General features: G+C 42.6%; 1 protein-coding gene across 1 annotated transcript; it reads left to right on the top strand.

The window, feature by feature from the left end:
• The first annotated feature begins 61,801 nt into the window (after nucleotides 1-61,801).
• Nucleotides 61,802-133,046, top strand: LOC147609471 (alpha/beta-Hydrolases superfamily protein). Its single transcript, XM_086787485.1, has 7 exons — nucleotides 61,802-62,069; nucleotides 62,914-62,935; nucleotides 63,194-63,311; nucleotides 63,404-63,494; nucleotides 131,886-131,975; nucleotides 132,253-132,353; nucleotides 132,638-133,046. Exons 1-7 carry the CDS (start codon nucleotides 61,925-61,927, stop codon nucleotides 132,773-132,775), a joined length of 705 nt encoding a protein of 234 aa, XP_086643611.1. The 5' UTR covers nucleotides 61,802-61,924; the 3' UTR covers nucleotides 132,776-133,046.
• The last annotated feature ends 11,133 nt before the right edge of the window (nucleotides 133,047-144,179 follow it).

The following is a 144,179-nucleotide window of genomic DNA, read 5'->3' as shown; positions in this document are numbered from 1 at the left end:
TTTCCAAAAATAGGGGAAACACTTAAGATAGTCCACTAAGTCTTATCTTGGAGAAAATTTCCTATTCATCAACACCTTGACCATGCAGAGATTCAAGGATACGATTCATAGGTAAGACCTAGTTCTATCCCGCAGAGGAAGCGTGATCTTCTAAACATCAAATCACCCATAGGGCAATTGATCATAAATTGGGCAACTACTAGACTTGATTTCTAGAGGCAACGCTTTTTTCCTCATCTTATGTAAGGCACAGTCGCTGGCCTAGTCTTCTAGAATAGAGTTGTCCAAGAACCTGTTTATCTAGCATAGGGCTTTCACTTAATCTATCGGAAAGCTACCCGACTAATCGGATCCACCCGTCCGTAGGATGGTGCCGTCGGGGCATTCCATCCTCCCACTTTCCACCCTACTCACGCGTCAATTTGTTTTCTAATTAATCCTACCACACTGTTTGACATATATAAACAGGTTCCTTAATTAAGGCCCTTTTCACAAGGTTTGTTAAAACGGCCTTTTTACACAATACAATCATGCCAAAGACAAGATATATATAAAAAAGGTTCATACATGAATCAATTCCATACAAGCCAAACTGGCTCTCTTAATCTTTTCCTTTATACCGCCGATGATCTAGAATTTAGCCTTCCAGCCTCTACATGCTGGGCAAAACCCTACGGGACCATACACCTCATCGTCGGCCGCTGGCGAGGACTCAAGCCGGCCTGTCGCCCTCTCAGGCTCCATCGCTCGATCCTCCCGTCCCTCAGAGGGATGTCTGCGCACTAGGGTGGGCTAATTCACCGCACTAGCCTGGGCCCTCAGAACTAGGCAGCATCACAATCACTCGCCTCAATCGGTGAACCTCATTCTCCCAATGGTATGAGGGATACCATGGGCCAACTCTGGGCCTTACTAACGTCTCCGCCGTCCGGCTATACAAGCACAAGAACGGGGCAGCGTCAAGGCAGGGAGAGTTATACCTGTACCTTAATTTAACCAAGATAGCAATCCATTTACTCACTAAACCATAGGACTAGACTCCATGTTACCTTCTTAAGAAACAATCCTTTTCACAAAGATTTTTACATTTCAACTTGAGATTGCGATAAGACATTCTTTATTAAGGCATATGCTGTTGTTTAAAAGAATACAAACTTTAAATAGTAAATCAATCAAATAGATCACTGTAACAATCAATAGAGAAGCCGGGGCCATACCTCAACCCCTAAGAATGATATATAATTGAAAAACAAAATATGTATATACCTTATAGAAATTTATCATTTATCGTTGTCTTTGCTCGTATTAACAAGAGCTTTAGAACTTGACATATGAGAATATAGTCTTCTAATACCTTGTCTTTTGATTGAAATCATCCAATAATCTCCAAGCTTTATCTTCTCTTACTCATACTGTGACTCTTCTCTCTTTCTAAGGTCTATGGCAAAATAGCCTTCTCTTACAGGACTACGGTCTACTATTCTTTCTCTACAAGAAAAGCTATGGAGTTTTGGTCTCTTCCTTCGAAAGACCATAGCAATCTAAGCTTCTTTTCTAAGATATTAGATAAGAATGAAGGGATATATACATCTCAAACTCTAGGATTACCTTGAGGCTACTTGCTGCCTTCTCACAGTTTTCTCTGTGTAGAGACCCTGACAAAAATAGCAAATTGCTGTTTCGGCCATAACTCTCTGATAAAAACTCAGCATATGGTCATATAACCAGTCAAAAGAACGGGAAGACATCTGGTCTACAAGCTAGAGCAGGCAGAATAGGCAAAAACGTCCGTATATAGCCACAAACGCGCCATCTTTAGAAACGCATTGTTTTTCCACATTTTTAGTATGCATGGACTCTAAATGTGTAAAAGTACTCTAAATATGACCTCTTATCACCTAAATTTGAAATTCTATTTTTGGGAATACTTATCTCTCATCAATAGAACTATTCTTATGTTCTTATTTCTTTTAAGATTTTTGGAACTAATATTTTTATTCTAACACTTTCCTAATGTTTCTAGCCTTGTTGTCTCACTCTTCTCTAATTACACTCTCTTTCCTTATTGAAATCTATATTAAAAGAGACACATACATACATGGCTTGGGAGGGACCTTACAATCTCCCCCACTTAAAAGATTCGAGATGTCCTCATCTCACGAGCTGGGCTAGTATCTAAGTAAATCTTCCTGTCTCTTTCAAAGTGGTGTCCCTACTAGGTAGAAATCTTCTTTTATCTAAACATTGTTCCGAGTCCCTTATTTCATGTGCTTGGCTCGTTTTGTTGTGCCTCCAAAAGATCTATATTATTCTAAAGTTAATTGGTCTTATTATCTTAAGTTCATGCATCCATATACCTCTCAAATGCTATGAACCTTTGAATTCCTTATTCTATACCCCCATGTAATACGGTACTTAACAAATTGTCATGGAGAAACGTAAGGGAATCAATCCTTTACGCAATCTAACCTATGATAGCAATTTCATAATCTTAGTATCGTCTTGTAGAATACCTCTATTCATCATGCACATTACTTCACATAAATCTTGCACCAATCCTCTTCTATTTACTCATAGAAATACTTGTTGAATTCGGTTATCTTTAACCCTGCTATCCCTATTTCTTGACCTAATTTTGCTCTAGCTCATGATTCCTTGTAGCCAAGGGTGAGCTTGACGTTCCTCTTGAATTAGGGGACCTCTTCTTGATTAACATGGAAGGACTCATGTCCTTCTCGACACTTTCTATATAAAAAACTTTATCATAGTCTCTGGGTGGCTATAATTATGGCTTCTAAAATAGAGGATGGTTTCACATTCTTGATGAGGTTATTCAAAGATAGATTAAGCTTCCAAATGAATCGATGGATAAGAGTTACCTCATCCAGCTCTTGAGCAAATTGGAGAAGTTTTACAAAAGTTTGGTGGTATTCTTTTAGGGTCTTCCCTTCTTGGGTTAGCTCCAAAAATTCGTTCATTTTATCCTCTCGAAATCCTGGAGGACAAAACCTTTCACGAAGGTATACTTTCATGGTATCTCATAACTGATTCTTGCTCCAGTGGTTGGATTGACAACGATGCTTCTAACTTTCTATCTCCAATGGTTAGATTGACAACAATGCTTCTAACTAATTTGGCATTTCTTACGATTTTTAGACTTGAGCAAGGGTGAGCTTGCTTCTTTCATTGTATCCATTAAAAGTTCAAAACTATCAAATACTTATCATAGCACCACATCTAAAGGCACTCTGGATTAATATATGTGAGATCTTCATTTTTTCGAGAATTACACATCTGGTGCCTTGGGATTGACACATCCAAAGATTATCAGAATTAACATATCTGAGATGATTAGTTTTTCTAAAAATTACACATTTAGTATCTTGGGATTAACACATCTAAGAGCATGATCCTCTAGGAATTACACATCCGAGACCCATGTTTGTCTGAGATGGGTTTAAAATCTTGGATGATTGTCCTAGTGTAAAGCATCCAATGGATGGCATTCACACGTCAACTATTCAAACCTTAATGGAGTCATAATCTTAATAATTTATAATATACGAACTAATGAGATATATCCTGAAAATTTCTCTAAACAAAGTTTCGGTCTATCCTTCTATTTAGTCTCTCACTAGTTTCTTAATTTGATCACCCTATGTTTTTTCTCACAAAAGGTTCTCTCCCCAATCTTATTTCTCAAATTTATTGTACAAATATCTTGTGTGTGCACCCCCAAGATACAAGCACAATTTCACAGGATGATTGTCTCAACATGTGAGGATATTCAAATCACTTCTATGGCCAGTAGAGATGATTGATTCGTCCTCATATGATAAACAATCACTTATTTTAATCCCTTGACAATTAACCTTTGAAAAACAAATCCTAGGAACTAAGATCGGCTCTGATACCACTTGTAAGGTTCCCCCTTTCCAAAAATAGGGGAAACACTTAAGATAGTCCACTAAGTCTTATCTTGGAGAAAATTTCCTATTCATCGACACCTTGACCATGCAGAGATTCAAGGATACGATTCATAGGTAAGACCTAGTTCTATCCCGCAGAGGAAGCATGATCTTCTAAACATCAAATCACCCATAGGGCAATTGATCATAAATTGGGCAACTACTAGACTTGATTTCTAGAGGCAACGCTTTTTTCCTCATCTTATGTAAGGCACAGTCGCTGGCCTAGTCTTCTAGAATAGAGTTGTCCAAGAACCTGTTTATCTAGCATAGGGCTTTCACCTAATCTATCGGAAAGCTACCCGACTAATCGGGTCCACCCGTCCGTAGGATGGTGCCATCGGGGCATTCCATCCTCCCACTTTCCACCCTACTCACGCGTCAATTTGTTTTCTAATTAATCCTACCACACTGTTTGACATATATAAACAGGTTTCTTAATTAAGGCCCTTTTCACAAGGTTTGTTAAAACGGCCTTTTTACACAATACAATCATGCCAAAGACAAGATATATATAAAAAAGGTTCATACATGAATCAATTCCATACAAGCCAAACTGGCTCTCTTAATCTTTTCCTTTATACTGCCGATGATCTAGAATTTAGCCTTCCAGCCTCTACATGCTGGGCAAAACCCTACGGGACCATACACCTCATCGTCGGCCGCTGGCGAGGACTCAATCCGGCCTGTCGCCCTCTCAGGCTCCATCGCTCGATCCTCCCGTCCCTCAGAGGGATGTCTGCGCACTAGGGTGGGCTAATTCACCGCACTAGCCTGGGCCCTCAGAACTAGGCAGCATCACAATCACTCGCCTCAATCGGCGAACCTCATTCTCCCAATGGTATGAGGGATACCATGGGCCAACTCTGGGCCTTACTAACGTCTCCGCCATCCGGCTATACAAGCACAAGAACGGGGCAGCGTCAAGGCAGGGAGAGTTATACCTGTACCTTAATTTAACCAAGATAGCAATCCATTTACTCACTAAACCATAGGACTAGACTCCATGTTACCTTCTTAAGAAAACAATCCTTTTCACAAAGATTTTTACATTTCAACTTGAGATTGCGATAAGACATTCTTTATTAAGGCATATGCTGTTATTTAAAAGAATACAAACTTTAAATAGTAAATCAATCAAATAGATCACTGTAACAATCAATAGAGAAGCCGGGGCCATACCTCAACCCCTAAGAATGATATATAATTGAAAAACAAAATATGTATATACCTTATAGAAATTTATCATTTATCGTTGTCTTTGCTCGTATTAACAAGAGCTTTAGAACTTGACATATGAGAATATAGTCTTCTAATACCTTGTCTTTTGATTGAAATCATCCAATAATCTCCAAGCTTTATCTTCTCTTACTCATACTGTGACTCTTCTCTCTTTCTAAGGTCTATGGCAAAATAGCCTTCTCTTACAGGACTACGGTCTACTATTCTTTCTCTACAAGAAAAGCTATGGAGTTTTGGTCTCTTCCTTCGAAAGACCATAGCAATCTAAGCTTCTTTTCTAAGATATTAGATAAGAATGAAGGGATATATACATCTCAAACTCTAGGATTACCTTGAGGCTACTTGCTGCCTTCTCACAGTTTTCTCTGTGTAGAGACCCTGACAGAAATAGCAAATTGCTGTTTCGGCCATAACTCTCTGATAAAAACTCAGAATATGGTCATATAACCAGTCAAAAGAACGGGAAGACATCTGATCTACAAGCTAGAGCGGGCAGAATAGGCAAAAACGTCCGTATATAGCCACAAACGCGCCATCTTTAGAAACGCATTGTTTTTCCACATTTTTAGTATGCATGGACTCTAAATGTGTAAAAGTACTCTAAATATGACCTCTTATCACCTAAATTCTAAATTCTATTTTTGGGAATACTTATCTCTCATCAATAGAACTATTCTTATGTTCTTATTTCTTTTAAGATTTTTGGAACTAATATTTTTATTCTAACACTTTCCTAATGTTTCTAGCCTTGTTGTCTCACTCTTCTCTAATTACACTCTCTTTCCTTATTGAAATCTATATTAAAAGAGACACATACATACATGGCTTGGGAGGGACCTTACAATCTCCCCCACTTAAAAGATTCGAGATGTCCTCATCTCGCGAGATGGGCTAGTATCTAAGTAAATCCTCCTGTCTCTTTCAAAGTGGTGTCCCTACTAGGTAGAAATCTTCTTTTATCTAAACATTGTTCCGAGTCCCTTATTTCATGTGCTTGGCTCGTTTTGTTGTGCCTCCAAAAGATCTATATTATTCTAAAGTTAATTGGTCTTCTTATCCTAAGTTCATGCATCCATATACCTCTCAAATGCTATGAACCTTTGAATTCCTTATTCTATACCCCCATGTAATACGGTACTTAACAAATTATCATGGAGAAACGTAAGGGAATCAATCCTTTACGCAATCTAACCTATGATAGCAATTTCATAATCTTAGTATCGTCTTGTAGAATACCTCTATTCATCATGCACATTACTTCACATAAATCTTGCACCAATCCTCTTCTATTTACTCATAGAAATACTTGTTGAATTCGGTTATCTTTAACCCTGCTATCCCTATTTCTTGACCTAATTTTGCTCTAGCTCATGATTCCTTGTAGCCAGGGGTGAGCTTGACGTTCCTCTTGAATTAGGGGACCTCTTCTTGATTAACATGGAAGGACTCATGTCCTTCTCGACACTTTCTATATAAAAAACTTTATCATAGTCTCTGGGTGGCTATAATTATGGCTTCTGAAATAGAGGATGGTTTCACATTCTTGATGAGGTTATTCAAAGATAGATTAAGCTTCCAAATGAATCGATGGATAAGAGTTACCTCATCTAGCTCTTGAGCAAATTGGAGAAGTTTTAACAAAAGTTTGGTGGTATTCTTTTAGAGTCTTCCCTTCTTGGGTTAGCTCCAAAAATTCGTTCATTTTATCCTCTCAAAATCCTAGAGGACAAAACCTTTCACGAAGGTATACTTTCATGGCATCTCATAACTGATTCTCGCTCCAGTGGTTAGATTGACAATAATGCTTCTAACATTCTAGCTCCAATGGTTAGATTGACAACAATGCTTCCAACTAATTTGGCATTTCTTATGATTTTTAGACGTGAGCAAGGGTGAGCTTGCTTCTTTCATTGTATCCATTAAAAGTTCAAAAATATCAAATACTTATCATCGCACCACATCTAAAGGCACTCTGGATTAATATATGTGAGATCTTCATTTTTTCGAGAATTACACATCTGGTGCCTTGGGATTGACACATCCAAAGATTTCTTATTTCTTTTAAGATTTCTTATGTTCTTATTTCTTTTAAGATTTTTGAAACTAATATTTTTATTCTAACACTTTCCTAATGTTTCTAGCCTTGTTGTCTCACTCTTCTCTAATTACACTCGCTTTCCTTATTGAAATCTATATTAAAAGAGACACATACATACATGGCTTAGGAGGGACCTTACAATGCTCACGTAGGATGAAGAGTTGACTATGTACAAGGTTTATTAGTAAAAAACTATGAGTATTACTAAAAAAATGAGATATTTTGGATATAATGATTCCATTTTGACACATGTGTAAGGAAGGGGAGTCCCTTCAAGGAGGCACCTACTTAACATGCTTGAATGAGTTTTAAACTAAAAAATAATGTGATATTTTTATCTCTCCTCTCTCTTGGATCAAACCGAATAAAAAAGGAACCAAACCTGGTCCAAACTTGGTCCAAATTCAACCAAACTGAATCTGGAAAATTCTAGAAATCAGTTAGTCTTGGTTAGAGCCTCACTCTCCTATAAATAGAACTTGAGCCCTTTTTAAAAAAATAGGAGAATTATACTATACCAGAATTATGCTGAAATAATGATAATTTTTACTATTCTCTAAAATTCTCTCCAAATTGAAACAATTGGAGCTTCCCTCCTCCTTCAATCTCCATTGGTGGCTCCATCAGCATACCAAACCAATTGATTGGTTAAGGGCCTCTACGGTGATCAAAGAATCAAGCAATTTGTAAAGTAAAGGGTGAATTTTGATCTTTTTCTATAATTTCTCAATGTTTCTCTCTTCTCAACCCCTCTCAAGCTTGAGAAGCTTAATTGGAATGGCTTTTTAATGCTATTGAAGTTAATTGATAAATGGTAGTAAGGAAATACATAATTTCTCATTTATGCTTAATTTTAATGGTTTTTATGATTTTGTCTTCTCTAAAATGATTACGATGTTATGCCTCATTGAAAAAAGGCATTCCCCTCTCTCCTGTAGTAAATCCAACCATTCTTTATCCTAGATCAATGATTAATGGATAAAATCAAGTTTTTCATAATGTTTCTCTTTGATAAGTAGAAAATGTTTACATTAGAATGATTTAAATACTCTTGGTGAACTTTTAATTAATATTAGAGAATTAAAAATTAAAAAATGGTCAGCCATACAAAGGAGGTTATGGTGAAATTTTTTAAATTTGAGAAAAATAAGTTTTACTTTTTTTTATTTCAAAAGAGTAATTCCCATCGTATAAGTATTCTTAAAGTGTTATTTTTCATCCTAGGTATAGAAAAATGCATACTAAAAATATTTTTTTTAAAAAGTCTTACTTTCTTTAGAATTAAATTCTATGCATAGAAGGAAGCATATTGAAATTTTTATTTTGATCATAAACTTTTCATCATAAGTGATTTGTATGCATAAAAGATATAATTTTTTTATATTAAAAGAGTGATTTTCATCATAAATGATTTGTATGCATAAACATATGCATAAAAGATATTTTTTATATTAAAAGTATGATTTTCATCATAAATGATTTTTATGCATAAATGGATGCATAGAAGAAATTCTTTTATATTAAAAGAGTGATTTTCATCATAAATGATTTGTATGCATAAAAGATTTTTTTATATTAAAAGTGTGATTTTCATCATAAATTAATTTTATGCATAAGATGCATAAGAGAAATTCTTTTATTCTAAAAGTGTAATTCCTACTAAATTGGATTTATGCATGGAAAGATGCATAAAGAATTTATTTTAATCCAAAAGTGTTATTCTCATCAATTTTCTTTTTATGCATAAATAAATGCATAAGGATTTTTATTTTTAATTCAAAAGAGTTATTTTCATCAATTTTGATTTTATGCATAGAAAGATGCATAAAGAAATCTATTTTTAATTCAAAAGAGTTATTTTTATTTTTTAATTTAAAAGAGTTATTTTCATCAATTTTGATTTTATGCATAGAAAGATGCATAAAGAAATCTATTTTTATTTCAAAAGAGTTATTTTATACATTTTTAATAGATGCATAAAGAATTTTATTTTTAATTCAAAAGAGTTATTTTCATCAATTTTGGTTTTATGCATAGAAAGATGCATAAAAGATTTATTTTTATTTTGAAAGTATTATTTTCATTGAAATTGAATTTATGCATAGATAGATGCATAAAAGATTTATTTTTATTTTGAAAGTGTTATTCTCATTAAAATGGAATTTATGCATAGTAAAATGCATAAAAGGTTTATTTTTAATTCGAAAGTGTTATTTTCCTTAAAATTGAATTTATGCATAAATAGGTGCATAAAAGGATTTTTATAAAAGTGTTATTCCTGCTAGAGTTGTCTTTATGCCTAATTAGATGCGTAAAAAATCTTTATATCAAAAAAAATTGAATTCTCTTATATTCTATAAGTGGATATGGATGTATGAATGTGGAATGTGGATATGGATGTATGGAGGTGAATGTGGATGTGGATGTGGATGTGGATGTATGGATGTAGATATGGATGTGGATGTGGATGTGGATGTATGAATGTGGATATGAAAATGGATGTATGGATGTAGATATGGATGTGGATGTATGGATGTAGATGTATGAATGTGAATGTGGATGTGGATGTATGAAGGTGGATGTGAAAATGGATGTATGGATGTAGATATGAATGTGGATGTATAGATGTGGATGTGGATGTATGAATGTGGATGTGAAAATGGATGTATGGATGTAGATGTGGATGTGGATGTGGATGTGGATGTATGAATGTGGATGTGAAAATGGATGTATGGATGTAGATATGGATGTGGATGTGGATGTGGATGTATGAATGTGGATGTGAAAATGGATGTATGGATGTAGATGTGAATGTGGATGTATAGATGTGGATGTGGATGTGGATGTGGATGTGGATGTATGAATGTGGATGTAAAAATGGATGTATGGATGTAGATATGGATGTAGATGTGGATGTGGATCTATGAATGTAGATATGGATGTATGGATGTAGATATGGATGTATGGATGTAGATGTGGATGTGGATCTATGAATGTGAATGTGGATGTGAATGAATGAAGGTGGATGTGAAAATGGATGTATGGATGTAGATGTGAATGTGGATGTATAGATGTGGATGTATGGATGTGGATGTGGATGTGGATGTATGAATGTGGATGTGAAAATGGATGTATGGATGTATGGATGTAGATATGGATGTGGATTTATGGATGTGGATGTGGATGTGGATGTATGAATGTGAATGTGGATGTGAATGTATGAAGGTGGATGTAAAAATGGATGTATGGATGTAGATGTGAATTTGGATGTATAGATGTGGATGTATGAATGTGGATGTGGATGTGGATGCATGAATATATGGATGTGGATGTGGATGTATGAATGTGGATGTGAAAATGGATGTATGGATGTAGATATGGATGTGGATGTATGGATGTGGATGTGGATGTGGATGTATGAATGTGGATGTGGATGTGGATGCATGAATGTATGGATGTGGATGTGGATGTATGAATGTGGATGTGAAAATGGATGTATGGATGTAGATATGGATGTGGATGTGGATGTATGAATGTGGATGTGAAAATGGACGTATGGATGTAGATGTGAATGTGGATGTACGAATGATGATGTGTATGTGGAATAATGAAGGCGAATATGTATGTGAATGGATATGAAGTCGATATGAGCGAATGGATGAGATGAGACATCATGTGAATCAGAATGTGAGTGAATAATATAAGATGTGAACGAATGAGATGTAATGAGAAATGGATGTGATAAGATGTAATGTAAATTAAGAAAGATAGGAATGGATGTTATGTGAAGTGCATGAATCTGATGTGATGGGATGGAAAATGATGTAACTGGTCAAGAATGGATACACATATGATTTGGATTTGGGTTAAGTAATATGGATTGATATGGAACAATCTGGAAAGACGTGAGTTCATTATAGAAACTGTATTTGTGAACTGTTTGTAAATGACTGTTTTATGTCAAGAATGCTGGGGAAGCATTTTGACAGTCTTGAGAATGTGGTCGTGGAGACCTACCTGATAAAGTTGCAACAGCAGCTGACGGAGAGTCAACGGAGGACGTCTCGCGTAGCAAGGTCGGCTGAGGTCTTGACCAGCCTCGGTTCGATTTAAATGGTGAGCTTCCGGTATGGTGGATGAGGGACCAAGGAAGCGGCCTATGAGTGAAGTGCTAGGTGACCTGCGACGACGACCGAAGGATCCTAGAGGGTATTGACCATACGATGCTCGGGCTCTGGGTCGCCGAAGATACCCACACATGCGTCGTGGAAGATATTGATACAAGGAGTAAGAGTTGTTTTCTGAAACCGGGCATGGATCTGGTTGATTGACCTTACTGATCCTCAACGGATGAGTCCATGGCTCTTTTATATGGATCTGTTGGTTGATCTTGCTGATCTTCAACGGAGATTCCATCTTGATTTTTATAAAAGACTATATTGCCGGGTATTATGAGCTAGGAACTATTGAAAAGGCCCCTGAGTAAACAGGTGATGAGCGTTCTGGTTGCCAATGATGCCATAAGTACACCGATGAAGTAATGATTGGAAATAAGGATTCAACTAGGGATTTTGAGGATTGTGATCAGTGACACAATGGTTTCTTTAAAGGATTGTTTTAAAGATAGCTGATGCTAAGAAAAAAGGTAATTTCATATTGGGTGTGTAAGTGGTGTGACTAGTTTTATGTTTGCATGAACTTTCGGCTAGGGGGCCTGGGAACTCTTTTCCCTGGTACCCGGGACAAAACCTAACCAAATTCCTAACTGGATCCCATCACTATAGTGGTTGGGCGGTTGGCTATAACCCACTGGACTGGATGGGGTTAGGCTGGACTGATGGATCCATAAATTGAGACTCAATTTCTGTTTAGTTCGATAGATGAAGTAAATCCCGGACAAAAATTGTTCTATGGAAACAGAGTCAACGGCCGTGCCTCTCGATGAGGAAAAAAGCGTTGGTCTCTATGATCCAAGTGCAATCTGTCCCTTGATCTGACTATGGAACTTACGAGTTTGGTCAGATCAGTTCAATTAGTTAAAGCTTTTGACTATGTTAGGGAAAAGTTATCCTGGTGGAATCGCATGTGCTTTCCGGGCAAAGGAAGTTTTTTCGGGTTTGGTTTTGGAAAAATCGATGGATTAGTCTCTTGTCCGGATATCTGTGGGCAAGGCCCCAAGTGTGGGACCCTGCCCGCGCAAGAAGTGCTACTTCCGCTTTGCTAGCACCCCAGAATTCGTTGTGCAATGGGGTCAAGGATCTTACAAGGTAGCGTTTGCCTTCATTTTTACACGTAATTTTAGAGTATGTTCCTTGTACTCTTGTACATATACCAACTTAGATACCTAGTTGCTTATGTATTTAGGTGAATTGTTATTTTTCTACCCCAACTTTATTGTGTTTATTGGGTAGTTATCATTAGAATGGTGTCAATACTTCAAATTATTTTCTAATGATGTATTCCGAAAGAGTTATTCCTTGATGTGGTCTCAGGTATATAGAGACAGGTTTTTGTAGGTGAAAGTCTAGGATAAGGCCATCTCATTCCTTTTATGCAGGATTTTATTCATATTTTCTAGACAGCATACTAGGGAGTTCCAAGGTATGTATGGGTGATATCATAGTGGTATGGGACGCTAGCAATCCCTCACATATATTATCTTATCGAATAATTTGGGCTTAGAATTGTTGCCTTGTTTACATCACTTGGCATGTTGACCCAAACATTCAAAGACAATCTCATTTTCTGACTTCAATTTAAGTTGTAGTGTAGGCGTTCTCTAGATAAACTTATTTTATCTATAGCCTACATGTTTTGATGGGTGTAATCTCGTTAGCATTTTCACTTGTTGAAATCTCTTTCTTTAGAGTTCAACGAGTTTATCTTGTTGTGTTCAGATTAAGGAATTTTGGATTCTTCCTTTGTTGGCATTTCTTTGTCTAGTTCCGTCCTTCAGGTGATTTATACAGTCCACCTGATGGTTTATGGATGTACATATGTGACTCATCGAGACGTTGACGACTCCCTATGTTGATATGGGTAACTCGTGAAAAGATGCAGGGGAGAAGAGCGCTTGAGCTCTTGCAAGCACACACATACTCACAAAACCCTAATAGAGAACACACAAGGTGAGAGGCTGAAAGTCTTCTTCTTCTTCACTCCACACTCAACACACCATATACAAAGATAAGAGTACATACATATGAAAAGGTACTCAACCAAATACATACTAGGGTTCTCTATAGTGTGAACCCAACTAAATGAGCTGGCGCTATAACTATGCCAGTCTCTGGAATGGCCGTCACATAGCCTGTCATCCCACTGGCTGCATATCACCCTCTTGGCTCACTTTTCGACCACCCCCGAGGTGTATGTCTCACAGCCTCCTAGTTTTGATGTGAAAGGAGAAGAGTCTAAAGTATGCAGATTGAAAAAGGCTCTTTATGGCCTTAAGCAGGCTCCTAGAGCATGGTATGAGAAGATTCATGCATACTTGGTTACAAATGATTTTTGCAACAGTCCAATAGTGCGAGTACCCTCTATGTGAAGAGGAGTAAGGACACATTTTTTGTCATCGTTCTATACGTTGATGACATGCTTCTCGTCACGGGACCTGATATAGATTAGATTTCAGCCTTTTGAGGGCAGAGTTTTGATTTTCAACACATCCTCTCAATGCCCACCCCTCTTAATGCTCAACACCAAAACAACCACTCCTTATACAAGGTGCCTTACATAGTGATAGTAGTGAGGGTGGAGTTTTGATTTTCAACAACCCCTCTCAATATCCACCCATTGTTGTCAATGTAAAGTCGATGAAGATGCTGCTTGTAGATCTCTTCCAAGAGCCTTTACAAAGATATTTACATACTTCTCCATTATATCAGGTAGTAGACTAGACCTCTCCATCCAAGATTGACTCATGCAAAAAGTGATATTGTATCTGAATGTGTTCCATGCAAGCATGGAACACTACGTTATTCATAATTTCCATGCAACTTTAATTATCACATAACTCAGCTGGATGCTCTTGAGCCACACCCATGTCCCCCAAAATTTGCATCGACTAGATTTCCTCTTCAAATGAAGTATAGCATGCTGATTAGCCTCCTCTATAGAAGAAAATGCCACTATAGGTTACTTTTACAGATCTAGGAGGTAACTCAAAATTTTAAGTGAAAGATAATAACTGGAAACTATCAAAGTAATCACAATATCCAATCAAAGACTTGCCCATAGTGAAGATAATTTTGTACTTGAGTGTACCTTGGCAAATGTATTTTCATGTTAAGGTATTGAGCTCAACTTATGCAGATACGAGAGACATGCCAAGATGACATATTTGCACTTATGCCACTAGCATGGTTGGCGATTTTATGGGTGATACGCCACCAATGGTAGAAACAGGCTATGTGATAGCAACTTTAATATATTAAAGTCATGGCATAGTTATAGCGTCTACTCATATAGTCAAGTTTACACTATGGACTGACCTTTGTATGTTATATTAGGATAGTAATTTCCAATATAGTATATACTCTTATCTTTATGTTTTAATTATAGAGAAGAGAAGAGATGAAAATCAAACCAAGGAGCTTAACTCACCCTTTTTTCTACATTCCTCTCATGGTATCATAGCATTGGTTTGTGTGAAGAGCAAGAGCTCAAGAGGCAAGAAAAGGAAGCGGTACATGTACTCTTATCTTTATGTTTTAATTATAGAGAAGAGAAGAGAAAAGATGAAAATCAAACCAAGGAGCTTACCTCACCCTTTTTTCTACATTCCTCTCATGGTATCATAGCATTGGTTTGTGTGAAGAGCAAGAGCTCAAGAGGCAAGAAAAGGAAGCGGTACATGGATAAGGCTAACTCCATCTCTTTCACTTTGATTTGGAAGAAAATCTGTGCAGGTAGCTACAAGGCAAGAGCAGCATACATGCACAACAATAAGATGTACTCTGTCATATCTTGAGAGGCACCCTTTGTGGGGTGAAGCAAAGGAATATTGTAGTATGTGGGATATGTTCATTGAACCTAAGTGATTTTAAAATTTGGATTTGAGGCTATTTTAGGCTCCGTTTTGGCTCTGCAAGGTTTGCATAATTTTTGCTTCAGCGCAAAGTTATGACACAAATTTGATTGTAGAACAGCCATGTGTAAAGAATCTAAGATGTGGATGTAGGTTCACATACAATTATAGTATAACATGTTTACAACACCAATGTGAACTGGAGATTGCAGGTTGGCTGTAAGTGTAAAAGTTTTTGCAAGCACTATCTAGTTAGTTATTATAGGTAATCATGTCTCTTCTGATAGTTTATCCCAGATTGTGGGCGAAAAGTTGGATAAGGATAACTTCTAAGCAAGAAATTTCATGATAAGAAACTTCATCATTCATGGGAAAAGGATAAGGATACTAGAAGGTTATTCAGGTGACGAGAAGGAGCCAGAGCTTGTAGAAGAAAATGTAAGTCCTCATCAGCATGCACATGCTTTTACGTCATGGCATGAGAGAGCCATCAAAGTGAATATTGGCTCTCTGCAAGCATGTTAGATGCTATGATTGGTCATATACAAGATGAAGTGACACCTAAGGATGCATGGGATACCTTGGTTAAGCTCTATAGCACAAGTACCAATGCAAGAAAGATGTAGTTAAGTCAAGAGAGCTACATAACCTATAGATGAATAAGATGAGTAGCAGTGATTACTCATTGAAAGTGAAAGGGATTGTAGAGATTCCCATGGTTCTATTGGAGCTCCCTGTGGATGATAAGATGACCTAGTGTTGGTCACATTGAAAATGGGCTTGGCAAAGATTATGGTCAATTTTGGACATCTATTTGAACTCAAGAAAACTTCCCAAAATTTGAGGATCTTATAGCCCTTTTTATCACTAAGGAGATGAATTTCGGGAGTAAATCATATTTTGGAAATGTGTGGGAGAAGGCCTACTACACAGACACAAGTAGAGGTAGAGGAAGATCATCATCTCTAGAGGCCAAGGTGTCGGCTATTTTGGAAACAAAAATCATGGGGAGTAATAACAAGAATCTAATGTACAAACAGGTAGAAGAGGTAACTCTAAAGGTAGGGGGAGCCACAGAGACTGAGGTTCTCATGCAGTAATCCAATACCATGTGGTGACCTAATCACCTCAATGCCCAAGAAATATCTGAGCTCCCCCAGATCCTTCATCTCAAACTTCTCTCTAAGCAAGATCTTTACATCAAAGATCTTTGCATCATGGTTCCCCGTAATGATCAAGTCATCTACATAGATGACAACAAGCACAACCCCTCTATCACCATGTCTCACATGCAACGAGAAATCTGCATTGGCTACATGGAAGCCAATAGTGACAAGATATTCAGAAATCTTGTCAGACCATGCTCTTGATGCCTGTTTTAAGCCATACAAGGCTTTCTTCAACCTGCAAACAGCTCGGGGTGACTCACATCCTCATAACGAGGTGGCTGCAACATATACATCTCTTCCTGCAAATCCCCATGCAAGAATGCATTCTTTACATCCATCTGATGTAAAGACCATTTCTTTGATGCAGCCACTGCTATCACAACTCTCACTGTTGCCATCTTGGCAACTAGGCTGAAAGTTTCCTCATAATTAATGCCATATGTCTGCGCATATCCTTTGGCTACCAATCTAGCCTTGTACCTACTTATGCTTCCATCATTGTTATGTTTTACTTTGTACACCCACTTGCATCCAATGGCTTTCTTGCCTTCAGGAAATTGCACTAAATCCCAAGTCTCATTTCCATATAGTGCATCCATCTCCTCATCCATAGCTTTCTCCCAACACACATTTCCGACAGCCTCATCAATGCATGTGGGCTCTACAACCTGCACAACTTTTGCCATGTATGCATAGTGATGTGCCACATAACCATCATAGGTAAACCTCTGCACAAGATTCTTCACTCTCCCAGATCTTCGCAGCTTGGCATTCATGGCTTCCATAGCCTTCTTTACACCATGTGTTCTCATAGCTGGTATCCCAAGCTTCTCATCTCAAGGCTCATCTTTGAGCCACTAGACTCTCCAACATGAGATTAACCTGCAAAAATGCCAGGCATACTAAGGGGCTCAACCACTTTCTCTTTGCCTTTATGTGATGTACTAATCACATTTGTAGGACTGGTATTATGACGCAGCCTGCCACTCCATGGTCTATCAACTAAACCACTAGATGAGGACTCTCCTGGTCCACTCGAAGACTGTGATTCTGACTTGCATTCTGTGTAACCACATTTCCACTCACATCAGCCCCAACAACAGCTTCTTTTTCAACAGCATACCAGCTGCTCATCTCATCAAAAACAACATCCCTGCTTACCCTCAACTCACGTGTAGCAGGGTTATAACACCTGTATCACTTTTGCTCAAGGAAATACCCAATAAACATACATTTTTCAACTTTTGGATCTAGCTTAGTTCTCAACTCATCTAGCACATGCACATATGCAATGCATCCAAAGACTTTCAGATGAGACAAATCAGGTTTTCTGCCAGTAAACCTCTCCTCTAGAGTTACATCATGTATGGTTGCAGTAGGAGTTCTATTGATGTAAACTGATGTAGAAACTGTTAGAAACATGGCGAGCAGAAATTAGACTAAAGCTGAAAACTGAAATCAGAGAAGACAAAAAAACACGCTGAGATACTTCCATTGATGTGACCCCTTGAATATATAGGGGGAAAGTACAAGAGCTGAGCATGAGTGCATATGGGATAAATCCCTGAGTGCCACATGGCATACACACTGAGATGACCAAGACTAAAAAAACTCCTAGTGAGCATTTAGTAAAAGTACTCCTAGTGAGCACTTAGTTCCAACACCCTCCTTAAGTGATACTAGGAGGACATGAGTGACAAAATGACACATGACAAAGATAGATAATAAGGCAAGATGAAGAGACTGATGGTGTGACTGATGACTAGATAGACAAACAAGCCAAGATAAAATGACTAAGACTAAAAGACAGAAACATAAGACAAGATCCTAAGACACCCCTCCTCAAGTGATATCCTCATATGGGTCCACAAGGGTAGGGACAGAAATGGATCATAGACTTAGACATAGACAATCAGCCAGTAGAGTGGTCCCACAGACAAAGAGACTGTCAGATAGACATTAGAGAGTCTGACAACTAGATGATAGATGGGGACATAGACAAAATGCCAAAGACATGTGGGTAACTAATCCACAAAAGATAGGCATATAGACTGATAGACAGAGTGTCAGAGACATGTGACTGTAAGATCACACAAGATAGACACATAGACAGAGAGACTGACTGATTGTAGATAGACAGAGAGATGGACCTTGATAGATAATCCCTCCTCAAGGGCAATCCTCCTACTAGAGTGGGTAATGCAAGGGTGCCTCTTTGGATAGGGACAAAGAGAAGTCCATGTAGACAAATAGACATGACATTGCCCCATGATCTACATCATTGGTGATCAATGGTGGTAGATAGCATGAAAGCATAGACAAATATGAGAGAGATGGGAAGGTCTTACCATATTTGGCAGTGTCTAATCCCGTACATGAGAGACAGATAGATGAAGGGAAGGCCTTACCTCTTGCATTGACTAATGAGCAAGGGCAGTGTCTATTCCTGTACATTGAAAATGAAAATGACATTTGAATATGAAAGAAAAATGAAAATTCTTGATTTTGCTGCTTCAGCCTCTGAGCAGGTCTTCCCTCTCTTTCAAAACCATATTTTTGACCGTCTATCCAGAGGGGTAACCCGTGAATGGCTGAGCATGAAGAGGTTGCTGGTCATGAAAGAAAAAAAGGGCACTTGGGCCTTGCTGAAAAATTGATGAACCAAAACCACCCATACCTTGAAATCTGAGGGAAATTGAGTAGCCAGCATGAGGACACTTGTTGGGCTTGCTTTCCATAAAGAAGTTGATGCAGGGTGACGTGCTTTTGCACCAAAATGTGACCCAAAGAGGAAAACGCAGCAGCAGACTGATTAGACGGGATGTTCCCAGCAGCAGATAATCGATGAGGAAAGGGTTTGCGTAGCCTGAAAACAGTGAAAAACGTGCTGCTGTTGATGAACCGTTTACAGATTAGGCTTGGCGGGTTGCTTACTGATATGACGAGCTATAAAAAGATGCATGGGTTGCTAAGGAAAATCGCCATGAAGAACAAGGTGCGCACTACATGTGAACCACGAGCTGCACAAGAAACTGCAGTGTGTCGAAGATGGGGTGCATGGCGAAGATAGGCTAAGAAGGTATGATGAACTGCATGAGAAAAACATTGCCTTGCTGTAGATAAATTGTTGATGCTTGAAGAGATGCCTGAGGGCTACAGAGAAGAAGATGAAGATGAGCTAGGGCTGAGACCTGCTCTGATACCATGTTAGAAACATGGCGAATAGAAATTAGACTAAAGTTGAAAACTGAAATCAGAGAAGACAAAAAAACACGCTTAGATACTTCCATTGATGTGACCCCTTGAATATATAGGGGGAAAGTACAAGAGCTGAGCATGAGTGCATATGGGATAAATCCCTGAGTGCCACATGGCATACACTGAGATGACCAAGACTAAAAAAACTCCTAGTGAGCATTTAGTAAAAGTACTCCTAGTGAACACTTAGTTCCAATAGAAACAGCCTTAGCCCAATAGCTATGCGGCATATTCTTCTCTTCCATCAATGCTCGCATAATCTCAGTAATGTGCCTATTTTTTCGCTTAGCAACTCCATTTTGCTACGGAGTGTATCTGCATATAAACTGTCTCCGAATACCATTCTTCTTCAAAAATTTAGAGAACTCATTGGAGAAGTACTCTCCCCCTCCATCTGACCTTAGGCACTTTACATATTTCCCTGTTTGCTTTTCAACCATAACTTTGAAATTCTGAAAATGAGTGAACACCTCACCCTTCTCCTTCATGAAGTATACCCACACTTTCCTTGTGTGGTCATTAATAAATGTCACATAGTATCTGCAGCCTCCCATAGGCATGGTCTTCGTAGGACCACTCACAAAACCCTAATAGATAACACACAAGGTGAGAGGCTGAAAGTCTTCTTCTTCTTCACTCCACACTCAACACACCATATACAAAGATAAGAGTACACACATATGAAAAGTTACTCAACCAAATACATACTAGGGTTCTCTATAGTGTGAACCCAACTAAATGAGCTGGTGCTATAACTATGCTAGTCTCCTCTAGAATGGCTGTCACACAGCCTGTCATCCCACTGGCCGCATATCACCCATGATCTCACCAACCATGCCAGTGGTGTAAGTGTGGGGCCTATCCCCCAGGCGGGTCATCAGTGTCCATCGCCTCACTAGATGAGCTCAATATCTCAACAACTCGGGACACCAATAATTCCCTGTGTAGATGTGGGTACCTCGGGCTACCGAGATGGATTCCTGGTTCCTGCCGTTATAATGTCATGTCTTCCTATTTTATTCCGCATGGTTTACAAAACGAGGAAACTACTTTGAGTATGAGTTCCTCTTATCACCCGCAGTCTGATGGGCAAACAGAGCATGTGAATCAGATTATAGAGGATATGCTTCTTCTTGCATATGTCTCTGGAAAACCATCAAGTTGAAAAAAATATCTTCCAATGATGGAATTTTCCTAGAACAGTTCTAAGCATATGGTTACTAGTTATAGTCCGTTCATGCTTATGTATGCGTATCAACGCAGGGTACCTGGTTGACATTGAGCTTGATGCATCGAGGGATTTCTTGCGTGATATGCAAGAAATGTTAACCCAAGCTTAGGATTCTATCAAGAGTGTTCAGGATAGAGCACGATTTTATGTTGATAGGCCCAACACTCACCTTGGTCTTTTGTGGTTTATTTGAAAGTTCCTAAAGATTCTCAAACTTTGTCAATAGGAAAGTGCTCAAAATTAACTCCTTGATATTGTGGTCCATTCCAAGTTAGACGTCAGATTGGCATGGTTGCGTATGAATTAAAACTACCTCCACATGTCAGAGTTCATCTAGTCTTTCATGTTAGTAGACTGAAAGAGAAGCTGAGAGGTGAGGATAACACAGTTACTCCTCAAGAACTCATTGAAGTTGAAGATTTGTCTTGTGTTTCACATAACCTGAAAAGGTACTTGAATTCACGAAAAGGAAAATTTGTAGTCACTTAATCCCTGAGGTTAAAATTAAGTGGAAAGACAAGGACATTGAGGATTTGACATGGGAGTTAGTTGAGAATGTGCAACGTAGTTTTCCTTCTTTTCATTTGCAAGAGTGTAATGTTTTGAGAGAGGGGAATTATGTTATATGCACATTATATGTGCATATACTAGAAGGCTAACCCACCCTAGGCATGTGTGCATGGGACCATGGGAACATGCTCTAGTGGGACAAGGGTTAGGCCTACCCTTGGGTTAAGGTTAGGGTCAGTTAACCAAGGGTTACACATGGAAATGGAAGGTCAAGAGTCCCTCTGGAAATGGAAGGCCAAGAGTCACTCTGGAAATAATGAAGAACCACATACCTAACCTTGATGTCCCATACCACCAAGAGGTATGTCTTTAATCCATCAGCACATAGCTCTAATATAAAAAGGTAGGAGAGTAGATACCAAGCTCTACACAAGAGAACCCCCTAGAAGAGTTTCCCATGCTTTTATTTATAGGAGAGCTCCAAAGCGACTCTTAAAAAAAACCATCTTTCTTGTTAAAAGGCCTAAGGTTTAAAAAAACCATCTTACTTTGATAAAAAGCCTAATTTTTTTTTCCAAAATTACTTTGCTTATTTTGCGCCAAAAGAGGCCACGTTTATTTTTCTTAAAGCCACAGCCTTCTTTGGTGGACTTTGTTTATGGTGGCATTATTTATTATCAAAAAAGATTTACTATTTGATTTTTCGAGTAGTGTGTTGGCACGAGTGGTTTTAAAGCTCCTTGGTAGCAAACGTAAATTGTTTTTATGCCACATATGTGTGTCCTTGTACACAAATTTTATTTTGGCACATGCACTCACAATTGGTGAATGGGATGGTGTTGTGGTTAAACCTTTGTTTGATTCCATTGGTTGTGTGAGTTTCTTTTTCCATGACTATCGTGCATGGAATTCTTTCTTATTGGACTTGTTCCTTGCTTTCTTCGATGATGTGGGCTGGAATCTGCGTTCCTCCAAGTGTGTCTCGCCTTTGACACTTTCCATGATAGTTTATTTTGCACTTGTTTAAGTATGGTCTATGCTTAATTTCCTAAGCCTTAGATAAATTCTATCATGGGTTAGTTGATCTATTTGTTTTGGTGAATTTTATTGAATGGTTTCCAAGTTTTATATGGACTCGTCAGGTTCTGCCTAGATCACTTGTGTCTACGGGTTGTTAATGAGTGCTACACTGTAAGATTCCTCCCCTAACCCCCTTTTGATGTCTAGTATCTTCCCCTGTAATCAATCCCTCTTCAGAAATATAAAGACCTTGTTTCTAACTGTTTTAACCTAGAGAGAGAAAATATTCTAGAGAGAGAATATTCAGATTTTTAATATTTTTGGATAGAAAATTATCTCATCTTATTAAAATAAGTTACCCTGAAACAGAAATTCAAAAAGAACTTTCCAATGTGCAATTAGAATTTATTGGAAATGGGTATAAAGGACCTTAGCCTAAGGGTCTAGATTTTCAGAAATTTTTGGATTATGGTCCAATTAAGGTTCCTATGGGCCAATAGCATCAATCCATGTGTAGGGAGGAGATAAATCCAATTTGTAAAAGAAGATACCCAAAAATGAGTAAATGCTCACATAAGATGAAGAGTTGAAAATGTACAAGGTTTATTAGTAAAAAACTATGAGCAATATTAAAAATATGAGATATTTTGGGTATCCAAAAATGAGTAAATGCTCACATAAGATGAAGAGTTGAAAATGTACAAGGTTTATTAGTAAAAAACTATGAGCAATATTAAAAATATGAGATATTTTGGGTATAATGATTCCATTTTGACACATATGTAAGGAAGGGGAGTTCTTTAAAGGAGGTGCATATTTCACATAAGATGAAGAGTTGAAAATGTACAAGGTTTATTAGTAAAAAACTATGAGCAATATTAAAAATATGAGATATTTTGGGTATAATGATTCCATTTTGACACATATGTAAGGAAGGGGAGTTCTTTAAAGGATGTGCATATTTCACATGCTTGAATGAGTTTTAAACTCATAAAAATTGAGATATTTCATCTCTCCTCTCTCCTAATTCAAGTCTAGTTCCAAAAAGTTAGCTTAACTGACCTGAAAATGGTCAAAAAGTGACCAAACTGACTTGGAAAATTCTAGAATCAGTTTGTTTGGTTAGGAGCTCAATTTTTCCTATAAATAGAAGCCTCAACTTGTTGAAAAAAAGATAGTGTTTATGCATCGTTACTCTACTCCACCTAAGCCAAGAACTGTGAATTCATTAATAATTCACTAGTTTTTGGAGCTTCCCTCTTTCTTCAATCCCCATTAGTGGCTCCATCATCATACTTAACCAATTGATTGGTTGGGGGCCTCTACCGTGAACAAAGAATCAAGCAAATTATAAGGTAATTAGTGAATTTTGATCATTTTCTATAATTTCTCAATGTTTCTCTCTTCTCAACCCCTCTCAAGCTTGAGAAGCTTAATTGGAATGGTTTTTGAATGCTATTCAAGTTAATTGATGAATGTTAGTGAAGAGTTACATAATTTGATGAATGCTATTGAAGTTAATTGATTAATGATAGTTAAGAATTACATAAATTTTTATTTATGCTTAATTCTAATGGTTTTTATGTAATTTCTCTCTCTCACTCAAGAAATGGTCATACTCATGACCCATTCTCAATCCAAATGAAGCTTTTCATAAAGCTTTTTCTTAATCCAAGATTAAGCTATGCTTGAGGCCAAATTAATGGCTTTTTTCTATGCTTTTAGTTTATGTATATTGATGATTCAATCCATTATGGATTGATGATCCAATTAGAGACCATTCTAATTATTTCCTTAAAGATAAGATTTATCCCTTAGAAAAATTGAGATTTATCAGTCATAGCAGCGGAGCTATGGTAAAATTTTTATAAAAATTACGCATAAAATAATTTCATTCAAAGCATAAAAAGAGGACTTCCTACCATATTCTAGAAATTATCATCCTAGATTAATTGAAAGAATTTCATTGTAATCATGGAGAAATTAAAATTTTATATTATGCATAAAGGATAAGTTTTTATATCAAAAGTGTTACTTTTATCATTTTTATTTTCATGCATAGAAGTATGCATAATGGATAAATTTTTATATAAAAAGTGTTACTTTTATCATTTTTATCTTCATGCATAGAGGTATGCATAAAAGATTATTATTTTAACATAAAAGTGTTACTTTTATCACAATTGAATTTCATGCATAGAGGTATGCATAAAAGTTGATTAATTTATTATAAAAGTGTTACTTTTATCATATTTGGATTTCATGCATAGAAGTATGCATAAAAGATATTCTTTTTATACTAAAAGTGTGATTTTCATCATAAAGGGATTTTATGCATAGCTTAGATGCATAAGAGAAATTCTTTTATTCTAAAAGTGTAATTCCTACCAAATTGAATTTATGCATAGGAAGATGCATAAAAGATTGATTCAAAAGTGTCATTCTCATCTAAATTGAATTCATGCATAGGAAGATGCATAAAAGATTGAATTTTAATTCAAAAGTGTCATTTTCATTTAAAATGAATTTATGCATAGGAAGATGCATAAAATATTGATTTTTACTTCGAAAGTATTAATCTCCTTAAATGGAATTTATGCATAAATAAATGTGTAAAGAAATCTTATATCAAATATAAGAATTCTCTTGTATTCTATAAATAGAAATGAGATGTGATAGGATGTGATAAGAGGTGATAAGATGCTTATGAAATAAGTTAGGAGGTGATAAGATGAATTAAGATGTGTATGGGATGAGGTAAGAAGTGTATGTGATAGGATAAGATGTATATGGGTTGTGATAGGGCGAGAATGGATGTGATGTAAAAGATTAGATGTGAAGGCATATGGGGTTATATGAATGGGAATGTGGAAATGGATGTATGTATGTGGATGTGTGGATGTGGAGATGGGAGTGTGGATGTATGAATGTGAAAATGGATGTATGCATGAAGATGTATATGCATAGATGTGAATGTGGATGTAGATGCATGCATGAAGATGTGGATGTATAGATGTGAATGTGGATGTATGCATGAGGATGTATATGCATAGATGTGAATGTGGATGTATAGATGTGAATGGGAATGTGGATGTGGATGTATGTGAATGTGGATGTAGATGTGGATGTGGATGTATAGATGTGAATGTGGAATGTGGGATGTAGATGTGGATGTATAGATGTGAATGTGGAATGTGGATGTGGATGTAGATGTGGATGTATAGATGTGAATGTGAATGTGGATGTATGCATGAGGATGTATATGCATAGATGTGAATGTGGATGTAGATGTGGATGTATAGATGTGAATGGGAATGTGGATGTGGATGTATGTGAATGTGGATGTAGATGTGGATGTGGATGTAGAATGTGGAATGTGGGATGTAGATGTGGATGTATAGATGTGAATGTGGAATGTGGATGTGGATGTATGTATGTATGTGGATGTAGATGTGGATGTATAGATGTGAATGGGAATGTGGATGTGGATGTATAGATGTGAATGGGAATGTGGATGTGGATGTATGTGAATGTGGATGTAGATGTGGATGTATAGATGTGAATGTGGAATGTGGATGTGGATGTATGTATGTATGTGGATGTGGATGTGGATGTATGTGAATGTGGATGTAGATGTGGATGTATAGATGTGAATGGGAATGTGGATGTGAATGTATGTGAATGTGGATGTAGATGTGGATGTATAGATGTGAATGTGGAATGTGGATGTGGATGTATGTATGTATGTGGATGTAGATGTGGATGTATAGATGTGAATGGGAATGTGGATGTGGATGTATGTATGTATGTGGATGTGGATGTATGAATGAGGACGTGATACTGGATGTATGCATGTGGGTGTGGATGTATGGATGTGGATATGGATGTGTATGTATGAATGTGGATACGGGATGTGGATGTATAAATGAGGATGTGAAAATGGAGGTAAGCATGTAGATGTGGATGTATGGACGTGAATGTGGATGTGGATGTGGATGTATGGATGTGAATATATGATATGTGATGTGAAGGAATCTGAAGTGAAGAGATGGAAAATGATGTGATTGGATGAGTACATATATAAATGGAATGTGGAATAAGTAATGTGGATTAATGAGGGATAATGTGGATTAATGAGGGATAATGTGGAAAATGAGAGTTAATATAGAAACTGTATTTGTAAACTGTTGTAAATGCTGTTTGTAAATGGCTGTTTTATGTCAAGAATGCTGGGGAAGCATTTTGACCGTCTTGTGATTAAGGTCGTGGAGACCTAACTGTTAAAGTTGCAACTGCTGACGGAGAGTCAATGGAGGACGTCTCGCGTAGCAAGGTCGGCCGAGGTCTTGACCAGCCTCGGTTCGATTAAAATGGTGAGCTTCCGGTACGGTGGATGAGGGACCAAGGAAGCGGCCTATGAGTGAAGCGCTAGGTCACTTGCGAAGGATCCTAGAGGGTGCTGACCATACGGTGCTCGGGCTCTGGGTCGCCTAGGATACCCACGCGTGCATCGAGGAAGATATTGGAACAAGGAGTAAGAGTTGTTTTGTGAAACCGGGCATGGATCTGGTTGATTGACCTTGCTGGTCTTCAATGGATGAGTCCATGGCTCTTTATATGGATCTGTTGGTTGATCTTGCTGATCTTCAGAGTCCATCTTGATTTTTATAAGTGATTATATTGCCGAGTATTATGGGCTAGGAACTATTGAAAAGGCCCCTGTGTGGACAGGTGGTGAGCGTTCTAGTTACCAATGATGCCATAGATACTCTAATGAAGGAATGATGGGAAATTATGAATCAACCGGATAAATTGGAAGATTGTGATCAGTGGTACTATGGTTTTATTAAAGGATTGTTTTAAAGTTAGCTGATGCTAAGAGAAAGGCAATTTCATATTGGGTGTGTAAGTGGTGTGGCTAGTTTTATGTTTGCATGAACTTCCGGCTAGGGGGCCTTGGAACTCTTTTCCTTGGTACCCAGGACAAAACCTAACCAAATTCCAAATTGGATCCCATCACTACAGTGGTTGGGCGGTTGGCTAACCCATGGGATCGGATGGGGTTAGGCTGGACTGATGGATCCGTAAATCGAGACTCAATTTCTGTTATTACGATAGATAAAGTAAATCTCGGATAGTAATTGTTCTATGGATAGGAATCAACGGCTGTGCCTCTTGATGGGGAAAAATGCGTTGATCCCAATGATCCAAGTGCAAGTTTCTTCCTAGATCCGACCGAGTATCTTTATAGGTGCAGTCGGATCAGCGTGATCAGTAATGATCTTGACTACGTTAGAGTAAAAAGTTATCTTGGTGGAATCGCCCGTGCTTTCCGGGTAAGGGAAGTTTTTTCGGGTTCGGTTTTGGAAAAATCGACGGATTAGTCTCTTGTCCGGATATCCGTGGGGACGAGGCCCCGAGTGTGGGTCCCTGCCCCGCGCATGAAGTGCTACTTCCGCTGCTAGTACCCCGAATCCGTCGCATGGTGGGGACAGGGATCTCACATACACACATGGGTTTTACTTGCTTACTTGGGAATTCTACTTGAACAACACCATGTTCATATACTCCGGATTGATGAGTTGGCCACCAATTTCAATGCTTCTTTTGGCATAATTAATGTCCATTAGATGGCATGCATTGATTTTTATGATCAACTATGGTTTTCATGGATTTGAGGTGCTCCTATGCTTTTCTATCCATGGTTTTATGAGGATCTTTTGATCTTTCGGATGATATCATGTGCTGTGAAGGTAGCGTTTGCCTTTGTTTTTTCACGTAATTTTAGAGTATGTTCCTTGTACTCTTGTACATATACCAACTTAGATACCTAGTTGCTTATGTATCTAGGTGAATTGTTATTTTTCTACCCCAACTTTATTGTGTTTATTGGGTAGTTATCATAAGAAAGGTGCCAATACTTCAAATTATTTTCTAATGATGTACTCAGAAAGAGTTATTCCTTGATGTGGTCTCAGGTATATAGAGACAGGTTTTTGTATGTGAAAGTTTGGGATAAGGCCATCTCATTCCTTTTATGCAGGATTTTATTCATATTTTCTAGATAGCATACTAGGTATGTATGGGTGGTATCATGGTGGTATGGGACACTAGCGATCCCTCACATATATTATCTTATCAGATAATTTGGGCTCAGGATTGTTGCCTTTATTACATCACTTGGCATGTTGACCCCCCACCAACATTCCAAGACAACTCATTTTATGACTTCAATAGACATATAATGTAGGCATTCTCTAGATAAACTTCTTTTATCTATAGCCTACATGTTTTGATAGGTGTAATCTCGTTGTCGGCATTTTCACTTGTTGAAATCTCTTTCTTAAGAGTTCAACGAGTTTATCTTGTTGTGTTCGGATTAAGGAATTTTGGATTCTTCCTTTGTTGGCATTTGTTTGTCTAGTTCTGTCCTTTAGGTGATTTATACAGTCCACCTCATGGTTTACGGGTGTACATATGTGACTCTTCTTTGAGATCTTGATGACTCCCTATGTTGATATGGGTAACTCGGGACATCGATAATTCCCTGAGAGCAGATGTGGGTACGTCGGGCCGCCGATGGATTCCTGGTCCCTACCGTTATAATGTCATGTCTATCTACTTTATTCTGAATGGTTTACAACAAGGAAACTACTTTGAGTATGAGTTCATGTGATCTTTTCTTCTTTTCATTGCAAGAGTGCAATATTTTGAGAGAGGGAAAGTATGTTATGTGTACATTATATGTGCATATACTAGGAGGCTAACCCACCCTAGGCATATGAGCATGGGAGCATGGGAACATGCTCTAGTGGGACAAGGGTTAGGCCTAACCTTGGGTTAAGGTTAGGGTCAGGTAACCAAGGGTCACACATGGAAATGGAAGGTGAAGAGTCACTTTGGAAATGGAAGGCAAAGAGTCACTCTAGAAATAATGAAGAACCACATACTTAACCTTGATGTCCCATACCACCAAGAGATATGTCTTCAATCCATCAGCACATAGCTCTAGTATAAAAAGGTGGGAGAGTAGATACCATGCTCTACACAAGAAAACCCCCTAGAAGAGTTTCCCATGCTTCTATTTATAGGAGAGCTCCAAAGCGACTCTAAAAAAATACCATCTTACTTTGTTAAAAGGTCTAAGGTTTAAAAAAAACCATCTTACTTTGATAAAAGGCGTAAGTTTTTTTTTAAAATTACTTTGCTTATTTTGCGCCAAAAGAGGCCACCTTTATTTTTCTTAAAGCCACAGCCTTCTTTGGTGGACTTTGTTTATGGTGGCATTATTTATTATTGGAAAGGATTTATTATTTGATTTTTCGAGCATTGTGTCGGCGTGCATGATTTTAAGGCTCCTTGGTAGAAAACTTAAATTGTTTTTGTGCCACATATGTGTGTCTTTGTACACAAATTTTATTTTGGCACACGCATTCACAGATGGTAAATGGGATGGTGTTACGATTGAACCTTTGTTAGATTCCATTGGTCGTGTGAGTTTCTTTTTCCATGACTATCTCACGTGGAATTCTTTCTTATTGGACATGTTCCTTGCTTTCTTCGATGATGGTTGGAATCTACGTTCCAAGTTGTTGAGATGTCGAGCTTAACTAGTGCTATGGTGGACATTGATGACCCGCTTGGGTGATAACTTTCACATCTACACCACTGGCATGGTTGGTGAGATTATGGGTGATATGTGGCCAGTGGGATGACAGGTTGTGTGACAGCCATTTTGGACTACTAGAGACTCGCATAGTTATAGCGCCAGCTCATTTAGTCGGGTTCACATTATGGACCGACCCTTGTATGTTGGTGAGATTATGGGTGATATGCGGCCAGTGGGATGACAGGTTGTGTGACAGCCATTTTGGACTACTAGAGACTCGCATAGTTATAGCGCCAGCTCATTTAGTCGGGTTCACATTATGGACCGACCCTTGTATGTTGTAGTAGTTGAGTACTAACCCATATAGTGTGTACTCTTATCTTTATGTTATGTTGGTTGAGTAGAGAAGAAGAAGATAGAAGAAAATTTGGCTATCCATCTCTCTCTTGTGTCTTGCTCTCTTTTGTGTGTGTGTGTTTTGCTGCTAGGGTTTGAAGCTCTCCCTCTCCCCTACATGCTCTTTATGGTATCAGAACTAGTTTGTGTGAGAGCTAAGGAGGCAAGCAAGAGGCAATAATAAGTAAGGAAGCGGTACTACATGGGTAAGAGCACCATTCTCTCTTTCCCCTTCTTGGTTTAGGTATAACACCCCCTTTTAATAGCTCTGGGAGCTACACATCTCTGATTGAGGAGCTTTCTTCGAAACACGAGTAGAGCTACAGGGCAAGTATTTTGTCTTGTTGGATATTGTTTTTTCAGCCAGATTTGCATTTCAGGTGCATTATGGGCCCCGTTTCATCACTGTAGTATATTTTTGGCAGTTTTCTAGAAGTTCTAGTAGAGAACTATTTTTGCTCAAAATCTGGTTATTGCAGTGCAGCAGTGTATTTTGGAAGTGCAGACAGGGTTTGCACATGTATTGTTGATACTAGGTGTATGCACATGTACTCTAGTCACATTTGGTGACACACAAGCTGTGCTGAAGTACCACTGCTGATGCTGCTGTAGGAGAGCAGAGATACTGCTGAATTACAGGTTACATACAGAAGTTGTCTGTTTGCAGGTTATTTGATTGCTGCAAGAAAACATGTCTGATGGAATTAATCAGATTGTTAGTGAGAAGATGGATAAGAATAACTTCCATGCCTGGAAGTTCAGAATGACCAATTTCCTAATGGGTAAAGGATTTTGGGATTATGTAGAAGGAGACAATGGAGGAGCCTCTAGAGTTATCTGAGGAGAATGTCACTCTTGCAGATATAAAGGCATTCAAGGATTGGAATGAGGGTGTAAGAAAAGTCATGTAGTACTGGCTTTCAATTAGTATCACAGACACTATGATAGGACACATACATGATGCAAACACTCTAGCAGTTGCATGGCAGAATCTGGTTCAGATGTTCCAAACTAACACAAAGGCAAGGAAGTTGTAGTTAAAGCAAGAGTTGCATATTGTGAGGAAAATAAAATCATGTCCATCAATTATATGCCTTAAAGATGAAGGGCATTGTTGAATCCCTTGGGTCTATCAATGTATTAGTGGAGGATGATGATTTGGTGAGTGCATGTCTAAATGGGCTTGGCAAAGAGTACAAGCCATTCAAGACCTCCATTGCAATTAGGGAGAATATTCCCAACTTGGGCTGATCATAGAAGAAAAGGCTTTAGGTGAGGATTCTTCTTCACAAAGCAAGAACACATTGAAACAGGCCTTCTACTCTAATTCAGGTAGAGGCAGAGGTAGAGGCTATGGTCGAGGCCAAGGTGGTGACCGATAAGGAAATCAGAATTCTCGACAACAAGAGTCCTATGATTCACACAACAATCATACACAGGTGGAAGAGGCCAGTCTAGAGGCAAGGGGAGCCAAAGAGGCCAAGATGGTTGGCAAAGAAATAAAAATGCAAATAGCATATAGTGCTATTACTATGGAAAACCAGGGCACATGACAAAGAACTGCTACAAAAAGCAGAATGACATTAAAAGTGGGAAGTTGCAACAAGGAAACTATGCATCATCTAGAAAACATGGAGGGGATGAAAGAAGTGAGCAGCTGTTTGTGATGCAGCACATGCTTAGTTCCGTAAACAGGGGATGTGTCAAGATCTCAAGATATATGGTATGTGGATTCTGGTGCCTCTAACCACATGACCAGTCATGCTAAATGGTTTAGAGATATGCATAAAATGGAAAAACTAGGTTATGTAGTAGAAATAGGTGATGATACTGCGCATCCCATTGAGCATGTTGGTAAAGTGCCATTGTCTATGTAGGATGGTAAAATGAAGTACTTGGCTGATGTACTTTGTGTTCTGAATATTACAAAGAACCTGGTTTCTATTGGACAGATTGTTGAGCGGGGTCTGCAAGTGAGGTTTAATCCTCAAGGATGTTTTGTGAAAGACTTCAAAAATAAGTGTCTCTTGGTTGCAAAGGGTAACAGAAATGGCAAGATGTTTACTTTGGATGTGAACATGTAGGTGTCATTTGCATATATTGACATATGGCACAAGCGCATTGGTCATGTGAATGTACAATGACTGAAGTCTATACATGCCCAAAATATTGTTGTAGGTTTGCCAAAGTTTAAGATTGACAGTATGCATAAACTATGTGAAGCATGCCAACTTGGTAAGCAGGCCAAACATGTTTTCCCACATGAAAAGCATGTTAGTGCAAGGCCATTGGATGTCATACATTCACTTGTATGGGGACCAATCAAGACTGCAACAATTGCAGGTTGCAGGTACTATGTTACATTCATTGATGACTACACTAGGAAAGTGTGGGTTTATTTCATGAAGGAGAAAAGTGAGGTGTTTGCTCACTTTCAGAGATTTAAAGTGAGGTGTTTGCTCACTTTCAGAGATTTAAAGCCTCGGTCGAGAAGGAAATATGCATGCAAATAAAATGCCAAAGATCAAATGGTGGGGGAGAATATTTCTCCAATGAGTTCAACGATTTCCTGAGAAAGCAGGGAATCAAGAGGCAGTTTACGTGCAGGTACACTCCGCAACAGAATGGTGTTATAGAAAGGAAAAATAGGAACATTATAGAAGTGGCACGTGTCTTGATGGCTGAAAAGAATATGCCACATTACTTTTGGGCAGAAGCAATAGTAACTGCTGTGTGCATTATGAACAGGATACTCACTGCAACTGTTCATAGTATGACTCCTGAACCTTGATGAAGTGAGAACAAAGTTAGATCCAAAGGTAGAGAAATGCATCTTCATTAGTTATGCTATGGAGAAAAAAGGATATAGATGCTATAACCCTACCACTCATGAGATGCGAGTAAGCAAAGATGTTGTCTTCGATGAGATGAGTAGCTAGTATGCACCAATAGTGAAGGCAACAGAAGATGCAGATGTAAGAAGTGCTGATGTTGCACCACATGTAGAGCAGCAATCACAAGTGCTGAGTGGACCTGGGGAGTCCTCGAGCAGTGGATCCAATGTTAGCCCATGGTCAAGCAGGTTGAGGAATGATGCAGGTACACATGTATCATGGAAAGGGAAGAAAAAGGTAGATCAACCTTTTGTGCCTGATCTGTCAGCATGTCACTCATATGTGGATGGTGACTCTAGTGGCTCTCTGAGCAGAGCCTTGATGAGGAGCTTGGCATTCCATCCGTGGTTACTCCTGGTGTAAGGACAGGTACACATGTATCATGGAAAGGGAAGAAAAAGGTAGATCAACCTTTTGTGCCTGATCTGTCAGCATGTCACTCATATGTGGATGGTGACTCTAGTGGCTCTCTGAGCAGAGCCTTGATGAGGAGCTTGGCATTCCATCTGTGGTTACTCCTGGTGTAAGGAGACCAGGGTTGTTTTGAGGACACCTGGCAAAGATCCAGGTGTACGCAGGTCTACGAGGGTTAGATACCCTGTTGACAAGTTGAGATATGATGGATATATAGCCCATCATTATGCTTACATGGAAAAAGCAATACAGACGGTTGAGCCCACTTGCTTTGAGCAAGCAATTGGAAATAAGAAATGGGAAGATGCCATGGATAAGGAGATGGCGGCATTGGATGCAAATGCAACATGGGAGTTAGTGTTGAAATATACAAGTGAATAGGGTGTGTGCGGGAACAAGCCCTTGGTTAGAGAGGCTATAAAAGAGAATGTGTAAATGTGAAAGAACATGTGAAAAGGTGAGAAGAATCTACTGGGAGAGAATAAAGGGTAGCATGAGAAGATTTAGGAAGTGTGGAGATATTCTGGGAAAAGTGAAGAGGTGGAGAGAATCAAGCAAAAGAGGTGGAGATATTCTGGGAGAGGTGGAGTGAATCAAGAAGAAATCAGTGGGATTTGATGCTTGGATATAAACTCTATAAATTGAGGCATTGGCCTAATGAGAATTTGCTGGTTTTTGATTATCCATGCCTACATTAAGCTATTTGCTAATTACTCACTAATTACATCTTAATTATTTGCTAATTACTCACTAATTACATCTTAATTATTTGCTAATTACATCTTGATTATTTTCTCATCACTTTGTTAATAATGTTGATTCTAGTATTTGATCCACCATAGCTAATCACATTGCTCTAATTTCAACATGGTATCAGAACTATGCCTAGAATCCATCAGGTTTATGAGCCCATTATCTAATTTAATCAAAATTTTAGTTATTTTTCAACTCACCTCTGCACCCCCAGCCAGTGGAGGAGCTCCCTCTCTTTGCACACATCAAATTAGCCCAAACCCTTCTAGCACAACATAGCTATCTCATTGCTCTTCAAGCTCATCAAATCAGCGCAGCAAACCGCCGACGAGTTCAAGAGAAATCGCAATTTTCTCAGGCGCCTATTTCTGGGAGAAATTTGCAGATCTTGTCTTCATAAAGAAATTAGAGAAAAAATACCATGAAGTACTATTATTATGTTAAACTAGGTCATATAGCAAAGGAGTGCTATAAAAAGCAATATGACAAAAGTGGGAAGCTTTTAGCAAACAAAACTATGCATCTTTAAGCAAGTTAAGCAATTTGTTGCTATGGTTGAAAATGGTTCTACATGTAAGATTGGTACCCTATGTTAGATATTATTCATCCTGGTTCATAGTCCTTGGCTAAGAAGTGATGTCAGCCCCATGACGCTATCTCATGCAGTCATAGCAGTATCTCCTATGATTTAAGTGGCTTTTAATATGGCTTAGTCAAGCCTACAAAAGAGCTCTTGTACTTTCATTTTCTATTAATGATCAATCACTATTTCATCGTGCAATCACTACCTTACTTCTGTTATCCTCTTCTTTTCTTCCTTTCTCTACACATACAACTGCCATGGATTCCTTTCATCCTCCATAGCTCAATCCTCCAAGTGTAGTGGTCTTGATTGATTCCAACAATTGGTGTCAGAGCAAGGTTAGCATTTTAGGGTTTCTCTTGCTGTTATTGATGCTGCCATTGCCTCCACCAGCTGCCCAACACCTAGCATCGTACATCAACAACAATGCAGTCGGCACTAAGATGTTGACGTCATGCTACATTCTCAGATGGCGTTGTTGATCGGTAGCTCTTGACCAGCAGCCCTTGTGATCTCCTCCTATAGCTCTACCTCTTATTTGAGCGCTTCTCTACTATGTGCACAACTGCCTCTCTAGAGCTGCTACCTAAAGTTGAACCCGATGTAGCACAACTACTAACGCCATCCTTTGTTGCCATCTCAACATACCTACTCACACAACTTTCCTTCTGCCTACTATCAGCCTCTCGCCCATTTTCAAATTCTACACTGCTCTCCATCCTAACATGGTCATGTCTTACTATGCCTGAAGCTACTACACTGCTAATACACTATTGATTGTGCTTTCAGATTCTATCAACTGAATCCATGTCAAAGCTGCTGATTTTGACCTGTGGATCCACGTCTATTTCTAACCTATTGCTTTCAACTTAGCTTCTAACCTACTGATGCCACGTTAGCTTCCCACCTATTGATGCCACACCATCTTTCGACATATAGAGTCAGTTATCTGACTCTATTGGACTGACTTAATTATCAGAATTAGCTCGCTGATTTAGCTACCAAAGTAAGTTGTCTGACTCATCTGACTGAGTTAGCTAGCTAATTTAGTCGTCAGAGTTAGTTTCTTGAATCAGTTGACCAAGTTAGCTAGCTAATTTAGCCTTCAAAGTTAGTTGCCTGAATCAGCTATTTGACTTAGTTGTGTTGGATTCAGTTAGTAGTAGAAAGTAGACTAATGGATTCAATTGGCATTAGCAAGTATGGCATCTCCATCGAGAAGTTCTGCAGTACCAGATTTGCCTTGAGGAAAACAAAGATGCAACTTCTTCTCATGTGTAAAGGTGTGTGGAAGACTATTACCACCAAAGAGCCTAAGCAAATCCATAGCATATGTAGCTTGGATGGGGAAGAATGAGAGTCCATTGGTGATAATAGACCTTGGCTTATCAGATAATCTCTTGCATCATCTTGACTTGACTAAAACTGCCAAAGAGGTATGAGATAATCTACATGCTTTTTTTGGTGCAAAACTAAATAATTCCAAACTCTTCTTGAAAATGCACCTCTACTAAGGTAAGACCTTCCCTCTGCATATTAACTTTTGGGATTAGACACTGCTTGTTTATAGGTAAGACAGTATGACTTGGAGATGTGTCAAGTGTAGTATGACAAGTTGTAAGCCTATTTCACTGCCATTGGAGTAGAACACAAAGCTTTCCGCAGATACAGGTGAGCTTTTGGAGGACCCCACTATGTAGTGCAGGAGCATAGTGGGTAGTTTAATCTACATGACCATTACTAGGCTAGACTTGAGCTATGTTGTTAGACTTCTGAGTCAGTTTATGCAGGCCCCTAGGAAGCTACACTTGGATATGGCTAGATGGATTCTCAAGTACATAAAGTCCACAGTTGACTATGGACTTTTCTATGAGACTGGTATAGAGATACAGCTACATGGGTAAATAGATGCTAATTGGGCTGGTAGTGTCGCAAACATGAGGTCTACTAGAGTGGTTTTATGTTTTCATTTAGGCTAGTAGTGTTGCAGACCAGAGTTCTACTAGTGGCTTGATATTTTTGTTTGGGAGTGTTACTATGAGTTGGAGTAGTAATAAGAAGCAGCCAATAGTTGCCTTGTCGAGTACAGATGTATAGGGGTGCTACAGCTTAGTTTCAAAAGCTACTTGGTGATATGGGTGAGCTCGTAGGGCAGTTGTCATTTATTGTGACAACAATATGAGTAGCATCCATATAGTTGGTGCAACCGGAATCTTATTCTAGGAATTGATTGTGGAAGAGTAGAGAATTAATTCAATCATAAAAACCATTGCTTGTAAGCTTCAACTAAATCAAATCAATTGAAATTTAAACACTTAAACAAAATTAAAAATACTTAGCTCATAGACCATATTGGGTGCAATCTTCCCCCCTCTTGTGCGTGGCCTCTCCCCACACAAGAGTATTTCTTTATTAGCTTTCTTTTTCACCAAAATTAGGCCATAGCCCCAAAATATACAAGATGTGCTTTTTAGAGAGCATGGCACTCTTCTTTAACAAAAATAGAGTGTCAAATTGGGACTAGGGTAAAGCCATAGGCTTTAATAAATTCCACATAAATAAATGTATCTTTCCTAAAGTTCAAAATGGAAAAATCATTTGATAAGGTTGTAAGCTACTATGCTTGCCAAAAATGAAATGTGATGAACCAAGACATTTTTTCCAAAGTAAACTCTTCAATTCCCATAGTCTTCATCACCTAAAAATATAAGCCCAATTAATTATTAAATTAATCCCACAAATATTAAACAGGCACAAATCATCACCAACTCATGACTACCAGGCGTAAGTACCCCAGGAATCACCCTGCCATACAAACCTAACTGAAATAATCATAGGTGGCCTCAAACATACGTCATATACCGCACGTATTAATATTTATAGTGGTGTCACCCACGATATTAACCTAGCCGGCATGACACAAGAGTAATTTAGGCGTCCCCAAATTACTCAAGAGGGGATAAATAATATTTTTCTAGAGGACTTAAAATATATTCTCATGACATCCCTCTTGCTTAAGTTTGCAATTGTCCTCAATTGCAGATTTGCTGGGTTTGAAAAGAATAAAGAATTTCAGGGTAAACTCGGAAAAATTTCTCAGGCATCCATTTAGCATCTTCTTGAGGATGATTCTTGAAAGTTAAAAGATACTTGAAGTATTGATTACCTGTTCTTGTTGTTGTTATCTCTTGGTCAATGATAGTATCAGGAACTAAGACTTCTTCCTCTCCTTCAATAAGAGGTGGTCCCTCATATGTTGGGTGAGTAGGAAGCGAAAAGGTTTCAAGAGATGGATATGAAAAAAATTGTGGATATTCCAATTAGATGGAAGCTCTAGTCTATAGGCCACATCATTAATCTTTTGAAGGATTTTAAATGGCCCATAATATCTAGGCGCTAGCTTCACTGCAGGGAATTTTTCCACACTCTTTAATCGACGTTTTTCAATTCTCAAAAGTACATAATCACCTTCTTGAAATGAAAAATCTTTACGCTTCCTATTTGCTTGAGATGTATACTTCTCTTGAGCTCTTGTAATACAATCACGCACTTCAGCTAGAATGCGATCAAAGTCTCTAACATATTGGTCGGCAGCTTCAATCTTATGAGAGAGTCTAGTAGCCAGAATAGGCAAAGCTCTACCATAGATAATCTCAAATGGTGCTCGACCAATAGCAGTATGAGGAGTATTATTATAAGCAAATTGGAGTAGGTGTATGTACTTATCCCATGCACTAGGTTGTTGGGAAACATAGGCTCTAAGCATATCTAAGATAGTGCTATTTGTAACTTCGGTTTGTCCATTCGATTTGGGATGGAAAGCCGTGGAAAAATCTAACTTAGTGCCTAAGTTTGAGAAAAGAGCAACCCAAAAGTGACTACAAAATTTAGAATCTCTATCAGAAACTATCACTTTGGGTAGTCCATGATGAACAAAAATTTGCTTAACAAATATGTTCGCGGCTTGCTAAGAAGTTAGTGTCTTTTTACATGGAATGAAATAGGCTTGCTTACTAAATCTATCCACTATTGTCCAAATCATGTCTTGGTGACTGGAAGTAGTAGGAAAGCCAGTAATGAAGTCCATAGACACTTGTTCCCATGGTCTATCAGGAATAGGTAGAGGCATAAGCAATCCTAAAGCTTTGCCTTTGTAGCTTTTAATTGTTTGGCAGATGTTACATTCAGCTACAAATTTAGCTACATCATTCTTCAAATGAGGCCAATAGAATTCTCGAGAAACTATTTGAAGTGTTGCGGAAACTCCTCTATGTCCCACAAATGGTGGTTGGTGCATCTCTTCCAAGACAAGCTATCTGTAAGGTTGAGTAACACACAAACTTTTCTCAAAGAAAAGATAGCCATCATTATGAGAATAACTTCCGTGAGGTGTCCAATTGTTTTCACGCAATTTGATCCATATTTGAGAAAAATCTAGATCAACTTCGTAAGTTTCTTTCATAAGTACAAATGGTTCACTTTCAATTATGGAAATGTTGTTGATATTTGGTCTTCGACTCAAAGCATCAGCAACAACATTTTCTTTTCCAGGTTGGTATTGAATCATAGGTTGGAAACTTTGAATGAAAGCTGCCCATTTGATATGCCTATCTGAAATAAGAGGTTGCGTAAGCAAATGCCTAATGCTTTGTTGATCTGTCTTGATGAGAAATTCAGAGCCCATTAGGTAATGCTTCCAGATTTTCAAAGCATGCACTACTGCTGCTAATTCCTTGTCATAAGTGCTATAATTTTGCTCTGCAGGCTTAAGCTTTCTACTTTGATAAGTAATAGGATGGTTGTCTTGCATAAGAACAGCTCCAAATCCTTTGCCACTAGCATCAGTCTCACTACTATAAAGAATGGTCTTTGAAAATCAGGTAGTGTTAGAACTGGTGCTTGTGTTAAAGCATTCTTGAGTGTTGCAAAAGATTTATCTTGCTTTTCAGTCCAATTGAAATTTGTAGCTTTCTTAAGGAGTTCAGTCAAAGGATGAGCAATACAAGCAAAATTCTTGATGAACTTCCTATAATAACTACATAGGCCAAGAAAAGATCTAAGATCATGTATGTTTCTAGGCGTAGGCCAAGAAGCTATACACTCAATTTTCTTAGGATCTACACGAATCCCTTCAGCCGACACTATATGACCTAAGTATTCAATCTCTTCTTGAAAGAAAGAACTCTTTTCAAGATTGACATACAATTCATTTTCTCTCAAAAGATTGAACACTTGTTCCAAGTGTTGTTCATGCTCTTGTCGATCCTTGCTAAAAACAAGAATGTCATCAAAGAACACTATAATAAAACTTTGAAACTTAAGGAATATGTGATTCATCATACGGCTGAAAGTAGCTGGAGCATTGGTCAAACCAAATGACATAACCAAAAACTCATAACCAGTTTGGGTTCTAAAAGCTGTCTTGAAAATATCAGATTGAGTCATACGAACTTGATGATACCCAGACTTTAGGTCAATCTTGCTAAAGACCTTTGATCCTCTAGGCTTGTCAAGAAGATCATCTACCCTAGGAATAGGATATCTGTTCTTGACAGTAATCTTATTCAATGCACGATAGTCTACACACATTCGGTAAGTTCCATTCTTCTTCTTAACAAGAAGCACTGGAGCTCCAAAAGGTGAACTACTAGGTCGAATAAGGCCTCTCTCTAGCAAGTCTTCTATTTGGCTTTGGATTTCTCTTTGCTCTAAATTGTTGACTCTATAGGGAGCTTTACAAGGCGGAGAATTTCCAGGCAATAAGTCAATACTATGATCCTCAGGCCCAGACTTAGGTAATCCTGGAGGCAGATCTTCCATGAAACAGTCACTAAATTTGGAGATAAAATGATCAAACTTTGGTCTTTTGGATGTGTCAAACTCAGCATCAAGCTGGTTAACCCATACCATATAAGTCCTGTCTCTTTTTCTTAGAGCTCTCTTTGCTTGAGTGTGACTCAACAAAGGACTCATTTCTCCTTTGACTTGACACTGGAGGATAATATTTTCATTGTCCTTCCTTAGAGAAATGCTATGAGTGTCATAGTCTATAATAGGATTGTATTTGTGTCTCCAAGGCATACCCAAAATTATATCTACCCCTTGTAAAGGTGCAACTAAGAAATCCCTCTTTTCTGTTAAAGGTTTGTTGCATAAATCCAAACTTTTCACCTCTTGCATGCAATTATACTTTGTTCCAGTAAATGCTGCTTTGACTTTAAAGTGCGTAGGTGAAGAATGAAGATTTAGTGCTCTAAGTACCTTTTCAGAAATGAAATCATGTGTACTACCATCATCATGCAAAATAAGAACTTCATGTCCATTTATCGTTCCTTTTATTTTAAGCAAAGAATGAATATGAGGTTTACCTTCTTGTTCTGAGTAATCTGGATCGGAATTACCCTCTTGCTCGAATGATTCTTCTTCATTGTCGTCTTCTTCAATCATATTGACTCGAGCTGCTGCTGCTAGTGTTGAATTCTTGGTACGCTCCGAACAATTCAGTGCTATGTGACCTTCTTTGTGGCACTTGAAACATTTGATAGGAGATGTCTTCGGTTTGCCACCATTGACTTTCTTATTGGTACTCATGTTGCCTTTAGCCTCGTCCTTGCCTTTATCATAACCTGGTTTATACATCTTCTTTGAAGCATAAAAAGATTTAGTAAATGGTTTAGAAGAAGTACCCTCATGTGCTTTAATCTCTTTAGGAAAACCATTTTTACGTTCTGAATTAGTTGCCAAAGATATTGCAGAAGATAGTGAATGAGGTCGAAACATGTTCACATCGGCCCTAATGGTAGATCTAAGGCCCGATATGAATTTCCTCTTTTGGTCCTTCCCATCGCTGACTCTATCCACAACCTGCACCTGTAATAAAGTATTCCAGAACTTTTCTACATACTGTGACATAGTTTCCTTTTCCAATTGATGCAAAGTGTCCCATTGGTGCCTAACTTTGGACTTGAATTGTGAGGGTAAAAAGTGCTTTTTAACCAACCGTTGAAATCTTTTCCAAGAATCTGGCTTGTCACGACCTTGCTTTATTACACTCCACCATAAAGCTGCACTGTCTACCAAATGGTTGACTGCACATTTAATCTTATCACTCTCTGAAATTTTTCTCCAGAAAAATAGTCATCTAGTTGACTAAGCCAAGCTAAAATGACCCTAGCATCCTTCTTTCCATCATAATTTTGAAATGTGAAAGCTTTTCGACTAATCTTGGATTCTTTTTGTGGCCTTTGTGCTTGCAATGTAGCATTTACAGCCCTTTGAATAGTGTCATCTTCGTCATCAAAAGATAACAAAGAGTCATGCTTGCGTCTACGACTCGAGAGCTGTCTCTCCAATTCAATACGCTTCTCTCTTTCTTCTACAATTTGATGTTGTAAAGAAAGGAGTTGCTCTTGAATTGATGGCGAGATAGGCAAATCTGCCATAGTGCTTGTGCAAATGATGTAGATAAATAAAATTTTACTTTATTTGATGTAAATAAATAAAGCAAAAATAAGTACTTATCTTGTCTTTCTCCCACAATTTGATCTTGGTTGAAGCTGATCAAAGACGTTGTCAGCCATTGAATTCTCGTCGTCTCAAACAAATCCCGAACGATTCCGTGTAATTCAAGAGTCTTGGGCTAGTCGAATTGTTGATGAAATAATTTTTCTACACTTTGAAACCTGCTGAAACAGTCCTGTAAACATTGCCCAATCTCTGTAATATTTTTTGAAATTTTTCAAAATTTTTCAGAAGCGATTTCAGAATTTTCTGGCCTTTTCTAGGCAATTTTCAAGCCTTTTAAAACCTGTAAATCACTTTTTTGTACCCAGAAATTTTCAGAATTGAAAACCTTTGAATTTTCTCTTCAAATTTGAAAATAGGAGAAGTAAAGGTTCAAAAAGGTGATGTGACTTGTATGGGGATTGGGAAAAGTAAGATTAGGATTAGAGAGAGATTAAGCTTATGGAGAGTATTAAGCTTTGGTTTTTTTTATATATATCTCCTCCATGCGTCGATTTGCGCCGGCAGGCTGCCGCCGTGCGCCTCCTTCTCCATGAGTTTCTTGTGATTTTTTTGTTGGTTTTTACACAGAAAAATAGGCTCCATCCATTATAGATTTACTCATGCTTGAAGCTTTCTGATTTCTGAGAGAAACTCGTGAGGTTTTTGGCTATGAGGATTTCATCCATACGGTCAGATTTTGATTTCGCTGAGTATTTGGAAAACCCACTTTTTGATAGAGAGGGATGGTTTTGCAGGGTGGTGAGTGGGTTTGAGAGTAGATCTAGTTTTGAATCTTTGACCTTTAGAACAAAGCATATTGAGGTACATTATCACCTGATCCTCTAATGCTGGTATATATCAGCATTAGGAGGATCAGGTGGGGCTGACATCTTCACGAAGGCATTGAGCATAAAGAAGCTCCACATGTTTAGGAGCTTACCTAGAGTGTAGTGTGTGGAGTTGAGCTCAAGGGGGAGTGTTGAGATATCGAGCTTAACTACTCCTGTGGACATTGATGACTTGCTTGGTTGATAGCTTTTGCACTTATACCACTGCCATAATTGGTGAGATTATGGTTGATATGTCGCTAGTGGTGGGGGTGATAGCCACTTTGGTGAAATGGAGTGATCATAAAGCTCAGATTAGGGACATATCATCATGGATTAACATAAGATTAAGGATAATCTCATACAATGGCCATGATGCGTAAGTGAGTTAACATCCCACCAAGAAGATGGCTATCAAACTTGCCATGAGCCCTAGTCCATGAGTGGCCATCTCCAAGAAAGGAGCCAAGATATCAAAAGGTTTCAAAAGGTAAAAGGGTAAAAAGTTACAATGATAGTCCATGAGCCCCCTTTTATACTTAAGCCCATGACCAAGGTCCTAGAGCTAAACTAAAGGTGTTGCTTCATTACAAACCATCCCCTCCTATAATGATATTGTCCTCGAAATCAAAGGGTGATCATGCTCAAAGAAAAAAAATATACAAGTAGGTATGTACAAAAGCCAAAAATCGCATCCATGGCGGAATGTCAATGTAGCTAGTCGAATATCCCCCAGTATCAAATGGAAAAGACACTAGTGTCGCCCCAAAGATGAGGTAATCCACACAAGTGTGACCACGTAGATGGAATGTAAATCCAAACCATGTAGGCTCCAAAGCAATGGCTCTCAAACTACCTGGATCGAATGGAAAATGTAGAGAGCCAATGTTTTCAGATCATTGTGAAATGTGGTTCCCCTCTATGGTCACCAAGTGCCTCTAGTGGTTTCTTTGACTCTATGCAAGAAACTACAACCCAGTTATGCTATGCCATCTTGTAATTCCCTTGCATATGCCTCTATGTTTCTTGTTCTATGTTATTATGCAGGAGTCCAACAGAGACTAATGGGCTTCTTTATTGGTGTTCATGTTTACTTGCTAGCTGCCTATCTGAAAGGTAGAGGCTTCTTTGTTGAGCACATATGGTTCTTGCTTCAAATTTGATGTTGTTCCTCTTGTTATAACAATTGGTAATCCTTGGTTGGCAGAGTATTGGATTCAAGCATGCTATGCATGGAGCCAAGTCAACAGAATATTCCTTTTTGGTTGCAAGTTGCTTCCCCTTTTGAGACCTTTGCTAAGGTCTTTGTTTGTAGTTTATGTCTCTTCTACATAATTTCTTGATACACACATAATACCTAGACATGCACCTGCATCAAACTGGCACCATTTCTAAATTTGAAGAAATTTAAATTTATGCACCTTTCTTGAAAATCTGCACCAAACGTTTGAACTGCACAGAAAATCTTGAAAATCTACAACTGGTGCAACAGTTTTGCACTGCACTCTGCACAAATTCCCAAAAAGACTGCACATAAATCTGTAATACTTTGCTCAGCAATCTAAAAACTCTACACAACCACCTTGATTTTCTGCATCACAATCTTCTTCTTGCAATCTTTCTCTAAGAACTCAAGATTTGGGAATCTAGGGTTTAATCTTGAAGAAATTAGGCCTTAAAGATTGATATTTGAAACTATAGGCTCTCTAATCATGATAATGCAATCAAGAAAATTTCAAAAAATCAAGATCAAGAAGATCAAGAAGTTTAAGAAAACATACAGTAAAGTGGATTAGGGTTCTAAAAATAATGATTAATACAAATTCAAAAATGATTAACACAAATTTCATTGCTAATCTTATCAAAACAAAAAATTAGCAAATCTGAAAACTGTGTAAAAATCAATTTCAAAAATGATTAACACTAATTATGATCAAGATAATACATTTTAAAAAATTAGATTAACAATAATCCAAAAAATGGTTATCACTAATCAAGATCTAGGAAATGCATTTTGAAAATTGGACTAAACATAATTCAAAAATGATTATCACTAATCACTCCCTAAGCAAGGATCTAAGCCAAGAGCTTTGATACCAATTGAAATAGAGTGTTCATAAAGCTTAGATTAGGGATAAATCATCATGGATTAATACAAAATTAAGGATAATCTCATACAATGTTCATGATGCCTAAGTGAGTCAACCTCCCACCAAGAGGATGGCTATCAAGCTTGCCATGAGCCCTAGACCATGAGAGGCCATCTCCAAGAAAGGAGCCAAGATGTCAAAAGCTAGAAGGGTAAAAAGGTACAATGATAGTCCATGAGCCCCCTTTTATACTTGAGCCCATGACCAAGGTCCTAGACCTAAACCAAAGGTATTGCTTCATTACAAACCATCCCCTCCTATAATGTGCTTGATGTGCTTTCAACCTCGCTTAAGCTGCTAGGCGATGCTCAGTTGAAACACTTCCGATTCGCTCAGCTGCTTCGGTCAACTTTAAATGAAATGCAGTCATAGTGAAATATTGAGAGCTTAGAAAGGTTACACATGCTTTCTTGTGCATACGCCCATGTTTGCTTGTTTGCGCTTGCTGTGCTGTGAAGAGGCTACCTCTACCCTTTCACAAATATACTGCCTTTTGTGAAATGTGGTTCCCCTCTCTGGTCAACAGGTGCCTCTGGTGGTTTCTTTGGCTTTGTTGCAAGAAACTCCAGCCCTGTTATGTTATGCAATCTTGTACTATGCCTCTATGTTTCTTGTTCTATGTTATTATGTAGGAGTCCAGTAGAGGCCAATGGGCTTCTTTATTAATGTTTTTGTTTACCTGTTGGCTGCCTATCTGAAAGGTAGAGGCTTTGATTGGATTCTTTGTTAAGCACCTATGGTTATTGCTTCAAATTTGATATTGTTCCTCTTATTATAACAATTGGTAGACCCTAGTTGGTAGAGTATTGGATTCAAGCATACTATGCTTGGAGCCAAGTCAGTAGACCTTTGCCCTTTGGTTGCAGGTTGCTTCCCCTTATAAGACCTTTGCTAAGGTCTTTGTTTGCAGCTTATGCCTCTTTTGCACAATTCCTTGATACACACAATACCTAGACATGCACTACATCAAACTGGCACCATTTCTTGCACTAAATTTGAAGAGATTCGAATTTCTTTACTCTTCTTGAAAATCTGCACCAAACGTTTGAACTGCACAGAAAATCTTAAAAATCTACATGTGGTACAATAGTTCTACAATGCACTTTGCACAAATTCCCAAAATGACTGCACAAATTTTAACTCTACATAGAAATCTGTAATACTTTGCGCAAACAGTAATCTGAAAACTCTGCACAACCATGATTTTTTGCACCACAATCTTCTTCTTGCAATCTTTCTCTAAGAATTCAAGATTTGGGAATCTAGGGTTTGATCCTAAAGAAATTAGGCCTTAAGGATTGATATTTGAAACTGTAGGCTCTCTAATCAGGAGAATGCAATAAAATCATTCAAAATCGGTTGCTAAAATATCTACAAACCCTAATTTTAAAAATCAAGAAAATTTCAAGAAATCAAGATTAAGAAGATCAAGAAGTTCAAGAAATCATACAATAAAGTGGATTAGGGTTTTGAAAATAGTGATTAATACAAACTTGAAAACGCTTAACACAAATTTCATTGCTAATCTTGTTAAAACAAGAAATTAGCAAATCTGAAAACTGTGTAAAAATCATTTCTAAAAATGATTAACACTAATCATGATCAAGATAATGCATTTAAAAAAATTAGATTAACAATAATATGAAAATGATTATCACTAATCAAGATCAAGAAAATGCATTCTAAAAATTGGATTAAGCATAATCCAAAAATGATTATCACTAATCACTCTCTAAGTAAGGATCTAAGACAAGAGCTCTGATACCAATTGAAATGGAGTGATCATAATGCTTAGATTAGGGATAAATCATCATGGATTAATATAAGATTAATGATAATCTCATACAATGACCATGATGCCTAAGTGAGTTAACCTTCTACCAAGAGGATGGCCATTAAGCTTGCCATGAGTGCTAGACCATGAGTGGCCATCTCAAAGAAAGGAGCCAAGATGTCAAAAGGTTTTAAAAGGTAGAAGGGTAAAAAGGTAGAAGGGTAAAAGGTACAATGATAGTCCACGAGCCCTCGTTTATACTTGAGCCCTAGACCTAAACTAAAGATATTGCTTCATTACATTTGGAGTACTAAAGTTATGGCAGAGTTATAGCGCTAGCTCATATAGTCAAGTTCACATGGACCAACCATTATAAGTTATTATAGGAGAGTACTCTCCCTTATAGTATGTACTCTTATCTTTTAGTGACATGGTTGTAGAGAAGATAAGAATTAAGAAGAAAATTCAGTCATTTGTCTTGCTCTCTCTTGTGTGTGTGTTTGCTTGCAAGGAACTCAAGCTCTCTCGTGTGTGTGTTTGCTTGCAAGGAACTCAAGCTCTCTCTTGTGTGTGTGTGTGTGTTTTCTTGTAAGGAACTCAAGCTCTCTCTCTCTCCCCTGCATTCTCTATACTCAACATCAACATTATTAAGTCGCATTGGATGTGTCTTTTTCCACATAATCCATAAGAGTTCTTTACCTTTTCCTTTGAGTCGGTGAAGCTCTTTTTGTTGATAAAGTTCTTGTTGGTGGAGAATTTGTTTTTGGTAAAAGTATGCTTCTTTATGGAAACCATTCTTCTCTTTTTTCTTCTTGTACTCCTCAAGGAGTGTAGCTTCAAGGTCCTCTAAAGATGGTTTTGAAGGATTTGTTAGAGTAGAGAACAAATGTCCATACTCTTCATCTGGCATGCTTTTTAGCATCTTCATCATGCATCAGCCTCAACACCAACCTTGTTAGGGAGAATTATTATCCTCTTGCTACAAGTGTAGCATCCCTTTTTACTCCATATCACAAAGAAAGGGAAGTTCTTCTTTATATATCTTTGTAGGTTTTCTACCATCTCAAGGACATTATGCTCCACATCCATTGACCAAATACCTACATTAAACCTTTCTAGCAAGTTTCTTAGAAAATCAGTACACCCAGGTCAAATAACCATAAACTTGTTATAGCCACACATCACAGAGGGGTGTATATTTGACTTGAAGAAGCAATGACTCAATAGCAAGCCATTCAAGTCCAATATCACAGTCATCCTTGGGTTAACCAAAGGTGCTAGATTTGGATACGGATGTGGATGCGGATTGGCTTCAAAGTTGCTATCTCGTGACTCCCCAAAATGCCTTATGCTATGTTTTTATCTATGTTTACAATAGTAGCAACAAGATTACTTGTTGTTGTCTCCTCCATACCCTCATGTGCATCCTGTAAAATTTTTGGTGCTATTGTTTCTTCTAAATTTGTGGGCATAATGTGGTTGCTTGCAGTTGTCCCCATTTTTGGTGCTATGATTCCTTCTATGTCTTGTGTTGTCTCCATATCCTTCCCTCGGGGAATTCACTTTCCATAGAAAGGGGACGTCACTTACGTGCATGAAACTTTAAAAACCCCCTATTTAAGCTTCTCTAAAAAATAAACTATATCCCTTTCTAAGCTTTCCACAATGGTCTTAAGATCTAGAGCCATTATCTAAGATCATTAGTATTGCAAAAGAGCCATCCTTGGGGTTATTAGAATTGCACAAGAGCCATTCCCGACCTCTGGCTCTACCATACTCACCATAACCTCTAGTTAGAGAGGCACTAGAGACATTCTTCATAACTCCATTCAAAGCTATGCGACTGATCATACCCTAGTGGAGAATGGATATTGGACCATTCTTCACCCTTGGGGAGAATAGCAAAAGAATCATTCTCTAGGTTCATTAAAATTGTATAAAAGCCATTCTTGGGGTCATTAGAATGGCACTAATTCTAATGACCAGAGCTACCATACACAAAAGAATCGTTCTCTAGGGCCCTTAAAACTATATAAAAGCCATTCTTGGGGTCATTAAAATAGCACTAGTGCCATTCTAATGAGGACAAGAGCTACCGTACACCTTATTGAACCCTCTATTCTTCATAACTCTTTACTTTTATATAACATCGAATGAGAATGGCAATCTATATGGTCATTAGTACAACATTAGGAAGAACACTATGTGTAATATATCGATGTTTTGAGAGCTACAAGGGAGTTTTGTTCTATTTGGAAAGATCTCATGAAGAAGCCAAGCTCTCATGACTTGAAAATAGAACCTAGGATTACTAAAACCTTAGCAGTAGATGATAATCTCATAGCTTCAACCTCAGTCTCAGTAGACTTTGAGAGCTACCAAGGAGTTTTGGTCTAGTTGGAAGGATCTCATGAAAAAGCCAAGCTCTGATGACGTGAAAATAGATCCTGAGATTGCTAAGATCTTAGCAGACAATGATCCCATAGATTTAGCCTCAATCGACTCCAAAAGACAACCAATTCTAGACGGAGAAGATGAAACAAAGCTATACAAAGAATGGATCAAAGAAGAATCCCAAGAGGCTAGTTCCAAGGATAGTGAGACCAAGGAGAGTACTGGAGCAAGTCCCATCACGTTTTAAGAACTATAAGATCGAAAACTGGAAGGTGTGTGCACCAATACCAAAAAGAGAGAGACCAAAAGAACTAGGTGTAGACTTGAGGATGCTAAACAAATTGACCTAACACTAGCACAACCTAGGGAAGAGCTTAAAAAGGTTTAGATCTCTACATACTTGACCCTTGAGGAGGAAACCAAATTAACAGAGTTACTCAAGGAATATAGAGATGTGTTCTCTTGGAGTTATTCATATCTTAAGGGAGTCCCCACCATAGATGTGTTCGTTTGAGGTTATTAACATATGAAGGGAGTCCCTCCTAAAGTCTACCATTTGTTATGGGTGATGCAAGACCGATCAAACAGAGGCCATACACTCAGAATGAAAACCTATTCCTAACCATTAATGAAAAAGTCTATAGATTTATCTATTAAGAAAGAAGTTGATAGGTCTCATATATGAGATTAAGCACACCGATTGGTTGTCACTTGTGGTCATAGTAGTACCAAAGAAGAATGGCAAGATCCACATATGTGTGAACTAAATCTTGCCATGGTGAGAGACCAAAGAAGGGAAGGAGAAGAAGATGTCTGTCTGCATGAAAAATAACTCCTAGTGGCCGGGATCTATAGGTTAGAACCTCTCTCTCATCATGCCTTTTGCCTACCATGTGAGTACAGTTAGTGTTTCATGACTTTCATCTTCTCTTTGCGTGTAGTGGCACACTATTCTATTCATGTAAATTTTGATTTTCTCATGTAAAATTTGCCTTAGTTTTTGTAGGAGGCAAGAGCAGTGTGATGGTCTCTTTTTGTGTGCTATAGACTCTCATCTTCATCTTTCCTTGTGCTTTCTTTTTTGTCTTTGTCTATTTGGATATGTAATGTGAGGTCCTTCTCCTAAAAAATAAAAGGCTCTTTACAGTCCGTACGCAGAGAGAGAGAGAGAGAGAGAGAGAAGGTATACACGATGGCTTTACCTTGCAGTATTGCACAGAGAATCAAGTTTTCCCAACCCTACAATACACAACATGCAACCTGATCTTCTAATCTTAATCTTAATCTTAATCTTAATAAGAAATAAAGAAGCTTATAGCTCTTAACCCTGTGATACACAACATGCAACCTGCTTGTAAACATCTTCTAATTTAAATAAGAAATAAAGTAGCTTGGAGCTCTCACCTACACAATAGCACCTGTAACCTGCAACCTTCCTAATAAACGTGTAATATGCAAAGTACTTTTCTTTTCTTCTTTGCTTATTAGGTAGTGTAATAAGTTAGTGCAATACAATCATGCAAAACACTCTAAACAAAGTCAAATTCAAAATCTTGAAATGCCATAATGCACTAAAGTGGCTTAAAATGCTTTAAATTCTCCTTTCTCCCCAAAAATTCTTTAGGAAAACCAAAATTTAAAACCCTAAAAATTACCTTGGCTGCCATGTGGAATACCTTTCCCTTATTAAATCCTAGTTCTGCTTCCATACGCTGCTACGGCACTGCCCCCACCCATGCATAGTGGAAACCCCCCAAAATTTAAAAACCTTTAAAAATTCTCTTAGCTGCCACATGGCACATCTTTCCTTTAATAGATACTAGTTGTGCACCCATGCGCTACTATGCGGCACTACCCCTTTGTACACCCCTACCACGTGGCTAGAGGAGGAAAGGAGATGGTTTTAGAGGAGATGCTAGAGAGAGTGACCTGTGGGTAGGGGGGAAACCTGTGCATAATAGAATAGATATAGAAGTTACCAAATACCCAATTGTAGCATGATCTTCCCCATTTTATCGTAAATAATGCACAAACATTATATATACTAATCAAAATATATCTACACCATATCTAAAAAGTTTTAAAATAACTCACATGTTTGAGAGTTTTTTTAAAAAACAATGCAAAAGCATTAAATACTCATCAAATATACCTAGACCATATCCAAAAATTTGAAAATCATCTCAAATTCTTGGACAGCTATGCTTGTGGTTTCTCATATACATTCAAAATGTAAAGTATGAGAGAGACGTAAAGATTTAAGAGTGCATTAACGTGTTTATTACGGCACGACTTAGTCATGGTTGACCATGACAAGGATGAATAGATCTCTTTGTTTAGCTCTAACTCTTCTTAAGGACTGGTCATCTTGCTGAACGGTGGCATTAATGCAAACCTAAGCATGAAAAGTATTAATTTATTGTCAATGTTGCATAAACATAACTTATCAAATAACATGGCATTGATGTATTGCGGATTTTTAAAGCCTTCAGTTGTCCACACTATCCGGACTCCGGAGAGAGACCTCGGGACTATTTGACACCCTCTTTTTCAAAGGGGATCAATGGCGGACATTGTTGCTCAAAAATCGAGGATCGAGTGGGCCGTCGGATTTTGTGATCCATGTGTAATCCCTGTGAAATCCACGTGTGAACCCTGTGTGATCCCATCTTGTGATCCATGTGTGAACTAGGGGCGGCGGCGGGGGGCGGGACGCGCTTTTGTCAGCATTAAAGAGGGTGTGGACTTTAAAGCAAGGCATCTTTTTTGAATTAAAGCTCCTTTATCACCCCCTTTGGATCATTTATCCCCATCTGGCATTTGGCTCCCTTTAGTCTCCCTTTAGTGGTGAGGCCTATTTCTGAGTATAATGTGACCTTTTAGCAATGTCATCCCGGTGTGAACCTTGTGTGATCATGATGTGAACCTTGTGTGATCTTGATGTGAACGGGTCGGCTTCTGGTTTAAACGATGATGGGATTTTTTTAGTAAACTAGTGCAAGGTTAAAGTTATCAACTATTCAAGGAGTGTGTTATGGCATCTTTCTTTGCAAGCAGTGATCTTGACAGACCGGTGTGGTCATTTGAGGATTGGCTATGGTGTGAATCAAGTGAGTATGATTCTGACTTCTCTACATCCCCAATGATAGTATTACTGACAGTGAGCTCTCTATATCCATGGACAATATTGTTGAAACAAGCTCCAATGAAGGCCGTTCATGCAAAGCCCCAAGACCACCTCTTGACTTGGAGATCAACTCAAGTATTTTTTTCCCGTTTGATCCACATTGGTATGTTTCTCAACGATTTTACTCCTTCAACAAAGCAAGTTACAACTTAATGAAGGGAGCTCTTGAAAATAATGATTCCACGAGATTAGAGGAGATAAAGGCATGTGACAGCACAGGTTCTTTGGATCTCAAGTGATGGAGAAAACTACGGGACAATTTGCGGCTATAAAAGAATGAAGATGGGTGCTCTAACCTATGCTTGGTCTCTTCACCACATTTAAAAATATCCCATATAAATGAGTGGGCCACAATTGTTAGAGAATGTCACATGGCAGAAGATGGAGTATCCCACCGTGATATTCATGACACTTTGTGCATGCTCAAGAGCGCATGGACTTTGTGCATGCTCAAGAGCACATGGTGCATGGATATAAGAAGGCAAGGCAAGGCATCCCAATACAGTTTGCAAAAGATCTTCTGCATAGCTGTAGTTGTTCGCATAGTGAAGATTCCAAAAGAGCGCTTAGAACAAATGGTATTAACAAGTTGAACACAAATCTAGCAAAGCAAGAATACGTGAACATCACAGTTTCTAATTTGGGTCAAGCACTAGATGACATTGTCATTAAGCACAAAGTACAGCTAGTGTTTGTTCGCTCAAAAAATAGTTCATGTGGAAAGAAAAAGGTAATTGACTATGCATGTCATAAAGGCAGGGAACCTCGAAGGCAAGGAAGCAAGAGAAGGCTAAGAAAATCAAAAAGGTGTGGATGTCCTTTTCGTGTTGCAGTACGTATTGACCATGTCTCTGATATTGCTTCCATCACTTTGTATCCCTATCATCAAGGACATGTGCCAGGCTCACGAGAAGACTTGTATCATCTACCTGTGCATCAAAATGTTCTCCAATGTTGTACAGAGGACTTGTTTGATGTGGGAATTCTGCGTCATGTGGCAAAAATGTCCTTGTCAAAGGAGAAGTTGCATTATGATAATGCCTCTAATGTGGACAAGGTAATCTACAGGTTTTTTATGATACCATGAGAAGTGTCGATGATGTCCTTCCAAATAAGACGGCAAGGTACAAAGCATACTAGCACATACCTCTCACTGAATTGGCAATAATGTGATGAACAAACGATGGCATTTATTGTCTTTTGTAGGGAGGCTATCTGGAGATGATTGGGTTGCAATGTGGAAAGAGGTACAGCTATTGCAAAAACAAGGCAAGGTATGAAATTTAGTTGGCCATGTGTGTAAGGTGCTAGGCCCAGTGCAGCTTGAAAGTAACAAGATTTTCTTGGCATTGCAGGTGTGTTATTGTCAACCCTACAATCCTTCTACAGAGGTTGCTCAAAAAAGACCGTTCATTGTAATAATTCAAGATGAGTGGATGCTGCACATGGCAATGCGTTTTTCTTTGAACAACTCATGGGCAATTGACAGTACATTTAAAACAAACATTTTTGGGCTACCATTGTATGCTGCAGTATTGCCCAATCAAAATGGAATTGGCATACCTATTTGGTTTAAGTTTTGCACAAATGATCCAGGGTCTGAACAAGAAGCAATTGCTCTCCAAGTTACTCTCAAGACAGTGCTATCTAGAATGAGAGATATTCGTCCAGCTGCCTTGGTAATTGACAAGTCACACATGGAGCTTGAGGCTTTCAACAAAGTGGTGCAAGAAGATCCTTATTGTTGGATAGACAATGGCTTAGGTGGCCAACAACAAGTGGCATGCCATGTCCTTCTCTGCTGGTTCCATGCAAAGAAAGCGCGGGTAGAGAACTTACTCCCAAAGGTATTCATTGACTTCCAATGTAATGCTTCTCATTGGTTACCATATGCTTCATTAATGTTTGGTAATGTATTCTGCAGGTTCCCAAGGAGTCCCAAGACCATCTCTACTCCTCAATGTGTACCCTTTTGAATAGCTCTACGGAAGCTGCATTTGAGCTTAACTACAAAATTCTCTTACAAAATTATGAGTCAAACACAAATGTGCAGAGATATGTTACAAATGGTTGGTGTGGGAGTGATTGCCCTTGGCGAACTAGATGGCAAAGATTTGGTCGCCTCTTCAATTATGGAAATGTGGACACTACAAACCTTGTGGAGAGACTATGGCAATATATAAAGTACACATTATTGAATGCACAGATTAATCGATCTGTTTTGGACTTGGTACATGCAATCATTGGTGACTCGCAAAGTGGCACTCGCATGGGTGGGACCTTATTAGAGTTTTTCAAGCAAAAACAAGAGATAGGTACTATGTTGGTTGCTTTTGCATAGTAATATGTTCACTTCTTAACTTAACTCCTTTGCTCCTCTAATAGTTGAGTCCGGACGATTCAATATCTATGGACATACTCAACAGCAAACAACACGTTTACGGGAAGGAGAAAAATTGCTGCAAAGATTTGAAGAACGGCCTTCTTTTGTGAGACTGCAGTAAATGAGCTAAATTTGCTATTCAAGATGTTAAGTGCTTCATCTAATAAATGGTATCATGTCAGTCTGCAGACCAATTTTTGTGATTGTCCGGATGTTGCAAGAAACTGCAAGCATCTATATGGCCTAAGGCTAATCATTGAAAAGCATTTTTGTCACCTGATTCCAATCCTCCCAGTCATAGACAGCGCAAGAAGTATGCTTATGGAGGATACTACTAATGTTAGCGAGGGGCACATTCAAAACATGCCTGAGATTAGTGTTGCATCCTCCAATCTTTCAGAACAAAAGAGTTGTGTACTTGCGAGCATCAATGAAATAAGAAGCATGCTCGATCAAGTTGAAGTGCGTGTGCAAGAGAGTGACTCATCTCAGCTTGAAACTCTTTTGGACCATCTCAAGAGTTGCACGTCCATCCTCATGGATGATCCAGCACCTAGACAGATCAAAATGCCCACTCGAGGAGGCATCCATCAGATACAGGAGCATGTCACAAGCACGAGGCTTGGCCATGGGGTGAAACGCATACAAAGGGCATCTACAATAAGTGAGGAGGAGCAAATAGGAACTTGTCAACCCTCCAGGCCAAAAAGACTCACCACAGTGTTGAGAAGAAAGCATCAACATGGTCGGCAACGAGTGAGATTCCCAGAAAAACCATGGATTTGGTGTCCCCATTGTTGCTCAAAGACTTTTATGCTGGACCCTAAAGTGACCATAACTTGTTGCACATGCCATGCAATATTACCCTTGACATCAAGGCAGGCCCCAAGTGGTGGCGATTGTATTCTTGTTGGAAAAGTGGTAAGAATATGTGGGATCTCCTCTAGCGTTACTGCTAAAATTGTGTCATGTGATCCCCGCGGTGATGTAGATCAAGAGATATGCTTTTCCTTGGCTCAAGATAATGGAGACATGTTGCGCAACGTGTTGGCCTCTGAGTGGATGCTTGTTCTCTTGTAATCAAGCTTTACACAACTCCATCCTCAATGAATTAAGAGTCTTACTTTCTTTACCGTGTCTTTATGATCGTGGTTCACTTCAAATGAGGTTTTCATTTCTGTTATTATTTTTCTACAGTTGTCTGTTGTCGGGTCACATTGCCATGAATTGATGGGGTTCAAGTAGTGTTAATCACTCTTGGTTCACAAATGGTTCACACAAGGTTCACACAGGGTTCACAACTCTGTAAATATTTTCCTAAAGGTTCATGCTCTCGGGTCACATTGCCTTGAATTGATGGGGTTCACACATGGTTCACAAAAGGTTCACAATGGGTTCACAAAAGGTTCACACAGGCTCACACAAGGTTCACACAGGGTTCACAACTCTGTAAATATTTTCCTAAAGGTTCATGCTCTCGGGTCACATTGCCATGAATTGATGGGGTTTACACATGGTTCTCAAATGGTTCCCATTTGGATCACACATGGTTCACACAGGGTTCGCTACCAGGTAAAATTATATGCTCTCGGGTCACATTGCCATAAATTCACTCTTGGTTCACACATGGTCATGGTTCACACTTGGTTCACTCAGGGTTTACAACCCTGTGAATATTCTCGAAGGTACACGTTCTCGGGACTCATTGCCATGATGAGTTCATTGGGTTTACACATGGTTCACACAAGGTTCACACAGGTTCACATAGGTTTCACTTTAGGATCACACAAGGATTACAAGCATGAGTATCTTATTCACATACCCTCTAAGGATTATGTTCATCTACTCAGGAGCCCTTTTTGAGAACAAAGGGAGTACAGACCATTGTCTGTCTATTACCCACAACCACTCACATTAAAAATTAGCATAAGGGTCTTCTCATTCACAACATAATGGAGTTTTCCGTCAAGGAAGATTTACAATCCATAAAGACAATGTGTTTGCTAAAAAATTATCCACGACCACTCACATTAAGAATTAGCATAAGGGTCTTCTCATTCACAACATAATGGGGTTTTCCATCAAGGAAGATTTACAATCCATAAAGACAATGTGTTTGCTAAAAAAATTATCCACGACCACTCACAATTAAAATTAGCATAAGGGACTTCTCATTCACAACATAATGGAGTTTTCCATCAAGGAAGATTTACAATCCATAAAGACAATGTGTTTGCTAAAAAATGGTCCACGACCACTCACAATTAAAATTAGCATAAGGGACTTCTCATTCACATCACAATAGACTTCACATTCACAACATAGAATAGTTATTCATGAAAAACAAGAGAAGATAAGAAACAAGAGAAGATAAGAAACAATGCAAATTATAATTGCCAAAATATTTGTCATAAGACAACCAAGTTTGTCAATAAGTTTGCCGCGATACAAACTAACTTTGCAATAATGCAAAGTATCATTCCCAAAATCGTTGTTACAATACAAAATGAGTATCATGTGAAGCCAAAACTATGCCGTCACAAAGAAGGTGAACTCATTGTATCTCCAAGATCTTTTTCTTCGCCCATACGGCCAAATCTAGCTTCAACTGCTCCACGGCCTCATGTTTGAACCAGGTCCTAGTCAACTGCACACATAAGAGAAAATAAAATCGAATGAGTACAACTCCTTAATTGTGAAACTTAGAGATAAGACTCAAGAGAAGCATCTTACATAGCTCTTCGATCGTTTGCCGTATGTTCCCTCAATCATCCGTTTCATGTAGGCCATGACATAGAATCCATAATCTATAGCATTAGGCTGTTGCGGCACCTGCCAAAGAATCAAAGAATGAGTGAACCAATACAAATTTTCATGGTTAGTGATCACAAGGGTGCCAGGATTATTACATGTGGTTTCTCGAAGGTATCCAAGGACTTCCTTGGCCTCTCCATAAACTCTCTCAATGAGTTGTTAGAGCAATGTGAAGCCATGATTTGCAAAGCCCTAAAAGCATAGTTGGTGTAGATGGTTTAAAAAAAGGTCTTTTTGTTCTAAGATAACAAAACAAGTAGCCAATATGTACTTGTAAACAGATGACAAATGAGTTGGAGACACTACCCTTGAGAGTGGATGAAGATATAGTAATCCATGAGTCTCCCATGGACAATGCACTAGCCTTTTATGGATATTGTTGTACAACACAAAAAGTTGCCAATGATGTCTGTAGAATGAGAAGCAACAAGAACACATTAATCCATTAAGCATCCTAATAGATAGTTTGAACATCAAAGGTACTAAGTTAGTAGACCTACCCATCCACAATTGGAAAGAAGATAAACAAGTACTTTGCCACATCTACCTCTCCAAAGTAACTATCAAGCTTTTTTGCCTCTTCATTTCGACATGCCTTCATAAAGGCATACCAAAGGCTGTCACAAAACCAAGCTTTTTCGAAGACATGGCTTGGCATTGTGTTCTCAAACCACCTATAAATTAAGCGGTTCATTGATGTCACACCCGTGCAATATACATATGCATATGAAAAAGATCAAGCCTTTTTTAAAAAAGACTTACATATGACACATATTCATTGTCCGTGTCAATGCTTTTTGAGACACAATTGACTCCAAAAGGCTACCATCAACCTCAACAACTTGATTCGATGCATGAGACACAAATTGAGAATAGCAAGACCACTCTCAAACCTACATAGTGTAAAAGACGTATGATCATACATGCAAGTAGAAAATGATTCACACATGAAAGATAAAAGACTTCTATTAAATAGCCTTACCTCTTAATGAAATCATCACATTTCAAAGGTTGACTTAAGTTAGCATCTATAGTTGTGCTTCCATTCGCAATGACCACGGTAATGGGAGCACTTGTGCTGGATAGAGGGGAGTCACTAATAATAGTAGGAGACCCAAGCCTTGTGGATATGCCAACCTATGCAAAATTAGAGAAAAATTTGATACATATCCATTCTACACTTTATGAAAGCAACGTTTACATAAAGGAATTTATTTTTAACACACCTTCGCTTTTTTGGCCATTTGCACACGAGTTGCAAGGGGAGTTTCCATTGGCTCACCGATTTGCAATGAGTACAAGATTTGGCTTCCCTCGAAGAACGTACGAGCGCTATCCTCTTTCATAGGAGCTAAAAGTGGCCCTTGATCATCAAAGCTCGCCAACTTCTCCTACAAAAGAGAATGAGCAATATAAATTTAATGACAATAAAAGAACCTCTACCACGTTGTAAAAAAGAATGAGAAAAAAGCATTAAGCCTCTGTCAAGAGAGTATTACCGGAGTGACTACTTCGTCACGTACTTCATGTGATCCATCATTTAAAGGATTGGCGGGTGTGGATGTCGTTGCATTATCCTTCGCTATTAAGCGCCTCTAAATTAAGAAAACACTACTCAAAATTATGCAAACACACATGAATATAATGCACTACCAACCAAAGCAATTATTCTATACTCACATGTTTCTCATAGCCCCTTCAGCAATCCGCTTGTTGATGCGACTCAAGCGAACATCCTTTCCCGCGAGGTATTTTTGCATTGCACTCTCGACCTTCTCTCTAATGTAAGTATCCTTGCTTTCAAAGCACGATCTTTTATCATCACCCATTGCATCCCAATCCTCTTCAGCCCTCTTTTTAAGTCAAGCTTCTTGAGTCCTCGTGTTTTTGTTGAGCTTCCGGTCCGGATTTTCAAAGCGTGTACGACATTGCTTTGTGTATAAAGCTCTTGGGGCCTCTTGAGTGCGATGACCTAGAGGACGACCACCCTTTCGCATAGGAATATCTACTTTGATATGATGCTTTTCGCGCAAATGGTCCATCATATCACCTCGCCTGAGGTATCGTACATTCAACCTGCAACACTCCTCTGTAGCAATGCACAAACGAGCGGTACGACCGTCGTCGTCAAGCAAAACATCTTCAAACAATTGTGTTTCATCGGTGGCCATCGACCTTATGAAAAAAACACCATACATTAGTTGACTTTTCTTAAGCATGTGAAGCTCATCCACAACTCAAGTATGACTCATTGACTTAATGCAAAGGTAATTAAGCGACTCGATGCAAAGACGCACACACACAACTCTCTCCTCTCTCACTTATCTCGAGAGCAGTTTCTATTTGATGCGCTTTTACTTTTTTTCGCTTTTTCTTAGTGTCATTTATAGCATCTCAAAGTGTGGAATGTACTGCCAATAATGTATCTAATTTGTCTTATAGGCCAACTTCGGCCTCAAAAAGGTCATTAATGTGACTTTCTTACTTCCCTTCTTTATATACCAGGATGAATCTAGGATAAGCCCAAATTCACCTTTAAATGAAAGTGCAAGGTATAGACTCATGGTAGCCATCCACAAGACCATATAACCATTAGCTCCATCATGCATAGTATTGACTAAATACTACAACATCCCTACTAACACCGTGAGCGCCTAATAGCACCATGGATGTTGAACATTATATAGATCAAGGCTTAATATTTTATAAATGTAGTAGCATGCATAATTGCAAGCCCCTAAAAAGAATCATAGTTTCTAACTTACCCTTACTATACATATGTACACAAACAACATTATAAAATGTCATCATGCACGTTTAGAAATAAAACATGTATTACATGGAATTTTTGTGATTCTTCTTTAATAATTGGGTGTTTAAAAACACTTTTTCATTTCAATGATTTGGTTCTATTTTCACCTTAATCGAATTGATATATATCAAGGTTTTGAAATGAAAAAGTCGAGACCTGACCTTTTGCAGTAGCGCTGGAAGCAGTCGGTTCGCAAGGCGATTGCAAGGAGCAGTAGCGCTCGATCAAGATAATGATGGAGGTGATGGAGGTGACCTTCGCAGTAGCGCAAGAGGCAGCCGAGATTGCAAGGAGCAGCTAGAAGCAGCCGGTTCGCAAGGCGATTGCAAGGAGCCAGCAGCAGCAGCTGGTTCGCAGTAGCTGCCTATCAAGATAATGATGGAGGCACTGGAAGCAGCTGGTTCGCAAGGCGCTGCTTGCAACTGGTTTCGCTTGATTTTTGAAAAAAAAAACAGTACCGTCGATCACGCGCGCGTGCCAGCTGGTTTTGCTTGATTTTTGACAAAAAAAACAGTAGCGCTCGATCAAGATAATGATGGAGGCGCTGGAAGCAGCTGGTTCGCAAGGCGCTGGAAGCAGCCGGTTTTGCTTGGTTTTGCTTGATTTTTGAAAAAAAAAAATAGTAGCGCTCGATCAAGATAATGATGGAGCCCACTGACCCCTTCATTAATTAACTTTTAATCCACAATGGCCCCTCCTCTTTATTATCGAGAATCTAACGCCTCCACTTTATATCCGTTGAGAATCTTTAGATTCTAAATCTCAATCCTGGCCCTCGATCCCTCTTGGAGGTGTGGTGTCAAATAGTCCCGAGGGGAGAGAGCCTGCGCCTCGATCAGTCACCTCCTGGTATACGGTTTACTTGTAGTACACTCGTCGAATTTTCAGCTCATTAGCATCACCATGGCTGGCCCCCAGTGCTGTGTGCCTTCCCCTCCCTCTCAGCATTTCTGCGCAGGCAAAGATGACGCTGTTGGTCCATTTCTTTCCTATCTTGTCCAGCCCCCTTCCCCCAAAGCCGCAGTCATCCTCATCTCTGATGTCTTCGGTAAGTACCCATCTTCCCTAATCATCAAATTAATCAAGTTTATGGGTATAATTAAAAGTTAATCATCTACACAATGGTATCCATACCCAGCATCATCAGAGCATCAGCAGACGCCATGCTAAATTGTACGAATATGTTAATGATATGAGTTTCTATTGATTTACGCTGTGTCAAGTAGCCCTTTTTAACACCAGAATGTTCCTCTTTCAGAAAAAACTCAAGTGGTTGTTATTCAGTTGTATGTGGAGTGAGTTTGCTTTCTAGAACTTTGATGCCATTGATTCAGGATCCCGAGGAGGCCATTCCATTCTTTGACTACTCCGCCCGGCTTGGCCGTTGGATCCTCCTTGAGACCCCCAGCAGGGCAGCAGCACTGGCACGTCCAGGGAGTCCTGGCTACTTTCATCAAGGATTTTTGGCAGAGACTTTGGTTTCCATCCCTGGGAGATCTCCTTCTTTCTCCGGCTCTTAGCCCGTTGGAGCTTGGCTGTGATCACTGTCAGACCAGCGAGTTATTGCCGCTGAGCTTGGTCATTCCTTCGGATGGGTCCCAATCTCTTTGGAATCCTCTTTAGTCCCAACGGATTATGAGGAATCCACTCATTCACTTGTATAGGCTTGGAGTCAGCATCAGCTCTGAGCTTTTTGTTTGTGCCCTTGGTGACCATGGGTCGCCTTTGCCTTGCCATACTTTCCTATGCTGTGGGATTCTCCTTTTTGTTTTGTTTTATTGGCTTAGCATTATGTGCGCTTGTGCAACTTTATTTCAATACGTGGGTAACGTATTAACAGTGATTTTTTTTTATTTTTTTTTTATTTTTTTTTTTGCTGGTCTTCTGTGAAGGTTTTGAAGCTCCGCTGTTAAGGTATGTAGAGGTCTCCTTTTATTACATGGATCCTTTTATTGTGTTAAGGTTGTGGGAAGAGTAAAGAGTTGATGAGAGAGTCCTTCAGGGTTCAAATTTCCCAGCCCATTGAATGGGCATGATTGCCAGTCCATCATTGATGGGCGGTCTGGGCAGGACCCCTGCTGATGGGCACGCCGCACACCCTTGTTAGCAGCCTTGGCCCTCAATGTGTTTTATGTGCAATTTAACATGAAATCTCATACACTATTGTGACAGGAAATTGGCTGACAAGGTTGCAGCTGCTGGGTATTATGTGGTTGTCCCGGACTTCTTTAACAGGGATTTCTATGTTCCAGACAGTTCTGTTTCTGATTGGTTAAAGAACCATGAACCTGTGAGTGTTCAGCAATGTAATTACAGGCCCATATATCCAGTATTGTGCATTGAACCATGAATCTGTAATGGTCTATATATGTCTCATTCTAGGTGGACTCCGTTGAAGATACGAAACAACTAATAGAGGTTCTAAAGAGCAAGGGTTTGCTGTCGGTTGGAGCAGTCGGGTTTTGTTGGGGAGGTAACTTCTTTTACTCCATTGTTTCTGAAAGGGAAAATATGCATCTACTTGTTAGGCTACTTGTTAGGTGGAGGAGAGAAAGGACGCTCATAGGGTTGGCACATGGATGGGTTTAAGGCCGCAGCGTCCATCTCATTGCTGACAGAGGGGAGTGACAGTAATAAGCAGAGCAATCTTGTGTCAACCTTTTGTGTGTTGCAGGACAGTCCCCAAGGTCACTGGGGTTTGGACTTGTACGGTGCATTACAGTGGCGATAAGTGGCCACTGTACTTATGGTGGCCAATCAGAAAACCACCACAAGGCCACTATGAGTCGTCGAGCATAGAAATAGAATCACCTTGCGAAGGCAAAGGCCGCTCCATAGACATCTCCAAAATTTGGCAAGAATCTGGCTCATCACACTTCGTGTCATCTAGTGGAGCTGCTTGGTGGGAGTGTGGCCACACTATCCAAGCTGGATATGGAGGTGATTAGGTCTCTTTGGTGAGTTGTGCCAACACCATTCTAGTGAGTCCCTTGGATCCCTGTGGTCCCACTACACTTGGTCCCTCGGAGGAGTCACGAGTCCTGTGCACAGCTTAATCAGGTGCCATGTAGACATGATTGTTCTCTGCGGTTGGCTTAGAGGCAAGGTTAGAGGTCGTATATGGGTAGATTGGAGTGGTTTTGGCAACCCAATAGGTGACCAAGACATGCACCAATGCTTGAGACATTTTATGCATAATTTGAACATGTTTGATGACCTTTTGATGATGTTTTATGACCTGAAAAGCTCTGGGGCTGACCAGCATCATACGACCTGCCATTGAAATCCCCATATAAAGGAGGTCTAGGTTTATTCCTTATTCATCCGGAGATAGCAAGACCAAGGGCAAGAGAGCAAAGACTAAGGGCATGCAACCACATCTCAATCATCAAGAGTACACCTCCATATGAATGCTTTCCATTAATGTACGGAGGAGAGCAATATGCATAGCATGAGTTCACGCATTAATATACAATAAGAGAAGATTAGGTAAAGAGTCTCTCTTCTCCTTCTCTCTTCTTCTCTATGTCATCGTTGTGCATGTTATTAGTGTTAATACTTATTGCTTAGTGTTAATCTTCATTAATTAGCTTCCATATAAGTATGCATGTTGCATTCGTATCAAAGCGTCTAGGTCAATTCTTGTTGCGTTCCCCGAATGTTGTGTTGCCCATTAGGAAGACACCAAGATGAGGGAGGAGAGGAGAGCTCTTGTTCACCACCCTGCTGTAGAGGGATATGGATATGGAATCCACACTGCTGTAGAGGGATATGGATAAGAATCCATATGTAGTGGCCTACTTGCCCATACTTGCCCGGCCACCCGCGATCCTCCGACCCGGGTGCCTCACCCCTGAACCCCGGACACTCTCGCCAATTGCTCTCCAGCGATCGGGCTCCATGTCCGATTGAGCACTATGTAGCCCGGCTACAAGGTACGTGACATTACCTCCCCCTTAAGAAGAGTTTTCGTCCACGAAAGCAAATTGAGGATAGTTTTTGGTAAGCATACTCAAGCGTTCCGAAGTGGACGCTTCCTCATCTTTGTCCTTTCACTTGACAAGTGTCTCTCGGTACACAATATGTCTCGTGTTCCAATCCATAAATCCAAGAATTCTCTTGGGTTAATGTGAAAGAGATGGTGCTTCAATAAGTTCCACCAAAATGTCAGGAGCAACTACGTTAGCCTGGTGATCCACTGTTTTTCGTATTCCACTGATATAAAAAATAGGATATATTCGAGAGCTCTTCGGCAACTAAAGTTTGTATGCTATGCGACCAATCTTCTTAAGGATTTTAAACGGACCGCAATATCTAGGAGAGAGCTTTTGATAGAGTATTAGTTTTTGAAGATTTCCCTTCAAAAGTGGCTATCGAACTTCCTATCTCTATCAGAAACTATATCTGTGGGCAGGCCATATAGCTTGTAGAGATGTCTTGATAAACAATTTAGCTAGCTTAAGAGTTTTTACCTCCTTTCTAGTAGTAATAAACTTGGTCATTTTAGTCAACCTATCTACCACCACCCAATCCTCGACTCGTTTTAGGTGACCTGATGATAAAATCCATGGAAATTCTCTTCCATTTTCCTTTGGGAATATCCAATGGATGGAGCAAGCCTCCTACTTTGAGATGCTCCTGCTTATTGACCTGGCACTTCTTGCATTTTAGCACAAAGTCTTGGACGTCCTTGAACATACTAGGCCAATAGAATTGTCTTTTAACTAGTGCATAGGTCTTTTGTACCCCAGGGTGACTATTACTTGGACTATCGTGACTTTCGATTAGAATTTGGCGCTGAAAGTCACCAGCAGATGGTACACAAACTCTACCTTTGTAAAGCAAGTATCCATTGTCGATAGAGAAGCTCCTAAACCTTTTCCTTCAACGAACTTATCACTCCCATTTGAAACAATGTTGAATGGTAGTGAAGGGTCCATTCCCGAGCTCTCAGCGTATAACCTAAGAGACCCGTCTAGTCTCTCCAAACTAGAACTCCCTCTTCTTCTTGCAGAGACCTCGGCTAATCGCTCCAGATCAGCACTCCTTTCTGACAAGGAAGGCAATGGCTACTGGCAAGTGCATGTGCGTACAGCAAGCCAAACCTCTGAATAAGATGGATCATACTCACACAAACCATGTAGTTAATCCAAGAACTTGTTCTTGGTGAAGCCCAACTTGTTCACCATTGGCATCCGACTCACCGAATCCGCTACTATGTTAAATTTACCTCTTTGGTAACGAAGTTGAAGATCAAACTCATGTAGGATCTCTGTCCACCTTGCTTTTCTACCTTTCAATTCATTTTGACTTGAAAGCTATTTAAGCTTGCATGGTCCGTATGGACCTCGAAAGTAGCACGATATAAATAATGTCACCACTTTTTAAGAGCATGAACTACTGCAAGTAACTCTCGCTCATAGGATGAGTAGTTACGCTAGGCATAGTCAAGCTTGTTGCTTTCAAATGCAATTGGGTGTTCCCCTTGCATTAAAACCGCCTCAATGGCTTCCCCACTAGCGTCTGTTTCTATGACAAATGGCTCATTAGGGTCCAATATACTCAAGATAGGAGCAGCTGTTGCGATTGCAACCTTGAGTTTCTCAAAACTACTTCATTGTGGATCCTTCCAATGGATAGTGTTGCCTTTAGTTCTCAGTTGATCCATCAACGGGACTGCAATCTTCGCGTAGTCCTTTACATATTGTTGGTAAAACCTTGACAAACCTAGAAAAATTTATAGTTTCTCTAATGTTTTTGGCTCATTCCATTTGAGAATAGCATCCACTTTCTCAGGATACATTCGTGTTTCCTCAGCGGATATAATATGGCTTGGATAATGAATTTCCTTAGCAAAGAATTTGTATTTGCTTTTCTTTGCAAATAACCTATTCTTTCTAAGTAATTCGAACACTAAGCGTAAATGATGTACGTGTTCCTTTCTCGACTTACTGTAAACAAGTATGTCACCTAGGAAAACCACAAGTATGGACGTGAAAGTGTTGTCCATCATCATCATAAATGTCGCTGGTGCATTAGTCAAACCAGACCAAATACTCATAATGCCCAAATTGAGTTCTAAATGTAGCATCCTACTGACCTGGTGGTAGCCCGACCTAAGGTCAATTTTAGAAAAATAACATGCACCATTGAGTTGGTCAAACAATTTGTCGATGCGAGGCATTGGATACTTGTTCTTAATCGTAGTCTGATTAAGAGCATGGCAATCTATGCACATAGGCATAGAACCTTCTTTCTTTTTTACCAAAGAATAAACGAAGCCCGTTCCAGCATATCTTCGGGAAAAACATCTTGATAATCTGGCCAATAAAGAATTTAAAGTATCTATGTACTTATCATTTTTTATTGTCTTGTTTTCAGCCTTGGAGTTTTTCAAGTTTTTCTCATATGCAGACAAAACAAGGGTCTCGTCCAAGGTCATTTACATTTATTGTTTCATCTACGAAAACATTATTCACTTCTGTTTCATGTGTGGAACAAAATCATGCAAAAGGTTACAAATGTATACTTGTTGAATCTCATCGAGCTCGTAGACACATCACAACTCCATGGACGATATCAAAGGCATAGTTGGCACATCATGCTCACCATGCAAAGTAATGCATCTACCCTCATGCATGAACTCTAGGCTGTTATCTTGGTAACTACGACGTAGGGTAGGGCCTAGGTTACACAAGCATTCCCTGCCTAGATAGACATTTGTCCTAGCTAAATGCATGACCTGGAAATCAAGTGTAGCCTCGTAGCCCTACATAGCAAGTGGCACTCCCAAAACCACTGTGTCCCAAATGGTTTTGTCATAACCATTAGCAAGCAAAACTGTGTACTTATGGTCATCTCGAGCAGTTTCAACTTTCTGAGTAATGAGTAGATAAGAAAGTTGTGCGTGGCTCCATTGTCGATCATATGGTGACTCTACTGTTAGAAGTCATCTCTTGTCTATTTTTATACACCAGGGCCTTTGTTGTGGGTGTGCCCGCCCTTATGAGGTGTTTTCTCATTTTTCCCCACTCTCCGTATTTTTCCCCTATTTTTTCCCATTTTTCTGTGGCTTGGGAGGCAGCCCTGAGATGGGAGGAGGACCCAGTAGGTGGCCGACTGATGGCAGTGGTCCACGACTCCATTTAGGTGATGGTCGACTGCTCACAACTGGCCGACTGGCTGCATATGCTGGTCGTGGAGTTTTAGGACCAGTCGGCTGCCTTTAGCACAGGCCGACTGGGTATATGGGGCCATATAAAATGGCCCCCAGTCCCCCATTCCATTTTGTACTATACTCCGGATCTTCTTGTGTATATGGAGCAGAGTTACACGCCTCTATCTCTCACACTCTTGTGCTGTGATTTTCTGCACTGCGTTTTGCTCTTGTGTTCCCAGATCTGGTCATCATCTCCGCTGCGTATTCTGACATGGTATCAGAGCCTAGGCTCTAGATAGTTCTTGAAGTAGAGCTAATCCCTCAACGTAACTACAAGCTAGATGCCAAGAGCATGAATGGCCGACAAAAGGGTGAAGCGGAGTGCAAGGAGTCTCGTGAGTGCATCCTAGGAGTAATGCCTCACCCGTTGGGAGAGGAGAGAAGACACTAAGTTCGAGCTGGCACATTTTCGTAAGCATAAAAGGAAATCGACATCGGGACTTCATCAGCCTAATGCTATACAGAAACCTGGAAAGGAGGGCATACGAAGCAGAAAGCTATAGAAGCTGGCGGCAAATCTGTGGGAGGTGATGGAGTCCTTCTAGAGGCAAGCTTGTAGCAGAAGAGGGGCTTGCACCAGCACTTACGATGCTAGGGTTGTGGTCTCTTCCAAGCACAAAGCCAACGTGGACGTGCAAGCAAGAGATGGCGAGGGCGGCAGGAGGAAGAAGATGCTGCAACCATAGTAAAGGGAAGCGTGTTTCCCCCCATTGGGAACGGTGGAACGCGTTCCCCCATGGCCAGCATGAAGGGAACGATGGAAATGGGGGTCAGGAACGATGAGGTGGTGGGACGTCCGTGGAACGCCAGGGAACGACCGTGGAACGCTGGTGGAACGCGAGATGGAACGCTGGGTTGCCGTTCCCCCACATGGGAACGATGACGTGGATTTTTTTTAAAAAAAATAGAAGCGCGACGCCCGTACGGTTGTCGCCTTTCGCCCGTCGCTTTTCGGAAGTTCACTGCCCGACGCCTGTACTGTAGTCGCCCCTGCCCGCCACCTGTGGGCCGTGGCCGTGTAGGCTGTACTGCTGTCGCCTGTGCAGGCCCTGCCCGTACTGTTCTGCCTGCCCGTACTGTTCTGTACCAGGCAGTACAGTCGCCCCAGCCTCCAGAGTCGAGGCCCCTAGCCCTTGCCGTGTACATACTACAGTGTACACTAGTGACTACATTCTACTACAGTCTACATAGTACAAGTCCACAACAGTAGTACACTCAAGTTCTCAACACTGTGCCTGGTACCAACCTGCAAGCAGCAACAGTGCAACCTGCCTGGGCCCTGTGCAACAGAGTGATCAAGACTCAAGTTCAACAGTTTACATCTTTAGAAGGCAAGGCAGCAAGCTTTTCTCTTTCTTCTCTCTCTCTTTCTTTGTTTGAACTTTTGGTGTTTCAAAAATTACCTATGTCACAATCTGGACTGCACAGTCTCTCCCCATTAAACAATAGACAAAAAAAGGACTCATTTCTCTGTAATGGTTAACTTTGAAAGTCTATTCAACTTTTTGCCCGAATTTGCAAAAATCATGGCTTACTCGGGTTCACACGATGGAAATGCAAGCAATGTAACAAAGAGAAGTCAGGAGGAGCAAACCGTGTGAGAGCACATCTATGCCATGTAAACAATGAAAAAGCCCATCTATGCCATGTAAACAATGAAAAAGCACAAGTGAACAAATGCCCAGGGACAACACCTGAAATGCGTAGAGAGCTTTTGGCAAAGTACCCAAGTGAAGAGGAGAAAGCATGTGCACGAAAGAAACCGGCAATTGATGCATCTTACTTCAGTAGACATGGGGAAGATGTACACTTGGGAGATGGACAACAATATGGAGGACTTGGGAGCTTTGCATTTTCCCAAGATTCGCAGTCTATGGGTGCAAGTTCCGGCAAGCAGCAAACCTTGGGAGCAGCTTGGGATCCCCGCAAGAAAGAGAGGGTAGATGCAGCTGTTGCAAGGTTCTTTTATCATGATCATGTAGCATTCAATGTGCCAGGTCTCCATATTTCATTGAAATGGTCCAGGAGATTGCATGGTATGGCCCAACATACAAGCCTCCTTCGTATGAGACACTACGCACCACCTTGTTGCAAAAGGAGAAAGCTGCAATTGAATGTGCTTTAGAATCTGTGCATGAAAGTTGGGCAAAGAATGGTGTGTCACTTATTGCAGATGGTTGGAGTGACACTCGAAAAAGGTCCATTCATGGCATGGTTGCTTATTCTCGAGGAAGAATGCAATTCATTTCCTCACATGATGCTTTTGGGACTGGAAAAACTGCAGATCAGCTTGTGGAAGAGTGGGCCGAAGGTATTGAGAAAGTTGGACTAGAGAATGTTATTCAGTTCTTAGCTGATGGTGAGGCAACAAATAGAGCAGTTGGTCTTAAGCTCGAAGACAGCTATCCGCATATCACATTTAGTCCATGCTTTGCTCATTGTTTGAGCAACTTATTGAAGGATGTTGGCAGCGCCATGGGTTGATCCACACATTCAAAAAGGCAAGGAGATAATAAGCTTCATTCAAAACCATCAGTTTATTTTGAATGAATTCTGCAAGAGATCACCCAAAAAGGATCTCTTGAAGTACTCAGAGACACGCTTTGGTTATAACTTTCTCATGATGAAGAGGTTATCCAAAGTGCAATTGCCTTTGAAGCAGTTGGTTGTATGCAATGCGTGGATGGGATGGGCTCTATCTCAGTCAAGAGCCGGCATAGAGGTTGCAAGAACCATACAAGACTTCACATTTTGGGATGAAGTCAACACTATCAATGCTATGATGAAGCCGATCATGCGCTTGATGCGGATTGCAGATGGACGGGAGCCATGCATTGGCAAGCTTTATGAGGGGACTGGTGAGAAAATAGGGGAAATGGGCTTGTCTGATGAGAAATATGCAGAGGTTCGAGAATTATGTGAAGCACGATGGAATGGTTATCATTCTCCTATGCATGCTGCTGCGTATGTCTTGGATCCCGAGTTCCAAGGATGTGGACAAGAGGCCGATGATGAGGTGATGGATGGTTGGGAGATAGTGCTTTCTAGGCAGGTTCGTGATGCAGATAAACGAAGGTTGGTGAAAGACCAACTTGGATTTTATCGGAGCAAGTTGGGAAGGTTTGGATTGGCTGATGCACAGAGAGATAGGTTTAAGATAGGGGCTGCTTTATGGTGGGAGGATTATGGGGCTTGTACACCACAGCTTCAATCATTGGCAGTAAGGATCTTGTCTCAAGGTGCAAGCTCCTCTCCGATTGAGCAACTATGGAGTGTGTTCGGCCATGTTGCATCCAAGAAGAGGAACAAATTTGGGACGAAACAAGTCAATGACTTGATTTTTGTAAGTGCTAATTTGCGCTTGCTTGGTGATATGGCTTCTCCCAAACCAGAGAAGTTTATATTGCTTGATGAGGAGTCCTCGGATGATGAGGAGACACATGGACTTGCAGATCTTGGTCAAGATGGGATTGAAGATTTGGATGTTGCAGATGTTGGTCTTGATGATATGGCTTTCTTGGATGACATAGATGATAGTCTCCTTGATGGCATCACTGCAGTAGCCATGCATGATATCTCCTTACTATTTGCATGTCACCTTGAGGCTTGGACTTTGGACTTGGATTGTTTCTTTTATCTAGGCTGTGCCATGTGGGCCACATTTTGTGCTTTTTGTCACTTATGTCATGTATGATGTGGGCTAATTTATTTTGACTTGTGAGATCTATTCAGTGTTAGTATCTAGCCATGCAAATTGTGGTGCACTAGACTTTAGTGTGTCTCTGATTTGGTTATATAAATGAGCATTGTATGTTAAGATTTATTATCATTTCTAGGAATTATCTAGGTCGTTCCCTGTTTCCGTTCCCCCTCGTTCTCGTTCCCTCTTTTTCCCGTTCCCGTTTCCCTAGTGGTGCTTTCGTTCCGTTCCCGTTCCCGTTCCGTTGCTACTATGGCTGCAACACAACGACGACGACTAGCAGATAAGATTTCAAAAAATAAAATAAAAAGTTAAATTTTCTAAAGTGTGGTATAAACGAGCCCTCCATAAGAGGTGTTCACATGGACATGAAAACATGCTGTCACATCAAATGGGCAACACCATCACCAGCAAAATCTTCGCCAATAGCATCATTGAAGGGATTATCATCGGCATGGGTGTGTGCAAAAACATGCTGTCACATCAAATGGACAATACCATCACCATCAAAAACTTCACCAATAGCATCATTGAAGGGATTATCATCGGCATAGGTGTCTTCAACAAATATTTTCACAATGGCAATGTTGTCATTAACTAATCCTTTCACCAACAATTTTGTAAGCTTTGTAAATGCCGTCAATATAAGCAAGCAAATTCACGACCAAGATTTAAAAAAAAATGGTAATGCTTGATGAAACGTGGCCAAATGAGCACATGTGAAGTAAGTGTTTGAGGGCAAAATAGGAGCTCTCAGGAAAGCAATGTGTTGTCGGTGTGTAGACTTGCAGCTCACACTACCCTCTCAAGTGCCCATGTTCCCTACCATCTGCTCTCTATTATTCCATCAACACATGGTAGCAACAATCTGCAAAAGAGCACGTAGGACAAGAGAACACTACACAGGGTATGCAATCATGGAGTCTGGTTCCTCCCTCCTGCTACTTGCTTCCATATTTAAGCATCAAAGCTTACCAATTTCGGTGACAACGGAAGTCTTTGTGATGGAAGCGTTTGGAGTGTTGAAATCTTCGATTTATTGCGATCCTTCACGACAAAAGTCTTCAAGAGGATGAAGGGAACCTTGGGAAAGCTTATCCTATGGTTCAACTTGAGAAAGGAGGGCTGAAATTAGGGTTTTCAGCAAAAAGACCAAAAATTACAACAAGAAAAAGAGCTGTTTTGTTGAATTTCAGTCATTGGGAGTGTGTGGGAGAGTGAACACCACCTGGAAACACTCTTGGAAGCTTGGAAAACACCCTAGCAAGCTTGGATATGGAGTTTGGAAGGAGAGAGTGCAGAAAATATAGCCAAAGAGGCCTCATGAAGGGGGTGCCTAATTCTAGAGAGAGAGGAAAGAGAGATATGGTGAGTTGTCCACTCTAGGTGTCAAGTATAGAGGATACCTTGTGGTGCAAGCTAGAATGGACACGTGGTTGGTTGCTCCCTTTGTACAAAGGGGATAAGGTATGGGCGGTGGACATTGGGTTTTGTCCACCTCGGGACATTAGTGTGTTCAAATATAGGGTTGGTCATAACTTATTAGCCAAAGAGGCCTCATGAAGGGGGTGCCTAATTCTAGAGAGAGGAAAGAGAGATATGGTGAGTTGTCCACTCTAGGTGTTAAGTATAGAGGATACCTTGTGGTGCAAGCTAGAATGGACACGTGGTTGGTTGCTCCCTTTGTACAAAGGGGATAAGGTATGGGCAGTGGACATTGGGTTTTGTCCACCTCGGGACATTAGTGTGTTCGAATACAAGGTTGGTCATAACTTATAAGTGAGTTTTGGTCGCCCAAAACTTAATGAAGTGTGTACACACTCACTTATAAATTAGTGCTAATTCCTAAAGCTAGGTTTATGACCAATACTTACCACTTGTTACATGCCACATAACCATGTCAGCAGACAGTTACATACACGGTTCATGGGCGGACGTTCCCTTACCCGGAACTACACATTGGTCAGGCAAGCATGAGAACAGCATGAAATTTCAATTGCAAGCAAACACATAAAGATGCTATGCAATGCAGCATTGGTATGGACAATCCTCGTTCATGAAACTATACCAAAATAGACATGCTCCAAGCAAGTACACAAGGTATCAGACCCAATGGAACACCAATCCTCCAGGCATTTCCGGGCATGTACACACAGGCACAAGTCCCAACGGAAAGCCAAGTCCACAGAATCACATTGAGACATCAATCCCCAACGTATGCAACTGCCACACGGACGTTAGTCCAATGTACATACATAATGTGAAAACACGGGTAGACCAATTGGGTGGCCAACTGGTGACATCCCCCCCGGCTCCTAAACAGTTGTCTGCAACTTGAAAGCATCCAAATAGATGTGAAGCAGATGCGGGTAATCTCTAAAGAACTCTTCATCTACCCATTTAGCATCAATGGGAAGATAGTTCTTAAACTTAACAAGGTAACGCTTGGCAACTTTGCCTATAGCAAGCTTGCGTTCCTTGTGATACACAATTGGCTCTAGCTGCAAAATCTCCTCAAGGTCATCCACTTCTGGTGGATCCTCAATGACTGGTTCATTGGGCTCCAGCCCTTCATACTTGCGAAGGAGACTCACATGAAAAGCATTGTGTATGTGCCAATGGCTAGGCAATGCCAACCTGAAAGCCACTTCATTGACCTTCTTGATCACTCGAAAAGGCCCATAGTACCTGGTTGCAAGCGTAGGGTATGCACCCTCTTTGCCAGGCCTCTTTGCAAGTCTTGCTTTCTCAAATTTCAGCAATATCCAATCATTCTCTTTGACATCAAATTGCCTTCCATGCTTGTCAGCAGCCTTTTTATGCTCGTCTTGTGACCTTGCAATGGCTGTCCGCACTTGAGCAAAAGTAATATCCAAGTCTCTTACATACTCATTAGCTGCAAATATCTCATCCTTTGTGCAAAGGATGGGTGGCAAAACCACTTTACCTTAAACAATCTCAAATGGGGCCTTTCCAGTAGATGCATGCACCTTGTTGTTATGTGCAAATTCCGCAAGTGGTAAGTACTTCTCCCAAGAAGACTTCTAATCCGCCACATAACATTTCAAGAGATCCAACACGGCTGAATTTGCAGCCTCACTTACCCATCCGTTTGAGGGTGATAAGTTGATGAGAAGTCCAATTTGGTGCCCATATTATTAAATAAGGCCCGCCAAAAGAGACTTGTAGTTTTGGGATCTCTATCTCCCACAATGGACTTCGGCATTCCATGATGCTTGAACACTTCTGCAAGATATATTTTAACCATATGCTCAGCTTTGATGGTCTTCTTGACCGGCAAGAAGTGAGCTTGCTTGCTAAACCTGTCTACAATTGTCCAAATAGCATCATTACTCTGTTGGGTCCGTGGCAAGTCCATAATGAAATCCATTGTAATACTTTCCCATGGCTGCGTGGGAATAGGCAATGGCTGAAGCAGACTTGGTGCCTTTTGCCTATCGAATTTCACCTCTTAATAGGTGATACATGCACGTACATGTGCCTCTATGTCCTTCCGCATACCTGGCCAAAAGAAATACCACTCAATCATGTGCGTAGTAGGCATTATGCCTCTATGACCAGCATATAGGGAAGCATGGCACTCATCCAAAACCTTTTGCCTCATGTCAGACACCACACATAGGCAATTATCTTTCATGAGATAGCCCTCTTTGATCACATATGAGGCATGTGCATGACCAGCCATCAAATCAGTCCAAATAGTGGCAAAATTAGCGTCCGTATGATACAAATTACGCATGGCAGACAAGTCCCCATGAGAGGCAACCAAAATAGCTACTACATACGGCTTTCGTGACAATGCATTTGCCACTACAGTCTTCTTTCGTGGGGTGTGCAAGATCTGAAAATGAAACATAGAGAGGAAATTGGCCGTCCTCATATGCTTCTCTGACAATTTAGTTTGGGTAAGAAAATACCTCAAACTTTGGTGATCTGTTTTCACATTGAAATCAACCCCAAGAAGGTAATGTTTCCATATGGTAAGTGCATGAATTACAGCCATTTCTCTTTCTCATAAATGCCAAGAGAGAGCTCTGCATCATGTAATCTACGGCTCTCATAAGCCACGGCATGTCCCTCTTGATTTAGGACAGCTCCTATGCAATTTCTAGATGCATCATATTCCACACTGAATGGCTTTGCAAATCCGGAATGATCACCACTGAACCATGTGCAGTTACATCTTTCAATTTGAGAAATGCATCCCTCTCTACATCAGTCCATTTGAATGTAGCCTTCTTCTTTGTCAAATCATGCAAAGGAGAAGCAATCCATGCAAAGTGCCGAGTGAACTTGCGGTAGTAAGAGCATAATCGAAGAAAACTACGGATCTCATGCATTGATCTCAATTCGGGCCAATTCCGAATTGCATCAATCTTTGAAGGATCCATCTGCACTCCATCTTTGGACACAATATGCCTAAGATAATGTATCTCAAGCAAGAAGAACTCACTCTTCTTTGCATTTATGAAGAGTTTATGCTTACGGAGTTCTTGAAAAACAATAGCCAAATGAGCTCTATGCTCTTCTTCGGTCTTCGAGAAGACTAGGATGTCATCAAAGAAGACACCTGTAAATTTCCTGAACCCACGGAATATACGATCCATCATTCTATTGAATGTAGCCGGGGCGTTTGTGAGACCAAAAGGCATAACAAGATACTCATAAAGTTCAAATGCTGTTCTGAAAGCAGTTTTATGTACATCCTCAAGGCACCACACGCACTTGATGATACCCACTCTTGAGATCAATTCGGCTAAAGCATGCCGATCCATCCAACTTGTCAAGGATGTCGTCTATGCGTGGAATCGAAAACCGATTCTTGATGGTGAGCTTATTCAAAGCTCTATAATCCACACACATACGAAAAGGTCCATTCTTCTTTTGAACCAAGAGGACGGGTGAACAATATGCAGAAGAGCTTGGTTGAACCAAACCCTTCTCAAGAAGCTCATTTAACTGCTTCATGATCTACTCTTTTTGGGATGCACTTACATGATAGGCTAGCCTATTAAGTGGTGAGCTACCCGGCACAAGATCAATACGATAATTTTCCGGTCGTATGGGTGGCAACTCATGAGCAAAACAATGTACTCTTGCAAGAATTTCAGCCTATCATTACTAAGAGTGTTTACATGCACATTATTTTCTTCAACATGATTCCATACAAAAATCAAGTACGTAAAAACACTCTTTTTCATTACTTTCTTGATTTGTACATGAGATACAAGGGGAATGGTATCACCCTCTTCATGAGCATCAATCACATGCTCTCGGCCTTTATACATGAAGGTGATCCTATTGGTCTTGTAAGCCTTGCACGGATCAATGCGTGTATGCCAAGGCTTTTCAAGCAATACATCACAACCATTCAAAGGAGCTACAAGAAAGTCCTTATGATCCACATAGCCTTGAATGTGTATGTGCAGCTTGCCAATAATAGGCAGAACCTGCACTTCTCTACCAACAAAGGTAGCCCCTGCTTCAATTTGAGGACCCATGTTCTCCACTTCAATACCCAAAGCAGTTGCCATCTGTGTAGATATGAAGTTCTCAGTTGCACAATCATCAAACATGAACAAAGCGGGCTGATCCTTAAGTTGTCTCCAAGCTTTACATACAACCTTGTCTTTGCTATCATGTGAATTGTTGCCCTGCACATCTGGAACCATATGCACATTGGGCTTTGATGTATTCGCATTATCATGCTTCTTCTTGTTTGGACATGCATTTGCAATATGCTCGGTGCTACCACAAGTAAAGCATTTCTCCGTGCTTATATATTGCTTTTTTTGCTCCGGAGTGAGATCATAGTCTCTCACTTTGAAGGGACACTTCTTGGTAGACTTATTTTCAGCCTTTGGACCATTTTTGTCTTGGTTTTGGTCCTTTTTAGGTGGCTGTCCATTATTTAGCGGGTTTTGGACAGCCCTCTCTTTGCCTTCAAATGAGGGTTTAGCCTTATTGGATCGACTCAACTTGAGTTTCAATAGCTCGGTGGCAGTGGCAACAACGATTAGTTGGTGTAAGGTGTGACCAAGATACATTTGTAGTCCCACTTTGTACACGGGTTGCAATCCCGATTGAAACCTTCTCTTCCTTTTTGCCTCAGTGATATGCATAAATGGAGACGCCTCCAAAAGCACTTTCCAAAACTTTTACACATATGCATTCACTGTTTTTTCCTCATTCTGCTTCACCCAATCCCACTTCATTGTTATCTCATTCAATGCATTGGGAGGCAAGAATTGGGCATAGAACCTCTCCCATGATCTAACGGGATTCGGTGAGAGCTTCTTCGTGAGCCACCAATGGGCAGCAGTGCCTTTCATGAACATGCTTACATGTTGGATCATGGATTTCTGAGTGAAATCCTCATCACTAAAAGCAATATCAAACTGGCCAATAAAAACAAGTGCCTTTGATACATCATATTCCTCATGATATGCGTCAAACTTCAGAGATTTGTCTTTGGCTTTGAAGTCACGAGACTTTGATGCATTCGCCTGCATCTCAACATGTTTTCCTGCATGTTTGTCCATTGGGACAGCCCCTTGACTGACATCATTTTAGGAACAAAAAGTGATGCATTAGGCATAGATACATGTGTCCTGTAAGCATGAGGCATGGCTGGCCCCTCAACACACATTGGTGCGTTTTCATCCATAGCTTCTCCCTCATGAGTACACTCGAAGGCATGAATGCCATGAGAGATACGCGGAATACTTGCACCAACAGAAAATTGCAGCTCATGTTGCATGTGTTGTGCATGCACATTTTCAGCCGGCAATGGCTGGCATTTGACATACATTTTGACCACTGCCATAAACATTATATCCTTCGTGGGCTACATAGGGTACTCTTGCATGGCGTGAAGTTGCCAATAGTTCCTCTCCAATAGCATGTGGATTCATCCTCTTAGACAAGTTCTTGTTTGGTTGCTGTTGCCTTTTTTGCATAGGTATCCTCGGTACGTGCCAAGTATGCACGTGTTGCATCCCTCGGTTGCATGTACAACTCTTGAGCCATTGCATGGTCCATATAAGATTCAGCTTTCTTGGCCTTCAAACGACCATGTACCAATGGATCCTCACGGTGGTAGAGCTTGAATTCTTCGTGTTGTGCATAGAGAAGAGTCTGCATATGAGTAAGTTTAGCCCTTAAGGCTATGGACTCTTCTTCCTGCATTTTCTCTTTGCTACGGGACGACTGTCCCGCATGTTCCTATTCCCTAATGTGCACCACATGAGTTTGCTCATCCTCTATAGCATTGGAAGCATGCATTTCATTGTCTCCGCGTCCTGTGTAAGCATCTCCAATATTCACTGTATGGTTGTCCATAGTGTTCAAAGTGTAGAGATAGCTAGTGTTTGCGTGATCGTCTTTCATGATAGAAGTGAAAGAGAACTGTATGCTCTGATACCAGTGTAACTTGGTTGAACACAATGCTAATCAATACACTTAAATACACCAAGATTTAATGAACAACATGCTCAATACAAGAAGTAATTTGCTGAATTGACAAGAGATGCACAATGAGCTGGAATGCCCGGTCCCTCTCTCAAAAAAAGGATATTGATCTTGGGAGAATCAAGTACATAGTGTCATGGGTATTTCTGACCAGATTTTCATACCAATGCATATGAATACAGTATTGCAAACAATGTGTTGTTGGTGTAGTCTTGCAGCTCACACTACCCTCTCAAGTGACTATGTTTCCTACCATTTGCTCTCTATTGTTTCACCCACACATGGTAGCAATAACCTGCAAGAGAGCATGTAGGACAAGAGAACACTATACAAGGTATGTAATCATGGAGTCCGGTTCCTCCCTCTTGCCACTTGCTTCCATATTTAAGCATCAAAGCTCACCAATTTCGAGTCTTCGTGATGAAAGCGTTTGGAGTGTTGAAATCTTCGATTTATTGCGATCCTTCGCGACAAAAGTGTTCAAGAGGATGAAGGGAATCCTGGGAAAGCTTTCCCTACGGTTCAACTTGAGAAAGGAGGGCTGAAATTAGGGTTTTCAACAAAAAGACCAGAAATTACAGCAAGAAAAAGAATTGTTTTGTTGAATTTCAATCATTGGGAGTGTGTGGGAGAGTGAACACCACCTGGAAACACTCTTGGAAGCTTGGAAAACACACTAGCAAGCTTGGATATGGAGTTGGGAAGGAGAGAGTGCATAAAATACAGCGAAAGAGGCCTCATGAAGGGGGCGCCTAATTCTAGAGAGAGAGGGAAGATGAGTTGTCCACTCTAGGTGTCAAGTATAGAGGACAAGTGCCTTGTGGTGCAAGCTAGAACAGACACATGGCTGGTTGCTCCCTTTGTACAAAGGGGATAAGGTATGGGCGGTGGGCATTGGGTTTTGTTCACCTCAAGACATCAGTGTGTGCGAACGTAGGGTTGGTCATAACTTATAAGTGAGTTTTGGTTCCCAAAACTTAATGAAGTGTGTACACACTCACTTATAAATTAGTGCTAATTCCTAAAGCTAGGTTTATGTCCCATACTTACCACTTGTCGCATGCCACATAACCATGTCAGCAGATAGTTACACGCACGGTTCACGAGCGTGTAACTATATGCTCCAGGCAAGTACACAAGGTACTAGACCCAATGGAACACCAATCCTCCAGGCATTTCCGAGCATGTACACACATGCACAAGTTCCAATGGAAAGTCAAGTCCACAGTATCACATGACTGGCATCAATCCCCATCATATGCAACCGCCATGGACGTTAGTCCAATGTACATACATAATGAGAAAACACGATTAGGTGGCGAAATGGTGACAGAAGCTCGAAGCCGATGGCGCTTTGAACATCGTCGGGATCAATTCGAGCTCATTCGTATCCCCCTTGATGTTCGTAGGCATGCACATGAGGGGTAAGAGCTTTGCGGTTACCGCTCCAAACCCCGCCGGAAATGCTAGAGACTCGCTCACGTCCCGCGGATGCCCATAGGTACACACACGAGGGTAAGAGCTCGCCGAAATGGAATGCCAATGTCCAATGCTTGTCTACGTGCGTAGACGCCTATGAATGGTAATCGGCCCAAAACTTCTTACTCATACTAATGCAGCAGGTCGAGGACCATGAAAGGGAGAGAGAAGAAATACCATGCAAATGACGATCGCAGCCTTGTTGCGGTTGGGAGAACACACCATACACTTGATTTTCTCTGCTAATATCTCTCTTGCTTGTGTGTGTAGAAGAGTACACACACAGGTATGATAGACGCACGCTTTTGTAAACGAACACGACTGCTGCTCCAAACGAACACGGTTGTCCCAAAGCACCTGGCAAGCTTATAGCGTAAAAATTTGACGCTTTTTCTTCTCTATTTTGTCCCTGGTTTCTTTTGCTACCTTCCCGTTTGTTTGCTAGCTCGTGGAGAGAGCCCGTGGAGATGCTCACCCCCACATACTCTCGTGTCTTTTGGGCTATACTGTTTTTGCAGTGCTTACTGCTGCCGGTCAATTGTCGACCATTGACGTTGGGTGTTGTTGTTCTCTGCTCGCTGGGTGGCCGCCTCTTAGGTGGTGGCTCTGTGTGTGGTGCGCAAGTGATGTCTAGCTTTGTGGCTAGTGGAAAACCTCAAAGCGTTGCTCCCTAGCCTAGGTTCGAGTCAATGCCGCTGTGCGAGAGTGGAGAAGAACTCTCGTGGCCTTTAAGTGGACGCATGGGCAAGGAGCTGCACATGCATGGGCTACCCACTGCGTACTTCATGCGTAGCCACTCATCGTAAGCTCTTTCGTGTGTGGGTCTCCAGGTTGCTACCTCTGTAAATATTTGGCCCTCCTAGCTCTTTTTCACATGATGGAACTCATGCCCGGACACATGGACAAATTGATGAAAGCATGGAAGCAGGGTTCATGAAGTTTTCATAGGAAAAAGCACCAGGTTTTGGTCAAAAGTAGGGAAAAGTAAAAGGTCAAATTGAGTTGATCGCGAGTCAAGGGTACCATTGGAAAGAGGAGACTAAGCCGGATAGGTTGCTTTTCCAAGAAGTAGCTCTAGGGCCAAAAAGCAAGGCCCTGAAGTTAAGAAAAGCATAAATCAAGAACTTTGGTAAAGATGAGCAATATTTTATTATTATTAAGATATAAAAACAAAAGACAAAAGCAAAGCAAAAGCAAAGCTTGGTTAGAGCTTTTTGCCAAAAAGCTCTAACCAAACCAAGTATAAAAAGACACTCTCTCTTGGCATTAAGGGCATAATAAGCTGTGGAGATCATCGATGATCTTCATCGTCTTTACCTCCTTGCACCACCTCCGCTTGGCTCGGCCAGCTCTGCCCGCTGATCCACCTTGCTCCGCCATCGGACAGCGGCTGCCGCCGCCCTTGTTGCGCCACTTTACTTTGGCTTCGCCGCCTTGAGTATCAGCACTGTGCTGCCTTGTTACGCCTGTGCCACCCTATGAGCGCTGTCGCCTACCGCCTCTGAGTGCTGCCACCTGCTGCCACTGCGCAGAGCCACCGTGTGCTGCCTCTGAAGTGCCGCCCCTAAGTATACGGTTGCCGCCGTGTGCAACTGCCGCCACCCTTGTTGCGCCGCCTACATAGCTTTGCTCTGTCACCTGTAGCATCACTAGCTCACCCTCAGTTGCCAGTTGTGCTCCGTAGCCCTCTCATTTTTGTTGTCATCAAGAGATTTGATATTTGGTGCAAAATTCTGCCAACAAAGATAAGGGTTACAACGCCAACTTAGTGTTTGCTCTTACGAAGAGTTTTCTTCATCCTCAAGTTCATGGGAGAGTGCGCCGTATCACCATCCTTACCTCTTGCAGCCGTCAAAAAGCTTGGTTGTGTCACCCAACCCATCGGAACTGCTGTTGCCATTGCCATCGCTCAACCCGATCGCCGCTGCTGTTGCCGGCGTGCTGCTCAGCCCTCCCAGCGCCGCCGCCCACCTTGGTGTTGCTTTTTCGAGAAGCTTCTTGAGGATTTTCCTGAAGATTGGGTATTGAATTCACTTGGACATCTTCGAGGTTTGGGAGTTGATTTAGACTTTGGATTTTGGAATTGGACTTGAACTTGGACTTAGACTTGAACTTGGACTTGGACTTGGACTTGGACTTGGACTTGAACTTGGATTTGGACTTGGAACTTGGACTTGGATTTGAGATTTGGATACTTGGATTTGGATTTGGATTTGATACTTGGATTTGAGATTTGGATTTGGATTTGATACTTGGATTTGGATATTGAATTTGGACTTGGACTTGGATATTGTTTGGATTCATTGGACTTGGATATTGGATCTTGTATTGATTACAGGGGTCTTAACAAGATCACTGTGAAGAACAGGTTTCCTATTCCTAGGATTGATGACATCCTAGATAGATTGGATGGAGCCACCATCTTTAGTAGAACTGACTTGAAGAGTGGTTACCATCAAGTCAGGATTGTTCCTGAGGGCATTCACAAGACCGCATTTAGGACTACTTTTGGATTTTATGAGTATTTGGTGATGCCTTTTGGTCTTACCAATGCCTCGGCTACCTTCAACCGAATGATGGAACGAATATGTCGACCACAGAGAAAGTTTGCAGCTACTTTCTTTGATGACATTATTGTGCATTCAAAGAATGAGGAAGAGCATCGAAAGCATTTGGATATGGTATTTCAGGAATTGCGGAAGCACAAGTTATATGTGAATGGCAAGAAGAGAGTTCTTTTTGTCAGAAATTCACTACTTGGGCCACAGAGTGTCCAAGAAAGGGGTCGGCATGGATCCAGACAAGGTCAAGGCTATTATAGAATAGCCAGAGTTGACTAGTGTGCATGCAGTTGGAAGTTTCCTTGGCTTATGCTCCTACTACAGAAAGTTCATCAAGCGTTTGCCGTGGTAGCTAGTCCACTGCATGATTTGACAAAGAAAGCCGTGGGATTTCGATGGGCCAAAGCTGAAAAAGAATCCTTTGAAGCATTAAAATTCTATGCTAGCAAAGGACTAGTGTTGATTATTTGGACTTATCAAAGCCTTTTATGGTAAGATTGCATTGGAGCCGTCTTGAACCAAGAGGGCCATGCTTTGGCCTATGAGAGTCGAAGACTTCAAGGAGCTGAAAAGACCGCACCTACATATGAGAAAGAATTGATGGCTATCATTCATGCCTTAAACATTTGGAAGCACTACCTTATGGGTGTTGAGTTTATTATTGAGATAGATCATCAAAGCCTTAGGTATTTCATGTCTCAACCTAAGATATCCGAAAAGCACATAAGATGGGCTGGTTATTTGGTCCAATTTCACTTTCAGATCATGCATACTCATGGTAAAGGCAAGAAAGTAGCAGATGTTTTATCTCGGAGTCCCATGACTCATGCAGTTTCTATGGGATACCATATGGACTTCACTATGATGAAAGATCTTTATGCTACAGATGAGGATTTTAAGGATACTTGGCACAAATTGCAGAATGGAGACTTGGAGAGAATCTTTGGTTTGTCAAAAGGTCAAGTTTGATCGACAAAAACCCGCAGGATTATTGCAAACTTTGCCGATTCCCAATATTCCATGGGAGAGTATTGCTATGGATTTTATCTTTGGATTGCCGAAGGGAATGGTGGAATATGGACTATTATTGATAGATTCAGTAAGCAAGCCCACTTTATTCCCATAAAGAAGACTATCCACATAGAGCGTATGGAAAGATTGTTTATTCAGCAGATCTTTAAGCACCATAGATTACTCAAATCCATTGTGGGGGATAGAGATCCTCAGACTACTAGTTTCTTTTGGAGAGCTCTTTTCGACAATATGGGACAAAGCTGAATTTCTCTTCGGCTTATCATCCCCAAATAGATGGACAAAGTGAGATTGCAAACCTCACTATTTTGGATACGCTGAAGTCTTATGCTCTCGAAGCGAAGGATCAATGGGAGAAGTATTTGGTTTTGGTTGAGTTTGCTTACAACAACATCGTTAATTCCTCGACAGGCAAAGCTCCCTTTGAGATTATCTATGGCAAAGCATTGTTGCTTGCCATTCTAAAGACCAAGAAAGAGATCTTCCTTGCGGACAAGTTTGTTCGAGATTTGGATACAGCCTTTGCATAGGTTCAAAGGGCTATTGGGACATCTCAAGCCAAGCAAAAGAAAGCTGCAGATGAGCATATAAGGAAGGTCACCTTTGAACAAGGGGATTGGGTCTTATTGAGATTTGAAAAAGCCAGACTCAGAAAGTCTAAAGCTAAGGAGCACAAGAAACCCAAGCTTGCCCCTAGATATTATGGACCTTTTCAGGTTATAGAGAAAATCAACGATGTATGCTATTGATTGGACCTTCCAAATCATTGGAGGATACATAATGGAGGATACATAATGTCTTCCATATCAGTCTATTGCAACCATATACAGGACTACCCCTTGAGGAGCCTATATTGGCATATCCATCAGAAGTGGAAGAACAAGAAGAAATTTTGCAACCGGAGCAGATTGTATTCCATTCTGTGAGAAAAAGAGGAAAGACAATGGTCAGAAAGTTCCTCTTAAAGTTTAAGAATTACTCGCCTTTGGATGCGTAATGGATGTCAGAAGAGCACTCCAAGGACTATTGAGAGATACTTTGAGCTTATGAGGAAGTGGTTGGTTCAGATGTATTTGAAGTACATGCATAAACTGTTGGAATGGGCAGCGGAAATGAGACAAACTGCTGCGAGAAAGAAAACGCAGAACTGTAGGAGAGAGAAGCTGTATAACTTCTACTATATACACAAGAGATCCAGTACAAGAATGGTGTGGGGGGCAAGGGTGGTATTTATACCACCCTGGGCTGTTGGTCGGCCACAGCAAAACAGGCCGACAATAGCAAGACATCTCCATGATTGGAAAATACTAGTCGGCTAGCATAAAATAGCAGTCGCGGCCAGCACATGAACAAGTCGGCCAACAACACATCAGTTGGCCAGTGTGGTAGGACAAGTCGGCCAACACAAAGCAGTCTCCCATGACCAGACAAAACAGGGAAAAAACATGGACAATGAGAAAAAATGGAGAATGGGCACATACACAACAGAGGCCCTCACTCCCTATTGAGTAATATGGTACAGACATGAGATGATTGCTAACACCCCCTCTTAGCTCCTGGATGTGGAACCTACCCCAGTGACTTGGAGTGCTGAGGGAGCATCTACTGAGGTAGAGGCTTCATGAAGAGGTCCGCCGCAATAGATAAGCAAGACGTCACCAGTCAAAATCTTCTCATGAACAAAGTGATATTGCTTCTCTATATGCGGTCCAGACATGGAAGATCGAGTTTCGAGCAATAGCTATACAGCTCTGGTTATCACACTGGATGACCGTGGGTTCCTTTTGTGGAAACCCAATCTCACCAAGTAACCTCCGCAGCCACACCACCTCGCAAGCAGCGCAAGCAACGTGGTACTCTGCCTTAGTAGAAGACAAGGCAATAGTTGGCTGCCTCTCGCTCCTCCAAGAAATAGCTCGTGAGCCAAGGGTAAATCCGTAGCCTGATGTAGATTTCCTCGTATTTGGATCTCCTTCCCAATCAGAGTCACTCCAACCTCGGAGACTGACTCAGTCCTTCAATCCCCCTCCAGTGTGATAGAAAAGTCCAAGATCCTTCGTACCCTGCAGACACCGCAAGATCCGCAATCCTGCATCCCAATGAGTCTTCAAAGGTGTCTGCATAAATGAGCTCAACAGTCCCACTGGAAAACTCATGTTGTTCAACAACCAAATCAATGAACCAACAAGCTTCCGATACAAGGAGGCATCAACCTGCTCACAAGGATCATGTACTGTAAGTTTGGTATTCGGGTCCATCAGAGATGAAATAGGCTTGCAATTCTCCATTCCAAAGGCCTCTAGCAACTCATGAACATACCGTTGCTGAGAAACAAAGAATCCCTCCCCCCCCCCCTCCCCCCGGTCTGCCAAATCTCCAATCCCAAAAAGAAATGGAGTTAAGCCTAAGTCTGTCATCTCAAACTCCTTTGACAAGGCAGCCTTCGTCACAACTATGTGCTTCACGTGGGCACTAGTGAGAATAAGATCATCCACATAGAGGATAATCAAGGTGACCATACCGCAGTCCCGAAAGAGATACAAATTCGGATTTGCAACTGATCTCTGGAAACCCTTGCGCAGAAAGAAGGAATCAATCTTCTGATTCCAAGCCCTGGGAGTCTGTTTAAGACCATACAGGGCCTTCGTTAGCCTGTAAACTATACCCTTTGATCCTGGAACCTCAAAGCCCGGAGGCTGCTCAACATACACCTCCTCTTGCAAGTCACCATTCAGGAACACAGATTTCACATCCATTTGATATACCGGCCACTGCTGAGAAGAGGCAAGGGCAAGAACTGTCCAAATCGTGGTCATCCTAGCTGTCGGTGCAAAAGTGTCCTCATAGTTGATGCCACGCTGAGCATAGCCCTTGGCCACAAGTTTGACCTTGTGCTTGTCCACCGACCCATCACTTGACACCAATGACTGACCGTTTTGACGGCCTTGGAACCAACTCCCAAGTGTTATTATTCTCCATGGCTTCAAGTTCCACTTGCATGGCTTTCCTCCAAGTCTCTTGGGAAAGAGCTTCCTTAATGGAAGTCTCTTTGTCCAGAATGATACGAGACATCAAGGCATAGTTCACCTATAACAGCTCCTCTGATTGATTTCTATCACAAACTCTGTGCGATCTTCGAGGTCCATCCTCTGTGGTCCACTCAAAGGGATACTTCATAACACCCGACTCCCGAATGGTGTCCAACAACCACTTTCGTACTCAAAAAGAACACGGAGCCTCCTGCTGCTGCTGGGGCTCATCTCCAACCTTGGGCTCAACCTCTACAACTGACTAAGGCTAGTGGCTCCTCAAGAGTGGAGGCTGGAACATGCTCATCAAAGACAACATCTCTGCTAATAACAACCTTGTTCCGCTCTGGGTCATATAACTTGTAGCCTTTGGAAAGAGAGTTATATCCCACAAATACAAGCTCATGGGACTTTTGAGTCAAGCTTCCCCCTCTGTTTCTTTGGAATGTGAACATAGGCATCACTCCCAAAAACACGGAAATGGGAGACATCTGGTTCCTGCCAAAATAAGCCTCATATGGAGTCATCTTAGGTATTGAAGTCGTCGGAGATTGGTTGAGGGTATGGACAGTGAAACCGATCCCGTCAAGTGGGAAGGACTCCGTTGGACACCCACACGCTTAATAGCACAACTTTAAAACCACAAATTTGAAATGGACAACTTTAAAACAACTTGAATTTAAATGAACAGAAATGGAAAGATGGACACCAGCACTGGGGCCGGAACGGGCCGACCCCCCCCTCAATATATGATATATTTATTGGGAGTATTTAATGAATACAATGCTCCATGGGTTCTGAGAACCAGATAATGTCCATGTACATATGAAAACAGTACCAAACAAATAGGCTCGGATTTCGATGAAGAAAACTCGAAGCAGAACGACCACTAGCGTGGTCCAAATCTCTGCGGTCCTGTGCTTTCACTGGACTCCGCGGAGAGCGCCTCACTGGTGTTCCGAGACCACGCACAAACAGGCGCTCTCGTACTAACGCCTGGTTCTCCCGATCTCAGCACCTTTGGACCGAGGTTCGCCAATACAGCTTGGACAACCCGGCACCGAACGGGTGTGGCCGTAGAGGGATGAATCCCTTATCAGATTTAAACATATAATATTTTACTCAAATCTGAAAGTCACTTACTTGTGGAAGGTTGATAGAAAACCAAAACTTGTGGTGTTTGTGTAGACTATGAAGCCACCCTTGTCGAAGAAAGAGTTGCCTCAAATAGTAGCATCAAGACAAGCACCTCCACGAAGGGTACAGCCGCCTGCTGTGAAAGAAGAAGCATCCACTTGCAAAGGAGGAGAGGCTTGGCTGCAGTGTAGAGGAACCCAAACAGAGTTGCCTGAGGGCAGTGTTCTTACTGGCCGGAACACAAGCACATAGCCCCAGCCGTCTGTAGGGACATGCGCAGCTTGGAGAGATGCAGCCGGTAGAAGATGAGCAACCCGCAGCCGGAAGAGGATGGGCAACCTGCAAGTACTGTCACCTGGGAGAGTAGCCGCCTGTAGAGAGTCAGGCGCAGCCCACTTTGCAGTAAAGTCAGCCGCCTGTAGAGAGTTTGGTTGCAGCCAGTAGTGCAGAGTCAGCCGCCTGTAGAGAGTCAGGCGCAGCCAGCAGCAGAGGGTCGCCTGTAGATAGTCAGGCGCAGCCAGCAGCAGAGTCAGCAGTCCCCTGCACGTTTCCACGCAGCCACCAGCAGAGTATTCAGCCGCCTGTAGAGGGGCAGGCGCAGCAGAGGGGATTCAGCCAGCAGCACTCGCCTGGGAGCAGAAGCGCATACAAACCAGCAGTCGCCTGAGGTAAACATGCGCAAGGAAGGGTGGTCGCCAGTTCTCTACGTAAGAGGGAAGCAATGATGCTCCTACGCTTCATGGAGGGAGTCCTTTTTTTTAATAAATTAAAGTGAAGTTTTACTTTGGTCATACCCACGTTTGCATGTGGGGGATTAGTGGGGGTAGGTGACCATGCCCACCCCCACACTCACTTAAAAGTGGGGCTCCCCACCTTGGCCCCAAAGTGGGTGCCCAAAGGGGGTGCCCACTTTTAAATAAGTGTGAACATCTAACCTTATAAAACAAAGGGGTTAGAATATAAAACATTAAAACAACATGTACCATATACTTACCACCTGTTCACATGCACTGAAACTTGTCAGAATACAGGGCAGACTTCACGACTCACTGGCAGGCGTCCCCGCTCAGTAAGTAACACGTCAAGCAGGCAAACACACAAATACATGTCATGCGAAAACAGTTTCAAACCATGCAAAATATGTGTGCATGTGCAAAAAGTAACATGGACATATCTCCCGTTCATGGAACATGTACAAAATATCTGTCGGCACAAAACTGGCACGACATAAAAACATATAAAAACCTGGTCTTCCTATGGAGTGACAGTCCCATAGGTAAGACACAGTTCCAGGCACGAGTTTCCCTATGGTGTGACAGTCCCATAGGTAAAACACGGCTCGAATACTGGCTCTTCCATGGCGTGACAGTCCCATGGATCGAACACAGTCCAGGTCATACACGGGTGGCACTGATCTGGCTCCCATCCATACGACACCATCCTGCTAACACACGGGTGGCACCAGTCTGGCTCCCGTCCATGTCAGCAAAATACTGGCCTCTTCACATGAGACACCGGCCTGGCCTCAAGTGAACGAGACGCGAAAACTAGGAATGGACCAAATGGTCGGCCAATTGGTGACATCCCCCCGGGCTTCTAAAGAGTTGACCTCAACCGAAAAGCCTCAAGATATGCCTGCAACAATTGCGGATAATCTGCAAAATAATCCTCATTTACCCATTTGGCATCAATAGGCAAATAATTCTTAAACTTCACAAGGTATCTCCTGGAAAGCTTTCCTGCAGGTAGCTTTCTCTCCTTGTGAAAAACAATCTGTTCTGGCTGGAGGATCTCCTCAAGCTCTTCAATTTCTGGCGGATCTTCTGTGACAGGCTCATCAGGATCTGGCCCCACATATTTCCGAAATAGACTCACATGAAAAGCATTGTGAATCTTCCAATGACTAGGTAAAGCAAGTCTGTAGGACACTTCATCGATCTTCTTAATCACCTTGAAGGGTCCATAATAGCGAGGAGAAAGCTTAGGATATGATCCTTCTCGTCCTGGCCTCTTCCGAAGCCTAGCCTTCTCAAATTTCAGCAATACCCAATCACCTTCTTTGACTTCCATGTCCCTTCTATGCTTGTCAGCAGCCATTTTATGCTTATCCTGAGATCTTGCAATGGCTGTCCGCACCTGACCAAAGGCAACATCCAAGTCACGAACATATTCATCAGCTGCAAAAATTTCATCCTTTGTACGAAGGATGGGTGGCAAGACCACTCTGCCATAAATAATCTCAAACGGAGCCTTTCCTGTGGAAGCATGGATGGTATTGTTGTAGGCAAACTCAACAAGTGGAAGATACTTCTCCCATGCACTCTTTTGATCTGCCACATAACATTTCAACAAATCCAACACAGCTGAATTTGCAGCTTCACTTTGGCCATCCGTTTGGGGATGATAAGCTGATGAAAACTCAAGCTTAGTACCCATATTATCAAATAAAGCCCTCCAAAATAGGGTTGTAGTCCTGGGATCTCTATCCCCAACAATGGATTTAGGCATACCATGATGCTTGAAAATATTAGCAAGAAAAAGCTTTACCATATGATCAGCTTTAATGGTTTTCTTGACGGGCAAGAAGTGAGCTTGCTTGCTAAACCTGTCCACAATAGTCCAAATAGCATCATTCCCATGCTGGGATCTAGGCAAATCCATAATAAAATCCATCGTGATACTTTCCCAAGGTTGCGAGGGAATAGGCAATGGCTGAAGCAAACCTGGAGGCTTTTGCCTATCAAATTTCACCTTTTGGCAAGTAATACATGCACGCACATAAGCCTCAATGTCTTTACGCATGCTTGGCCAAAAGAAATACCTCTGAATCATGCGAGTAGTAGACATAATACCTCTATGACCAGCATAAGGTGGAGCGTGACATTCGTCCATAACCTTTGGACGCACATCCTTCACCACACATAGGCAACTATCCTTCATGAGATAACCCTCATTGATAACATAAGAGGCATGTGAATGTCCAGCCATCAAATCAGTCCATATATGGCAAAAATCAGCATCCAAATGATACAAATCTCTCATAGCAGATAGATCTCCATGAGAGGCCACTGAGACTGCAGCAACATAAGGCCTCCTAGATAGTGCATCGGCCACGACATTTTTCTTTCCTGGAGTATGCACAATCTGAAAATGAAACATGGAAAGAAAATTTGCCATTCTCATCTGCTTCTCTAAAAGCTTGGTTTGAGATAGAAAGTATCTCAAGCTTTGATGATCTGTCTTGACTACAAATTCAGCCCCAAGAAGGTAGTGTTTCCAAATCTTTAAGGCGTGAATTACAGCCAAGAGCTCTTTCTCATAGATATCCATATGAAGCTCAGCATCATGCAAACGACGGCTCTCGTATGCGACTGCATGCCCTTCTTGATTTAGGACAGCTTCTATGCAATCACCACAAGCATCACATTCAACCACGAATGACTTGTGCAAGTCAGGAACAATCAATACTGGACCACATATGATCGCATGCTTGAGCTGCAAGAAAGCATCCTGTTCCTTTGAAGTCCATTTGAAAGCAGTTTTCTTCTTCGTGAGATCATGTAGAGGAGTGGCAATCATAGCAAAATGCCTTATGAAACGCCTGTAGTACGAACATAATCCCAGAAAACTACGTACTTGATGTACGTTTTGCAATTCGGGCCAATTCCGAATAGTCTCTATCTTTGCAGGATCCATTGTAACTCCATCCTTGGATACAATATGTCCCAGATAATGAATCTCTGAAAGGAAAAACTCACTTTTCTTGGCATTGACGAAAAGTTTATGCTTTCGCAACTCTTCGAACACTGTGACCAAATGAGTTCTGTGTTCCTGCTCATTCTTGGAGAAAACCAAGATATCATCAAAGAAGACTCCTGTAAACTTGCGATGGGGTCGGAATATCCTATCCATCATACGATTAAAAGTAGCAGGAGCATTGGTGAGACCAAAAGGCATTACCAAGAATTCATATAATCCGAAGGCTGTCCTGAATGCAGTCTTATGGACATCTTGTGGTACCACGCGTATGTGGTGATAACCACTCTTCAAATCAAGTCTGCTAAAGCAAGCGGAACCATCAAGCTTATCCAAGATATCATCAATACGTGGAATTGGAAATCTGTTCTTGATGGTAAGTTTGTTCAAAGCTCTATAGTCCACACACATACGGAATGATCCGTCCTTCTTTTGAACTAGAAGCACAGGAGAGCAGTAAGGTGAGGAACTGGGCTGAACCAAACCTTTCTCTAAAAGCTCGTTTACCTGCTTCATAATTTCTTCTTGCTGTGCGGCACTCACTCGGTATGCGGGGCCCGTTCCGGCCCCAGTGCTGGTGTCCATCTTTCCATTTCTGTTCATTTAAATTCAAGTTGTTTTAAAGTTGTCCATTTCAAATTTGTGGTTTTAAAGTTGTGCTATTAAGCGTGTGGGTGTCCAACGGAGTCCTTCCCACTTGACGGGATCGGTTTCATTGGTATCAGAGCTATGAGACCTACGCGCTAGCCAACTGCGCCACCACCCCTTCGATATATGATATATTTATTGGGAGTATTTAATGAATACAATGCTCCATGGGTTCTGAGAACCAGATAATGTCCATGTACATATGAAAACAGTACCAAACAAATAGGCTTGGATTTCGATGAAGAAAACTCGAAGCAGAACGACCACTAGCGTGGTCCAAATCTCTGCGGTCCTGTGCTTTCACTGGACTCCGCGGAGAGCGCCTCACTGGTGTTCCGAGACCACGCACAAACAGGCGCTCTCGTACTAACGCCTGGTTCTCCCGATCTCAGCACCTTTGGACCGAGGTTCGCCAATACAGCTTGGACAACCCGGCACCGAACGGGTGTGGCCGTAGAGGGATGAATCCCTTATCAGATTTAAACATATAATATTTTACTCAAATCTGAAAGTCACTTACTTGTGGAAGGTTGATAGAAAACCAAAACTTGTGGTGTTTGTGTAGACTATGAAGCCACCCTTGTCGAAGAAAGAGTTGCCTCAAATAGTAGCATCAAGACAAGCACCTCCACGAAGGGTACAGCCGCCTGCTGTGAAAGAAGAAGCATCCACTTGCAAAGGAGGAGAGGCTTGGCTGCAGTGTAGAGGAACCCAAACAGAGTTGCCTGAGGGCAGTGTTCTTACTGGCCGGAACACAAGCACATAGCCCCAGCCGTCTGTAGGGACATGCGCAGCTTGGAGAGATGCAGCCGGTAGAAGATGAGCAACCCGCAGCCGGAAGAGGATGGGCAACCTGCAAGTACTGTCACCTGGGAGAGTAGCCGCCTGTAGAGAGTCAGGCGCAGCCCACTTTGCAGTAAAGTCAGCCGCCTGTAGAGAGTTTGGTTGCAGCCAGTAGTGCAGAGTCAGCCGCTTGTAGAGAGTCAGGCGCAGCCACGCAGCCAGCAGCAGAGGGAGCAGCAGAGTCAGCAGTCCCCTGCACGTTTCCACGCAGCCACCAGCAGAGTATTCAGCCGCCTGTAGAGGGGCAGGCGCAGCAGAGGGGATTCAGCCAGCAGCACTCGCCTGGGAGCAGAAGCGCATACAAACCAGCAGTCGCCTGAGGTAAACATGCGCAAGGAAGGGTGGTCGCCAGTTCTCTACGTAAGAGGGAAGCAATGATGCTCCTACGCTTCATGGAGGGAGTCCTTTTTTTTAATAAATTAAAGTGAAGTTTTACTTTGGTCATACCCACGTTTGCATGTGGGGGATTAGTGGGGGTAGGTGACCATGCCCACCCCCACACTCACTTAAAAGTGGGGCTCCCCACCTTGGCCCCAAAGTGGGTGCCCAAAGGGGGTGCCCACTTTTAAATAAGTGTGAACATCTAACCTTATAAAACAAAGGGGTTAGAATATAAAACATTAAAACAACATGTACCATATACTTACCACCTGTTCACATGCACTGAAACTTGTCAGAATACAGGGCAGACTTCACGACTCACTGGCAGGCGTCCCCGCTCAGTAAGTAACACGTCAAGCAGGCAAACACACAAATACATGTCATGCGAAAACAGTTTCAAACCATGCAAAATATGTGTGCATGTGCAAAAAGTAACATGGACATATCTCCCGTTCATGGAACATGTACAAAATATCTGTCGGCACAAAACTGGCACGACATAAAAACATATAAAAACCTGGTCTTCCTATGGAGTGACAGTCCCATAGGTAAGACACAGTTCCAGGCACGAGTTTCCCTATGGTGTGACAGTCCCATAGGTAAAACACGGCTCGAATACTGGCTCTTCCATGGCGTGACAGTCCCATGGATCGAACATAGTCCAGGTCATACACGGGTGGCACTGATCTGGCTCCCATCCATACGACACCATCCTGCTAACACACGGGTGGCACCAGTCTGGCTCCCGTCCATGTCAGCAAAATATTGGCCTCTTCACATGAGACACCGGCCTGGCCTCAAGTGAACGAGACGCGAAAACTAGGAATGGACCAAATGGTCGGCCAATTGGTGACAGACAGCCTTAGCCATAGCCTCTCCCCAAAGTGGTCGAGGAAGATCACGATGCTCCAACATCGTCCTTGCCAGCTCCACCACAGTCCGGTTCTTACGCTCAACTACTCCATTCTCTGAAGGCGACCCTATATTGGCCAGCTCCTGCTTGATGCCATGTTCCGCACAAAACCACGCAAAAGCATTAGAAGAAAACTCCTCTCCTTTGTCAGCCTGAATAGTCTGCACTTGCAATCCAGACTCCTTTTCCACCATAACATGCCACTCCTTGAATTGAGCAATCTACAAGTAGCATGAAATACAAGGAACCTCCCAAAGATGGGGTCTGCATAGGTCCACACAAGTCAGTGTGTACCAACTCCAAAGATTTCGAAGCCCGCCTAGTAGTCTGCTTCGAGAAAGACTCCTTGTGCTGCTTACCACGAATGCAAGAACTACAGTGTCCCTGTCGACTGCCAACATCTGGCAAGCCATCCCCCATCTGGTCCCGGAAAGCCCGCCATAGCGCATCCACATTCAAGTGGCCAAAACAGAAATGCCACAAATCACCAAGCTGAGTATCTGTCAGAGAAGAGAGTGCTGAGAGTTTGTAGAGCCCATTCTCCACTCCGCCTTCGCAAACAACCTGGCCTGTTGTTGTTCCGAAGAGCAACAAAATGCTCATCAAACTCCACCTGCATGCCAGTCTTGCAAACCTCAAGCACTGACAAAAGATGAAAGCCAAGGGATGGGACATAAAGAACCCCGGAGGAATGCTTCCCTCCTCTGCCATCGGGAATAATCTCCAACCTACGCTCACTGTGAATCAGGATAGTGGACTTGTGACCAATGAAGATGTGACATGTCTGTCGTCGAAGATCGTGCAATAACTCTCGGGAAGGAGTCATGTGCTTGGAAGCACCACTGTTGAGAATCCACTCCCGAGTATCCCTAGCGGTGAGATCAATTGCCTTCTTGCTCGAAGAAGATGAGACCAGTTGCCTCCCTGCCAGTCAAGGCCTCAGAACCTCCGCCCTGTGGAGGGTTCGTAAACCGCTCTTCTTGATCCAAAACCATCGGCACAAGCTCCTCCCATATGATGGTGCTGAGCCTCCCACTGGTGATCAAAGAAGAATAGAAAGCTGAGTATTGAGGGGTAAGATGAGACAGCAAAGTGATGGCCATATCCTATGAAGATATCTGCTTCCCAGCCTAAAGGACCTCCTGCTGAAGAGCCTAGAGTTTGTTGATGTGCTCTCGCATCGTCGAAGACTTTGTAGGATTCATCACTCGCATCTACACTTCCAAGGAAAGCCTCTTGATGGGTGATACTGTGTTATACAAAGAAGCCAAGTGCTGCCAAATCCCTTGGGTCAGCGTCATGTGTTTAATGTGATTGATCACTTAGGTGGTGCAATTAAGGAAGATGAAAGAACGCACACGGGCATTGACACGATCCCACAACTGTGCCTGAGCCTCCCGCTCTTTCCTAGTAGAAAGTGAAAGCTCCTCCTCCAACTCTGGCCATGGAACTCCAACCACAATGAAATCAGCCGAATCATAAGACTCTAAGTCAGACTCCATCATTACCTTCGAGATGCCATAGTTGGTCCCGTCCAGCTGTCGGTCCACAGGGAATGTTGGGAGCGTGGGGATCTTCACATGTTTCTCAGCCATCTCGAGCAAATCTGCCATCTCGGGGGTTCACAAGGTCTTGTGAAGGGAGGGTGGGTGGGAACAAAAATGAAGAAGAGGCTGCAACTGCTATGCAAGGTGGCTGTCCAGCAATGATGGCCGCCTCTACTTGCTTCTCCACGTCCCGAACAGCCTAGAATTCTCCAATCAGCACCAAAGAACAGCAAACCCTCAAGCTCTCACTGTCAAGCCACATGGGGCTCTGATACCATGTCGGAATGGACAGCGGAAACGAGACAAACTGCTGTGAGAAAGAAAACGCAGAACTGCAGGAGAGAAGCTGTATAAACTCTACTATATACACAAGAGATCCAGTACAAGAATGGTGTGGGGGGCAAGGGTGGTATAAGGGCTGTTGGTCGGCCACAACAAAACAGGACGACAACAGCAAGACATCTCCCCACGACTGGAAAATACCAATCGGCCAGCATAAAATGGCAGTTGGCCAGCACATGAAAAAGTTGGCCAACAGCACAGCAGTCAACACAAGACAGCTCTCTGTCGGCCAATGACAAGACAAGTCGGCCAACACAGAGCAGTCCCCCACGACTAGACAAAACAGACAATGAGGAAAAATGGAGAATACTCCTAACCGGGCGGGCACACCCACAACAGAGGCCCAACTAGACAAAACAGGGAAAAAACATGGACAATGATATTCCTAACCGGGCGGGCACACCCACAACAGAGGCCCTCACTCCCTACTGAGTAATATGGTACAGACAAGAGGTGACTGCTAACATAAACGTCTTGCGAACAAGACAGATTTAAGAGGGAGGGATTGTACCTCTAGCCCTCTTCATTGTATATATTCATATTGAAATGGAATTAATCATTGCCTTGCTTATGTAATGGCTAATTGGACATGCTCTAGTTTTGGGTGGCATCGATGCCCGATAGCCCAAGGAGCAAGATATGTATATGGGAGGCAACGATGCCAGATGACCCATTGAGCGGTGACGATGCCAGATATATTGGATTTCACAGTCGGGTGGTCATTGCGACCAGATTTTCATAATGACTTTATTGGATTTCACAGTGGGTGGTCATTGCGACTGGATGGCCCAGATGACTGTATTGAATTTCATAGTCGGGCGGTCAATGCGACCAGATGGCCAAGATGACGATTGATCAATTCTCGGGCGGTCCTAGTGACCAGATGGCCTTGAGTGATAGTCTGAGCAGTTTCCCTCGGGAGCCAGATAGCTCAACACACGGTTTCCGATGAAACCAAATAGGACAATCCATGAAGAGGAGGATCATTACTTGTGCATTGCATACCCATGTATGTTTGAATTTCTTTGGCTTTATGTGTTGTTTTTGATGCGTGGACAATGCTTGGATTTATGGCATGTGATAGTCCACTGGGCTTCAGACTACCTAGCTAGTACCTGGAATACTCAATAGACGTGATTGTTGCATACTTGTTTGTTGACTAGCTTGTGTCTAGTTTTTGTAGAAGGTAAGTATGCATTTATGAAATCTAATACATGTGACAGGCCTTGAAGATATAACATCAAGAACAGGACATTGGTCAAAGATAAGGCATAGAGATGTTGCCAGAAGAGCAGAAGACACCACATTTATGAGGAAAGACCAGATGCACAAGATCACCAGATGGGGTTAGTACCAGGAATATATGGAACATTTGTATCTCACAGTTGAAGACAACTATGATATAAGTGGGAGGGATGTAACTATTTGGCCCTCCTAGCTCTTTTTCACATGATGGAACTCATGCCCGGACACACAGACAGATTGATGAAAGCATGGAAGCAGGGTTCATGAAGTAGGCACAGGAAAAAGCACCAGTTTTTGTCAAAAGCAGGGAAAAGCAAGAACTCAAACTTAGTTGATTGCGAGTCAAGGGTACCATTGGAAAAAGGAGATTGAGCCGGATCAAAAAGCTAAAAGCCGCTTTTCCAAAAAGTAGCTCCAGGGCCAAAAAGCAAGGCCCTGAAGTTAAGAAAAACATAAATCAAGAACTTTGGCAAAGATGAGCAATATATTATTATTATTAAAATATAGAAACAAAAGACAAAAGCAAAGCTTGGTTAGAGATTTTTGGCAAAAAGCTGGGTCCTCCCCAAGTATAAAAAGATACTCTCTCTTGGCATTAAGGGCATAATAAGTTGTGGAGATCATCATTTTCATTGTCTTCACCTCCTTGCGCCACCTCCGCCCGGCTCAGCCAACTCCGTCCTGCTCCGCCTTCGGATAGCTGCTGCGGCCCTTGTTGTGCCGATTTACTTTGGCTGCGCCGACCCAAGTATCAGCGTTGTGTAGCCTTGTTACGCCTATGCCACCCTTTGACCGCCACCGCCTACTGTCTCTGAGTGTTGCCACTTGCTGCCACTTCGTAAAGCCTACCGCCTCTGAAGCACCGCCCCTGAGCAGACAACCGCTGTCGGGTGCAGCTGTCGCCACCCTTGTTGCGCTGCCTACACAGCTTTGCTCCGTCACCTGCAGCATCAACAACTCACCCTCAACCCCAGTACTGCTCTGTAGCCCTCTCAATTTTGTTTTCATCAAGAGATTTGATATTTGGTGCAAAATTCCACCAACAAAGATGAGAGTTACTACGCCAACTTAGTGTTTGCTCTTACGAAGAGTTTTCTTGAGGATCTTCTACAGATTGGGAATTGAGTTCTCTTGGTCGTCTTTGCGATTTGGGATTTGGGATTTGACTCATACCTTGGACTTCGGTACTAGCTCGGTAAGAAACTCGTGGGTCATCCTTGTGGTGTGCTCGGTATCAGAGATCTTGTGCCTCGACATTGACTTCGATCCAGATTTCTACATCGACATATTTGTTTGATATTGCATTCATTGATTGTATTGGTCCTGTCTTGGAAAAGCCCATGGATTGTTCTTGAATAAATTCCTGAAAGGGGATGGGGCCTATTCCCCGCTCAGTGTGGTGTACCGTGCAAGATCCCTTTTCCCTTCTTTCTCTCCCCTTTCTCTCTCTATCTCTATAACTCTTGGACACGTGGTTGTCTGTGTCAGTGCACGCCCCATTGGGCTTACAGCCTCTTGCTTAGAGAAGAGAAGCGCTTCTTGCTTCCAATTCTAGAGAGAAAACCTTCTTCTCCTTCTGTGTAAACCTTATCCACACAGCCAAGAAAAAAAAACGATGAGATTTCAACCATTAAACAAAATCTTATCTTGTTTTGGAGCAAGGTCGCGCGTGGAAATCCTGTTCGAACATGGCTGTGATACCAATGTTGTGTTGCCCATCAAGAAGACACCAAGATGAGGGAGGAGAGGAGAGCTCTTGTTCACCACCCAGACATAGAGGGATATGGATAAGAATCCACACTATTGGGCTTATGTAGTGGCCTACCTACCCACACTTGCCTGTCGGCCCATGGAGAGCTTTTCATGGGAGTACCTCTCGGAAGCACTGGCCACCGTCTGGGTTGTCTGGATGTATATCATCGCACATTGTGCGCCTTTCCTAACTGCTCGCTTAGCCTGCAAGTGGCTTATGAGCGGAAAGTTCGGAATTCTTGGCTCACACTTAATGGTCACTGGGGCGTTTGACACATTCCGATTGATCTGGAACGTGTGCTTGTCCCACTTGACATCTGGAAGAAACTTGTGAAACCATTGAATACCCAAAATTATGTCTGCTCCTACAAGAGGGGCAACCATAAAATCACGCACAAATTCTATGCCCTAAATAACTAACTTAGCACCTAGAGCTTCATACTTGACGCTCGTTGTCATGCCTGTGCTAAAACCCTCAACCTGTTTGTCCACCGAAGTCAAGTCGAAACGGGCACGCCTAGCGGCCTGTTCTGTGACCACATCCTCCGTGCTGCCGCTGTCAAACAAGACAACGACTCTCTGGCCACCTATGTAGCCAAAGGACTTGAGCAATTCGTTGCGCTCATACTCCTAGTCATGGGCGCCCTTCTGCTTATCTTGGAGCTCTCGGCTAATAATTGCTCCAACTGAAGCACCGGGGTTTGAAGAACTAGGGGTAGCCACTGGGGTGTGTGTGGGAGCTGAGCTCACCACGGAAGCTGTGGAGGCAGCGGCGGCGGGCTTTGGAGGCTTCTTAGGACAATCTCGAGAAGTATGTCCTTTTGTATGACAAAAGAAACACCTACCCTCCTTCTTGTACTGAGAAAGCTCCTCAGCACTCAACTTGCCACCTGTCCTGCCTGCCTCCGCTTTCTGGTCTGGAGTAAGCTTAGACGCATTGTTCGAGTTCTTGGAGCCAAAGGCTCCCGGGCTCTGTCCTGGGGAAGTCCCCGTCTGGTTTTGGCTTTTGCCCCCCGAGGCGGTAGCCTTGGGAGAAGCCGGCAGGGAAGTCTTGGGCTTGCCACCATTATGCTTCATTTCTGCACTCTGTGCAAGCGAGAGTGCGTCTTCGAAGGTGGTTGGCCTAAACATAGGCACCTCCCATTGGATTTGCGTGTCAAGGTTATACAAAAACTGCCCTTTCTTGTCCATATCAGATAAGCCTAATTGCAGACATAAAGTCGAAATTCTATTGGCAAACTGAAGGACTGGTTGCGCGTTCTGACGCACTCCCCTGAACTCGTCTTTGAGTCGCTCAAGGTAGTGGGGCGGTAGAAACCGCTGCTTAAGGTCGCGGACCGGCCATACCTAATCTGGTGTGGGCATGAGCCCACTGAGTCCACTAAGGAATGGCCTCACCTTCCAAGTACCAATTGGCTAAGATCACTTTGTCAGTATCTGTCTTTCTAACTGCGGCAAAGTAAGCTTCTAACTGATGTAACCACGAATAGAGAGTTGTGGGATCAAGTTTACCATTATACTTACTGAAATTCATTTTCTCGGGAAAATGATTCGAGGGCGTCGCCGGTGTCAATCTGGCGTCCAAAGCTGCTAGGTAATGCTCGTGTTCCATGCGTCGCATGGCTTCATCTTTATGTTGTCGGATCTCCAATGCACGCATCTGCAACTCAAGCGGCAAAGAGCTCGGTTGCGGTCGTGACCCCGCGAGAGGGTCCCTGTGTCAAGGATCTGGAAACTGGGATACGATAGGGGAGGGAGGAGGAGATGGAAAACGCGACGGAGGAGAACGGGTACGCTCTTCCAGAGCCAAGATCTGCGCCTTCTGCTCGTCCAACTTGGTTGTCTGGTCTACGATTGCACGCATCATCTGCTGGAACATATCTGTAACACTCAAGCCTGGTGCCCTAGCTGGGCTTTGCGTGGTGCACTCTGGTCCCATGGTTCTTGGTCTCTCTCGTCGTCAAAGCTCGCCATAGCAGGGAAATGCACTTCCTTTCCGGAACGCAATCTGACCATCCACTATCTGTGTGGGAGACGTCCGGAGGCTGAAAACCAACCGTCCTTCGAGGGACAAGAGTCACTCTGAAAAGGTAGTCCACCGGCGTCTGAAAACCAACCACACGAGTGAGAAAAAATTCTGGTGTGGTTTCTTTGCTGAATCTTTGCACTTGAAGTAGGCTCTGATACCACTGTAACATGCGAAAGCTTCGGAGAAGATCGATAACTTCAATGCTCAGAAATCAGCACTCTTTTCGCGACGGAATTAATGCACAAACTGAATGAAGATGTGCAGAAAATAGAGAGAGAGAGAGGGAGAGATGGAGAGGGCACAGTATTGGGTCCCAAATACCCTCTGTAGGGCCCCCACCACGGATGGTGTATTTGCTTTATTAGAATGATGTAAATCTGAAAAGAAAATATAGAAATCTTGACCTTTCTTGGGTGAGAAAACTCTGCCCTTGACCTGCAGTCCTTCACCCCTTTGCTTTAGCAACTCCTTGGCTTGTCTAGCCCTTGTTTGCCTTGGCTCTTGGTGAAAAATGAGATGAAACAATGGGATTGTGGGCTCCCTATTTATACTACGCCATAAATAGCAGTCGGCCAGCTTAAGTCCAGTCGGCCAGCCCTGAATTGTCCCACGACTGTGTTAGAAGTCATCTCCTGTCTTTTATGTTGACACTAGGGCCTTTGTTGTGGGTGTGCCCGCCCTTGTAGGTGTTTTCTCATTTTTCCTCACTCCCCGTATTTTTCCCCCATTTTTCCCTATTTTTCTTGGCATGGGTGGCTGCCTTGTGATGGCAGGAGGACCCAGTTGTTGCTGGCCGACTGTATCAGCACATTTGTGTTCACATCATGGAGCTGGCCGTCTGGTCTGGACAGGTCGTGGACCTTTTATGCTGGTCGACTGCTGTTTGCAGGTCGTGGGCTCCTCTGGTGTCCTGTCGGCTGTCCTAGAGCAGGCCGACTGCACTATGGGGGCCATGTAAAATGGCCCCACACCCCTTGCCAGTTTTGTATCATTCTGGGATTCTTTTTGTGTATATAGAGCAGAGTTACACACGCCTCTCTCTCTCTCTCTCTCTCTCTCTCTCTCTCTCTCGTGCTGTTATTTTCTGCATTGCGTTTTGCTCTTGTGTTCCCAGATCTGGTCATCATCTCCGCTGCCTATTCTGACATGGTATTAGAGCTATAGGCTCTTGATAGTTCTTGGGATTTGTGTGAGCAAGAGGGGGACTGTTGTGTTGCTGATTGGTGGACTGTTCGGGACTGTTTGGGAAGAGGAGAAGCAAGAGAACAACGGGCTGTTGTGTTGCTGATTTCTTTTTTTTATCCTTCCGCCTTCCCTTTCCGCTCTTCGCGTGCAGCTCGGTTCTTGCAGGTATCGCATTCGCTCCGCCTTCGCCACAGCTTCAGACTGTGATGGAGGCTCCTCCCGCCCCACCTCAGAGGGACTCTTCTGCAGCCCCCTCGACCGCCCCTGAGGATACCCCCATCAGACTTTCTCTTTCGCCAGAAGAGGAAGCGAGCCTCGCCGCAGAGGTGGAACGCCTCCAGGCACATTCCACCATCTGCCGTATAGTCGGCACTCGCCCCAGCAGAGGGGAGATCCGGGATCTTCTTCAGGCCCGCCTTCTTGCAGACGTGGGCAAGATCCTGGACGTTCAACTTCTGGGCCGTGGACACTACCAGATCAAGTTCGAGACTTCCCAGAGTGTGGCCCAGGTCCTTGCCATGAGTCCCCTTGACATCAGGGGCGCTCGGGCATTCTTCAGACCTTGGCAGCATGGCTTTGACCCCGCAGCGGCCGAGCAGGGAGAGCGCCTTTTCCTCGCAGCGGCCGAGCAGGGAGAGCGCCTTTTCCATGTTACTGTTTGCTTCCCTGGACTCCGTCGTGAGTATCTTCCGCTCCTTTCGAGGCTAGGAGCACCGGTGGGCTCGGTGCTCGAGACTGGCCCCAAGCCCCACGGTGGCTAGAGCAGCTGGGCTACCTTCGGTCAGAGTCTTGGTTCCTGACATCTCCTCCCTTCCAAAGGTCATTCAGCTACCTAGGATAGGGGGGGGATGGATTGATCAGAGAGTGGAGTTCTCGGGGCTCCCGAACCATGCTTTATTTGCAGACAGGTCGGCCACCTGGCCAAAGCCTGCCCTTGCAGGAGACCCCGACCTGCACCGCCGCAGCAGCAGGCCCCTGATGGCCCGCCCACAGATGCGGCTCGGCAGGCAGCCTCCGAGACGCTTGCTCAGTCCACAGAGACCTCGGAGTGGCAGCCTGGACAGGGGCGCCGCCGAGGGAGACAGTCCCAGCAGCCACGCCCAGGACCGATGCAGCAGCAGCCACAGACTCAGCATCACTGGGTTCCCGTGAGGAACAGCTTTGCTCCCCTCCAGGAGGAGACCCCAGCGCCGACTGAGGACCAGGAGATGCCAGCACCCCCTCCTTCGGCCCCACCCCCCCCTTCCCCCTCCCCCGTCCCCCCCTCCCGCCTCGCTTCCTCCTTCGCCTCCTCCCGTCCCCGTTCCGGTTTCCCCACCCCCCTCTCCCCCCCCCTCCTCCCCCCCCGCTCGCCTCAGCTCCTCGGGAGGCCCTGGCGGTCCCCTGGCGTAGTCCGGAGGGCTCTGAGCACCGACCTTGCTCGAGCACCGCAGAGGAGACTTACCATGCCGATTCGGGCTTCACGGATATCCTCTATCCGCAGTCGACTGAGTCGTCTCGACACTAGACAGCGCTCGGAGGCTTTTGATTACTCCTTCACACGGCTTTTTGGAGCAGAGGGCCCCCATGAGCCAGCACCCATCCGAGTTCATGTAGTGATACCTCCGGCCCGCGGGGAGGAGGCACTTGATTCAGCGGTGGCCTTCTCATTCCCTCTCTGTGGCCCTTGCGACCGGGAGTGGACCCTGGAGCTCGCTCTTAGCACTTTGAAGACTCAGGCAGTGGAGTTTTCTCACCATGTGAGCGATCTGGAGGTGACAGATGTGATAGGCCGACTATGGGAGTTGGCTCATTTTTTCATTGATCCCGGGAGTGTGGATGCCTCAGGGATTCGACATTTGGTCGTTCGCATTGTGGTAGACTTAGCACGCGACCCTGGATATGTATGTATACACGAGGGTGCTCCGTCTGAGCGGGAGGCAGTCGCCATGGGACACAGCCACTGACGCCTGATCCGAGATTCTTGCAGTACACCGGGTGGACAGATTCATAGCCGCTCGGATGGGGACTATTCTCCATCCAAGCCGCTTGCGAAGGCCCGCCGTACGGCTGAGACAGCATCCACCTCAGCAGGTCATCCATGAGGATCATCTCATGGAATGTACAGGGCCTTGGCGGCGCACATTATATACGTTATCGTGGTTGTTGCTTGAGGCAGGAGCTTCAGAGATGCCTGGTTGGGGGCAGTATTGATATTCTGTTGATGCAGGAGCACCATTTGGGTGAGAGCAGGATCCGGAGATATAGATCGGTGATGCCTGGTAGATGGGACACCTTTTGGTCTGCAGGATTTGGCCCTTTGGGTGGGCAGGGAGGAGTATGTATGGTCATTGCGGATGTATGGCGGCAGGCCATTGTGGATCGCGAGATCATTGTGCCTGGTAGAGCACAGTATGTCATTCTGAGGACGCATGATGAGCTCTTTGGCGTGCTCAATGTCTATGCGCCCAACCATGCTAGTGCCAGAGCAGAGTTCTGGACCCAGGTTACGGATGCATTGCCAGAGGCCGCACATTGGTGTGTCGGGGGAGACTTCAACATGCTTGAGGACCCGACCGATAGGGTGGGAGGCAGTCATGTTACAGTGCACGGTACGGAGCTTGCAGCTTGGGAGCGATTTTGCATGACACTGAGGATCACTGATGCACGGCAGCATGAGGCCTTCTCCCGCTCTCAGGACAGTCTTAGTTTCTCTCGGTCGGATCGCCAGCAGGGAGGGACTAATCTATCACGGATTGATCGCTTTTATGTGGGCGATAGGTTAGGGGAGCGAGGGGGCTCCGTTGGCATCCTCGCTGGCACCTCTTTTTCAGACCATGCGCCAGTTATTTTGACTCTTGAGGAGAGGACACGAGAGACCAGCTTGCAGTTGAGGATCCCAGAGAGGGTACTTACAGATCCCAGTCTCGCTGAGGACATTGAGAGGATATGGCATGATAGTCAGAGCTCTGACCAGGATGCAGCAGGCCAGTGTGCCCAGGGACTCATCGAGCTCAGCCCTTTTTTGCACGCTGCAGCCTTGACACGGCTGGGAGAGGCCCGCGAGAGGGAGCGTCGGCTGAGACGTAGCCTTGCTTCGCTTCAGCGCCTTCAGGAGCAGCAGCCTACATGTGAGTGGGTGGCGTCCCAACTAAGCCAGGCACGCCAAGAGGTTAGAGAGGCAGAGGAGCAGAGACATGAGTTTTACTATCGTCGCCAGGCCTCTCAGTGGACGCAGCTTGGTGATAGAGTGACTGGGGAGTTTTTTGAGATTACTGGGCCCCGCCATGCTCGAGCAGGAGTCCGCCAGCTTGGGAGGCGGGACGGCTCGGTAGCTACTGAGCCAGAGGAGATCAGAGCCATAGCCACTGGGTTCTATAGAGACCTGCTCTCAGCGGAGCCAGCCACTGAGGCTCGGGATGCTTGCAGACAGATTGTGTGGGCCCATGTGCAGAGGAGGGTCACAGATCGTATGCGTACAGTTCTGGGTGAGCCTCTCTCAGAGGTTGAGCTTGCTGAGGCCTTGAGGGTCCTTCCGCGCCATAGTTGCCCAGGGGAGGACGGATTGACGCCTGCCTTTTTTATGCGCTATTGGGACCTTTTGGGGCCAGGCCTCCGCAGGGGCTTTCAGTATGTTTTGGACACTGGGGTGATGCCACAGAGCTTTACAGAGGGCTTGATCTTTCTTATCCCCAAGGGGGAGGGAGTATCAGATGATATTCGGCATTGGAGGCCTATTACGATCCTCAATACTGTCTACAAGGTCTTGGCAAAGGCCTTGAGTTTGAGGATCCAGCCCTTCCTGGGGGAGTTGATTCATGCTACCCAGACAGGATTCGTCAAGGAGCGTAGTATCCTTGACAACATTTTCACCTTCTAGGAGGCGACGGCCGGAGCTAGATTTCTTGGTGAGGACTTGGTCGTGATGCTTCTCGATTTTGAGAAGGCATACGATAGAGTCGATTGGGGTTTCTTAGAGGGCACTATACTTCGCCTGGGCTTTGAGCCAGGTTGGATCCGAGGGGTGGCGGCTCTGTATTCCACAGCTCGTAGCCAAGTGCTGATTGCAGGAGGAAGGGGGCCGAGTTTTGAGTTGACCAGATCAATCCGTCAGGGGTGTCCTTTCACCCCGTTTCTTTTTCTCTTCTTTGCGGAGGCTATGAGCATGTATTTGACGGCAGAGGAGGTTGGTTTGAGAGGACTCCAGCTCCCAGTCAGGGGGGAGGACCTGCTCGATGCTAAGTTTGCTGATGACACGGGTTTATTTTTGCATGGCCAGGAGGCCAATCTTCAGCGGGCAAAGCAGTCACTCCAGGTTTTTAGTGCAGCTTCGGGAGCATTGATCAATTGGCGCAAGACAGTGGCCTTTTGGATCAGTGGCGCTCCCACTCCGGCATGGAGCCCAGACCCGGGTTTTAGATGGATTTCTCCTGGCACAGCAGTGCGATATTTGGGATGCCAGATTGGACTAGATTTGTCACCTGAGCAGCAGATTGCCCCGCTTCTTCTGAGCATTCGGAAGAAGCTTTTGTATTGGAGTACAGCTCCGCTATCCTTGGCTAGGAGGGTGGTGGTGGCAAATCAGGTGCTTTTAGCGACCATGTGGTACATTACGTCTTGCTGGATCTTCTCGAGCTCTTGTATCAGCCAGGTACAGAGGCTGATCAGGAACTTTCTTTGGTCTGGGCGGGATGGTCAGCCAGCCAGGGCAAAGGTTGCTTGGGCAGTTATTACACTTCCGTTGGCCCAGGGAGGCTTGGGCATTATAGATCCAGTTGATCAGAGTAGAGCCTTATTGGGGAAGCTTATTGTTCGGGGGCTTCTTCCAGGCGCTGAGCCTTGGAAAGAGCTTCTTTTGCAGCGGCTGCAGGCTCGAGCTCCCCCAGCAGGGGGCACTTGGGCACCAGAGATACGATGGATCTTCACAGAGATGAGGAGGACAGGCCTTAGTAGAGGATGGGAGGACAGATTTGCCTTGAGCATCCTGAGAGCTTGGGAGCTGCTGAGACCGGGGCTCTCTCAGAGACCTCCTTCTTGCGATGAGGAGTGGGCCAGACAGCCGCTCATGTGGAGCCCAGCGGTTCGCACAGAGCAGGGTCATATGCTGGGTTCTCGGCCTCGTCTAGCCTGGGACCACTGGCAGCAGGCCCAGCACGCAGTTTTAGAGACTAGCAGGCCTTCTGCAGTCTCCCAGAGGAGATCCAGGTGGAGAGGCTGGGTCACTTCAGAGGGGGGTTGATTATGAGGGATGACATTCAGGAGGCACTCACAGAGGAGTGGTTCACGCCTCTCGAGCCCGTGGCCCCACGGTGGATGGGAGCCTTTACTCAGTTGGAGATCCTGATTGCTGTCAGAGCTTGCACTGAGGATGGCAGATGCCTCTACTATGAGATCCAGGATGAGGGCAGACTTCAGAGAGTGGAGGTGGAGTCGCCTTTGGTTGCAGAGTGGATCTTTCAGAGGATACGGGTGGTGGCCGTCGCTTCTCGGAAGTGGCATATGGACCCAGACCTTGCAGATGTGGACTCTGATTGGCGTATATGGGCATATGCAGCGCGCCCCTTGGCCCGGCTCCAGTGGGACCCTGGCGAGTACGAGTGGCATGATCCTTATGCATCCCTTGAGGCCACAGAGATCACCTTTTTCCAGTATACTGCTGCTCGGTTGGGGCGACATATTTTGACGGCGAGGAGGATGGTCTCTCCAGCTACATCGGGGCACTGATGGCTTCAGGGACTCTCACCGGAGTTCCTGGAGGACTTTTGGACTAGGCTCTAGGCTAGTCGACAGGCACGCAGGATCTCGACTTTCCAGTGGGCTGGTCGCCCACAGGGGTTCTACAGTTGGCACCTGGCTTGTCTACAGCGGTCTTTCGGCGGCGTGCGTCCGATGCGGCCACCCTATGGAGACACAGAGACATTGCCTATGGGACTGTCCTCAGGCGCAGCAGATTTGGCTGCGGATGCTGCGCATTCTGGCCCCCCTCGCTCCAGAGGGGATGTATACGTGGGGTGCCGCTGCTTGGTCGACTTCGTCAGGGCCTGCTATGGGCTATGAGACGGAGCAGGACAGCCAGGCCATCAGATTCATTAGGGGCCAGCCTCGCCTTGTTCCTTCACCGGACTTCTCGTCCGCCGGCTGGACATAGGAGAGGGATCTACGATGGGAGCTCCTTAGCAGCCTCACCATATGGTTCACCTGGAGGGCCCGGTGTTTCAGGGCCGTTGAGGGGAGACTGGAGCCACCAGCAGAGACTGTTCGGGGGATCTGGCAGGAGCTCATCCACACCCTGCGAGGACAGTACGACCGCATCCGGGGCGACTCGGATGAGGCGATCTTGTGGCGCCAAGCCTTTCACACCACTTGGCGCAGCGGCCCCTTCTATACCCTACACGTGGGGTCCCCCTGTTGGCACTACAGGCCACTTGTTTGGTTTTTCCCCCCTCTTATTGTATGATATAGCCTCTCAGTTCTTTGTACTGATTCTTGTATTTTTCAGCACCTAGGGAGAGTTTCCCTGGCTGCCTTGCTTTGTTCTCTGCTCTGTTTTCTTATGAGCAGAGAGGATCTTTTGTAGCCCTACGGGCGTTTTTATATAACTAATGAAAGGATCTTTTCTCGAAAAAAAAAAGAGAACAACGGGCTGATTTGCTGGACAGCCACTTGCAGGTGTAAGTTCTTCTTTGTTCCCATCCACCCACCCTTTTTCAGAGTACATCCCTGCAATGGGAGGAGCTTGTGCCCATGGTGTTGGACCAGGAGGAACGATTCACGAACCCTCCTCAGGGTGGAGGTTCGGAGGCCTTAACTGGCCAACGGTCGAAAGGCCGTAATACGGGCAAAGGGAAGGATTCATCGGAGAAGTCTTCTGAGAAGAAGTCTGTTACTGACCGCGAGAAACTAAAGGCAGAGAGGACCTGTAATGATTGTGGCAAGAAAGGCCACTATTGGAGGCAGTGTCCCAAGCGGAAGACCGAGAAGGGTGAAGATTCCTCAGCAGCAATCATGAAGACTCCGGCTTTTGTGCACCTAGAGGTGATGGACACAGATGTTTCATTTTCTCCAGGCAGGGAGGAGGTTGGAGGATTCTCCGCAACGGATACTCGGGAGTGGATTCTAGACAGTGGTGCTTCCAGGCACATGACTCCTTCTCGTTCTGATTTACAGGATCTCTGCAGGTATTCTGGTCACATTCTTACTGGAGATACATCCACTATCCCAGTTCACAGTGAGCGCAGGATGGAGATAGTTCCCGATGGCAGAGGGGGGAAGCATTCCTCCCAGGTGTTGTATGTTCCGTCACTTGGTTTTCATCTGTTGTCAGTGCATCAGGTTTGCAAGAATAGCATACGGGTGGAGTTTGATGAGCATTTTGTTGCTCTCCGGGACAAAGCAACAGGCCAGGTGGTTTGGGAAGGCGGAGTGGAGAATGGCGTTTACAAGCTTTCAGCACTCTCTCTCCCAGGTCCTCAGGTTTGTGATGAGTGGCAGTTTGGTAATGGCCACCTAAGTGTGGATACGCTGCAGGTGCAGGCTTTCTGGGACCAGATGGTGGATTGCTTGCTAGTTGATGGCAGTAGTTGGCAGGAACTTTCCAGTACTGATGTTGGTGGTTCTTGTGTTCGTCAGTCAGAGGAAATTGAACAGGTAACTTATGCTCTGATGTCTGGTAGTATTCGGGACAAAGAAACTCCTGTAGTTGAGGATGTTCTTTCCACGGGGACCTCTCGGAAAGCCAGGCATGTGGTAGTTGATTACTTGCAAAAGGAGGTGGTTTCTCCAGGCTTTGTGGCTCCGGATTCAGAGGGGGTGGTTTACAGGTTTCAGAAGGCCTTGTGTGGTCTTCAATAGGTTTCCAAGACTTGGCTTTGCACCGTAACAGGTGTTGATTCTTGTGAGTAGTGTGATGCCTCTTTGACTCGGAAGTAGAATGGTTCATTGATCTGGTTGATGGACACAAGGTTGGACGGAAGCTTCCTGATGAGGCAGTTGAGCTCATGGTTGCAGATGACTCTTTGGGAGGCAGGATTGCGTATCCTGTGGTTTCTACGGCATGCGAAGGATCATGGACTCTTTTACACAGGAGGGGGATTGATGGATGGAGTCCGACTCCACGGTTGGAGTGACTCAGATTGGGGAGGAGATCCGGACACGAGGGGATCTACTTCAGGCCCAGGAGCAGTTTTATGGAACAGTAAGAGGTAGTCATCTTTTGCCTTGTCGTCGACAGAGGCAGAGTACCGGGCTGCTTGTGATGCTGCTTGTGAGGTGGTGAGGTTGCATTGCAGGATTGGGCTTCCACTGGAGGAACCCATGGTCACCCAGAGGCACTTTGTTCGTGAACAGATCGTTGTTGATGACATCATGCTAGAGTTCTGTTCGACGGAGGACAGTACGTTGAACCTCTTCATGAAGTTGCTATCGCAGGATTTCCTCAGGCGGCACCCCAGCTCCCTGTGGTTGGTTTCATAGCCAGGAGCTGAGAGGGGGTGTTAGAAGTCATCTCCTGTCTTTTATGTTGACACCAGGGCCTTTGTTGTGGGTGTGCCCGCCCTTGTAGGTGTTTTCTCATTTTTCCTCACTCCCCGTATTTTTCCCTATTTTTCTTGGCATGGGTGGCTGCCTTGTGATGGCAAGAGGACCCAGTTGCTGGTCGACTGCATCAGCACGTTTGTGTTCACATCATGGAGCTGGCCGACTGGTCTTGGCATGGGTGGCTGCCTTGTGATGGCAGGAGGACCCAGTTGCTGGTCGACTGCATCAGCACGTTTGTGTTCACATCATGGAGCTGGCCGACTGGTCTGGACAGGTCGTGGACCTTTTATGCTGGCCGACTGCTGTTTCCAGGCCGTGGGCTCCTCTGGTGTCCTGTCGGCTGTCCTAGAGCAGGCCGACTGCACTATGGGGGCCATATAAAATGGCCCCACACCCCTTGCCAGTTTTGTATCATTCCAGGATTCTTTTTGTGTATATAGAGCAGAGTTACACGCCTCTATCTCTCTCTCTCTTGTGCTGTTATTTTCTGCATTGCGTTTTGCTCTTGTTCCCAGATCTGGTCATCATCTCCGCTGCGTATTCTGACAGACTGATGTATAGCATTAAATGCTGAATAAAATCAGTAAAAATGCTGCGCTTTTCTTCATGGCTGGCTGGGCATCAGGCACTTGAGTTCCAAGAGGCTGGGCACTGATTTGGCAAGTACCCTGGGGCTGGGCAGCCTGTATGGGCTGCCCCATACCTGCCCTACAGCCATATAATTGCTTCATGTACTGTCGGCTGCCCTTGGCATGCCCCTGGGGCTGTCCTACAGCCATTCCATGGCTGGTGGGTTCAGCCAAGGCCTTCCTGGCCCTCATGGGGGTGGTTTCACACCATCCCCATGCCCACACTAAGACTTGGGGTAGCCCTATGGGCTGGCCCCTTGTTCTAAAAGCAAACCCTAACTATCTACACAATGATCTGGCATCTGGTACCATACCAGATATACAGAATCACTGACATCATTCCAGAGGGAGACTTACAGCGTGGACTGGCACTGTTTCATGTGCAGGACAGTGCACACATGACCTTGGACTCATGTGCAGGACAACGCACACCTGACCTCGGACGACTAAGATGGATCCCTGGTTGACTCATCCCGGACTGGGCTCACATGGGACGAGTTCACCATCCCAGATCGTGCACCTTCTTTACAGATATGTCTACGTGGCATCCAAGTGCGGGATGCACGTGACAGACCCGGGCGCCTCACCCTTGAACCCTGGACATTCTCGCCGATCACTCTCACTCCATGTCCGGTCGAGCCCTACATAGCCGGTTACAAGCTATGTGACAATTCCTAGGTAGCGTTTGTGCATGTAACAAAATTAGGGTTTGTGTCTTTGCATCATGTGCGTTGGGGTTTCCTGCCTCCTCAATGCACATATTAAAATACATGATGTGCATGGTTTAAGGAAAAAGGTTTTGCTGGAGTCATTACCAAAGTTGTTACATGTTCGGAAGTCTTCGGACCTCGTTAGTTTTGCAGAGAACATTCATTTGCTTTCATGCAAGGAAAAAGAGAGAGAAATAGGCACCCCATTGGGTCCCAATCACCCCCTCAAGGGTCCCCGACACGTGTCACGGATGGTATTTGCTTTATTGCTCCAATTGACTGAGTACCAAAGGGGACAGCTGAATGCGGCCTGGATTGGACCTGCATTTTCCTCGGTCAGGAAGATCACGATGAACTCACCTGGCCAGATGGCTGCCTGCGTTGATCTCAGTTTGCCCTTACATTTTGCCTTCGTACTGTTGTCCAAGAAGGCAATTAGAAGGTGTGTGCTTCAACGCCAATTGGCTGTGGATTGAGATGGCAGAATGAGGGGCTTGGGGCCCTGGTCGGCTGCTGGGCCTACTGGTTGGACCAGCCTGACTGGGTTTTGGGGTGCCAAATACCCAAGTGGGTTTCCACATGCCAGCCAGCCTTTTGGCCATTGGCCCAGCTCATGGGCTCCTAAGTGGGCTGCCCACAGCCCGATGCCTTGGCCTCCATGCATTCCCCTGCTCCATATCTTCCCCAGGCCGTCATTAGTGACTCCGAAGAGTGTTCATGCTCAACCAAACTTTACCTAGACCTAACTTACTCGACTTAGGTTGCCTGGTGTGCGACCAAAGTCTAATAAGCATCGGGGCACTCTGTGCATCATCACATTTTTTGCAAGCGGGTTACACACTGTGTGTGGGACTAGCACGACTTGAGGTGACTGCATTTGGTGGTACACTAGCGACTCATCCTTGGCTCAAGGGCTCACAACAATAACACAGTGTGTCCGGCTTTAGTTCCTTGCACTTGTCTTTGTACAGTAAATATATGTGGCATCCAAGTGTAGATGCAAGTGATAACCCCTTTTGCATCAAGGGTTGTAACACTTGGTATCAGAGCGGCCTAAACTGTAGGAAAGAGTTGTTAGGGTTAGGGTTTTGGAAGGCACACCAACAGGAAGCGTGAGAGAGAGAGAGAGGAACAGGTTTGCTCATATATTGATAATTATAAAAAGAGTACAATAGCCACATATAAAAGATGTGACCTAAAGTGTGTTCACATGGTCCGGCCATGAACTATGCCAGGTGGACCAAACCACTTATAAACCGCTATGAGTGAAACTAAGCTAAACTGGGGGAAAAAACCTCCACTAACTGAAGTAAAAAGTGCCCCAGTAACCTACTGATGATCACTAGCACTCCCCTGGGTGCATACACAGCATAAAACCCAACAAACCCCCCCCTGGAGTGATATGTGATCACTGTACATCATCCACCAAAAGGAAACAAATTCAAAGTAGTGCGGAATGCTTCGAATTTCGGACGTGGTAGTGCCTTGGTGAAGATGTCTGCCACATTCTGATCTGTAGGGCAATAAATCAGACTAATATCACCTGCCTGGAGTCTCTCCCGAACAAAGTGATAGTGAATCTCAATGTGTTTCGTGCGAGCATGAAACACAGGATTCGTGGCCACGGCAATGGCACTCTGAGTATAGATAGGTGTAGGCTCCTCCACTGAAATATCCATATCAGTCATAAGATGACGCAGCCATACACACTCAACGGTAGTAGTGTAGGCTGCTCTGTACTCTGCCTCACAAGACGAAGTGGCCACTGTGGTCTGTTTCTTGCTTAGCCAAGAAATACATGAAGAGCCAAGAAAGCTAGTGGAATGTCTTGTATCAAAATCACCAGCACAATCTGAATCGCTATAAGCATATAGCTGCATGTCACCCCCCTCAGGATAAAGCAATCCAAAAGACAAGGTACCCTGCAAATACCGAAATACACGCTTTACAGCTTGCCAATGTGACAATCGCGGGCTGTGCATGAATCTGCTCAATTGAGATACGGCATAATGAATATCTGGCCGCGTAGTACACAAGTAAATAAGGCACCCAATAGCCTGAGCATATATAGTGGCATCAAATAAGATACTGTCATCTTGTAGTGACAGTTTCATCCCAGGCTCCATAGGAGTGCTGATAGGCTTGCAATCCTGAAATTTGAATTGCTCCAGAAGTTTAGCAACATACCGAGATTGCAACAACCCAATGCCTCTGTTATCCTGCACAAACTGTATGCCCAAATAGTAGTGTACGAGCCCCAAATCAAACATGGCAAATGTCTGTTGCAGTATCTCTTTAAAAGCTGCAATTTTGTCATCATTTGATCCCGTGAGCAAAAGATCATCTACATAAAGACTGATGACAAGCAGATCTTTCTCTTCTTTCTTTACATACAAAGTGGCTTCTGATGGACTGTTCACAAAGCCTTGAGTGAGCAGGAAAGCATCTATCTTTGCATACCAAGCTCGTGGAGCTTGTTTCAAACCATACAAGGCCTTTTTCAGCCTGCATACTTTCCCTTCATGACCATGTTCTGCAAAACCTATGGGCTGATGTACATAAACTTCCTCCTCGAGGTCCCCATGTAGGAAAGCAGTCTTGATGTCCAACTGATGAACAACCCAACCACGATGTGCAGCCAATGCAATGACACTCCTAAGTGTCGACATACGGGATGTAGGAGCAAATGTCTCCTCATAATCAATGCCCTTCTTCTGTGCATAGCCCTTTTGCAACTAGACGTGAAACCGATCCCGTCAAGTGGGAAAGACTCCGTTGGACACCCACACGCTTAATAGCACAACTTTAAAACCACAAATTTGAAATGGACAACTTAATATAACTTGAAATTTAAATGAAATGAAATGGAAAGATGGACACCAGCACTGGGGCCGGAACGGGCCGACCCCCCCCTCAATATATGATATATTTATTGGGAGTATTTAATAAATACAATGCTCCATGGGTTCCAAGAACCAGATAATGTCCATGTACATATGAAAATTGTACCAAACAAATAGGCTCGAAGTCAAATTTCGATGTAGAAGCTCAAAGCAGAACGACCACTAGTGTGGTCCAATCTCTACGGTCCTGTGCTTTCACTGGACTCCGCGGAGAGCGCCTCACTGGTGTTCCGGGACCACGCACAAAAAGGCGCTCTCGTACTAACGCCTGGCTCTCCCGATCTCAGCACCTTTGGACCGAGGTTCTCCAATAGAGCTTGGACAACCCGGCACCGAACGAGTGTGGCCGTATAGGGAGTCGGGAATCCCTTATCAAAATTAACACAAAATACTTTTACTTAAATCTGAAATTCACTTACTTGTGGATGGCACAAGGAAATCCAATACCCAAGTGTGCAGTTACTTGAGAGAAACACCAGTTGTAGCCACTTGAAGACGGAAAAACGCTGCCTTTGAAAAAGAAGTGCAACATGTAGGGTACAGTCACCTCGCCTGAGGGAGAAGAGGTAATGTCTCGCTGACTGGCTGCTGTACACAGCCACTTATGTGCAGCCGCCTACTGTGCTGTGGGCAACCGGGCGAAATTGCTGAAGAAAGGATGTGATGCTAGCAGGAGGAGGCCCACGATGGCCTGCAAGAGGGACAGGCAGTGCAGCCAGAGGGTATGCTGTCGCCTGTAGGAGCAGAGGCAGCACGCTGTAGTTAGGAGCAGCCGCCTCTGTGCTGCTGTAGTGGCCTGGCTGCAGTGTACAGCCGCCTGGCTATGACCTGAAGAGGAGATGGCCTAGCAGTCGGCTGTAGCAGAACTGAAACGTAGGTGGCAGCCGCCTCTGTGTAAGAAACGTAGCCTGAAGCGTGTGCAGCCGTCAACAACGTTGAAGGAGATGGCCCTTCTTGAGAGCATGCGCCGGTTGTATGCAGTAGCACAGCTCCCTTTGAACAAGGTTCAACCGTCAACAGCAAACGATGCAAGCGTAGGGTGATGGAGGCGCACAAAATCCCCTTTTTTTAAGGTGATCGTGAAGCTTTTCTTATTAAGGATGGAGAGGGAGTAATCAATAAGTGCTGGCTGGCTCCCCACGCTTGCATGTGGGCGGCCAGCTCTAAGGGGGTGTGGGTAGGTGACCATGCCCACCCCCACACTCACTTAAGTGGGGCTCCCCACATTGGCCCCTAAGTGGGTGCCCAAAGGGGTGCCCACTTTTAAATGAATGTGAACACTTAACCTTATAAAACAAAAGGTTAGGAATAAAATAATAAAAATAACATGTGCGATATACTTACCAACCTGTTCACATGCACTAAAGCTCGTCCGAATACAGAGCAGACTTCACGACTCACTGGTAGGCGTCCCCGCTCAGTAAGTAACACGTCAAGCAGGCAAACACAAAAATACAAGTCATGCGAAAACAGTTTCAAGCATGCAAATCATGTGTGCATGTGCAAATAGTAACATGGACATATCTCCCGTTCATGGAACAAGTACAAAATATCTGTCGGCACCAAACTGGCACGACATAAAAACATAAAAACCTGGTCTTCCTATGGAGTGACAGTCCCATAGGTAAGACACAGTGCCAGGCACGAGTCTCCCTATGGTGTGACAGTCCCATAGGCAAAACACGGCACGAATACTGGCTCTTCCATGGCGTGACAATCCCATGGGTCGAACACAGTCCAGGTCATACACGGGTGGCACTGGTCTGGCTCCCGTCCATACGACACCATCCTGCTAACACACGGGTGGCACCAGTTTGGCTCCCGTCCATGTCAGCAAAATACTGGCCTCTTCACACAAGACACCGGCCTGGCCTCAAGTGAACGAGACGCAAAAACTGGAGATGGACCAAATGGTCGGCCAATTGGTGACATCCCCCCGGGCTTCTAAAGAGTTGACCTCAACTGAAAAGCCTCAAGATATGCCTGCAACAATTGTGGATAATCTACAAAATAATCCTCATTTACCCACTTGGCATCAATAGGCAAATAATTCTTAAACTTCACAAGGTATCTCCTGGAAAGCTTTCCTGTAGGTAGCTTTCTCTCCTTGTGAAAAACAATCTCTTCTGGCTGGAGGATCTCCTCAAGCTCTTCAATTTCTGGCGGATCTTCTGTGACAGGCTCTTCAGGATCTGGCTCCACATATTTCCGAAATAGACTCACATGAAAAGCATTGTGAATCTTCCAATGACTAGGTAGAGCAAGCCTGTAGGACACTTCATTGATCTTCTGAATCACCTTGAAGATTCCATAATAGCGAGGAGAAAGCCTAGGATATGATCCTTCGCGTCCTGGCCTCTTCCGAAGCCTAGCCTTCTCAAATTTCAGCAATACCCAATCACCTTCTTTGACTTCCATGTCCCTTCTATGCTTGTCAGCAGCCATTTTATGCTTATCCTGAGATCTTGCAATGGCTATCCGCACCTGACCAAAGGCAACATCCAAGTCACGAACATATTCATCAGCTGCAAAAATCTCATCCTTTGTACGAAGGATGGGTGGCAATACCACTCTGCCATAAATAATCTCAAACGGAGCCTTTCCTGTGGAAGCATGGATTGTATTGTTGTAGGCAAACTCAACAAGTGGAAGATACTTCTCCCATGCACTCTTTTGATCTGCCACATAACACTTCAATAAATCCAACACAGCTGAATTTGCAGCTTCACTTTGGCCATCCGTTTGGGAATGATAAGCTGATGAAAACTCAAGCTTAGTACCCATATTATCAAATAAAGCCCTCCAAAATAGGCTTGTAGTCCTGGGATCTCTATCCCCAACAATGGATTTAGGCATACCATGATGCTTGAAAATATTAACAAGAAAAAGCTTTACCACATGATCAGCTTTGATGGTTTTCTTGATGGGCAAGAAGTGAGCTTGCTTGCTAAATCTGTCCACAATAGTCCAAATAGCATCATTCCCATGCTGGGATCTAGGCAAGTCCATAATAAAATCCATCGTGATACTTTCCCAAGGTTGTGAGGGAATAGGCAATGGCTGAAGCAAACCTGGAGGCTTTTGCCTGTCAAATTTCACCTTTTGGCAAGTAATACATGCACGTACATAAGTCTCAATGTCTTTACGCATGCTCGGCCAAAAGAAATACCTCTGAATCATACGAGTAGTAGGCATAATACCTCTATGACCAGCATATGGTGGAGCGTGACATTCGTCCATAACCTTTGGACGCAAATCCTTCACCACACATAGGCAATTATCCTTCATAAGATAACCCTTGTTGATAACATAAGAGGCATGTGAATGACCAGCCATCAAATCAGTCCATATATGGCAAAATTCAGCAACCAAATGATACAAATCTCTCATAGCAGATAAATCTCCATGAGAGGCCACTGAGACTGCAGCAACATAAGGTCGCCTAGATAGTGCATCGGCCACCACATTTTTCTTTCCTGGAGTATGCACAATCTGAAAATGAAACATGGAAAGAAAGTTTGCCATTCTCATCTGCTTCTCTGAAAGCTTGGTTTGAGATAGAAAGTATCTCAAGCTTTGATGATCTGTCTTGACTACAAATTCAGCCCCAAGAAGGTAATGTTTCCAAATCTTTAAGGCGTGAATTACAGCCAAGAGCTCTTTCTCATAGATATCCATATGAAGCTTAGCATCATGCAAACGACGGCTCTCGTATGCAACTGCATGCCCTTCTTGATTTAGGACAGCTCCTATGCAATCACCACAAGCATCACATTCAACCACGAATGACTTGTGCAAGTCAGGAACAATCAATACTGGACCACATATGATCGCATGCTTGAGCTGCAAGAAAGCATCCTGTTCCTTTGAAGTCCATTTGAAAGCAGTTTTCTTCTTCGTGAGGTGATGTAGAGGAGTGGCAATCATAGCAAAATGCCTTATGAAACGCCTGTAGTACGAACATAACCCCAGAAAACTACGTACTTGATGTACGTTTTGCAATTTGGGCCAATTCCGAATAGTCTGTATCTTTGTAGGATCCATTGTAACTCCATCCTTGGATACAATATGTCCCAGATAATGAATCTCTGAAAGGAAAAATTCACTTTTCTTGGCATTTACGAAAAGTTTATGCTTTCGCAACTCTTCGAACACTGTGACCAAATGAGTTCTGTGTTCTTGCTCATTCTTGGAGAAAACCAAGATATCATCAAAGAAGATCCCTGTGAACTTGCGATGGGGTCGGAATATCCTATCCATCATTCGATTAAAAGTAGCAGGAGCATTGGTGAGACCAAAAGGCATTACCAAGAATTCATATAATCCGAAGGCTGTCCTGAATGCAGTCTTATGGACATCTTGTGCCACCAGGCGTATCTGGTGATAACCACTCTTCAAATCAAGTCTGCTAAAGCAAGCTGAGCCATCAAACTTATCCAAAATATCATCAATACGTGGAATTGGGAATCTGTTCCTGATGGTAAGCTTGTTCAAAGCTCTATAGTCCACACACATACGGAATGATCCGTCCTTCTTTTGAACAAGAAGCACAGGAGAGCAGTAAGGTGAGGAACTGGGCTGAACCAAACCTTTCTCTAAAAGCTCGTTTACCTGCTTCATGATTTCTTCTTGTTGTGCAGCACTCACTCAGTATGCGGGTTTGTTAGGTGGAGAACTACCTGGCACAAGATCTATGCGGTGATCTTCGGGCCTTTGGGGAGGTAATTCAGCTGGCAACGAGTCAGCAAAACAGTCTTTGAATGCATTAAGAAAATTCAGCCTATCATTAGATATAGCATCCACATTTTGATGATTTGGCACAAGACTATCACTCACAAAAACCAAGTACGCTGAAAGACTCTTTTTCATTGCTTTATTAATTTGGATGTGTGATACAAGTGGGATGGAATCCCCTTCTTTGCCAGCATCAATAAAATGCATGCGGCCTTTATGCATAAAAGAAATCATATTAGACTTGTAGTCTTTGCGGGGCTCAAGCCTATGGTGCCACGGCTTGCCCAACAATACATCACATCCATTCAGTGGAGCAACTAAGAAATGTTCATTGTCAAGGTAGCCCTGGATATGGATGCGCAACTTCCCTATCAAAGGGGTAACCTGCACCTCTTTACCAATAAATGCAGCTTTGGCTTCAATCTGGGTCCCGTGTTTTCAACCTCAATACCCAATGCAGCTGCCATTTGCATAGAGATGAAATTGTCAGTTGCACAGTCATCAAACATGAAGAGTGCGGGCTGATCCTTGATTTGCCCCCAAGCCTTGCAAACCATTCGCTCTTTTGCATCATGACCTGTATTTCCTTGCACATCAGGAACTGCATGTACATTAGCTTTGGTGTGCTTGTCCTCGTGCTTTGGTTTGTGATCTGGGCATTGTCGAAACATGTGGTCTTTGCTACCACAAGAAAAGCATTTTCCATCCTTGGCATATTGCTCTCTTTGCTCCGGGGTTAATCCGAATTTGTTCTTCCTTGGGCCCTGTTCTTTAGATGTGTTATTTTCAGCTTTACCACCCTTGTAGGGCTCCCGGAAGTTCTTTTTAGGTGGCTGTCCACCCTTTTGCTGATTTGGGACAGCCTTGTCTTTTCCCTTGGAACCTCCTTGATCCTGTTTAATCTTGAGCACTAATTGCTCCGTAGCAAGAGCAGAAGCTGTGAGTTGTTGCAACGTATGTTTCGGGTGCAATTCAATGCCCGATCGATATGCTGGTTGCAGTCCAAAACGAAACTTCCTCTTTCTTTCATTCTCAGTGATTTGCATGAAGGGAGTCACTTCCAGCAACACTTTCCAGAATTTGTTAACATACTGTTGCACACTTTCATTGTCTCTTTGCTCCAACCTGTCCCACTTTTGAGTGAGAGTTTGCTCTGCATTGGGTGGCAAGAACTGAGCATAGAATCTGTCTTTGAATTCCTTCCAAGTGGAGATGGGATCCTTGGTGATCTTTTCAGTGATCCACCAATGAGCAGTAGTCCCTTTCAAAAACATGCTAGCATGACGCACCTTTGACTTTTCTGTGAAGTCCTCATCGCTAAAAGCAATGTCGAACTGTGCCACAAATGCTAACACCTTAGAGGCATCATGTTCACCATGAAAAGCATCAAATTTAACAGATTTGTCACCTGCTTTGAATTCCTTGAGCTTCCTGGCATGAGGCTCATGGTCTTCTCTTTTTCTTTTCCCCTTATCCAACGGGGTAGCCCTGTCTGCATGGGCTCCATGGGCCGTCATAGAAGTTTCATGGGGCACGGTGGCATGTGCTCCATGAACTCGACACTCAGATGCATGTGACTTACCTGCATATGGCATTGTCTCTCCATGAGACAACTCAGAAGGCAAAATTTTTCTCGAAGCAGGCCTGTCACCATGAGATACATGTCTTGCATGCATGTGACTTTCATGCCCTCCATGAGCACTGGCATACATATATCTATCAGGCTTTGTGCCTTGTGGAGAGGATGCATGTCGAGAAGTGACTGTCACCTCTTCCTTTTGCATAAAAGATTTCAGTCTTTGGGATGCGGGATCTCCATGCTTCAAACGAGGTGGATTTCTGAATTTCAGCTCTCCGTCATCCCCCTCTTTGATATCACCTTTGCGAAGGAGATAGGCAAGTGCCAACTCCCTTGGTTTCTTGCCCACTTCCCGAGCCATTGATTCAAAAGTTACATCTACCATAGCATCAGTCTTCCTGGCTTCAATAGCACTTTGCAGATGGGGATCTTCATGCAAAAACTTTAACTCTTGCTCTTGAGCCTGCAAAAGTTTTCTCATATGTTCCATTTCAGCCCTCATAGCATCAGGCTCTTGTTCAAGCATAACTGTCTTTCCTGGAGACAGTTGACCCTTTGATTCACTATCAATAACCCTTTCAAGGGGCTTGTGTCTACCTCGCAGGGCATCAGACCCACGAGAGGCACTAGATGGACCCCTCGAATTTGGCACTTCCAAAGGGTTGCCTTGGCTGTCCATTGTGTTTTAAGTTTGCTAAAACCGGGATGTCCAGTACACAGGTTCGTTTCCCCACTAGGAAGAGGGAAACAACCGTGCTTTGATACCAATGAAACCGATCCCGTCAAGTGGGAAAGACTCCGTTGGACACCCACACGCTTAATAGCACAACTTTAAAACCACAAATTTGAAATGGACAACTTAATACAACTTGAAATTTAAATGAAATGAAATGGAAAGATGGACACCAACACTGGGGTCGGAACGGGCCGACCCCCCCCTCAATATATGATATATTTATTGGGAGTATTTAATAAATACAATGCTCCATGGGTTCCAAGAACCAGATAATGTCCATGTACATATGAAAACAGTACCAAACAAATAGGCTCGAAGTCAAATTTCGATGTAGAAGCTCGAAGCAGAACGACCACTAGTGTGGTCCAATCTCTACGGTCCTGTGCTTTCACTGGACTCCGCGGAGAGCGCCTCACTGGTGTTCCGAGACCACGCACAAACAGGCGCTCTCGTACTAACGCCTGGCTCTCTCGATCTCAGCACCTTTGGACCGAGGTTCTCCAATAGAGCTTGGACAACCCGGCACCGAACGGGTGTGGCCGTATAGGGAGTCGGGAATCCCTTATCAAAATTAACACACAATACTTTTACTTAAATCTGAAATTCACTTACTTGTGGATGGCACAAGGAAATCCAATACCCAAGTGTGCAGTTACTTGAGAGAAACACCAGTTGTAGCCACTTGAAGACGGAAAAACGCTGCCTTTGAAAAAGAAGTGAAACATGTAGGGTACAGTCGCCTCGCCTGAGGGAGAAGAGGTAATGTCTCGCTGACTGGCTGCTGTACACAGCCACTTATGTGCAGCCGCCTACTGTGCTGTGGGCAACCGGGCGAAATCTGCTGAAGAAAGGATGTGATGCTAGCAGGAGGAGGCCCATGATGGCCTGCAAGAGGGACAGGCAGCGCAGCCAGAGGGTATGCTGTCGCCTGTAGGAGCAGAGGCAGCACGCTGTAGTTAGGAGCAGCCGCCTCTGTGCTGCTGTAGTGGCCTGGCTGCAGTGTACAGCCGCCTGGCTATGACCTGAAGAGGAGATGGCCTAGCAGTCGGCTGTAGCAGAACTGAAACGTAGGTGGCAGCCGCCTCTGTGTAAGAAGCGTAGCCTGAAGCGTGTGCAGCCGTCTGCAACGTTGAAGGAGATGGCCCTTCTTGAGAGCATGCGCCGGTTGTATGCAGTAGCACAGCTCCCTTTGAACAAGGTTCAGCCGTCAACAACAAACGATGCAAGCGTAGGGTGATGGAGGCGCACGAAATCCCCTTTTTTTTAAGGTGATCGTGAAGCTTTTCTTATTAAGGATGGAGAGGGAGTAATCAATAAGTGCTGGCTGGCTCCCCACGCTTGCATGTGGGCGGCCATCTCTAAGGGGGTGTGGGTAGGTGACCATGCCCACCCCCACACTCACTTAAGTGGGGCTCCCCACATTGGCCCCTAAGTGGGTGCCCAAAGGGGTGCCCACTTTTAAATGAATGTGAACACTTAACCTTATAAAACAAAAGGTTAGGAATAAAATAATAAAAATAACATGTGCGATATACTTACCACCTGTTCACATGCACTAAAGCTCGTCAGAATACAGAGCAGACTTCACGATTCACTGGCAGGCGTCCCCGCTTAGTAAGTAACACGTCAAGCAGGCAAACACAAAAATACAAGTCATGCGAAAACAGTTTCAAGCATGCAAATCATGTGTGCATGTGCAAATAGTAACATGGACATATCTCCCGTTCATGGAACAAGTACAAAATATCTGTCGGCACAAAACTGGCACGACATAAAAACATAAAAACCTGGTCTTCCTATGGAGTGACAGTCCCATAGTAAGACACAGTGCCAGGCACGAGTCTCCCTATGGTGTGACAGTCCCATAGGCAAAACACGGCACGAATACTGGCTCTTCCATGGCGTGACAATCCCATGGGTCGAACACAGTCCAGGTCATACACGGGTGGCACTAGTCTGGCTCCCGTCCATACGACACCATCCTGCTAACACACGGGTGGCACCAGTCTAGCTTCCGTCCATGTCAGCAAAATACTGGCCTCTTCACACGAGACACTGGCCTGGCCTCAAGTGAACGAGACGCAAAAACTGGAGATGGACCAAATGGTTGGCCAATTGGTGACAAGACGGGCTTTGTACCTATCAATGGATCCATCTGCATGTCTTTTCAACTTATAGACCCACTTAGTACCAATGGCTTTCTTGCCTTTGGGCAGATCAACCAAATCCCATGTTTGATTCTTTTTAATAGAATCAAGTTCATCCTGCATGGCTTTGTTCCAATGCACATTGTCTCGTGCATCCACAAATGAATCAGGCTCATCATCATCCTGTAAACTAGCTACCATAACCATATTTAAATCCATGATGTGTGCATGCTCATTGGTCCGTGTCTCCCTACGAGTACGGCCAGCAAGAGGAGCATCTAGATGGCTGTCCTGTAATGTCCTCAAATACCATCTAGGTATATGTCTGACCTGTGGAGCCTGTTGCCCCATATTTGGCTCAACTTCTGGCTCAATCTCCTACTGAATTTCTGCACCACCTTCATGATTAGTTGGCTGCCCTGCACCCTCATGGGTTGGATCACCAACTGTGGAATGAAACTCCATAGGTAGTAGGCCTTCAAACACATCATTTTCAGCCTGATTTGCATCATAACTAGCCATGGATAATTCTGATTTTTCATCAAAAATCACATCCCGACTAGTGAATATCTTCTTGGACAGTGGGTCATATAACCGGTAGCCCTTGCTCTCACGGGTGTACCCAACAAAAATACATTTTGTGGCTTTATCATCCAACTTCCTCCTCAACTCTTTGGGTATGTGTGCATATGCAAGACACCCAAAAGTACGAAAGTGTGATACCGAAGGCTTGCGGCCATGCCAAGCCTCAAAAGGAGTAATGGAAACCAATGCCTTTGTGGGACATCGATTCAAAATATGACAAGCACACATAACAGCTTCCTCCCAAAAGACATGTGGTAGCTTCTTTGCCTTTAACATACATCTGGCCATCTCCATGAGTGACCGATTCTTCCTTTCTGCAACCCATTTTGCTGTGGAGTATAAGCAGTAGTATACTGATGCTTGATACCTCTACTCTCAAGAAAGGAATTCAACATGTGTGACACACATTCCCCCCCTCGGTCAGAACGGAGGGTCTTAACCTTGCATCCTGACTCTGTTTCAGCAAGTGCTACAAAGGCCAAAAATGCATCATATACCTGTGATTTCCGTGTCAACGGATAGACCCAGCATATACGAGAGAAGTCATCAATAAATGTAGCAAAATAGAAGCAACCTCCTAATGACTTCGTCTGCATGGGACCACAAAGATCACTGTGTATAAGCTGCAACTTTGCAGTTGCTCGTAGAGCCTGATCGCGTGGAAAGGAAAACCGATGCATTTTTTCCAAAATACATCCTTCACATACGTGATCTGGGGGCTTCTCCATAAGAGGTAGGTCTGTCAACATGTTATGTCGCTGCATAAGCATAAGACTACCAAAATTTACATGCCCCATGCGAGCATGCCATAACTCCACATCAACCATAGCTGGAGTAAGAGTGCATGCATGATAAGCGGACTGATCCACTGGCTGAAATGCATCCAACTGATAGAGTCCATGACATAATGTACCAGTAAGCATCAAGGTCAAAGCATTAGCTTTGTCTCTGACCATGCATTTGTCATCATCAAAGTTGACTTGCATACCACACTGTGCTAAAGAAGAAATGGACAACAAATTCTTCTTTATCCCTGGTACATATAAGGCATCTGTAAGGCGAAGAATAGAGCCATCAATGGCTGTGAGCTGAATCTCCCCAATGCCACGAACTGGATATGAAGCATTATTGGCACACTGAAGGGACTTGCCAACAGGGGCAGGGCATACATTACAAAACAAATCCTTGCGAGATGTAATATGCTTTGAAGCACCACTATCAAAATACCAAGTACATGCATGCTCAGTCACACTGAGTGCCTGTGAAGACCAAGAGGCATCATAACTGCATGTGTAGAAACAGTAATCCCTGTCTACAACAAAGGAAGCAGTCTCCGGAGGAGCTTTAGAGGCATCTTTTATAGACATCGCAGACTCCTTCTCCTTCTCTTTGGCAATCCTCTTCCTACACTCTGTGATGTAGTGACCTGGCTTCTTACAGTAATGGCATTTGCCCTTCTTCTTGGGCTGTCCATCACCTTTCTTGGTATCCTGAGATGAACCACCATCACCTGAATTCTGATTTGAACTCTTTGGCTGAAACTTGCCTTTCCCTTTTTGACCCGTCACAAATGCTTGTTCAGCACTTGTGTTCATGTTCATGTTCTTCCTGATTTGCTCTTCCTGACAAGAGAGCAACAAGTTCCTGATACTTTAGGGGCTCAATAGCATTCCTTATGCTAAGGTTCAAAGAGGTATGAAAAGCCAAGTAGGATCTTGGCAAAGAGTTTAAGATGGTGGATACAAGTTGTGTCTCAGGAATAATCTCATCCACATTGATGAGTTGCTCTCTCAAATCCTGCAGCTTGTTCAAGTGGGTAGACATATCATCTCCTTCATGCATCTTCTGGTTTTCCAGCTCTCTTTTCAAAAATGAGATCCGTGCCTCATTACGAGCAGCATACATCTGCTCCAAAGTCACCCATGCATTCCGTGAAGAGCTAGCTGAACGAATATGAGGTATAATAGACCTCTGTACTGACAATGCAATAAGGCTTGTGCATCTTTGGCATCCCATGTCTTCTGGGCATTTGTTCTTTGAACAGATTGTTGCTGAACCGGTGCCTGTGCCTGTTGTCCTCTTCCACGAGCACCCCCTTGAGGAGGAGTCTTTGGAGCCAATGGACCTGGACGTGGTTCATCACCACTAACAAAATCCCAAAGACCTTTTGCTACGAGCACATTTCTCAGCATGAAACTCCACAAGGAGTAATTCGTGCCATTCAGCTTGTCTTCCTTAGACAAGTACGTGAACACATCACTCTGCTGTTGATTTGCCATTATGCCAGTGCACAATGTTGTACCTGTGTATCAAAAAACCCAAAAAACAACAACCCTGAAAGCAACTGTACTCCACTGAGTACAACTGACCCAAATATGCTTGCACTCTCAATCCTCTGAATGTGCAAAACAATGCACCACTGACTGAGTAGAGCAACAAAAGTGGCTCACACAGTGCCAAAATGCCCAAAATTTCTGCACCCAAAGCCTTGCAAAAGCCTGTAGAGATTTCTTTGCAAGAAAACCTCTCTGTATCTGCCAGAAAAACTTTCACAGAAAAAACGCCCAAATTTCAAAACATGTAAAGCTTTAAATTTTACCCGTGTGATTTTGCAGGTACTGGTCGGCTGTAGGCTGTATGGAACAATTGTCCGGAGCAGTGTACGGAGGAGCAGCGGCGACTGTATTGCTGCAGGTATACGCAGCAGGTGCTGGTCCTTTGCTGTACGGAGCAGACTGTACGTTGTACGGACTGTACAGAATAGCAGACCAGGCTGTACGGGCAGAGTTGTACGGAGGGCAGAAGGACGACGTTTGTACGGAATAGCTGTACGGAACAGCCGGCGCTTGTATGGCCAGACAACGTGACTGTACGGCTGTCTGTGCAGGACTGTACGTGGGCTGGAGATCGGGCAGATGAGTGGTTGCAGCTGATGGCGAGCTGTACGGACAGGGCAGGCGAGGCTGCTCTGATACCAAAGTGTAGGAAAGAGTTGTTAGGATTAGGGTTTTGGAAGGCACACCAACAGGAAGCGTGAGAGAGAGAGAGGAACACGTTTGCTCATATATTGATAATTATAAAAAGAGTACAATAGCCACATATAAAAGATGTGACCTAAAGTGTGTTCACATGGTCCGGCCATAAACTGTGCCAGGTGGACCAAACCACTTATAAACCGCTATAAGTGAAACTAAGCTAAATTGGGGAAAAAAACCTCCACTAACTGAAGTAAAAAGTGCCCCAGTAACCTACTGATGATCACTAGCACTCCCCTGGGTGCATACACAGCATAAAACCCAACATAAACATGGGTAATTCCTCCTACCTAGGGGTACCTTCCCTCTTTCAGAACCATAGAACTATCAGATATTTGAACTCTCTTGTCATAAATGACCTCTGAAAGTGTTCATATCAAGACCATGTCCAAACTAGAACTCCCATGAGATAACTCTCCTATTGTACCATATCCTGTGCCAAATGCACGTGTGGAATTGGCTATACAACAGGTCAATTCTTTCTAGGGCTACACCTAAAACTACACCTTCAAGTCCTCATTCTCAAGTGAAACATGGGTTATTGTTGTTATAACCTCACTATTGGTCAGAGACTCTAGCTACGTGTGTGTCAAAAATCGGCATGCTGAAGGACTGGCATGGATCTGTGAGATAGAGCCTAGCTTGGGGGTGGTTCGAAGCATAGAACCTATGGCTGGGAGGTGAGGGGTGGTTTGTACTATTCACTTGTGTTTTGTGTTTAGGAGACCTTGGGGTTGCAACACTTACTAATAAGTGCACCAACACCCATCTGTATTTCTATGCACTTTATTTAATCCTAACATAAAGTGTGCCACTGGCACTTATTCAAACCTAACTACTAAAACCCCTAACACACTTCTCCTAACTCATCGGATCTGGTGGATGACGAAGGTGTTGGGGGCCATCTAGTGACTTTGAAGAGTGTTGATACTCACCCAGCCTATACCTAGACTGAAGTGACTTTTGGCATGGGTTGTCTTGTGCCCGACCAAAGTCTTATAAGCATCCAGGCACTTGTACATCATCACATTTTGCAAGTGGGTTATATTACCGTGGGACTAGGACGACTTGACGTGACTACCCTTGGTGGTACACTGGCGACTCGTCTTTGGACAATTTCTCACTACAATAACAGTGTCCAACCTCAGGTCCTCGCACTTGTTTGCATAGTTTGTCTACGTGGCATGAAAGTGTGGGATGCATGTGACAAAAGAGAAGGTTGTTGAAGTGCGAGAAAGGGAGACAGTGGTAGTGAAGTACTACATAGATTTGTGGAGGGATAGTGAAGAGTTACATAGGTCCAGTTGGGCCAGGACCTTGATGGGAAACCATTGCTAGAAAGAACGGAAACTGTGCACTCGACAGCAATAGGAACTGTGCTTGGAATGCTATTTGGGGAACAAGGCTGTAACATGCGGAAGCTTCGGAGAAGATCGGTAACTTCAATGCTCAGAAATCAGCACTCTTTTTGCGACAGAATTAATGCACAAAAACTGAATGAAGATGTGCTGGAGAGGACACAGTATTGGGTCCCAAATACCCTCTCTAGGGCCCCCACCACGGATGGTGTATTTACTTTATTAGAATGATGTGAATCTAAAAAGAAAATACAGAAATCTTGACCTTTCTTGGCTGAGAAAACTCTGCCCTTGACCTGCATTCCTCCATCCCTTTGCTTAGCAACTTCTTGGCTTGTCTAGCCCTTGAATGCTTGAGCTCTTGGTGAAAAATGAGATGAACTAATGGGATTGTGGGCTCACCTATTTATACTTCTTCTAATGAGCAGCATTACTTCTGTCCCACGACTGAATAATAGCGTTAAATGCTAGAAAAATCCCATTAAATGCTGCGCATTATTCCCTAGATGGCACTTGATTCTGGATGGGCTGGGCACTGTTTTTGCTAGTACCTCGAGGCTGGGCAGCCTGGATGGGCTGCCCCATACCTGCCCTACAGCCCAATAATTGCTTCATGGACTGTCGGCTGCCCCTGGCATGCCCTGGGGCTGTCCTGCAGCCCCTCCATGGCTGGTGGGTTCAGCTAGGGCCTTCTTGGCCCTCATGGGGGTGGATTTCACACCCTCCCCATGCCCACACTAAGACTTGGGGTAGCCCTATGGGCTGGCCCCTTGTTCTAAAAGCTAACCCTAACTAACTACTCAGTGATCTAGCATCTGGTACCATACCAGATACACAGAATCACTGACATCATTCCAGAGGGAGACTCACAGCGCGGACTGGCACTGTTTCATGTGCAGGACATTGCACACCTAACCTTGGACTCTTGTGCAGGACAATGCAAACCTGACCTCGGACAACTGAGATGGATCCCTGGCTGACTCGTCCCGGACTGGGCTCACATGGGACGAGTTCACCATCCCAGGTCCTGCACCTTCTGTACGGATATGTCTACGTGGCATCCAAGTGCGGGATGCATGTGACAAAGGCAGTTCTTATTGCAGGGTGATGACTGGCATATTCTTGCCAAGGAGGCTGGTGGATCCCCCCTCCAAAAAAAATATTATTCTCGTCTCTTGCAATGATTTGGCATGGCCGGAGGAAAAGAAGGCGTTGAAGCTGCTGCTCTTCCATGGGCATCTTGTGAGGGGGTCATGCATCTGGTGAAAGGCTCAAGGGGCTATACATGCTGTGGATTTTTGCAGGGAAATAGGGATTCAGAGTTGAATTTCACTTGCCAAAAGAGGGGTGTGGGTGCTTTAAGTGATTCATAGCTTTTGAAAGCTTCAGGGAGGCTTGCACCTGCGTGTGTGCAGGGGTTTTGATTTTAAAGCCATGCCGCCTCCTTCATAGCTTTTGAAAGACGTAGGGATGATGCTGATGGTGCAATAGATTCAAGTTGGATCATGTCCGAGTCATGAAATATGAGTGCTAATTTGATGCCAATTTTAAGTTGAAAAGAGAGGAGCCCTTCTAAAAATGTTTTCATGATTTAATCATAAAACAAGGCCTTGATCTTTTCTCTCTATTTTTCTCCATGCTGCAGCTAAAGTGGTCGTGGAGTTGGCAAAGGATGATTGTCTGAAAGCTGCAGTCTTTTGCCATCCTTCTTTTGTCACTGTTGATGATATCAAAGGTAAAGAACACCTTTAAAAGTTTTTTGTTTTTTTTTTTTTCGGGGGGGGGGGGGGGTGGTTGGGGTTTGTGTGTGTGTGTGTGTGTGAAGCTTATATATGACTGGCAAAGTTATAATGTTAGCTCCACTATCAAGTTGTGAAAAAAAAGCTCTTAGATTTGAATGAAATAATAAAGGGGTCTTTTATTCCATTTAATGGAGACCTTGCAATTGGTCCAGGAGTGGTGGATGCTAGCAGTTCTTTTTGCTAAAATCTCATACATAATGTTTTTCTCAGATGTAAAGACTCCTTTAGCGATTTTGGCGGCAGAAATAGACCATAGGACTCCACCTGCTTTGGCAAAACAGTTTCAAGAGATTTTAGAGTCCAAAAAGGAGGTAATTTTCACATCTTTCATTATTAACTGGATAGCATAGCAGCAATTTTGGAAAGCAGGGAAGCACATTTTTCCCATAAAAGCTTTTTTTTATTTCAAGCACTAGTCAATAGTTTTCCTTCATGCATGTGGTGAATGCCATGTAGAAGGGAAGGAGCCTATGCATTGTAATGCCCTTCAAAACAGAATTATGGGCATCTTAGTGCCCTCTTCGGACATGGGGGCATGTGCATGTGCATGTGCACACATGCTATTAGGAGGATGACTGTTGTTTCCAATGTGCAGGTAAAGAGTTTTGTGAACATATATCCAGGTGCGGTCCATGGATGGACTACTCGTTATGATGTGAATGATGAGAAGGCAGTTGAAAGGGCAGGAGAGGCTCATCAGAAAATTCTAGAGTGGTTTGGAGATTTACTTTAGAAGTGCAGGTGCTATGGATATTGGCATGTAGAGGCTGATGCATGCTAGCTGGGAGACCGCCCTTATCCATGGATACAAATATAAAGTAAACTTGTTCTATCTTTTGATGTGCATAACCTATAACATCATCAATGTATAAAAGGAGTAGATATACAAACCTTTGTTGGGTAGATTTATATTTGCTTTGGCAAACAATTGGAATCCTTTTGTGTACTCATTGTGTTGTGTCTGTTACAATTTCTACTTTTATATGTGTGGACATTTAATTGCATCTAGCTAGTTTCTTATTGTTCTTCATAAACTATACTAAGTGAGACGTCATATAAATGACTTATTTGTCTTTTGACAATCAAGATTCTTTTTTGGTGGTGAAATTTATCCTTGAAAATATCTCGAATGTGATGAAGTTTCGAAGCTAGTATTTAAGATGAATATATTGAATAGATTTGATAAGAACATCTCACATTACTTTGAACATTTATTAGCTAAATATGGAGTAATTACTTTCCAACTTTATAAATTTTCTTGATCTTACACAACAATATAAAAACTTTTTATCACTTAATTTAGTAACATAACTCTTTTACTTTGGATAGGTGCATTTAGTTCATTGAAATACTTTTGATACTCCTTGTTTCAAGAAAACTCCACTAGGAACCTGTTTAGAAGTTTTGTTATTATGGCAATTCCAAGATGAATCCACAACTTGAAGTTTTTGGTAATAGGTCACTAATTACCTTGATCTTGGCTTCATTCATATGGGTCAATGTCTTAAATGCCTCATTGCCACTACATGTGCTACCATAAATTGGAACTTAAGAGAAATAAAGGAAATCAAGTAGCAATTGCATTGCCTTGGCATTTCTTGAAGTTTCTCTAGGTGCTAAAACAAGTTTGAGTGCACACCCAAATTGTCGATAAATATTTTAAAGAAATTCTTGAGCCATTTCTCAAATGTAATGCCATCAACCTTTGGAAGGAGGTAGGGGCATTACACAACCCAAGAAACATTATTTTGAATGCAAAGATTTCCCTACCATCTTCCAAAGATGGTATTATTTTGAATGCAAAGATTCCCCACTATATGATAAAGGTTATATTTCATTGATATTGATGAATATTTTACTGTACCTCATCATTCCATCAAGGAAGTTGTCCATACGTTAATCTTGCCCATGCTAATCATGTTGTCACTCTTTTAGACTTACATAACTATTCTTTGAAAGTTGGTAGAGGGCAGTTAATGCAATGAACAAATGTGTATAAAAGGCTCCATTTTACTAATAAGAAGTTATATAGGAAAGAGGCCACTTACTAAAATAGCATTCACTAAAAAGCATAAGTCTACGCTAGGTTTGTGATAGAATGCAACATATGTAACAAGAAACAATAAATATAATGTGGGTAATGATCATAGCTATGGTAAGATAATTTGAGCACATGGATCTCAACTAATTGATATGTGGGTGCTCAAGGAAAACATACAATACGATAAAAAGCACCACAAATTAGTCAATGATGATAAATTAAAGTGGATTAGAAGGCCATGCTACAAAAAGTTGTGGATCTTTATTGTAGTGGATAATTTGGCAATAGGGACAACGCTTACACAAAATTATGTCTTACCATTGAGCTCATGCTAACAATTTTCTCAATAATGTTAGTGAATAATAATGCATAAGGAACCACAAGTATGTTTAAAGATAGGAAATCAAGGTAGATTAGGAGGTAACACAAACTAAATGCCTAAGAAGCAAAACCTAGTTATATGATGGAAAGTCATTTGGACCCGAATCTTCAACATAGTTGGTAATTTTAGTATTAGAGTCTGTTCAAATAAAGAGCTTACCTTACCCTTCCCGAAGCATGCATCGTTGGGTCTTACTGTAGAGCAACAAATGTAACTTTTCGATGTGGGTGCATTAGCTCGTCCTCACTTCATTGTCACACCAAAATGCTCTTTTCTGATGGGATGAAGGGAGAGCTCTCTTCACCTGGATGGAGGAAAATATACATGGTCCTTCGCTATGGTTCTCTCTCACAAAAGTTAGGTAAAGAAGAGGAAGCTAATGCAAGAGAAAAACCTATAAACAAATCCTATCTAGCATGCATTCATCAAGCAAGCAAGATACATGCAAGCAAGAAGAGGGAAGAGGAGAGCTCACAAGTATTCTATTGCAAGGGAATGATTGTTTTTTGCTTACACGAGTGACTAGTTTTCACAGTAGGCCGACCAAACTTATAAATGGTTCGGCATCTATTACTAGTCTTAAGCAAGTATGTACACGAAGTCCTTGGACTTTCCCTATTTGATACTAAGCATAAGGTTGCTTTATATGTTTCAGCATTGTCTTGCAAAAGATAACTACCTGTTTGAGCAGGTAAGATGGTAAAGTGCCTTATAGGCAGGTCAGGTAGTTGAAACAATGCTAACCTATGGAGTGGTTAACATACCTCCCTTACTAATGGTGATTGGGTAACGTCGTCCTTGCATTACCCAATGTGGCATGAAAGGTATAGGTGATGTAGAAGTTCTTTATGCGAAACATCCTTCCATTGTGGAAATGGCTAGAATCCTTCAAAATTAGGTAGGTGGTGGAAGCGGTCTGCACAAATTGATTGGAAAAATGAGCACCAAGTCTACTATGGAATGATTTGCATCGATAGATGGCAGTTTGGACCTTCTTGTTGGCACGTCATGATATTATATCTCGAGCTCATAGCGTGATGCCTAGAGATTGGTCTTCTTCGTGTGGTGAATATGTCAGCCAAGGTGAGGTTTGTTTGGCATTGAATTGGAGTTAAAGCAGAGGTTGCAGACATTGAAGCTCTTTAGAGGTACCTGCAAGGTCGAAGGTTCTCTAAGAGATGAGGGTCATATCATGGGCCAAGCTTACTCTTGCCATGGTCCCCGCATCTAGAGGTATACCCTGAGGGTTAGCATTGACAAGGTTAGTTGTAGGTGCATGTGTGTAACGTGAGATGCGAGATATGAAAAAAAGTGATGCTAGTAGAGTGAAATATGTAGGACCTACATGGGCAATGCGCGAAAGGTGTCCTTGTGTGTATACTTCTCTAACTTAAAGATTTATGTGTGTAATTCTCCAACTTAAAGGATTTTTCAACTCAACGGCTTTCATAGACTCTGTTTGCTCTTTTCTTTGATATTTTCTTGGCGTTGTGTTTCTTAGTGAGTCAAGATTATTAGATTGTTGAGGTATTGCAATGGACTTTACGTATCTCGCTCTTTACATTTTGAATGTAAAGTATGAGAGTCATGCCTTAATAAACACATTAACACACTCTTAAATCTTTACATCTCTGTCATACTTTACATTTTGTGGCTTCTCATAAATGTATATAAGAAACTACAAGCATAGGTGCCCAAGAATTTGAGATCAATTTCAATATTTCGGATATGTTCTAAGTATATTTGATGAGTATTTAATGCTTTTGCATTGTTTTTCAAAAAACTCTCAAGCATGTGAGTTATCTTTAAAACTTTTTGGATATATGTTTTGATTAGTGTATATAATGTGTGTGAATTGTTTACAATAAAACAGGGAAGGAGATCATATTAAAGATGGGTATTTGGCAACTGCTATATCTATTCTATTATGCATAGGTTTTTTCCCCCTACCAACTCATCTAATTCCCTCTAAACCCATCTCCTCTCCTCCTCTAGCTGCCCCATGGTAGGGGTAGTGCCGCATATCAATGCATGGTGCAAAATTGGTATCCATTAAGGGAAAGGTGTGCGTCATGGGCAAGTAAGAGAATTTTTTAGGGTTTTTCAATTTTGGAAGGTTTCCCCTATGCACGGTGGGGGCAGTGCCATAGCAGCATATGGGTGAAAAACTAGTATCTATTAAGGGAAAGGTGTTCTAAGTAGCATCCAAGAGAAATTTTCTATGGTTTTTAAATTTTGGGAGGTTTCCTAAAGGATTTTTCGGGAGAAATGAGAATTTGAAGCGTTTAAGCCACTTTAGTGCATTATAGCATTTCAAGTTTTTGAAGTTGAATTTGTTTAGAGTGTTTTGCACCATTGTATTGCACTAACTTATTACAGTGCGTGTGAAGTAAAGCTACTAAGTAAAGAAGAAAAGAAAATTACTTTTTTGCAAGTTACACATTTTGTTAGGAAGGTTACAGATTACAAGTGCGATTGTGTAGGTGAGAGCTCCAAGCTACTTTATTTTCTTATTAAGATTAGAATATTATATTAGAAGATATTTGCAGGCAAGTTACACATTGTGTATCACGAGGCACAAAAAGACACAATCACGCCTCCTACAAAAACTAAGGCAAAGTTTATTTGAGCAAAATTTATGTGAGCAAAATAAAATTTACGTAATAGAATAGCATGCCACTACATCTGTTGCTTTCGCCCTGACTAGTGCAAAGAGAAGACGAAAGTCACGAAACCCTGACTCTACTCATGGAAGACAAAAGGCGAAGACAAAAGGCATGATGAGAGAGAGGCTCTGACCTACAGAGCCCATCCACCACAAGTTGCTTTCCATGGAGACATCTTCTTCTCTTTCCGTTCTTTTGTCTCTCACCATGGCAACATTTAGTTCACATATATGTGGATCTTGCCATTCTTCTTTGATACTACTATGACCACAAGTGACACCCAATCGGTGTGCTTAATCTCATGTATGAGACCTATCAACTTCTTCCTTAATGGATTAAGTCAGTTGTCTTCTTCCTTAATGGATAAGTCAGTTGACTTCTTCTTGAATGGTGGATAAGTCAGTTGACTTCTTCCTTAATGGTGGATAAGTCAGTTGACTTCTTCCTTAATGGATGTCAGTTGACTTCTTCCTTAATGGTGGATAAGTCAGTTGACTTCTTCCTTAATGAGATAAGTCAGTTGACTTCTTCCTTAATGGTTATGGAATAGGTTTCATTATAAGTGTATGGCCTCTGTTTAACCGGTCTTACATCGTCCACAACAACAGGTGTAAACTTCTGGAGGGACTCCCTTCAGATATGAATAACCTCAAGCCCACACATCTATGGGGACTCCCTTCAAATATGAATAACTCCAAGTGAAGACATCTCTATATTCCTTAAGTAATTATGTTAATTCGGTTTCCTCCTGAAGGGTCAAGTATGTAGAGATCTTCCCTAGTTTGCACTAGTGCTAGTTCAATTTGTTTAGCATTTCTCACCAGATTATATCAATGATCCTTATAACATGATACAATGGGGCAGATGCCTAGATAGGACATCATGGCAAGGTATGGAGTTAACTCTTCATATGCTCCTAAATAAGGGCCTTACATTTTTAGGTGGAATTAAGAGAGATGTTTTCTTTGCAGGTGGATCTTAGCGTGGATATGACTTTTGGGATAGCTTATTGAGCTGTCATGTAAAGCAAGGGCAAGTGTTAGTAGAGCTTTATGCTGGATGTGGAGATTGTGCTATGGTAGCACAAAATTTAGGTATGAACATTGTTTGTATTGATCTCGAAGAGGATGTAGTGGAGAGTGTCTTGATGAAGATTTCATTGTAGTGCAGTAAACATATTTATTTGTGAATATTCAAGTTATTGGGTCATGATCTTATTTGTGAATATTCAAGTGATTGGGTCATGATCTTATTTGTAGCAATTGTTTATGATTGTGTCATGATCTTATTTTTCATATTAAAAAATAGAGAAAGAGGGCGACATCAACGCATGTTGGGGTTTTGCATTCCCCTCCTCTAACTACAATAATGTTTATATACGTACAAACCAATAAAAAATCGACATTTTCTGTATTGTGTGTATGAATAAGGTAGTGAAGCATTTTTAGACTCGAGGATCTGTACACAAAACATGAGTGAAGTAAGCTTTGTTGAGAAATGAGAAAGAAATATAGAGAGAGTGAGCAAAGAGAAGGACAGAAAGAGTGAGTGAGAGAGAAAGCAAGAGCAAAGAGAAGGGAAGAGAGAGAGAGGGAGGATAAAGAGCTTGAGTAAAGAAAGGGACTAAAAGAGTGAGAGAGAAGGGTAGAGAAGGAAAGATAGAGAGAGTGAGCAAAAAAAAGGACAGAGAGAGAGAGAGAGAGAGAGAGAGAGAGAAGAGGAGGTAAGAGAAAGATAGAGAGAGAGATAAGGAGATACAAAAGAGACAAGGATAGAGAGAGTTAGCAAAGAGAAGGGAAGAGAGAGAGGGAGGATAAAGAGCTTGAGCAAAGAAAGAGACTGAAAGAGTGAGAGAGAAGGGTAGAGAGGAAAGATAGAGAGGAAAGATAGAGAGAGTGAGCAAAAAAAAGGATTCAAAGAGTGAGAGAGAGAGATAGAGAGAGAGAGAGAGAGAGAGAGAGAGAGAGAAAAGAGAAGGGTAGAGAGAGAGGGAGGTGCGAGTGAGCAAAGAGATGGACTGAAGAGTTAGCAAAGAGACGGGGAGAGAGAGAGAGAGAGAGAGAGAGAGAGAGAGAGAAGAAGGAGAGCCAAGATAAGGATAAGAGGTAAGAGAAGGATAGAGAGAGAGAGATAAGGAGATAGAAAAGAGAGAAGGATAGAGAGAGATAGCAAAGAGAGAGAGAGAGAGAGAGAGAGAGAGAGAGAGAGAGAGAGCAAAGAGAAGGGAAGAGAGAGAGGGAGAGGGAGAGAGAGAGAGAGAGAGAGCGAGAGCCAAGAGAAGGAGGGTGGGAGAGTGAAAGAGAGGGTGAGAGAAGGAGAGAGAGGGAGGGTGAGGGAAGGAGAGAGAGAGAGAGAGGGGTGAAAGGGAGGGAAGAGAGAGGGGGAGGGAAGAGGGTGGAAGGAGCAGAGAGAGGAGGGTGGTGTGCACTAAGGTGGTGCTGGGACAAGGAAAGAAGGGAAGAGGGTGGAGAGGAGAGAGAGGGAGGATGGGAGAAGGAGAGAGGAGGATATAGCTCACCCACACTCTCTCTCCTAGAGAGAGTGAGAGAGGGATAGGGAGGAAAGAGAGAGAGGGGGAGGGAAGAGGGCGGGAGAAGGAGAGAGAGGGTGGTGTGGGCTGGGATGGGCTGGACGAGGCGATGGTGGCAATAGTTGGAGAGAGATTGTTCAATTAGAGAGAGAGGGTAGCCAAGAAAAACTCCCTCCACCAAGATTGCTTGGTGACCATCCCCATCCATATAGGCATTTTTGTAGCTCTGCTCTGCTGGGAAAGGATCTAGCTCAGAAAACATGGCAAGAATGTGTAATATTGAGGTAATATTCCAACTTGACTTAGAGAAGGTATATGACAGAATACACTGGTCATTTGTAGCTAGAGTAATGGAGAAAATGGGATTTGGCTATAGGATTGCCGTACGCATATACACTTTAGCTGGAGCCCACCCCAAGCTTCTATTAGCTGGGATTTGGCTATAGGATTGCCGTACGCATATACACTTTAGCTGGAGCCCACCCCAAGCTTCTATTAAATGGGAGGTTAGACTGTGGGGGGGATTTGAAATTAGAAGATCTGTAAGACAAGGTTGTACCCTAGCTCCATTGTTGTTTGCTTTGGCTTCTCACCCCTTGATAATAGCATGAGGATGCTAGTGAAAAAGGGTCTATCACACTAATCTAAAACTTAGGAATGGGGGGCAACTAATTATTCAATGCTTTGCAAATGATTCTCTACTATTCTTGAGAGCTGACAATGAAAATGTGAGAAATGCTCGATAGCTAGTACAAGTATTTGCCAAAGTCTCATGATCTACATGTAATATTCATAAATCCATAATAATAAGCTTGATAGAAGAAGACAACTTTGACATGGAAATATGGGGCTGTGATGTCATTGAAAGAGGAAGGATCATTAGACATTTAGGGGTCTCCATGGGAGTGGGAGTAAGCAACAAGGATCTAACTGAATGGGCTATCGAGAGATTCTGTTCCAAGCTCAAGAAATGGGAAGGGATAAGAGTATCTTTTCATGACAGGATTGCCATAGTAAACACAAGTCTCAATGCATACATCTTGTTTATTTGTCCTGTTATAGAGTTTAAAAAGGACACTGGAGAAAAATTATTGCTCCTATCAAGGATTTTCTATGGAGGAATGGAAAAAAGACCCTATCCTAGTTGGCTTGGGACAAGGTAGCTCTCCCCAAAAATCAAGGAGGTCTGGGAATTCTTCACCTTCCCTCTCATGCTAAAGCAAGAATACTAGTTAGCTTCCCCAAATTCCTCAAACAAGAAAGTATATGGGGCTAGGATGCTGAGAGAAGAGATAGAAGGGGGAGAAGTCCAGCTTAGAGGTAATTGGCTTGGTCTTAGTTGGAAAGAGAAAATTCTATCCTTTTCTCCATTAAAAATAATTAGAAGCTCTTCCTTCTACAAGTTCTTTTGCTACAACTGGGAAGAAGAAATGGGTTTGATCAACTAGAATGGGTGCACCAAGATTACTGGAAATTCTCTTCTGAATTTGAATATTTGGTGGACCCATAGATTCAACCCCCCTAGCCTTGCTGGATACTAGGGTCTCTAGAAGACCGAATAAGAAGGGAATCAGGACACTAGAAGATATATGGGATCTTTCTCAAGCAGTACGGAAAGAGATCCAACATATTAAGGGAGAGTTTGCATTATAACAGAATGAGATTCATGTTCTGAATTCAGTTCTTTTGAGGTGGAAAAGAATTGGTATTCTATAGCATACAATGAAGACTACTAGTTTTAGGATTGGAACAGGTTTAATGAGGCTAAAATGGATAGAAAAAAAACAGAGACATTATATGAGGAAATGTGCAAGGGGGAAATAAATGTCAAATACTGTAATAAAGTTTGGAGAATTAGTTGGGATGGGAACATCTAGAAAAAAAGGTGGAATTTGATATGGGATGCTCTGATACCTGTGAAAGCCCAATGTTTTTGTGGAGAGTCTGTCTGCTAGGCCTACCTCTTGGGGTCAAGCTACTACTAAGGAATTTTAGTGCTGGAACATGCCCCAGATGTAAAGCTGCTATTGAGGAAGGGAGACATGCTTTTTGGGAATTCCTTACATTAAGGGGGTTTTGGAGGAAAGTAGGTAGATGGGTAGAGGCAAATTTAGGAGTGAGAGGATCTTGGTGGGAATATCTATTGGGAAAGCTACATAATATGATTGATGAATTCGATTTGATTTGATTTTTTGCATCATTAGGTATTAGTGTTTGTGGGTGATTTGGGTCTCTAATACATTCTATCCATATTACATCACATCACATCTATCCACATCATATCTCATTCATCCCATCCACATTACATCACATCCCACATCATGTCTCATTCATACACATCTCATCTCATTCATCCACCTCCATCCAATTGTTCACATACACATCCACATCCATTCTTCACATACATCCACATCCATTCTTTCACATACACATCCACATCCATTCTTTCACATACACATCCATTCTTCACATACACATTTCAAATTCTAATTTACTCTTGCATATGTCTTTCCTCGTCATTTGTACACTTATTTATAACGTGCAAAATTAAGCATAAGTACCACCTTGGTTTCCATGGCAATAAAAAGATGAAGGTATCCATTAGTCACAAAATGGATACAAGGTAAAACTGAGTATCATTTACTCCTTTAAATGCATGTTTGAATGTCTGAGCATGAAGAGAAATATAGGGTATCAATCTTGCACTCACATGATCCAAAAAGGTTCACACTGTGAAGACTGATCCAAAATGCTTCACGCCGTGAACTGATCTTAAAAGGTTCACGCCATGAACTAGTACGAAATGGTTCATGCCATGAACTAGTACGAAACGGTTCATGCTGTGAAAGAACTGGTCCAAAATGCTTCACGCCGTGAAACAGTTACTTTTTTTAGACCAATCATAGGAAGACACGTGGCATTCTTCATTAATGTAAGGTTACTCCTCAGGCCCTAAAAGATGTATAAGATCTCCTCTTAGTCCCTTGTCATCCCCTATTTCAGAATGCAAGAAAATATTATTTTCCCTTGTTTTTGGTCTAGAGAGAGAAATATTCTAGAGAGAGGTAATACAATTTTGAGATATTTTTAGATATAAAGTTATCCCTTTTATTTAAGATGAATTCCCTTGAAACAGAAGTTCAAAAAGAGTTTTCTAATATGCATTAGAAATTAAATGAAATGTGCATTAGACACCTTAGCCTAAGGGTCCACATTTTCAAAAAATTATGGATTAAGGTCCAAAGAGTGTTCTAAATATCCAATGGGGTTAATCCAGGTGTTGAGATGAGAAAAATACAAGAATAAAAGAAAATCCCCCCAAAAAGAGTAAATTCTCACATAAGATGAAGAGTTGACTAGTACTAGGGTTTATTAGTTTAAAAAATGAGGTTTATTAGTTAAAAATGGATTTTTGACACCTAAGGAGGGAGGGGGCTCATGAAGGAGGCGCCTAATTCACATCATTACTTCACATTTTTAATTCAAAAAAAGGAGATATTTTCATCTCTCCTCTTTTAAACTATATCAAAAATTGAGCCCAAACTGGTCCAAAACTTGTCCAAAATGGATCAAATTGAAGCTGGAAACCTCTAGAACCCAGTTGGACTTGGTTAGTGGCCACTTAGGATGCTCCACTCTCAATGATCCATAAACCATCAAATCTTGTAGAATTCTCTGCCTTTTGCACATATCACCTTAATCACTAAAAATTAATAAAGAGATCTAGTTTCACTTCTTCATTGTTACTTTAATCCTTCTTTGATAGATTCAAAGTGCCATTTTGCTCATCTACTTCCTGCTGTCTACATTTTTTTTGCATGTGGTTAGGCTTGTTGCAATAGAAGCATTGTAATGACCTTTTCTTCTTCTTCTTCTTCCAGAAGAGGGTTTATCAAAGTCCTTGCCTTATCTTTATTTGTCCTTAGTGAGAAAACATAATCACCTTCGAATAGCCCACACATCAATACATGCAAGCTGCTCCCTAAGATATTTAATCCTTATGAGGAACTCATCCATTAAATCTCCCTCATTCCTATGCTCAAACTCTAACTTCTTGTGTAAGTAGGCCAAACATACCTTGTTATGCACCTAATAGTAAAGTGCAGCAAGCGTATCCCAAGCTTGCTTGGCAATTTTATATAAGCAAATATGAGGAATAATGCTCCTTTTCATGGAGAGTGCCACCAATGCATGTGCATGTGCACATCCCACCTGGCTTGTCCCATTATGGAAGGTGCAGAGGTAGATATGGTTACATATTTGAACTAGTGAAACCATCCAAAAAAATACTTGTACTATCATGTACCATGGTTACATCTGAACAAGTGTCACCATCCAAAAAAAGTACTCGTATTATCCTATGCTATCAAGGTAGGGCATGTCTCAATTCCCATGATGACATTCCAAAGCCCTTTTGGGAAACCAATATATGATGTCGCATCACATATAGCCACAATGGGTAGTTGGTCCCATTAAGCATCCCAAATACATCATTGCCTACCATTTCAAGCTGCAAAG

This window comes from Cibotium barometz, chromosome 51 (genome assembly GCF_041138505.1).
Source record: "Cibotium barometz isolate CiBa-2024 chromosome 51, ASM4113850v1, whole genome shotgun sequence".
In the NCBI taxonomy this organism is placed as follows: domain Eukaryota; kingdom Viridiplantae; phylum Streptophyta; class Polypodiopsida; order Cyatheales; family Cibotiaceae; genus Cibotium; species Cibotium barometz.
This window is presented reverse-complemented; position numbering and strand designations above follow the sequence as displayed.

What these genes read in the sequence shown, in the direction of transcription:
- LOC147609471 (XM_086787485.1), top strand. Translation starts at nt 61,925, where the DNA reads ATGGCTGGCCCCCAGTGCTGTGTGCCTTCCCCTCCCTCTCAGCATTTC. An exon ending in CCTCATCTCTGATGTCTTCG is followed by an intron (nt 62,070 to 62,913) that starts GTAAGTACCCAT and finishes TCTTCTGTGAAG; the next exon opens with GTTTTGAAGCTCCGCTGTTA. An exon ending in AGTCGGGTTTTGTTGGGGAG is followed by an intron (nt 63,495 to 131,885) that starts GTAACTTCTTTT and finishes TCCATGCTGCAG; the next exon opens with CTAAAGTGGTCGTGGAGTTG.